General features: G+C 39.4%; 3 protein-coding genes across 4 annotated transcripts; 2 read left to right on the top strand and 1 right to left on the bottom strand.

Moving 5' to 3' along the window:
- The first annotated feature begins 62,188 nt into the window (after window positions 1-62,188).
- On the top strand, window positions 62,189-63,694 carry LOC138909654 (uncharacterized). The gene is made up of 3 exons (XM_070200865.1): window positions 62,189-62,458; window positions 62,686-63,372; window positions 63,467-63,694. Exons 1-3 carry the CDS (start codon window positions 62,189-62,191, stop codon window positions 63,692-63,694), a joined length of 1,185 nt encoding a protein of 394 aa, XP_070056966.1.
- A 21,502-nt stretch (window positions 63,695-85,196) lies between these two features.
- LOC104114724 (probable lipid phosphate phosphatase 4) lies at window positions 85,197-88,548 on the top strand. 2 transcript variants are annotated; one of them, XM_009625237.4, is made up of 9 exons: window positions 85,197-85,408; window positions 85,880-86,114; window positions 86,444-86,531; window positions 86,636-86,745; window positions 87,129-87,219; window positions 87,319-87,507; window positions 87,989-88,048; window positions 88,157-88,276; window positions 88,313-88,548. In XM_009625237.4, exons 1-8 carry the CDS (start codon window positions 85,401-85,403, stop codon window positions 88,234-88,236), a joined length of 861 nt encoding a protein of 286 aa, XP_009623532.1. In that variant the 5' UTR covers window positions 85,197-85,400; the 3' UTR covers window positions 88,237-88,276; window positions 88,313-88,548. The 2 variants fall into 2 exon arrangements, with proteins under 2 accessions (XP_009623532.1, XP_009623531.1); XM_009625236.4 differs by having other exon boundaries at window positions 88,157-88,548.
- Window positions 88,549-113,751: 25,203 nt separating this feature from the next.
- LOC104114726 (uncharacterized) lies at window positions 113,752-114,642 on the bottom strand. Its single transcript, XM_009625240.1, has one exon. It carries the CDS (start codon window positions 114,640-114,642, stop codon window positions 113,752-113,754), a length of 891 nt encoding a protein of 296 aa, XP_009623535.1.
- Between the last annotated feature and the right edge of the window lie 25,153 nt (window positions 114,643-139,795).

Raw genomic sequence — 139,795 nt, 5'->3', positions numbered from 1 at the left:
AAGTGCCAAAAGGCTTTGGAAGAACTCAAACAATACTTATCAAGCCCACCTTTGTTGCACACCCCGAACGCGAACGAGCAATTGTACCTTTACTTTGCAGTATCCGAAGTAGTGGTAAGTGGTGTCCTGGTTCGGGAAGAAGAAGGTACACAATTTCCTATCTACTATGTTAGTAGAACCTTAGGTGATGCCGAAACGAGGTATCCACACCTAGAAAAGTTAGCGTTTGCCTTGCTAAGCGCATCTAGGGAAATAAAACCATATTTTCAATGTCACCATATATGTGTCGTGACCTCGTACCCACTAAGGAATGTTATGCATAAACCCGAACTCTCGGACCGGCTAGCAAAATGGGCTGTAGAGATTAGCTGGTATAATATTAAATACAAGCCCTGAATAGCTATAAAGTCTTAGATATTGGTAGACTTCGTGGCCGATTTCACACCGGCTTTGATCCCCGAGGTCGATAAAGAACTATTACTCACCTAGGGGACTAGTTCGGGGGTCTGGACCCTATTCACGGATGGTGCTTCTAACGCGAAAGGGTCCAGGTTGGGGATCATGCTAACCCCCTCCCCCTCCCCCCAGGTAACATAATAAGGAAATCAATTAGAACTGTGAAGTTGACTAACAATGAAGCCGAGTATGAAGCATAGGGACTGAGGTGATCGAAGCCAAGTGTGATTCCCTCCTCGTTGTTAACCAAGTTAATGGGACATTCGTAGTCAAAGAAAACTGGATGCAAAGATACTTGGATAAATTACAAGTGGTGTTACATCGGTTAAAAAAATGGACGTTACAACATGTGCCTCGAGATCAGAACATCGAGGCCGATGCGTTGGCTAATTTAGGATCATCAGCGGACCCCGATGAATTCAACTCCGGGACGGTAATACAATTGACGAACTCAACGATAGAGGTCGGTCATGCCGAGGTAAACTCAACGAGTTTGACTTGGGATTGGAGAAACAAATACGTGGACTACCTTCAGAAGAGAAAACTACCATCGGATCCTAAAGAATTGAGGGCCCTTCGAACTAAAGATGCCAGGTTTAGCTTAGTTGAAGGCCAACTATACCGAAGGTCATTTTTCGGACCATTAGTAAGATGCTTGGGGCCCGGGGAGACTAATTACGTGATGAGGGAGGTCCACGAGGGGACTTGCAGAAATCATTTGGGAGTAGAATCGTTGGTTCGAAAATTGATTAGGGTCGGGTACTATTGGAACGAAATGGAGAAACAAAGGACTTTGTTCAAAAATGCGACAAATGCCAAAGGCATGCCCCATTGTTCTACCAACTGGGGGAACTGCTTCATCCGGTCCTTTGCCCTTGGCCGTTCATGAAGTGGGGAATGAATATCGTAGGCCCTTTACCGTGGACACCCGAAAAAGCTCAGTACATCTTGCTCATGACCGATTACTTCTCCAAGTGGGTTGAAGCACAGGCGTCTGAGAAAGTTAGAGAAAAGGAGGTTATTGACTTCATCTGGGATCATATAATATGCCGGTTCGGGATACCGACCGAAATCACGTGTGATAACGGGAGACAATTCATCGGCAAAAAGGTCAATAAGTTCTTCGAAACTCACAAAATCAAAAAGATTTTTCGACCCCTTATCACCCGAGCGAGAACGGTCAAGCGTAGTCGACAAACAAAACCATACCGCAGAACCTGAAGAGAAGGTTGACCAACTCAATACAAAAGTGGAAAGAAATTTTGCCCAAGGTCCTTCTAGTGCTTTTTCTGACCTTGAGCACAATCCTTTTCCTCTTCTTGGCCTCAACAGGAGAGTTCGAGGAGTCAGGGGATCTATTATTCTTCTTCTTCTTCTTCTTCTTCTTCTTCTTCTTCTTCTTCTTCTTCTTCTTCTTTGTTTTCTCCTCCTTCTTCGCAGCAGCTTTGGCAACGGGCCGAAGCGGAGTGTTTTGTAGACGGGGTCGAGGCCAAGGCCTCGGTGATTTCCAGAAGTTTAGTGGTTTTAGGTAGGGGTGACAATTTGAGCCCAAACCCATTTGACTCGCTCAACCCGTCCAACCCGCCCAAGATTTAATGGGTTGTGCAAGAAATATTTCACTTATTGGCTAAGATTGGCAATGCCCAAGTTAACCTACCATTAAGTCACTGGCCCAAGTTGACCCGTGACACAGCCCAAACATGACCCGTGACTAGAACATCCCATTTAATGAACAAAAATGCACAATTTCTATAACTTTTTCATTGAAAATTGTACCACCTTTAATTTAAAAGTAATAGTGGTTGACTGGTTGGATCTTGTCATACTTTATTTTCTACTACGTGTCTGACAATAATTTATTTATAAAATTTTAGTTTTGGTTAGGTTTATTTTGCAATTAATCTTTCTTTTTCTTTTTCTCGATTTGCATTTCATCTTTTTCCTTTTGTCTTTTTCTATTTTCTTTTTTGGAAAAAAATATAATTGTACAATTTAAGAAATTTCACCTAATTGTAGAAATAGCTTTTAATTAACATTAGAGGCACCTATTTATTGAATGAATTCGATTTCACGTGAATCACGTCTAGATTATATTTATATATGTTTTATTTCTCGGAAAAGATATTATACCAAGTATATATAATGTTATACCATAATATCATGCTTTAGTATCCGATTTTGTGGTGCAATAGTGTTTAAATGCTAGTTCTATTAAATGTAAGTTTTCTTTTTAACTGTTATATATATGTTTTTGTGCTTAATTTATGCTTTAGTATTCATTTTGAAAATCACGTTTAAAATTTGAAATTGATCTAAAAGTAAATAAATTTGTTACTTTTGAAACAAGCCAACTATATAAATACATTTTAGAACTTGACCTACCATGTAAAATTTATATATTCAAAAAGCTGAAGCAAAATTTTGGACATAAAATGGCATAAAGAAATTAGGTTTATTAAAAAACTTAATATTTGATGACACTCCACTAATTAAAAAAATGCACAGCACATGTAAAATATTACACAATATACATACATATTACACTTGAAGAATTATTTGGAAAATTTTGGTTGATATTGTTTATGAGAGATATCTTAAAAAATAAGAAGCAAAAGTTGGGTCAAATTGGGCTGGTTGAGCTATGACCCATTATTTAACCCATCTTGACCCAGCCCGTCTTAGCCCAAGTAAATTATGGGTTGGGTTGGGCAATGACCCATTTATTGAGTTAACCCATTTTGACCCGACCACATTCAGCCCAAACCGCCCATTTGCCACCCCTAATCTTAGGCAAGCCTATGGAAAGAAAGGACTTAGCCATAACAATGACATAATAAAAAATGGCCAGGAAACAATTCAACAAAAAAGGGCGGGGGGTGCTCACTGTGAGAATGAGCCTCCCACTTGCCTTTGGAGAGCTTATGCCATTCACGCTCGGGATAGGTGAGTTGATTGCAAATGCCCTCGACCCACTCCCTAAAATGCAGGACCGCGTTGGGGACTCGGGCGACAACTGTATGTAAAATGAAACAAATAATGAGAAAGAAGAGTAGATACAAAAAAGTACTCTGACGAATTAAGAGGAAGTAAACTTACGTTTTGGGTTCCACTTCTCGGGGAACGGCATGAACTCGGAAGAAACGAGGTCCTCAGTATTTATCCGAACAAACCTACCATGCCAACCCCGGTTTCTGTCCTCGTCAATGCAGGAGAAGAGAGCTTTCTTCGCCCGACGGGCAAGTTTGATTAACCCCCCTCGGAAGATTCGGGGGCTGTAAACTCGGAGCAGGTGATCAACTGTGAACCGAGGCTCCTCCGTGTTGTTTGCAAAGTGACGTATAAGGGTTACAACCCTCCAAAAGGACAGATGAACCTCCTCGAGGCAGATTTCGTACTTCTTACAAAACTCGACGATTACCGTATCTACCGGACCGAACATGAAAGGATACGTGTAAATACTTAGATATCCTTCCACATGTGTCGTGATGTACTCATCGGGATTGGGAACGACTATGTCCTTCCCTTCCCATTTGCAGTCCTCTCGAACTACTTAAGCGGCTCCTCGGTGATGGAGCAAACGTACCTCCACACTTCCTCACCTCGGTCTCCTTGTGCGGAGACTTTCTCGACCTTGAAGTCGTTATCTATGGAGCAGCCTTCGGAGATGAAATCTGTCAGGGCAGGTCCCGAGGCTACTACCGGAAGTGCTGCCTCGGTGCTGATGGCCGAGGAAGAAGTCATCAGTGCAGTATTTTAGGGCACTGATTTCGAAGTCTTAGCCATCTCTATCAGGGAATAAGAAGGTTTGAAGATTTGAAGGTAAGATATGAAGATAAAATATGAAGATATGAAGATTTGAAGAACAGGTTATGAAGATTTGGAGGGTTGATTAACAGATGAGAAACTCGAGGGTAACTAAAGAAAGTGCCAAATCAGAAAGTAAAAAAGTGAAAAAAGGAAATCGAAACTTTTATAGGGAAAGAGTAATGGGTGCAAGACGTTTCGAATTCAGTATCTATAGGGGATGATCAATCGGCGGCTGATGCGTGCCCAAAATCAGAGCGACGTGACTGATGGGACGTTTTTGTTCGTCAACTTGCTCATGGTGTGCGGAAAAAGGAACCGAGGTCAACTAGTCACTTCTCATCGCTAATATAATCTACTCTACGAGATGTGAGGGGACTATCCGTATATAGGTAAAATCGGGGACAAATTTACCCCCGATTTTCCGTTGAGAAGCGAGGAACAACATTACTCATTGCTAGCTCGAGTAAGGTCGAGGGTGCCCCGCAGATCGAAACCAGGAGCGGATAGATGATACATCGGGAATCGAGCATGGCTGAACCCAAAGAGATTCCAACTCGAGTAGTATGAAGAACCGAGGGTAAAGGAAGAAACAGTTAAAGAAGACAAACGGAGAGCCGAAATATCCGCCATAAGCCGGATATTACGGCGCGGATCATGCTCGATATTGGCTGTAGATCGTGTTTTCATGAGAGAAAAGGAAGAAAATAATTTTTACCTTATTTAGACTTATACTAGGGTTTAAACTCCCCTACTATATAAACGGGAGGGCCTTTTTATTTTTTGGGTCACTCTTGGAACGCATGTCAAAGCAATAAAGTTTACTTTTGTCTTTTAGCAATTGTTCAAATGTTCTTCAGCTGTTCATCCATTTAGTGGCAACCGAACTCCATTCCGAGGGCTCAACTGAAATCGATTTTTAATATTCGAGTCTAACGCCAGGCTTAATTACTTCACCACACTTGGTTTGATCATTTTATTTCTTTTTAATTCAGTTATTTAATGTTCTTTGATCATTCGTATTAAATTAAACACGTATTCTTTAAACCACGTAGAAATTAAATTGTTATCTATTTTAAGGGTAAACACATATATTTAAAAATAAATTTATAATATAGTCACTCTCCAAAACTTAGGAAGAGCTCTGGTGGTTCAAGAGTGATTAAACGCTTTATCATAATCACTGCATAAAGATAGGGGAAAAAAGATAGAATTACCAAAAGATTCATAGAGAAATAGGTCTTACATAAGGTAATTCCAGGTGCGATAAAGCACATTTCATATTTTGTATGTCAACAGATTTTTGTATATATTTTATGTAGGGACATATTCATTTTTCATTGGAACAAAAGGTAAGAGGGATTTATGAAGTGAAATCAAGGACAAAGCTACATAACGAAAAATAAGAGAGACATAGGAGTTTTGCGAGGAGCTTATTGGTGCAAAACTAAAAAGTGATGGGTTGGCTCAAATTTGAGCCCCACAAACTTCACATAAGTTATTTCTTAAACATAGTCAATTTTTTCCTGGAGCTGGGTTCTTCCATGTGTACAGCTGACATCATCACCTTTTATGAATAAATAAAGATCCTCAAAGTTGACTATATTTTCAGCACATATTAGGATAATTGAGTGGAATAAACGGAAGAACCACGACATTTGCTTCTTTTCCATATCCTCCTGACCCGATTTGTATTCAGACGTTGCTCTCTTTAATCGGAGGCAGCTCAAACTCCCCCTTATATACAGTAGTAATTTACATAATAAATCACTTAAAAATAATTATATATTTTTATTTATCATAAACATTGATGGATAACATTTAAATTATAAGCTTTTTTTTTAACGGGGAATATTATTAATATAAGTTAACGCAATTCATTGATAGTAGTACTAGATAGGGGACCAGTGATAATATGATCACTAGGGCTAATAACGGTAGTAGAGTGACCCTCATTAATGGTGTCACTTAGCACACTTAGATTTTCTAGACTTGCTAAACTATTACGAAAAATGTTAGATATTTTCTTAGTAGTACAAGAGCCTACTTTATCTGCATGGATCAGAGGTATGACACCATTTGGAGGATGCCTAATATGGACTGATGATTGGGAGAGACTCCTTGGATTTCTAGTTGTGCCAAAATCTATGCTGCCTTATTGCATTCACAGAAGCAATGCCAGATTACTCGGATTCCCCAACCTCTTCAATAGGCACCTGCATTCAACAGATAAAGAGATGTAAGTAGGATAATCTTTTTCGAGTAAGTATATAACTTTTGTAGAGTCAATTTCGACTTATAATGGGAGTAGCTGGTGGTCCATTGCTATTTGTAGCCCATACTTGAGTGCCATAAGTTCCATGTATGTATTTCTGTAGTCATAGGTCTTTGTGAAATACCTATGATCCATTCACTCTGTGAGTTTTTGATCAGTCCACCAGTACCACCATCGTTGCTGTAAAGCTTGCAAGCACCGTCAATATTTACTTTGAATTGACCCAACATTATTGGAGACCAGAAAACATTAATAACTATATAGGTAAGAGATCGTGTAGAGATTGAGTTTGAGTACTGGAACTCTAAGGATCGCATAATGACCGGTCCAAGTTGGAGAATTTTTGACTAAGTTATTAAAGATGTTATTCTTATTGACCCATAGATTCAATAGTGCAAAGGGGAAGAAAATATCTCAATGTAAAAGGGGATTAGGCAGTTGTTTACCCGTAAAATGGTACAGTTGAATTTATACGTGATTTTTAGACAAGTGAATTAATTCGATCCTGAAATAATAAATTACTTGAAGAAATACGCAATACTTAGCCTTGAAATGAAGACAAAATAACAGAGACAGTAATTCCGGGAGCAGGGCTTCTGGGCACAACAGTAATAAAATTGAGGAATAAGAGGATAAAATTGTATACAGCTTTGAATTGATTATAGCGTAAGTTTGCCAGAAAATTCGTATGTTTTACAATGATAACATAGATCACTATTTATAGTTGCGCCTAGGGAACAAAGTCCTAGGATTATGCCATTCTTTAATGTTAATTATGAGGGCCATAGAAGAATGTGTAACGGTGAGCATAAATGACAAATTCTTTGTAATATGCAATGTATTAAATATTGTGAAATATTCTCCATTAAATGCTACCGGGTGGCAGACATTTATTGCATCTTTATGAGTATCATTCTCTCCGGTGATAAATAGAACAGTCGTCTTCGGTTTTAACTATTCTCTGCCTTCGGCTCCACGTGTCACTCTCTTATGCAGCCACATAACATAACATATTTTTTCCTATACAAATAGTCCTCCTGCTTTCCGGTGACATAACTTTGTGTCATCGGAAAGTTGGTAGAAATATTCTTTTTGGCGGAAATTTCTCTGATTTCCTCTGAAAAGCTTCTGACGGTTGATTAGACGCACGTCTCTCCATATTTAATGTCCCGAACATGCATCATCTCACGGTTCAACATAACTTTTGATAGTTATCGAGGTAATCATGGCCACGAATTTAGCCGCCTAAAATTTTACTTATACGCATCAACCTCCTTCATTCATACTTCATAATTCTCCAAACTCTCTTCATTCAACTTGTATTATGTTCTTCAACCTTTTTTTAACTCTCTTCAAACGAGAAAAGTTTTTCCTTCTTCGATAACATACAATATTTTCTTCTTAAAAAAATAATAGTTCCTCAAAGAACAAGAACAAAGCCGAGGACGCCGCTACTCCGACAGTGAGCACCATCATCCCTAGAAGTCTTGTCACAACAAAAGAATTCGAAGACAAATTTCCTTCTGTTAGCCCTCGTACATGGGCCGTTAGCAGATATCCTTCTTCCATCCATTCTTCTAGCATTCCTGCTTTGAAGGAAGATTGTCATTGCCAGGACTTAGACAGTATCGCTCCTGATCCGGCGGAGCGAGTAACCTTACCCAAGAGGGGTTTTACGTACTTTTATATGTATCCCTTCACTTTGGGGACATTTTCTCTGAGTGAAGAGCCTTACTCTGTTATTGAGGAGTTTTGCCTCCGCTACCAAGTGTGTTTGGCACAGGTTAGTCCCTCCGTGTGGAGGATGATTGCTTGCCTTCGGTGTCTTTGCCAGGAAATGAGGGAGGAGCTATCCCTAGCTCACGTGATGAACCTTTATTCCCCCAAGATATTCCGTGGGGGGATGATCAACTTCAGCAAGCGAGGCCACTATGCATTTCTATCTAGCATGTATGATGATAACGATTGTGGATGGATGGAACGGTTTGTTTCAGTTGCCACCAACGACATCATCTCGGCCTCGGTTCCTTCCTTCCCGGAACTATGGAACCGTACTCGTAAGTATACAATTTGTTTATACTCTTGTTAAAGATCCTTTCCTCGTCATTATTAACTTTTCTTCCTTTATCTGCCTAAGCGACTCGGTGGGTTCCCCCTAGGGTTGAGGGCCTGGACCAATGGGTTCAGAAAATTTTGGACGTTACTACGCCCGAAACCCGTTCGTGGAAATAGCTGTCCCTGAAATACGGGTAGAAGGCCAAAAATCATGGTAAGTTTAACTCATCATGTCCTTACATTTTCTTATGAGAAATTTAACTATTTTTTCTCCCGTTGAATATAGGTCTACCCCAGGGCTCAGTTGTCATCCCCGAGAAGGACGTTTTGGCTGATTTTGCTGATGCGACGAGGTTGCTACAGAAGGTCTTTTCACAGACAGGCGTCTCTGGGCCTACTTTTGGTGCAAGTGCTTCTCCTCAGAGTCCCCCGCTGTAGAACAAGCAACTAAAAAGAAGGTGTTCCTCCGCGGCCGGGGAGAATTATAAGAGGGAAAAGAATGCTACCCCTGAGTCATCTCCGGAAGTCATAGATACCGTGATGATTGACGATAATGGAGAAGCTAGCGAGGAGGGAGCTTCTCTACATAGAAGACGACGACCTTCCTCAACTTAACAGACCGCTCAATCGGTTGAGTTAGTTACACCAACTGAGGACGATGTCTCAGCGCTCTGGGGGCAATATGAAATGGTGGAAAATGCCAACTCCCGCTTTCGGATCCCAATCCCTGCACCCGGTATTGTGGGGCTGAGTACCAAGTCCCTGCCGTCTTCGGTTGATGAGCAACCAGCACTGCGTTTGTCGCAGCTTCTTCTCACCCTTCTATACCATCACCTTCATCTCCATCTTCACCAACTCTTCCACAAGCAACTGCTACATCATCTCCACCGGCCGCATTTGTCCGAGAAGAGGGTGTTCCTCTCCCCCAGTCCCTAGTTCATGGGAATTAGGGGCAAAACTATGCTCCCCTCTCAGAAGATTCGCAAAGGAGGAGGAGCGTTACTCTCTCGTTCTCCACCAGATGCAATTTGCTATCCCAGCCGGTGGAACTTGCTAACTATCTGAAGCCTTTGGCTTCATAAAAAGATTAGGAAAAGATACAGGCTCTCTCGGGAGAGTCCTTGTTGAATAATGCCATGCACAATGCCGCAGCGGCACATTCTTCACTTCTTTTGTCATTTCTTCTGTATTTGACTGAAAAATATTCTGAGTTTGCCTTTCTTGTTTCTTAGGCCAATTTCCTTGCTTCCGAGAGCCTCTAGAGGTTGATTCGGGAAAAAGAAGAGCTTACTTCTGCACGAGATCAATCTTTGGCCGAGCAGGAGTAAACTGCTGCTCACCTCTCGAAATTGGAAGCCAAAGCTACTGAGTCCGTTGTGTTGGAGACTCATTTGCAGTAAAGCGAACAAGAAGTGGAAACCCTTAGCCATGAGATTGGCCCACTGACGATTCAATTTGATGAGGCCAAGGCCAAATGGGTTGAAGTCCATAGTGTCGTTCTTGCTGCAACCGATCACGAGGCTGCCTCCGCTAAAAGATTGACCAACTTAGAGGCAACCTTGAACTCCAAAACTGAAGAGCTTGCTGCTGTGGGGGTGAAACATGACCAGTTGGAGGAGAAGTATAAGAAGACTATTGAGCATAATAGGATTTTTAGCTCAACTGTCTGTGACCTCAATGTTAGCCTCAAATCCATTAGATCTGCCCGGGAAAACCTTTCTGCTGAGGTTACCCAACTCAAAGAAGAACTTAAGCGCCGAGCGACTTCCCTCGTTGTTGAGAAAACTTATGTTGTGTACAGCATGAGAAGAAAACCCTTGGAAGAGTCTAAAGAGGGTATCATTGACTTTGATGCCGAAATCGCTAAGGCCCGTGAGCTTGAGTCAGCTGCTAAAAGGGGTTTCCCGGCAGGGCCTGATACTTCCAGTTTATCTGGTTCCGGTTCCAAAACTTCGGGAACTGAAGAGGAATTGGAAGGCGAAGTTGTTGAACGCCAAGCTGATGAGGGTGAAGATGTTGAGCCATCAGCGGATCTACCCACTTCCCCTTGGGGTGCGGACACTTCTCCTCCTCCGGGTTCCGGAGATGCAACAATTTAGCTTTTCCTTTCTTTTTCCAACTTTTGTATCTGTGCCGCTTCGGCACATTTATTGTGAATAAAGACATATTTTGCTCAAGTATTGCACGAGTTTTTATTTTGTTTGAACATTTATGCAAGTTTTAATCTTTGCATTCTTTTTTGCTTAAGTGCTCTGCGTAAGTTTTACTATTTGCGTCTTATTATGTAAGGCCTTGGGTGTATTTTTCCCCCGAAAGCATTTGGATTTCGGGCACAAGTTCTTCCGAAATCAACCCTTTATCGTGAGGGTTTTTATTAGAGAGGGCCCTTTTATGTTTACGGTGCTCTTGAAGAGGACGTCTCCTGTTAATTACGATACTAGCATTTGAAATACTTGTTTAACTTTCAATGATAAAATCAATTCATCGACCAAACAAGAAACACGATGGAAAATAAAAGGACTTTACTTTATTCCTTCCTTTTTCTAAAAGTACATAAGCATTCATTATGTTAAAAAGAAATTTCCATTTCTTGTGGCTAACTTGTACAACTTGTTTCTACGGGGCTGGCCGCGCAATCCCTGGTCCCGATGATACAACTATGTTCCCGATTTTTGGCAGTCATTGTTGTCGTATCCTCATATCATTCCCCCCCCCAGTGTTCGAATGCGAAGAATGCAAATTGGAATACTAGAAGTTTTGCACCTTCGAGGACCCCACTAATGAACTGCTAGACAATCTTCACCTCGGTAACAAACTTCGCTTCCCCTTAGGAATGTATGCTATCGAGCAAAAGACTATCTAACAATCCTTCAGTGGTTTGCACTTGCGAACGGTCGGGTAACCTTTGCTGGATAGCAAACTCACTTTACCGGTGGGAATTTTTCTATCAAGCCAAAGATTATCTAACCGCTCCGGAGTAGTTCTTCGCTTGTGTGCCTTGCTATTAAAGGTCTTATTGCTGCCGTTGAAACTTTCTTCATAGTATGTTTTACATTGATGCCTTGTTAAAAACCTTTCCATAAAAAACCAATTGAGAAAAAAACTGGACGAAGGGAAAGAGAGTGCAGCACATACTTTCAGTATAGGTGATGTTTGTCAGCAATAATATCTCTTGAGGTGTGCCACATTCCAGTTACTAGGCAACTTTTCTCCATCATGATTCTCCAACTCATATGAACCTTTCTCGGTGATAGCTGAAACTTGGTAGGGGCCTTCCCAAGTTGGACCTAGCTTCCCTACGTTGAGTTCCCGGGTGTTTTGAGTTACTTTCCTTAGAACGAAGTCTCCCACTTTGAAAAATCGGAGGTTGGCTCTTCGATTATAAGATATTTCCATTCTCTGCTTCTGGTCTTCCATTCTTATATATGCCAAGTCCCTACGCTCATCGAGTAGCTCCAAGTTGACTAACATCGCTTCGTTGTTCGTCTCTTCACTTGCCTGGAAATATCTCAAGGTATGCTCTCCTACTTCTACCGTAATTAAGGCTTCTCCTCCATACACAAGGGAAAAAGGAGTTTCTCCTGTGCTCGACTTGCCCGTTGTTCGGTACGCCCATAGCACTCCAGGAAATTCCTCAGGCCATTTACCTTTAGCCGCTTCCAACCTCTTCTTGAGATTTTGTATAATCACTTTGTTCGTTGATTCCGCTCGGATGATAGGGTGAATATATGATTATCATTATTTTTAAATCTTCAAGGAACTTTGTGATCTTTGCACCTATAAACCGTGGCCCGTTATCGTAGGCTATCTCTTTTGGTATTCCAAATCTGCAAATTATGTTCTTGCATAAGAAATGCACCACTTCACGTTCGCGGATCTTATGATAAGGATCTACTTCAACCCACTTAGAAAAATAGTCAGTTAAAATTAAAAGAAACCGTACCTTACCAGGGGCCATCGGAAATGGTCCGACGATATCCATTCCCCACTTCATGAACGATCACAAAGATAGAACTGAATGTAATGGTTCTGCTGGCTGATGTACCAGAGGTGTGTATCATTGGCACTTATCGTATTTTTGCATGAAAGCTTTGGCGTCTTGTTCCATTCGGGGCCAATAATATCCTGCCCTTACAAGTTTAAGCTCTAAGAAATCTGCGCCCGAATGATTTCCACATATCCCTTTGTGGACTTCTCGCATAACATAATTAGCTTCGGACGCTCCAAAGTATCGGTCATCGGGCCTTGGAAAGATTTCCTATACAGTTGACCTCCTTTGAAGCTATATGCCATGGGGCGCAGTGCCCGGGACACTTTGGAGTCCTCGGGTAACTTCCCGTGCTCAAGATAATTGATGATCTCATTCCTCCAGTCCCAGACCAGATTAGTCATATTTACCTCATAGTAGCTATTTGCGTGCAGAACCGAGTGCATGAGCTGTACTACCGTCCGATAATTCGATCCCTTAATTTCCGTTGACGAATCGAGGTTAGCTAACACATGTGATTTTGTATTTTCTTCCCTCGGGATGTGAGTAATCGACCACTCCCAAAATCGAGCTAGCAGAGCCTGGACCTTCACTACATATTGTTGCATGCACTCCTCTTTATTTTCGAAGATCCTGTAAACCTGATTTACCACCAGCTAGGAGTCGCATTTGATTTCTATGACCTTAGAATCTAGTCCCCGGGCCAGTTCGAGTCCTGCAATCAAAGCTTCATACTCCGCTTCATTGTTAGTTAGAGGGACCGTTCTTATGGCCTACCTTAAAGTTTCTCCCAAAGGCGTGGCTAATATTATGCCAAGCCCGGACCCCTTTACGTTGGAATATCCATCCGTAAAATAGGGTCCAAAGTCCCGATGTCAATTCTGACACCATCACTACTTCTTTGGTTGCCAGAGGTAGCAACCCCGGACTGAAATTGGCAACAAAGTCAGCCAAAACTTGTGACTGAATCGTAGTCCTCGATTTATACTCTATGTTGAATTCACTCATTTTGATGGCCCATTTGGCCAATCTACCCGAGAGTTCGGGTTTGTGAAGGATATTCCGCAGGGGAAAAGTGGTCACCACAACTATCGGGTGACATTGGAAGTAAGGCCTCAGCTTCCGAGCGGCGAATACGACAGCTAAGGCCAGCTTCTCCATATGCGGGTAGCGAGTTTCTGCTACCGTTAAAATTCTACTTACGTAATAAATGGGATATTGCGTCCCTTTGTCCTCACGGACTAAAATGATGCTTACCGCTGCCTCCGAGACTGCAAGGTAAACTAACAGTGTTTCACCTTCCTTCTATTTTGATAGCAACAGAGGACTTGACAAGTACCTTTTCAATCTCTCAAAGCATGCTGGCATTCCAGGGTCCATTCGAAGTTGTTTTTCTTTTTGAGCAGCGTGAAGAAATGGTGGCATTTCTCTGATAACCGGGAAATAAACCTGATCAAAGCACCCAGTCTCCCAATGAGCCTTTGAACTTATTTCACGCTTGATAGTTGGTCCGGGATGTCTTCGATGGCTTTGATATTATTGAGATTTACCTCAATCCCCCTTTGTGATACCAGAAATCCTAGGAACTTGCCGGAGCTGACCCCGAACGCGCATGTCTCAGGGTTAAGCTTCATGTTATGCTTCCTTAGGATGTCGAAAGTTTGTTGCAAATGCTTGAGATGATCACCCGTGTTCAAAGACTTAACAAGCATATCATCTATATAAACTTCCATAGTTTTCCCTATTTGGTTTTCAAACATCTTGTTACAAGTCGTTGATAAGTGGCCCCGACGTTCTTTAGCCTGTAGGGCATCACATTATAGCAATATGTGACAAAATTCATTATGAATCAAGTCTTTTCTCGATCCTCCAGGTTCATCTTAATATAGTTGTACCCAGAATAAACATCGAGGAAACTCATTAACTCGTGCTCAGCCATCGCATCAATCATTTGATCGATGTTTGGCAGTGGGAATGACACGCCTTATTCAAATCCTTATAATCTACACTCATGAGAAATTTATTGTTCTTCTTACGAACTACTACTACATTAGCTAGCCAGTATGGATACTTTACCTCTCGGATCGAACCGATATCAAGTAGGCGATTAACCTCTTCTTTGACGAATTTATTCCCGGCCTCCGCAATAGGACGTTTCTTTCGTCTTACCGGAGGGATGTTGGGATCCAATCTTAGATTGTGTACGGCCACTTCCATTGGGATACCTATCATATCCGCATGTGACAATGCAAAATAATCGATATTATATTTAGGAAATTCAATAAAGGCAGACCTGGTCTCGGGGTGTAGTCCGGTCCCTAAGTGGAATTTCCTTTCTAAGAACTTTTCAAACAATGCAACTTGCTTGAGCTGCTCCGCTGTGGATTTTGTTGCATTCGTCTCTTCTGGTACCTGGAAATATCTCGGCACCTGATAAGATTTCGACGCTTCTTCCCTGTGGCTAACTTCATTTGATTTGGGAGCAGGCACTGGTTCCTGTAATTGCTATGCCGCATGCTCCTCCCCTTTACTATTAGAGACCGAAATCATATTCATCTCCTTTGACGCTAGTTGGTCGCCTCTTATCTGTTTGATTCCTTCAGGTGTCAGGAGTTTCAACAACTGATGATACCTTAATGGTACGACTCTCATCTCATGCAACCACGGTCTTCCCAGAATAATATTATAACCCATATCACCATCCACCACTTCAAAAAGAGTCATTTTTATCACCCCTTCGACGTTCGTGGGTAGAAGGATCTCTCCTTGGTTGTCACACTTGCGAGGTTGAATCCGGCGAGGAGTTTTGTGGCCGGAATGATGCTTCCGGTGAGTTTGTCTTGCTCCAATACCCTCCATTGTATGATATTGGCCGAACTTCCTAGATCCACCAGAACACGTTTGATTTTAAAATCTAATACATTTAAATAAATTACCAAAGGATCGTTGTGTGGTAGCAACGGTCCGTCTGCGTCCTCCTCCGTGAAAGTGATGTCGTTTTCAGTGACTTCCCGAAGTCTCTTGCGATGGATTATTGATACCTTCATCTTTTTTGCTGCTGAGAAGGTGACCCCGTTGATCCTGTTCGCTCTGAAGATCATGTTGATCGTCTGATGCGGGGGATCTTCTCCCGCTTTGGAGGGCTCCGCGTTATCCTACTTGTGACTGTAGTTGTTCTTGGGTCGGTCACTTAAAAATTCTCTGAATTGACCATTTTTAGTAGTATTGCCACCTCTTCACGCATATGTCGGCAGTCCCCAGTTCGGTGGCCATTCGTCCCATGGTATTCACACCACAAATTGGGATCCCTCTGGCTAGGATCAGACCTCATCGGCTTTAGGAACCGTGCTTTTATAATGTTCCTCATAGTCAATACGAACTCTACTACACTGACGTCGAAGTTGTATTCTGATAGCTTGGGGTAGGAAGGATCCCGTGTACCTGATGCTTCTTTGTCCTACAATGATCTGTTGTACTAACTGCGACCAGTTCTTCCATCGGTAACGAACCAATCTGCCAAACAGAAACCTCTACCGCATCTTTCGGCCCGTTCGTAGGGCAAAAACCGGCCCCTCGAAGACCGTCTATCTGTGTCGAAATCATCTTTTGATTTTTCTTTTGTTCTTCTCCTGTCCTTTTGTCGAAGACAGGAAGCCAATATGATAATCTTCAATACTTATCGTAGACTCATACTGGTTGTGGACATCCGCCAAAGTCGTCGCTTGGAACTCAAGCAAGATTTCCTTTAATTTCCGGGAAGCGTCTGAACTTCTCGGAATCAGACCTTTGGTGAATGCTTCAGCCTCCCATTCATCCAGAACAACCGATAGCAACATCCTCTCTTTCTGGAACCGGGTGACGAATTCCTGAAACAACTCGGTCTCTCCTTGTGCAATTCTGAATATGTCAGCCTTCTGGGCCTGCACCTTTTTGGCCCTGACATGGGCCTTAATAAAAGAGTCCGCGAGCATCTCGAAGGAATCTATGGAATGCTGGGGTAACAACGAATACCATGTCAATGCTCCCCTCGTGAGAGTCTCTCTAAATTTCTTCAACAAAACAAATTCAATCTCGTCGGGACTAAATTATTCCTCTTCACTGCCGTTGTATAGGTGGTAATATGCTCCTGAGGGTTTGAAGTTCCATCATACTTCGGCACGTCGGGCACTTTAAACTACTTCGGGATTAATTATGGTGCCATGCTTGGTTTGTACGGCAACTGCATATATTTCTTTGAGTCCGACCCTTTCAGCACCAGTGGTGCACCCGGGATTTGATTCATGCGGGCGTTTACTTCCATCATAAACTGCAAGAGTTTTCTCTTGAATGGATCGTTCTCGTTGTTGGGGCCGGGTCCGCTCTCCCAGCCCCATCGGAGCCAACCTCACCCCTCGGGGTATTGTTGTCGACCCTCTGGACCTCGTCCGTTTGCGTTATTGGAACCCCCGACAACGCATTCTTCCACTCCGTCATAACCTTATCCTACCGTGTGAGATGGCCTAGAATGATCGCTTGTTGCTCTTGCAGGACCCTTACCATATCAACAACATGCTCCTCTTCAGCATCATCGGGAGTCGCCTCCCGAACATGTTGCGGGTACCGCCTGTCGTGGACCGGCGTATCATCGTTCTCTTCATTGTGGGTGTCACTGACTGAATCCTCGTGATGAGGCTGGTCTCCTTGAGCCTCAATATTGTTGTGTTGTTAACACCAATGCCTACCATTGTTTTGTGATTTTTTGCTAAGACAAATAATCAAAACACGTTAGTAAAAGAGGCAAGGATCAACTTAATTACATGACTGTCTAGGCCCCACGGTGGGCGCCAAACTGTTTATGCATAAAATGGTACAGTTGAATTTATACGTGATTTCTAGACAAGTGAAATTATTCGATCCTGAAATAATAAAATACTTGAAGAAATACGCAATACTTAGCTTTGAAATAAAGACAAAATAGCAGAGATAGTAATTCCGGGAGCAGGGCTTCCGGGCACAACAGTAATGAAATCGAGGAATAAGAGGATAAAATTGTATAAAGTTTTGAATTTATTATAGTGTAAGTTTGATAGAAAATTCGTGTGCTTTACAATGATAACAAAGCTCACTATTTATAGCTGCGCCTAGGGAAAAATGTCCTAGGATCATGCCCTTCTTTAATGTTAATAATAAGGGACATTGAAGAATGTGTAACGGTGAGCATAAATGACAAATTCTTTGTAACGAGCAGTGTACTAAATGCTGTAGAATATTTTCCATTAAATGCTATCGGACGGCAAACATTTATTGCATCTTTATGAGCGTCATTCTCTCTGGTGATAAATAGAACAGTTATCTTCAGTTTTAACTATCCTCTGCCCTCGGCTCCACGTGTCACTCTCTTATTCAACCACTTAACATAGCCTATTTTAGCCTATACAATAGTGGACTTTGAAGTTCCTTTGGTATGAATAGCAGTGACTATGATATAGTTGCAGTGAAATAGTGACTCTAACTATGCGTTATAGAAAGATGTGTTAAAGGGATTCATCCCTAGATTTACAAATGAGGCATGTGGTGGGATTATTAATACCAAAATAGTGGAGATACTGCTTTGTAGGACGACGCCCATAGAATCATTGCCAAAGGAAAAATTTAAGTTTGTTTAGCGTATGAAGGTTCCAAATCCATAGATAATTGGTGTCATCAGAAACATCAAGGGCAATGAGATTGTAGGAAGAATTAGTTGAGAAGAGGCCATTTGAAGTTTGAATCCAGATAGGAATATCTTTATTAAGGAAACTAGCACTGTATAACGATTCTATCACGCCCCAAAACCGATGAGCGCGACCGGCGCTCAACCGAGAGAACCCGACCGAGCAAGCCTGTTAGATTTTCTTCTACCCAAACATATCCATGAATAAAAAGGAGATGCACTCCATTAATCAATCACTGAAAAGATTTTATTAATAACTTCCTTTTTCATTCCCATTAGTAGCTTCAATCATAATTCCCAAAACATTACGAGTTTATAGAATTAATGAAAAATATGATTTCTAAATACCAACATTTCTATTTCAATCCCCAACTTCAAATACAACCCATAACCTATCTACGGAGCCTCTAAGTTCAATAGAAGAGTAATATGGAATTGCCGGCAACAAGGCCCCGGCTATACCTCAAAACACAGTACATGAGAAATAAAAGATACATGACCCCGGAATGAAGTGGGGCTCACCAAATCAGCTGAAAGGAGTGTACTGCTATCACTGATCAATGCCATCTGCTGTAGAACCAGCTCCATCTATTAAAGATGCAGCGCCTCCGGCAAACGGGATGTTAGTACTGTCGAATAACACTAGTATGTATAGCTAGAAATCCTCTTTCAAAATAGAATACCAATATGATCTATACGTGGAATACATAATATAATGTAATTGAAAAAACCTGTACAAACAAGGACACGAAAGTGGAACCTATTGTCTGCATTAATAATATGTCTCATTAGACCATCCTTAGTGTTCACATATCATATTATACACTTATGCGTTTCATAGACCGTCCATAGTGTTTATTCATATATGTCTCATTAGACCGTCCTTAGTGTTCACATATCATATTATACATTTATGCGTTTCATAGACCATCCATAGTGTTTATTTATACCGCACACCTATACTTCTCACACACCATGCACCTATGCATTTCATAAACCGTCTACAAGATTTCATAACATAATATTCATAGACCATCCACAAGATTTCATAACACAATATACCTATGCGTTTCATAGACCGTCCATAGGATTTCATAACACAATATACCTATGCGTTTCATAGACCGTCCACAGGATTTCATAACACAATATACCTATGCGTTTCATAGACCGTTCATAGGATTTCATAACACATATACCTATGAGTTTCATAGACCGTTCATAGGTTTTCATAACGCAATATACCTATGCGTTTCATAGACCGTCCATAGGATTTTATAACACAATATACCTATGCGTTTCATAGACCGTCCATAGGACTTCATAACACAATATACCTATACGTTTCATAGACCGTTCACAGGATTGCGTTTCATAGACCGTTCACAGGTTTTCATAACATAATATACCTATGCGTTTCATAGACCATCCACAGGATTTCATAATACAATATACCTATGCGTTTCATAGACCTTTCATAGGTTTTTATAATACAATATACCTATGCGTTTCATAGACCATCATCATAATTATCAACAAGTAGAATATTCCAGAGGTTACAACTTTAAGTTCATTAGTAATGGAGGCTTTAAACACAATAGATTCCTTTCCAATAAATGGAGTAAAATAATTGGCAATCGAAGCACAAGTTAAAATCATAGACAATTTCAACTCACGAATATGTAAGAACGCAAAACACATTGAATAATACTTACAAGCATATCATTAGCTAAAATATCCATATATGGGTATCACTTGAGTTCATAAGCTTTTAGCCAATTATATTATCAAAGTCAATTTTTGGAATAGTTGAGTCAAAGCTCATTTCATAATCTTTCTCCCATTTAATTCATTTCATTGGCACCATTGTCCTCAAGTATAACTTTCACTATTGGCACGTTGGCCACACTTTATATCCCCAATTCACTTATTTCATTTCCAACCACCTTTATAGGTTATCAACAATAATACGTTTCCAATCAAGACTTTAGGTACACATATGAGAAATTTCGAATCTTAAGAATATTGAGATTTTCTCATACAATTTGGCATACTAGCTTTCATTTGAAATACAATTCCAAGCCACAACATTTTAATACGCAATATATACTTTGAAACTCACGGGAACATTAGGGAGTTCGATTCCAAGAGAGAAGGTTTAGCCAACATACCTCACTTGAGCTTCCTTAAACTCTAAAATGTTCCAGAATTCTTAAGAACTTCAATCTATTGTAGAAATATAACAAATTGAATCAAAATTAGGAAGATGATCATGGTTCTAGCTCATTTGAGCATTTTATCAAACACTAAGTGTGCATTAAGGTTCCAAGGTCCTTTTATGGAGAATTTCATCATCCCACAACCCAATCTTTACCAATTTTAGGTCAACAATCCTCCTACACCCTTTTGTAACACATGCATTTAAATAAACAACCCTCCTGCCCAGAATTTTCTTGCTAATTGTCCATTTCTGCATAAAATTCGAAAGTGAGGATTAGGGTGTAGAATCTTACCTCTAGGATGAAGACCTAGTGAGTTTTCCTTTTTAATCTTCCAAAACTTGGGCAAGAATTGAAGAACAATTATTGAAGAACACTTTCTCACTCTAGGTCACTCTCTCTCACTCTAAAATATAAGATTATAGCTCAAAAATGGCCCAAAGAGTGTATTTAACGAAACAGGGTCGGGTTTTAAAAACCCCAAAAATGGAGCTCCGGAACGGTTCTGCGATCGCATATGCGACCGCATAATGGATATGCGGACCGCATATCGGTCACATAATTGATGACAAAAATGATCAAATATCTGTCTGTGTATACGGTCACTATGCGGTCCGCATAACTGTTATGCGATCACATAATGCACCGCATAACAGTTATGCGGTCGCATAGTCGACCGCATAATTGCCCCCAGACTGGCCCTTCTCCTGCTCACTTCTGCGGCCATTATGCGGCCCGCAGAGTGATTCTGCGGTTGCATAATGGACCGCAGAAACACACTTTTTTGCTTAAAAGTTTCCTTTATTTTCTGATGCATTGTTCAACCCAAAAAGTCCGAGCCGCGGCGAGCAAGATCGCCGCAAAGAATTTCTATAATCCTCAATACGTAAAACCAATTCGTAGCCACAAAACATTATTTTCTTTTGTAAAATTTTACGGGGCCTTACATTCTTCCCCACTTAGGATCATTCGTCCTCGAATGAGGGTAACATCCGTTATTAACATCTCATGTAACTCAGTTTTCATACCACACACCGGCAGTCCTAAATTTGACTAACTCCTTAAATTTCCAAACATTTCGCCAGAGTTTCCTTTGTAATTAGGCCCATCCACATGTTAGAGAGCCCCAGAAACACATCCTAACAGCATATACATAATCCAACAACGTAACATAATACAAAACAACACCAACTGTGGCCTCACAAGAAATTATATTACCAGAACGGAACACCCTTAACACCAAATGTACAAGTCATACATATTTCAAAGGAATATCCCTTAGCATTTTCATAAGGCACAACTAATAATTACATGTTTATTCAAATAAATAAGGATACCTTTTCTTCATTTCTTCTTCGGCCTCCCAAGTAGCCTCTTCAACCTGTTGGTTTTCGCCATAGCACTTGACGGAGGCAATCTTAACTTCCGGACTTGTCTAACAAGAATAGCAAATAGTTGCTCCTCATATTCCAATTAACTCCACCTTCTTACACACAGACACATGAAACACCATGTACACGGAGGACAATAATAGGGAAATATCATACTCATAGTTTGGCCTATTTCTTTCAAGATTTCATAAGGCCTGATGTGACTACATAAAACCAATTTCTATGATCCTCAACACGTAAAACCAATTCGGCGCCACAAAACATTATTTTCTTTTGGAAAATTTTACTGGGCCTTACAGATTCGATAGGTCGTTTTGAGTTCTAGCTTTCCACTTCGTAATTTGAGACCTTATATAGCTTTATTTGATGTTTTATGACTTGTGTGCATGGTCTGTTTTGATTTCCGGAAAGTTTAAAAATGATTTTTTAAAGAGATCGTAATTTTTGAATTTGAAAATGGTTAAAGTTGACTACGGTCAACATTGTTGGTAAACGATCTAATATTGGTATTTTGACAATTTTGGTAGGTTCCTATGGTAATTTTGAACTTGTATGCATGTTTGGTTAGGGTTCCAGGTGACCCAAGGCCATTTCAGCACTTATTGTGAAAAGTTGAAAATTTGAATATATAAACCTTAATTTTGATGCTCAATTTTTGATTTTAGATGTTATTTTGATGTTTCGAGAGTAAGAGCGAGTTCGTATGATATTATTATACTTGTGTAGATTGTTGCAGTGTGCCCCAGTTGGCTTAGGTGAGTTTCAGATTGGCTTCGAATTGATTTTTATGAGTTGTTCTTTCCTGGTGCTGCAGACATCGCATTTGCGAACAGACATGCGAGCATTGATTTGCAGCGCTGGGCGAGAATTAGGCAGCTTTGCATTGCGAGCTTAGCTCACTTTTGTGATGGTCCTTTCTTTGCATTTGCGAGGTGATTATCAAATTTGCTACGTCCGTAATTGCAATACATATGTTGCAATTGCGAGATCCGTGACTAAGAGGCTGGTTTGTCTTTGCGACTAGCTGTTCGATTTTGTGAACGTCACAATTGTAAATAAGAGTTCACAAATTACGGCATCTACAGCTGGGGTAAAGCTTGGGATTTTGGAATTTGGATCATTTTATTTTATCTTTGAGGGCTAGACTACACCTAGAGGCGATTTAGGAGAGCAATTCCTTTCCAACCTCATAAGTTGGTAATTTTAACTTATTTTTTTTATCCATTTTCATTGTTTTTCACAGATTTTCATCCCTAAATCTAAGATTTCATAGAGTAAAAAAATATTTTGGTAGAAATTTAGGTTTTCTTATAATAGAGATTTAGACCTCGATTTGAGGTCGGGTCTCAAAACAAATCACATATTTTGGATTCGGGGATGAGTGGATAATCGAAATTTGGTCATGATTTCAATTTTTGACCAAGTAGGCCAGGGTTGACTTTTTGTTGAATTTTCCAATTATGTCAAAGATCGAACCCTTTTAATACTAGGGTAGTTTTAAAGCCTGTTTTGACTTATTTGAGTATTAATTGCCTAGATTCGAGTGATTTGGAGACTTATACTAAAGGAAAGGCGGTATTGGACGATTGATTTGTATCGGAAAGAGGTAAGTGTCTTAGTTAACTTTGATTTGAGGGAATTATGATGTAATTACGTCTATTTGCTACATGTTATATATTTCGGGAGCGGTGTATATGCAAGGTCATGAATGTATATGCGTTGATATGGGTCAAGCATGTGCGTAGAGCTAACTTATTTACATCTTATTGCTTCATATATTATGTCTTTCTTGCTTTAATTAGATTGTATAACTCCTTGACTATTCCTATTCATGTTAAAAGTTGTGTTGAGCATGTCGTGATATTTGATAGTAAGACAATTAAATATTGTTTTGGCTATTGGTGCAATGTGATGATTAATTTTTATATGGTGAGTTATGTTTGTTCAGTCTTCTCGATGTTGTTTGTGCTTGGTACTGCTTTACATGTTTATTCTTGGTGCTAAAAAGTGAATTTGCACAAAGGGTGTTTTCGCGCTTGTGAGGAAGACTGATTATGCATGAAGAGTGCTTTCGTGATTTTTTTATATGTTAATATCATTACACGAAGGGTGTTTCCGTACTTGTGAGCGATGGTGAATTACACGAAGGGTATTTTCATGTTTGTTATTATATTTGTGCTTGGTGAGGAAGAGTGAATTACCCGAAGGGTGTTGCCGTGCTTATGCGGATGAGAGTAAAAGAACTAAGGGTGATGCCGTGCCATTTGATTGATATCTCTTATTCCTTGATTTTTACGATACAGATTGAGAATTTGACTATGTTTCTTCTTGGTGGTATTACTAATTTCTTGGACTTGAGTGGTTGTGAATGGCTGGGTTAGTGTTATTTGAAGTTCAGTCATTTTATTCCTTAGTTGATTTTTTATTTATATTGTTATTTCTTCTTGCTAGGGGTGGCAAACAGGTGGGTTGGATCGGATATGAGACGAGTCAAAATCGGATAATGAAAAAATGGATAAATTATCCGACCCGACCCATATTTAATACGGATAAAAAATGGATTAACCGGAGAATAATATGGTAACCATATTATCCATGGCTTCTTGAATATGATACTTTTGGAAGAATTCCTAGTCTCCCAAACTTGAGGAACCCCTTTACAAATGTAAAAGCTAAACCCATTAGTTATCCATTGGTTATCCATTTTCTAAATGGATAATACGGTTCTTATCCATATTTGACCCGTTTTTAAAGTTTTCATTATCCAACCCATTTTTAGTGGATAATTTGAGTGGCTAACTGTTTTATTTTTACCATTTGTCCACCTCTACTTCTTGCTATTATACTTGTTATCTCACTTGTTACTGATTATGCTATTTACTTGCTACATTTATTGTTCTCGTAAATGTTATCTCTCTCGTTATTTCCTCTTTACTTAACTGCACAGGTTTATATGTGGGTATCTTTTCTTAGCCTCGTCACTACCTCATGAGGGTTAGGCTTGAGAGTTACGAAGTACATTGGGTCAGTTGTACACATACTATACTATGCATTTCTTGTGCAGATTTCGGTTTTGGACCTAGTGGTACCCAGAGGACAGATTAGCTTGCTGGTTGTGGAGACTTGAGGTAGCATTTTTGTTCCGTTCACAGGCCTTGGAGTCATCTATCTTATATTCATGTTATTTTTTATTTGCTTCAAATATGTATTATTTATTTCAGACTTTATATTTAGTAATGTTTTAGACGCTCATGTATTCAGTGTCTCCAATTCCTGGGTTGTGTTAGATGGTTGGTTGATCTAGACTTGCCATACTTTACTGAGTTTTTATCTTTTATTAAAGATATCATGTTATTTTATGTTTAGTGTTGCCCTTTAATCTTTGTTATTGTTGGCTTACCTAACAAGTGGTGTTAGGTGTCATCACGACCCCTTGGTTAGGGGTTTGGATCATGACAAGTTGGTATCAAAGCACTAGATTGCATAGGTCTCATGAGTCATGAGCAAGCTTGGTAGAGTCTTGATGATTGGTATGGAGACATATGTACTTATCTCTGAGTAGTTATAAGGCTTTAGGAAACTTCACTTTCTTTCTTTCTCTATCGTGCAAACTTTGTTCTATACTAAAGTTCAATCTTTATTCCCTTATTCTCTCATAGATGGTGAGGACACGTGCTTCAGCCGCAGCGAATCAAGAGCCAAAGTCCCAGATTACAACCACTACTAGGGCTAGGGGCTAGGGCAGAGGCAGGGGAAGAGAAAAATCTAGAGCACACACGGTGGCACCTATAGTCAAGCCTCGATTAGCTCCAGGTGGTGAGATTCCAATTCAGGTCGTGCCGGTAGGGCCAACTTAGGTCCTAGATGGGTTCATTGCTACCCCAGTGATTCAGGATGCCTTAGTCAATGTGGTGGGGTTTATGGAGAGTATGACTCATGCATGTGTATTTCCTATGCGCCCGCCGCTTCTCAGGCCGGGGGAAGAGTTCATACCCGAGTTACTCACACCGTAGAGCAGGTGACCCATGATTATCAGACCCCATGGGTGTTACCAGTTGGGGTTGGTTCAGCCTATTGTTTCCACGCAGCCTGAGGTTAGGCCCGCCATGTCATCTGATGAGCTGAAGGGGTTGGATAGGTTCACGAAGTTGTCTCCTCCTCACTTCAGTGGTGCAAATTTAGAGGATGCCCATGAGTCCTTGAACCTATGCCGTGAGATATTGTGCAATTTGGGACTAGTTGAGTCCAATAGAGTTGACTTCACAGTCTTTTAGATGCATGGTTTAGCCAAGAGATGGTGACAAGTTTATGAGTTGGGTAGACCAGCAGGATCAACTCCTCTTACTTGGGATCAATTTCATAGTTGTTCTTAGAGAAGTTCATCCCACTTACTCAGAGAGATGGGTTACATAGCCAGTTTGGGCATCTTCAGCAGGGTAGCATGACAGTTACCTAGTATGAAATGAGGTTTATTGATTTGTCTCGTCATGCAGCTATCCCGATTCTTACTAAGAGGGAGAATGTGTAGAGGTTCATAGAGGGCCTCACTTATGGTATTAGACATCAGATGGCTAGAGAGGCCGAGACTAAAACTTCTTTTACTAAGGTGGTGGAGGTTGCTATAAGTATTGAGCGCATTAGCGGCCAGGTGAGAGAGACGACTTCTAATAAGAGGCCTCGACATTTTGGAGGTTTTATGAAGCCTCGTTTGAAGGCAAGGTTCATTTTGGTATAGATCATGCTATTCGACCAATACAGTCAACACTCCAGGTCTCACATGGTACATCAGGTGGCCATGGTGCTTATGGACCTCATTTCGAGCAGCGAACATCCAGTGCACCTCTAGCTCAAGGTCATATCTAGTGCGCCCCTGATATAGAGTTATCATGGTGGTTATTCAAGTTTCTAGGGACAACTTCAGCTATAGCTGCCATGTCAGCGTAGGGGTTGATATGTGTGTGGGGATTAAAGGCACATTGCGAGGTTTGTCCTAGGATGAAGAGCAATATTCAGGCACTGATTGCTACATGCAGCTAGAGGTGAGGGTCAGGCAGCCAAGGATGAAGACCAGTTAGCTAGAGGTAGGGGTCAGCCAGTCGAGGGTGGAGGCCAGTTAGATAAAGGTGGAGGTCATCCAGGTAGAGGTTGTCCTAGAGGTGTAACATCCCGAAAAAAAAATTCGAAGTACTTAAGCGCTATTAAGAAAGTTGATGTGCGCTAATTATATTATTTTGTGTGTAGAAAAGGACTATTATATGAATTATATCAATTTATCATGATAATATATGTATGATGTGAATTAAGAATGGTTTATGGTCTAAGAAGAGCCCCAAGGATAAGTGAAGTTGAGAATTTAATGATGGGATAAAGTTTCAAGTGAGTTCAAACAATACCTAACTTCAAACGAGAATATCTCTCTTGATATGAAGAGTTATATGGTGTATGACCTATCAACAAAAAGGTATATGTGTCTAGTTTCCAATTCTTCAAACCGTTATACATTTGGATACACCTACAGGAAGTTATGACCAAATTACCAAAGGCTGGAAAAATGCAATTCTGCGACCAATACTGTGATCGCAGAATAATTATGCGATCGCGAAAGTGCTTCTGCGACCGCAAACTGGTCGCAGATTGGACAAGAACAGCTCAGTTCTGGGCACCGATTTTGCGACCCGCATAGCCATTCTACGGTCCATTATGCGATCGCAGACCTGCTTTCGGAGGGTTAATTTTTCTATTTTCATAACCCGACCCCATTTTGATAAATAGGCTTTGGGATTTATTTTGGGGCAATTATCTAAGGTTTTTTAGAGAGAAGTGGGAGTATTCTAGAGAGAGAAAGTAGATGAAGTATTTGTTCATCAAGATCTTGCCCAAGCTTTGAAATCCAACAAGGAAATAACACAAGATCTTCATCTAAGTGGTATGATTCAAACCCCTAGTCTTCAATTTCGTGTTTGGGGTAAAAGATTGGTGATTGGGAGTATGATTCTTGAGAGTAAGAGTATTATTTATACATGCTTGTACTAATAAGGTTTGTGGGAAGATTGCTGAGCTCAAATAAGTAAATATTGGGTTGTGGAGTAAAGAAAATCTTGTAGAAGAACCTTGTAGTTAAATTTGCACACCTAGTGTTTGATAAAATGCTCAAATGAGCGGAGATAATGAATATCTTCCTAATAATGGTTCAATTTTTTTATGTCTCAAAATAGATTGGGATTGCTAGAATTTCTGGAACGTTGTAGTAATTTAAGGAAAGCTCAAAGCAAGGTATGTTGTCTAAACTACTCTCTTAGAATTGAATTCAATGATGTTCTCATAAGTTTCAAGTATGGTTGTCTCAAGTTCCGTATTCTATGTTCCGAGTTGTTCCCAATAAATTTGATTGTCCCGAATAAGCAAAGTGTCGAGAATTAAGTATTCAAAACGTGTTCTGAATGTTCCTAACACATTATGTTAACCTTTTGGAATGTGTTCGAGAATGATATATGTATTAAAATGCTATGTCTTTGAGTTGTGTTTCAAATGAAGGTTATGATTCCAAATTGTGTGAGAAAACTCAATATGCTTAAGACTCTTAATTGCTCATATGTGTACCTAAAGCCTTGATTGGAAATGTCTTACTGTTGATAACCTATAAAGATGTGAAAGACGTATGAAATGCGATGATTGATATAAGTGAAAGTTATACTTGTGGCCAATGTTGGCAATGGAATTAAAAGATGAGAAAGAAGTATGAAATGTGATGATTGATATAAGTGAAAGTTATACTTGTGGCCAATGGAGCCAATGAAATGAAATGATGTGAGAAAGATTATGAAATGAGCCTTGATTCAACTATTCTGAATTGACTTCGAAAATAGAATTGCCTAAAAGCCCATAGACTCAAGTCATGCTCATATGTGGTTGTTTTAACAGACGTTATGATTTGTGAGTATTTTCAATATTTTTTGCATTCTTACATATTCGTGAGTGGAAATAGTGTATTGCCCTTTGTGGGAAAAAATGTGTCAAGAATAAATGGTGTGTTATTTGCTGATGATTTTAACTTGCGCATCAATTGGTAATCATTTTACTCCATTTATCGAAAAGAAATCTATGTTGCTTAAATTATTCATTTCTAATGAACTTAAAGTTGTGATTTCCGGAATATTATATATATGTTGATATTTATGATGATGATACATGAGAGGGAAGAAATAAAAGTATGGAATAACAAATATGGCCACCGTGCCTTGAATAAAGAATCTTGTGAATGGCCAAAAGAGCCAAGGAAATATTATTGTTGTTATTGGTTGAAAATAATAGTGGAGATTTATACAATGTGGAAAATGATGAGGTAAATACATTTGCACCTATGTTATTTTTGTGAATTATTCCCCTTATTTGGGATGAGATTGATGTGATAAAATTATTCCTCTTAATTGGGATAAGATTGACTAATATAAAAGGGTTGATGTCTCGAATAAGACAGCCTAGCTGATCGGGTCGTGATCGGACACCATGTCGCACTCATGGTGGTGATTGTGCTGGAAATTATAATTGAAATTGAGATTTTGGTTGATGTCTTCAAATAAGACAGCATAGCCGATCGGGTTGTGATCGGACTCCGTGCTAAAATTACGGTGGTATTGGTATTGATAGAAATTGTGGTTGATTCTCTAATGAGATAGCCTAGCCGATCGGGTCGTGATCAGACTCCGTGCTTAAATTACAGTATTATTGGTATTGATAGTAATTGTGGTTGATTTCTCTAATGAGATAGCCTAGTCGATCGGGTCGTGATCGGACACCGTGCTAAAAGTACAGAGGCATTGGCATTGTGAACATCAGTATTGGGAACATTGGTATTGTGAATATCGGTATTGTGAACACTGGTATTGTAAACATTGGTATTATGAACATTGGTATTGTGAACATTGGAATTGTGAATAGTGGTATATCGGTGCTAAAGATCACCCAACCAAAAATAATATTATCATCATAATTTGATTATCACTTCCCAGTATTATCTTCATATTTTTGGAAATTATTATGTTTTAACTTGGCATTTGAATATCATTGATTGTGACTTGTTGTTTATATGGATTTCCCCTTCTTACATTGGTGTTCTATTTTGAAAGAGGACAGTTAGCTTTACATACTAGTACTATTCCATATGTACTAACGTCCCTTTTTCGGGGGCGCTACATCTTTAATGGATGCAGGTGATTCATCAGCGGTGCAACTTTGGTCCTCATTTGCAGTTACTCCCTATTTAGCAGGTTTTGGTGAGCCCTATTCTATTTCGGGCCTAATGTTACTTGATGTTACACTTTGTGTCTTAAGGTATAGCGCCGGTCACGCTTCCCGAGTTTGGGGCGTGACAAACTTGGTATCAGAGCATAAGGTGTTAAAGTGTCCTAGGATGTCTCGGAGCCATGTCTAGTAGAGTCTTTCTTATCTAGTAGAGTCTTTCTTATCGGTGTGTTGTCGACCACATCTATAATGAGAAGGCTACTTGGACATTTAGGAATTTCTCACTTCTTTGATACTCCTGATCGTGCAATAAAGATTAAGGTAGGAAGCTAATTTCCTCATCATGCCTCATTTTCCATATGAGTAACCTACGGGTTCGAGTCAGCGAGGAGGGAATGAGAGAACCAGTTGCTAAGGGAAGTGTACTTGTCCCTATTAATGTTATCGTGCCACCGGATCATGTGGTAAAAGAACCTAAGAAACGAAAGAGGGTTGTTTATACCAATAAGCCAGAATGTTTGATTTGCAAGAAACACCACTTGGGGACGTATTGAATGACTCTTGAAATAAGTTATAGTTGTGGAGTTGAGGGGCATCCAGTAAGGTACTACCCTGTCAATCTAAAGTTACCAAGTAAGTCACTCCTTGCTATATCATTATGGACACCACATAATTTTTACTTTATGTATATGTGCACACATATTGAAGAGCTTACATAAACATGATCTTAACAAGATGCCGAATCACAAAATACTGCATGTACCTACTCTTTGAATGAGACACGTTATTCATGAATCCACTCTATCATAAATTCTCTTATTTATAACCTCTTGTGGAATTGAGCTATATAATTATATCCTTGAATTGAGTTATAACTCTAGGAGTAATACGTCCCACTTGATTTCCTAAATTATTAACAACAGACCATACCTAATGAATTTCTTACAGAATATTTTGATTCAAATGGATAACATCTGCTCACTTGTGCCTATGCACGCACTACCATAATATTTACCTATGTGGTATAAAATCTAATGTAAAATAGCCTAGTGTTAAGGTCCTTCTTGAGCCACTCTATTTCTCTCCGGTGTATGTTGCTCCTATGGTTTGAACAATCACGTTGTTCCTTTGTGTATATTATCATGAATCCTTTTCACCGTCTAGTAACATGGGATCATATTGATTTGAAAGAAAAGTTCGTTGTATCTTTAGTCCTCTCATATAGAATCAACTATCAGGAAGGGTTAAGTTGTTAGAATGATAATAATCTCACAAATATTCAACTTCTTTTTCATCCTCATGGGTTTGTGGCATAGATTTCTTGTGTCAAATACAGTTAAGAGCGTAATGCAACTTTGTGTATCTTGAAACCCATATCACATTCAGGGTACTAGAATATTCTCATTTTGAGTTAAACTAATTTTTCCTACATTTCAAGAGGCGACTGGTGTCACATAAGTGTTATCTCTCTTTGAGGCCTACTATTGCCAAATAAGGCACGAATGGAATGAAACAATTGTTGATGTCCTTTTCATGACTCACTTCTGTTACATCTCAGAATCATGAACATGGTCCCTACATTATCAATGCCTACTAGAGAACTTTGTGCCTCATGTGTTGGATCAATGAAGTTATCACAATGATTAACCATGTCAGTACTATTGGTAGTAACCTTCATGTCTCTTAGGATATAACCTCCTGAAATATCGTGCTCAACACATTGATGGATTCTTGAATAGTTATATCCAATCTTGAACCTCGTTGTTCATATTTATAGTAACCTATGGGGGTTGAAGGTTCAAACGTGTCAAAGAATAAGCATCATCCCATGATCAAATATATTGGATAGGAAGTTTTAGGGTCATATTCAAGCTAGCACATCTTAGAGTAATTGTTGGAGGTCGCCAAAGGTTTAGTTTGGGTGTTCGATGTAGGGATTTAGAGTTGAGGAATGTGAACGGGTTGTTCTCAAGATTTTCTCTATGAATATATTGGGTGAATTGTTAAGGAAGGTAAAGTATGTGTAGTCACATTCGGCCTTATGAAATCTTAATGGAAATAGGCCAAACTATGAGTATGATATTTCCCTATTATTGTCCTCTGTGTACCCGATGTTTTATGTGCCTATGTCTAAGAAGGTAACTGGAAGTCCAGTCCTTTGTATATAGTTCCGGTGAAGGTTATTGAAGGTGAAGTTAATAGATAATTGGATTATGAGGAGCAGCTATTTTCTATCCTTGTTAGATAAGTCCGGAAGTTAAGATTGCCTCCGTGAAGTACTATGGCTAAGTCTGTGAGTCAAGAAGATCACCTCGTAGGCCGAAAGTGTTGAAGAAAGAAAATATTCTCACTTGTTTGTAGAGCCAAATGGTTGTGGTTCAAAAACGTACCTTCTATGTATTATGGTTTAAATGTGTACATTTCATGTCAAGATACCACTTTTGTTAATGTAATGCCCTAATGTTGAGATCGGTGTTGTTGATATATACTGTGATGCGTCTTTGAGTAATGGATATATTGTTTGGATTGATTTTTGGGATTCTCTGACAGGTGGATAGGCCCAGTTACAGGGGAAACTCTGTCGAAATTTTTAAGAATTTGTAAACATAGCCAAATCTTAAGGTCCATAAGTAAGTTGAAATTTTGGAAAGGATGTATAAGACCGATGTAATCATAAGTGCTTATGTATAATAGTTGGAGAAAAAATAATGGTAACTATATTCTTAGAAGGGACTTTTAAAACATTCGAGGACGAATGTTCTTAAGTGGGGGAGAATGTAACACCCCGGGAAAAATATTCGAAGTACTTAAGCGCTATTAAGAAAGTTGATGTGCGCTAATTATATTATTTTATATGTAGAAAAGGACTATTATATGAATGATATTAATTGATCATGATAATATATGTATTATGTGCATTAATAATGGTTTATGGTCTAAGAATAGCCCCAAGGCTAAATGAAGTTGAAAAGTTTATGATGGGATAAAGTTTCAAGTAAGTTCGCACACGATCTAATTTTAAATGAGCATAACTCTCCTGATATGAAGAGTTATATGGTGTATTACCTATCGACGGAAAGGTCTTTGTGTTTAATTTACAATGCGTCAAACCGTTCATCATTTGGACACACCTACAAGAAGTTATAACCAAATTACCAAAGGCTGGAAAAATGCGATTCTGCGACCAATTCTGCGATCGCAGAATAATTATGCGATCGCGAAAGTGCTTCTGCGACCGCAAACTGGTCGCAGAATGGACCAGAACAGCTCAGTTCTAGGCACCGATTTTTGCGACCCGCATAGCCATTCTGCGGTCCATTATGCGACCGCAGACATGCTTTCGGAGGGTTAATTTTTTTATTTTCATAACCCGACCTCATTTTGATAAATAGGCTTTGGGGTTTATTTTGGGGCAATTATCTGAGGTTTATTTGAGAGAAATGAGAGTGTTCTAGAGAGAGAAATTATATGAAGTGTTTGTTCATCAAGATCTTGCCCAAGCTTTGAAATCCAACAAGGAAATCTCACAAGATCTTCATCTAAGAGGTAAGATTCAAACCCCTAGTCTTCAATTTTGAGTTTGGGGTAAAAGATGGGTGATTGGGAGTATGATTCTTGAGAGTAAGAGTATTATTTATACATGCTTGTACTAATAAGGTTTGTAGGAAGATTGTTGAGCTCAAATAAGTAAATATTGGGTTGTGGAGTGAAGGAAATCTTGTAGAAGAACCTTGTAGTTAAATTTGCACACCTAGTGTTTGATAAAATGCTCAAATGAGCGGAGATCATGAATATCATCCTAATAATGGTTCAATTTTGTAATGTCTCAAAATAGATTGGGATTGCTAGAATTTCCAGAACGTTGTAGTAATTGAAAGAAAGCTCAAAGCAAGGTATGTTGGCTAAACTACTCTCTTAGAATTGAATTCAATGATGTTCTCATAAGTTTCAAGTATGGTCGTTTCAAGTTCCGTATTCTATGTTCCGAGTTGTTCCCAATAAATTGAATTGTCCCGAATAAGCAAAGTGTCAAGAATTAAGTATTCAAAACGTGTTCCGAATGTTCCTAACACATTATGTTTTCCTTTGGGAATGTGTTCAAGAATGATATGTGTATTAAAATGCCATGTCTTTGAGTTGTGTTTCAAATGAAGTTATGATTCCAAATTGTGTGAGAAAACTCAATATGCTTAAGACTCTTAATTGCTTATATATGTACCTAAAGCCTTGATTGGAAATGTCTTACTGTTGATAACCTATAAAGATGTGAAAGAAGTATGAAATGCGATGATTGATATAAGTGAAAGTTATACTTGTGGCCAATGGTGGCAATGGAATTAAAAGATGTGAAAGAAGTATGAAATGTGATGATTGATATAAGTGAAAGTTATACTTGTGGCCAATGGAGCCAATGAAATGAAATGATGTGAGAAAGATTATGAAATGAACCGTGATTCAACTATTCCGAATTGACTTCGAAAATAGAATTGCCTAAAAGCCCATAGACTCAAGTCATGCTCATATGTGGTTGTTTTAACAGACGTTATGATTTGTGAGTATTTTTAATATTTTTTGCGTTCTTACATATTCGTGAGTGGAAATAGTGTATTGCCCTTTGTGGGAAAAAATGTGTCAAGAATAAATGGTATGTTATTTGCTGATGATTTTAACTTGCACATCAATTGGTAATCATTTTACTCCATTTATCGGAAAGAAATCTATGTTGCTTAAATTATTCATTTCTAATGAACTTAAAGTTGTGATTTCCGGAATATTATATATATGTTGATATTTATGATGATGATACATGAGAGGGAAGAAATAAAAGTATGGAATAACAAATATGGCCACCGTGCCTTGAATAAAGAATCTTGTGAATGGCCAAAAGAGCCAAGGAAATATTATTGTTGTTATTGGTTGAAAATAATAGTGGAGATTTATACAATGTGGAAAATGATGAGGTAAATACATTTGCACCTATGTTATTTTTGTGAATTATTCCCCTTATTTGGGATGAGATTGATGTGATAAAATTATTCCTCTTAATTGGGATAAGATTGACTAATATAAAAGGGTTGATGTCTCGAATAAGACAGCCTAGCTGATCGGGTCGTGATCGGACACCATGTCGCACTCATGGTGGTGATTGTGCTGGAAATTATAATTGAAATTGAGATTTTGGTTGATGTCTTCAAATAAGACAGCATAGCCGATCGGGTTGTGATCGGACTCCGTGCTAAAATTACGGTGGTATTGGTATTGATAGAAATTGTGGTTGATTCTCTAATGAGATAGCCTAGCCGATCGGGTCGTGATCAGACTCCGTGCTTAAATTACAGTATTATTGGTATTGATAGTAATTGTGGTTGATTTCTCTAATGAGATAGCCTAGTCGATCGGGTCGTGATCGGACACCGTGCTAAAAGTACAGAGGCATTGGCATTGTGAACATCAGTATTGGGAACATTGGTATTGTGAATATCGGTATTGTGAATACTGGTATTGTAAACATTGGTATTATGAACATTGGTATTGTGAACATTGGAATTGTGAATAGTGGTATATCGGTGCTAAAGATCACCCAACCAAAAATAATATTATCATCATAATTTGATTATCACTTCCCAGTATTATCTTCATATTTTTGGAAATTATTATGTTTTAACTTGGCATTTGAATATCATTGATTGTGACTTGTTGTTTATATGGATTTCCCCTTCTTACATTGGTGTTCTATTTTGAAAGAGGACAGTTAGCTTTACATACTAGTACTATTCCATATGTACTAACGTCCCTTTTTCGGGGGCGCTACATCTTTAATGGATGCAGGTGATTCATCAGCGGTGCAACTTTGGTCCTCATTTGCAGTTACTCCCTATTTAGCAGGTTTTGGTGAGCCCTATTCTATTTCGGGCCTAATGTTACTTGATGTTACACTTTGTGTCTTAAGGTATAGCCGGGGCCTTATTGTTGGCACTTCCATACTATTCTTCTGTCATATTTAGAGGCTCCGTAGACAGGTTGTTGGTGGTGTATGATGTTGGGAATTGAACTAGAAATGTTGCTTTTTGGAAAACATGTTTTGCATTATATCTATACACTTGTAATACTTTGGAAATTATGAATGAAGTAGCTAATGGAATAAAATGGGAGTTGTTAATAAAATATTTTCAGTGTTTGATTGATGGAGTGCATCTCCTCTTTATTCATGGATGAGTTTGGGTAGAAGGAAATCTAATAGGCTTGCTCGGCCGGGTTCACTCGGTTGAGCGCCGGTCACGCTTCCCGAGTTTGGGGCGTGACAAACTTGGTATCAGAGCATAAGGTGTTAAAGTGTCCTAGGATGTCTCGGAGCCATGTCTAGTAGAGTCTTTCTTATCTAGTAGAGTCTTTCTTATCGGTGTGTTGTCGACCACATCTATAATGAGAAGGCTACTTGGACATTTAGGAATTTCTCACTTCTTTGATACTCCTGATCGTGCAATAAAGATTAAGGTAGGAAGCTAATTTCCTCATCATGCCTCATTTTCCATATGAGTAACCTACGGGTTCGAGTCAGCGAGGAGGGAATGAGAGAACCAGTTGCTAAGGGAAGTGTACTTGTCCCTATTAATGTTATCGTGCCACCGGATCATGTGGTAAAAGAACCTAAGAAACGAAAGAGGGTTGTTTATACCAATAAGCCAGAATGTTTGATTTGCAAGAAACACCACTTGGGGACGTATTGAATGACTCTTGAAATAAGTTATAGTTGTGGAGTTGAGGGGCATCCAGTAAGGTACTACCCTGTCAATCTAAAGTTACCAAGTAAGTCACTCCTTGCTATATCATTATGGACACCACATAATTTTTACTTTATGTATATGTGCACACATATTGAAGAGCTTACATAAACATGATCTTAACAAGATGCCGAATCACAAAATACTGCATGTACCTACTCTTTGAATGAGACACGTTATTCATGAATCCACTCTATCATAAATTCTCTTATTTATAACCTCTTGTGGAATTGAGCTATATAATTATATCCTTGAATTGAGTTATAACTCTAGGAGTAATACGTCCCACTTGATTTCCTAAATTATTAACAACAGACCATACCTAATGAATTTCTTACAGAATATTTTGATTCAAATGGATAACATCTGCTCACTTGTGCCTATGCACGCACTACCATAATATTTACCTATGTGGTATAAAATCTAATGTAAAATAGCCTAGTGTTAAGGTCCTTCTTGAGCCACTCTATTTCTCTCCGGTGTATGTTGCTCCTATAGTATGAACAATCACTTTGTTCCTTTGTGTATATTATCATGAATCCTTTTCACCGTCTAGTAACATGGGATCATATTGATTTGAAAGAAAAGTTCGTTGTATCTTTAGTCCTCTCATATAGAATCAACTATCAGGAAGGGTTAAGTTGTTAGAATGATAATAATCTCACAAATATTCAACTTCTTTTTCATCCTCATGGGTTTGTGGCATAGATTTCTTGTGTCAAATACAGTTAAGAGCGTAATGCAACTTTGTGTATCTTGAAACCCATATCACATTCAGGGTGCTAGAATATTCTCATTTTGAGTTAAACTGATTTTTCCTACATTCCAAGAGGCGACTGGTGTCACATAAGTGTTATCTCTCTTTGAGGCCTACTATTGCCAAATAAGGCACGAATGGAATGAAACAATTGTTGATGTCCTTTTCATGACTCACTTCTGTTACATCTCAGAATCATGAACATGGTCCCTACATTATCAATGCCTACTAGAGAACTTTGTGCCTCATGTGTTGGATCAATGAAGTTATCACAATGATTAACCATGTCAGTACTATTGGTAGTAACCTTCATGTCTCTTAGGATATAACCTCCTGAAATATCGTGCTCAACACATTGATGGATTCTTGAATAGTTATATCCAATCTTGAACCTCGTTGTTCATATTTATAGTAACCTATGGGGGTTGAAGGTTCAAACGTGTCAAAGAATAAGCATCATCCCATGATCAAATATATTGGATAGGAAGTTTTAGGGTCATATTCAAGCTAGCACATCTTAGAGTAATTGTTGGAGGTCGCCAAAGGTTTAGTTTGGGTGTTCGATGTAGGGATTTAGAGTTGAGGAATGTGAACGGGTTGTTCTCAAGATTTTCTCTATGAATATATTGGGTGAATTGTTAAGGAAGGTAAAGTATGTGTAGTCACATTCGGCCTTATGAAATCTTAATGGAAATAGGCCAAACTATGAGTATGATATTTCCCTATTATTGTCCTCTGTGTACCCGATGTTTTATGTGCCTATGTCTAAGAAGGTAACTGGAAGTCCAGTCCTTTGTATATAGTTCCGGTGAAGGTTATTGAAGGTGAAGTTAATAGATAATTGGATTATGAGGAGCAGCTATTTTCTATCCTTGTTAGATAAGTCCGGAAGTTAAGATTGCCTCCGTGAAGTACTATGGCTAAGTCTGTGAGTCAAGAAGATCACCTCGTAGGCCGAAAGTGTTGAAGAAAGAAAATATTCTCACTTGTTTGTAGAGCCAAATGGTTGTGGTTCAAAAACGTACCTTCTATGTATTATGGTTTAAATGTGTACATTTCATGTCAAGATACCACTTTTGTTAATGTAATGCCCTAATGTTGAGATCGGTGTTGTTGATATATACTGTGATGCGTCTTTGAGTAATGGATATATTGTTTGGATTGATTTTTGGGATTCTCTGACAGGTGGATAGGCCCAGTTACAGGGGAAACTCTGTCGAAATTTTTAAGAATTTGTAAACATAGCCAAATCTTAAGGTCCATAAGTAAGTTGAAATTTTGGAAAGGATGTATAAGACCGATGTAATCATAAGTGCTTATGTATAATAGTTGGAGAAAAAATAATGGTAACTATATTCTTAGAAGGGACTTTTAAAACATTCGAGGACGAATGTTCTTAAGTGGGGGAGAATGTAACACCCCGGGAAAAATATTCGAAGTACTTAAGCGCTATTAAGAAAGTTGATGTGCGCTAATTATATTATTTTATATGTAGAAAAGGACTATTATATGAATGATATTAATTGATCATGATAATATATGTATTATGTGCATTAATAATGGTTTATGGTCTAAGAATAGCCCCAAGGCTAAATGAAGTTGAAAAGTTTATGATGGGATAAAGTTTCAAGTAAGTTCGCACACGATCTAATTTTAAATGAGCATAACTCTCCTGATATGAAGAGTTATATGGTGTATTACCTATCGACGGAAAGGTCTTTGTGTTTAATTTACAATGCGTCAAACCGTTCATCATTTGGACACACCTACAAGAAGTTATAACCAAATTACCAAAGGCTGGAAAAATGCGATTCTGCGACCAATTCTGCGATCGCAGAATAATTATGCGATCGCGAAAGTGCTTCTGCGACCGCAAACTGGTCGCAGAATGGACCAGAACAGCTCAGTTCTAGGCACCGATTTTTGCGACCCGCATAGCCATTCTGCGGTCCATTATGCGACCGCAGACATGCTTTCGGAGGGTTAATTTTTTTATTTTCATAACCCGACCTCATTTTGATAAATAGGCTTTGGGGTTTATTTTGGGGCAATTATCTGAGGTTTATTTGAGAGAAATGAGAGTGTTCTAGAGAGAGAAATTATATGAAGTATTTGTTCATCAAGATCTTGCCCAAGCTTTGAAATCCAACAAGGAAATCTCACAAGATCTTCATCTAAGAGGTAAGATTCAAACCCCTAGTCTTCAATTTTGAGTTTGGGGTAAAAGATGGGTGATTGGGAGTATGATTCTTGAGAGTAAGAGTATTATTTATACATGCTTGTACTAATAAGGTTTGTAGGAAGATTGTTGAGCTCAAATAAGTAAATATTGGGTTGTGGAGTGAAGGAAATCTTGTAGAAGAACCTTGTAGTTAAATTTGCACACCTAGTGTTTGATAAAATGCTCAAATGAGCGGAGATCATGAATATCATCCTAATAATGGTTCAATTTTGTAATGTCTCAAAATAGATTGGGATTGCTAGAATTTCCAGAACGTTGTAGTAATTGAAAGAAAGCTCAAAGCAAGGTATGTTGGCTAAACTACTCTCTTAGAATTGAATTCAATGATGTTCTCATAAGTTTCAAGTATGGTCGTTTCAAGTTCCGTATTCTATGTTCCGAGTTGTTCCCAATAAATTGAATTGTCCCGAATAAGCAAAGTGTCAAGAATTAAGTATTCAAAACGTGTTCCGAATGTTCCTAACACATTATGTTTTCCTTTGGGAATGTGTTCAAGAATGATATGTGTATTAAAATGCCATGTCTTTGAGTTGTGTTTCAAATGAAGTTATGATTCCAAATTGTGTGAGAAAACTCAATATGCTTAAGACTCTTAATTGCTTATATATGTACCTAAAGCCTTGATTGGAAATGTCTTACTGTTGATAACCTATAAAGATATGAAAGAAGTATGAAATGCGATGATTGATATAAGGGAAAGTTATACTTGTGGCCAATGGTGGCAATGGAATTAAAAGATGTGAGAAAGATTATGAAATGAACCTTGATTCAACTATTCCGAATTGACTTCGAAAATAGAATTGCCTAAAAGCCTATAAACTCAAGTCATGCTCATATGTGGTTGTTTTAACAGACGTTATGATTTGTGAGTATTTTCAATGTGTTTTGCGTTCTTACATATTCGTGAGTGGAAATTGTGTATTGCCCTTTGTGGGGAAAAATGTGTCAAGAATAAATGGTGTGTTGTTTGTTGATGATTTTAACTTGTGCATCAATTGCTAATCATTTTACTCTATTTATTGGAAAGAAATCTATGTTGCTTAAATTGTTCATTTCTAATGAACTTAAAGTTGTAATTTCCGGAATATTATATGTATGTTGATATTTATGACGATGATACATGAGAGGGAAGAAATAAAAGTGTGGAATATCAAATATGGCCACCGTGCCTTGAATAAAGAATCTTGTGAATGGCCAAAAGAGCCAAGGAAATATTGTTGTTGTTATTGCTTGAAAATAATAATGGAGATTTTTACAATGTGAAGATGATGAGGTAAATACATTTGCACCTATGTTATTTTTGTGAATTATTCCCCTTATTTAGGATGAGATTGATGTGATAAAATTATTCCTCTTAATTGGGATAAGATTGACTAATATAAAAGGGTTGATATCTCGAATAAGACAACCTAGCCGATCGGGTCGTGATCGGACACCATGTCGCACACATGGTGATGATTGTGCTGGAAATTGTAATTGAAATTGAGATTTTGGTTGATATCTTCAAATAAGAAAGCCTAGCCGATTGGGTCGTGATCGGACTCCGTGCTAAAATTACGGTGGTATTGGTATTGATAGTAATTGTGGTTGATTCTCTAATGAGATAGCCTAGCCTATCGGGTCGTGATCAGACTCCGTGCTAAAATTACGGTGGTATTGGTATTGATAGTAATTGTGGTTGATTCTCTAATGAGATAGCCTAGCCTATCAGGTCGTGATCGGACTCCGTGCTAAAATTACGGTGGTATTGGTATTGATAGTAATTGTGGTTGATTTCTCTAATGAGATAGCCTAGCCGATCGGGTCGTGATCGGACTCCGTGCTAAAATTGGTGGCATTGGTATTGTGAACATCGGTATTATGAACAGTGGTATTGTGAGCATCAGTATTATGAACACTGGTATTGTGAACATTGATATTGTGAACAGTGGTATATCGGTGCTAAAGATCTCCCAACCAAAAATAATATTATCATCACAATTTGATTATTACTTCCCAATGTTATCTTCATATTTTTGGAAATTATTATGTTTTAACTTGGCATTTGAATAACATTGATTGTGACTTATTGTTTCTATGGATTTCTTCTTCTTACATTGGTGTTCTATTTTGAAAGAGGACAGTTAGCTTTACATATTAGTACTATTCCATATGTACTAACGTCCCTTTTGCCGTGGGCGTTGCATCTTCGATGGATGCAGATGATTCATTAGCGGTGTTACTTTGGTCCTCATTTGCAGTTACTCCCTATTCAGCAGGTTTTGGTGAGCCCTATTCTATTCCGGGCCCTATGGCACTTGATGTTACACTTTGTGTCTTGAGGTATAGTCAGGGCCTTGTTGCCGGCACTTTTATACTATTCTTCTGTCATATTTAGAGGCTCCGTAGACAGGTTGTGGGTGGTGTATGATATTGGGAATTGAACTAAAAATGTTGCTATTTGGCAAACATGTTTTGCATTATATCTATAAACTTGTAATACTTTGGAAATTATAAATGATGTAGCTAATGGACTGAAATGGGAGTTGTTAAACCTCCTACCCTCTGAACTTATATTTTCAGTGTTTGATTTATGGAGTGCATATTCTCTTTTTCATGGATGAGTTTGGGTAGAAGGAAATCTAATAGGCTTGCTCGACCAGGTTCACTCGGTTGAGCGCCGGTCGCGCTCCCCGAGTTTGGGGCATGACAAGAGGTAGAGGACAGACTGGTGGGGTTCAGCCCCGTTGCTACGCATTTCTAGGTAGACCTGAGGCGGAGTCGTCTGATGTAGTTCTTTGAGGTATTATCTTCATATATAATATAGATTCTATGGTGTTGTTTGATCCGTGTTCTACATATTCTTATGTGTCTTCATATTTTGTATCGCACTTGAGTATGCCTCGTGATTCTCTTGCTATTCTTATTTATTTGTCCACACCGATTGTGGATTTTATAGTAGTTAATTAGGTGTATCGGTCTTGTATTGTTACTATTAATGGTTTTGATACTATAGTTGATCTCTTGTTGTTGGATATGATGGATTTCGAGGTTATTCTCGGTATACATTGGTTGTCCCCGTATTATGTTATCTTCGATTGTCACGCCAAGACTGTGACTTTAGCTATGCTAGGATTGCCGAGATTAGAGTGGATATGACCCTTGGCCATTCTACTAGCAGGGTGGTTCCATTCTTGAGTCTCGGCATATGATTGAGAAGAGATGCTTAGCATATTTGGCTTATATTCGAGATTCTAGTAGGAAGGTTTTTTCTATGGATTCAGTATTAGAGGTGAGGGAGTTCCCAGAGGTGTTTCCTGCCGACTTAACAAGCATGCCACCTGATAGGGGTATCGACTTTTGCATTGACTTGGTTCCGGGTGCGCAACCTATTTCTATTATACCATACCGTATGGCTCCAGCTGAGTTGAAGGAATTGAAGGAGCAGTTGTATGATTTGCTTGATAAAGGATTTATTAGACCAAGTTTTTCTCCTTGGAGTGCTCCAGTGTTGTTTGTGAAGAAGAAGTATAGATATATAAGGATGTGTATTGACTATCGGTAGTTGAACAAGGTTACTATCAAGAATAAGTATCCATTGCCTCAGATCAGTGATTTATTCGATCAGCTTCAAGGTGCCAAGGTGTTTTCCAAGATTGATCGGGATCGGGCTATCATTAGGTGATGATTAAGGCTTCAAATGTCCCTAAGATAGATTTTAGGACTCGCCATTGTCATTATGAATTCTTGGTGATGTCATTTGGGCTGACTAATGCCTCAACAAATTTCATAAATTGATGGACCGAGTGTTCAAGCCTTATTTGGATTGCTTCGTGATTGTGTTCAATGATGATATTCTAGTTTACTCTAGTAGTTGAGAATAGTACTCTAGACATTGAAGGATCGTTAACTTTATGCCAAGTTTTTGAAGTGTAAGTTCTAGTTGGACTCAGTTGCATTCTTGGGTCATGTCGTTTCTTGTAATGGTATCAAGATTGATCCTAATAAGATTGAGGCAGTTTAGAATTGGCCTAAAATAACATTAGCTACAAAGATCTGGAGTTTCTTGGGTTTGGAGGGCTACTATTGGTGCATCATGGAGGGGTTTTCATCTATTGCAGCCCCATTGACCAAGTTGACTCAGAAGGGTGCTCTTTTCAAATGGTTTGATGAGTGTGAGGAGAGCTTTTAGAATCTCAAGACTGCTTTGACTACAACTCTAGTGTTGTGTTGCCCACAGGTTCGAGGCATTATAATGTATATTGTAATGCTTCGCGTATTGGACTTTAAGCAATATTGATTCAGAATAGTAAGGTGATTGCCTACATGCCTCGTCAACTGAAGATCCATGAGACGAACTATCATGTTCATGATTTAGAGTTGGCAACCATTATGCACGCGCTCAAGATTTGGAGGCACTATTTGTACGGCGTGTCATCTGAGGTCTACAATGATCATCGGAGTCTCCAGCATTTGATCAAGAAAAATATTTGAATTTGAGGCAGTGGAGGTGGTTGGAGTTGTTGAAAGACTATGATATTACTATTTTGTATTATTCGGGCAAGGCAAATATGGTTGTTGATGCCTTGAGTAGCAAGCCAAAGAGCATGGGTAGTTTGGCATTTATACTAATAGTGGAGAGGCAATTGGTTATGGATATTCAGGCCTTGGCTAACAGATTTATAAGATCGGATATTTTCGAGCCTAGTAGAGTTCTTATTTGTGTGGTGGCACAGTCATCTTTGCTGGAGCGTATCAAGTCTTGCGAGTTTGATGATCCTCATTTGCTGGTATTGAAGGACACAATGCAGAGAGAGGGAGCAAAGAAGGTTATGACTGGTAATGATGGTGTTATGTGACTTCAGGGCCCGATTTGTGTTCCAAATGTTGATGGCTTGAGGGAATTGATACTTGAGAAGGCTCACAGCTCATGGTATTCAATACATTCAGGTGTCAGAAAAATGGATCGTGGCTTGAAGCAGTATTAGTGGTGACAGAAGATGAAGACGGACATTGTTGGGTATGTTTCACGGTGCTTGATTTGCCAACAGGTGAAGTATGATCATCGGAAACCAGGTGGTTTGACTTAGATATTGGTAATACCGAAGTGGAAGTGGGAGCGCATTACTATGGACTTTGTGGTAGGATTGTCACGAACTTTGAAGAAATAGATGTTATTTGGGTCATTGTGGTCTGATTGACTAAAGTCTTTGCATTTAATTCTGGTGATGACTTCTTATACATCAGATAGGTTGGCTCAGATCTACATTAGAGAGATTGTTTGTTTTCATGGTGTGCCCATTTTCATCATTTCGGATCGTGGAACTCAGTTCACTTCGCACTTTTGAAGAGCTGTTCAGCGAGAGTTGGGTGTGCATGTAGAGCTCAGTACAACATTTCACCTGCAGATGGACAGCTAGCCCGAGCGAACTATTTAGATCCTAGAGAATATGTTAAGGGCATGTGTCATTGATTTTGGAGGCTAGTAGGACCAGTTTCTACCATTGACACAGTTTTCCTACAATAATAGCTACCCGTCCAGTATTCAAATGGCTCTGTATGAGGCTTTATATGGTAGGTAGTGCCATTTCCCCATTGGTTGTTTGGGCCCTCTAAGGGTAGGATGTTGGGTACTTACTTGGTTCGTGATGCATTGGAGAAGGTGAAGTTGATTCAGGATTGGCTTCGAACAACGTAGAGTAGGTAGAGGAGTTATGCAGACAAGAAGGCCCGTGATGTCACTTTTATGGAAAACGAGAAGGTACTTTTGAAATTTTCATGTAAGAAGGGCATAATGAGATTTGGGAAGAAGGACAAGTTGAGCCCGAGGTGTATTGGCCCATTTGAGATCTTAGAGAGAGTTGGGGATGTTGCTTACGGGCTTGCATTACCTCCCAGCCTAGCAAAGGTACATTTGATATTTCATGTTTCTATGCTTTGGAAGTATCATGAAGACAAGTCGCATGTATTGGACTATATCAAAGTGCAACATGATGAGGATTTGTCTTATGAAGAAGAGACAGTAGCTATTCTAGATCGCCAGGTTAGAAAGTTAAGATCTAAGGATATTTCTTCTACGAAAGTGCTTTGGAAAGGTCAGCCAACTGAGGAGCCTACTTGGGAGTCCGAGTCCGATATGAATAGTAGATATCAACATCTTCTTACCAGTTCAGGTATATTTTTATGTCTGTTCAAGGATGAACGTTCTTTTAGAGGTGGAGAATATTATGACTTGATAGATTATTTTGAGTTTTAGCTTCCAATTTCGTGACTTGGGACCTTATATAGCTTTATTTGATTTTCGAAAAGTTTAAATGAGATTTTGTAAAGAAAACTTGATATTTGAACTTAAAAATGGTTGGAGTTGACCATGGTCAACATTGTTGATAAATGACCCTGGATCTATATTTTGATGATTTCGGTAGGTTTGTATGATAATTTTTGGACTTGTACGCATGTATGATTGGGGTCCCGGGTGACCCGATGCCATTTTGGAGCTTTTTGTAAAAAGTTGAAAAGTTGAAGTTATAAACTTTGAAATCGTTGAGTTTTGATGTTTGATTTGTGATTTAGATGTTATTTTGATCTTTTGAGTTTATGAGCGAGTTTGTATGATGTTATTATACTTGTGTGGATGGTTGGAATGGGTACCGAGGGAATTGGGTGAGTTTCGAATTGGTTTCAGATTGATTTTTATGAGTTATGCATTGCTGGTGCTGCAAATATCGCATTTGCCTTCGTCTGTTTGCAAATGTGAGTGAGTGCTATCTTGCATTTGCTATGCTAGGGAAGAATTGGGTAGCATCGAATTTGCGAAGCTTAGCTGGCTTTTGCGATGGTCCTTTCTTCGCATTTGCGAGGCGTTTGTCGCATTTGTGACATCAGCATTTGCGATACATAGGTTGCAATTGTGAGGTCAGTGGCTCAGAGGCTGTTTTGCATTTGCGACCAACTGTTCACAATTGTGACATCTGCAGCTGGGATAAAGTTTGGGATTTTGGGATTTGCTCATTTTATTGCATCTTTGAGACCTAGACTACACTTTCAGTTAATTATGGAGAGCAATTTCTTCTCAGCTTTATATGTTAGTAACTTTAACTTGTTTTTGATTAATTTCTATCAATTTTCATATATTTTCATCCCTAAATCTATGATTTTATAGATAGAAATAGGGTTTTGGGGTAGAAATTTAGGATTTAGTATTCTATAGATTTAGACCTCGATTTGAGGTCGTATCTCGAAACAAATAACATATTTAGACTCAGGATGAATGGGTAATCGAGAGTTGGTCGTGATTTTGGATTTCAACCAAGTTGGCCCGATTTAACTTTTTGTTGACCTTTTCAAATATGTGAAAGATCGAGCCTTTTTGATACCAGGGTAGTTTCTAAAGCCCGTTTTGACTTATTTGATTATTAATTGTCTAGATTTGAGTTGCATGGAGGCTTGTGCTAAAGGAAAGGCGGTTGTAACGACCCGACTAGAAGTTTTATGAATTTGAGCCCTGTTTCCTCTTTTGATACTTCACATATGTGTAATTGTGGTTTTATGACTTGCGAGGTTGGTTAGTTTCGTTCCGGGAAGATTTTGGATTGATTTGGATTTGGTTCTTTGTTTAGAAACCTAAGTTGGGAATGTTGATCAAAGTTTGACTTTAGGGAAAACGACCCCAAAATGGTGTTTTTATGAATCCAATAGGTTCGTATCGTGATTTTAGAATTGGGCGTATAACCAGAATCGAATTCGAAGGTCCTTAGGTTGATTTGACTTGTTTTGACGAAAGTTGAAAATTTGAGGTGTAGAAGTTTTTTCCAAGTTTGACCGTAGGTTGAGTTTTTTTCTATCGGGTTTGGAATTTGGTTTTGGGACTTGGAATAGGTCTTTTTTGCTATTTGTAACTTGTCTGCAAAATTTTGATTCATTTGGAGTTGGTTTGATAGGATTCAGATGCTTGGTTGAAGTTCTAGAGGTTCTTGAGTTTTCTTTTGTAATTCATGCATTTTGATGTTCGATTCATAGTTCTATATGTTATTTTTCTGTTTTGATCGCACGAACGAGAACATATGATATTTTTAGACTTATGTGAAAGTTTGGTTTGGAGCCCCGAGGGCTCGGGTGAGTTTCAGACGTGTTTCGGAAAGGTTTGAACCCAATTACAGGTTGTTGGTGTATTGGTGTCTCAGGTGTCGCAATTTCGAACACCAGCATCACAATTGAGATCATAGAAGAGGGTCTCAGGTGTCTCTTTTGTGATACCAGTATTGCAATTTCATAGAAGGACTGGATTAGGGCAGGCTGACATTTGCGACAACTTTCTCGCATTTGCGATGGGAACGGGGTCGCATTTGCGACTTCCCCTTTGGTTGTCAGGAGCCACAATTGTGAGGTTTTCTTTGCAATTGCAAACCCTGTATCGCAAATGCAACATCTGTAACTGAACAAAGGGCAGGAAAAATAGGATTTCATCTCATTTCTCTCATTTTAGAACCATAGACTCGGTAGGAGGCGATTTGGGATTTTTCACCTACAATCATGGGGTAAGTAGTTTTAATCAATTTCCAACTATATTTCATGATTATATTTGAGATTTAACATCAAATTTATGAGAATGAAAGAGAAATTATGGGGATTTTTGTCTAGGGTTTGAAAAATGAAAGTTTTGGATTTGAGGGTCAAATTGGACTCGGATTAGAAAAACAAAAGTCATATATATAGACTCGTGGGGTTATGGGTTGTCAAGATATACCCTTGGACTCGAGTTTTGACCAGACGAGCCCGGGGTTGACTTTTGTTGACTTTTGGGGAATTGTGTAAAGGTCATAGTTTTATCTAACATAATTAGTTTCTCTTGCATTGTTTGATGTTATTAAGTCATTTTTGGTTAGATTTGAGTTGTGCGAAGGCGAGTTTTAAGGGAAAAGCTATTTTTGAGTGTTAATTTGGCCTAGTTGAGGCAAGTATCTTGCCTAACTTTGTGTGGGAGAACTACCCCTTAAGATTTGGGTTGATTGCATTATTCGAATTATGTGGAAGACGTGTACACGAGGTGAGGAGTGTGTACATAGGCTTATATGTGGTATTTTGACCGGTCTAGACTCTTAGGATTCTTTCATGCATTTTAATCGAAATGTGTCATAACATGTTATATCTTCCATTATTAAGTTTACTCTTACAAGCTTTATTTGATGTTATTAGCATATGTTCTATCTTTTATTGACAAATTTGCTCTTATTTGCCTTAATTGAAGTTGTTATTACATGATGTCTCTTCGTTGGAGTTACTCTCATGCATTCAGACGTAGTTGCTATTTCATACTATCTCTTTCATTTTTATGCTTATGTTATAAAAAGCTTCATTTTGAATTATTGAGGTTGATGTTGTTGATTGTTGAGATATCTTTCCTTGTTGAGTATGTCTCATTCATTTTCTTCTTATTGCGATTCTTGTACACATTGTGGTTGAGCCGTGGGCTATATGTTGTGGTACATTGGTATTGTTGATTTTGAAATGTTATGGGATATGGGCACGTGTGGTGCGACTTGATTATTGTATTTTGACATTGATGCACATGCGGCGGTATAAAGATAGGGGTTGACGTGCATGCGATGTGATAAGGTGGGATTTATACGCGTGTTGCTAGTAAGGGAATTACTTAAAGCGCGTGTAGCTATTTCGGGAAACATATTTTCAAAAATATCTAAATGTAAGGCTCACGCGGCGATATAAGGAAAGATTGTGATTGTAAATTGTGAAATGTGAATATGAGGCGTTGTACCTCAGTATGATTCTTGTTGTACATTTTATGTTGGAAAGGCTTGATGAATTGATCGGTTGTTGTTCTGGTTTTCCTTGTTTCTTTCCACTCGTATTTTGATTGTACTTGGTTTCTTATTGTTTTATCACATATACTCTCTTACTGTCATTTGTTGCTTTATTTTCATTGTTTGCCTTGTATTGATAAATTACTTTACTATCCTTTAATTGCCTTTATGTTTTTCTATTGTAAGATCATATCAATATTCTACACAGGTTTCTATGTCTAGTTGGTATTTTGACCTGGCCTCATCACTCTTCTACCGAGGTTAGGCTTGATACTTATTAGGTAACATTGTGGTGTACTCATGTTATGCTACTCTACTATTTTGTGCAAATCCAGGTATATCTGCTCGTGTCGGACGCCAGTAATTTGATCAGTTACTTCGGAGATGCCAAGGTATACCTGCTTGACGCTCGCTGGCCTCAGAGTCACCTTCTGCTTTTTGTTGTACTACTATTTATTTTCTGTTCAAAACAATATTGTCTTTTGAGACTTCTAGTGTTCGTTTTAGAGCTTATTACTTAGTTTCATTGGGTTTTGAGAATATTTTAATTGTTATTTAGTATTGAAGTTATTATGAGACTTATTAGCTTTATTTAATGTTCTTATTCATTATTTCTGTCAGATTCTCTTGTATGTTAGGCTTACCTAGTCTTAGAGATTAGGTGCCATCACGACTACCTAGTCTTAGAGCCTTAGGTTCATAGGTGCTACGAGTCATAAGCAAGTTTAGTAGAGTCTTGCAGATCGGTGCGAAGACGTCTGTACTTATCTTCAAGAGGCTACAGAATTGTAAGGAGAATTCCATTTCTTTGACTCCTTATCATGCGAATTTGTTGATTTCAAAATTTGAGTCTTTGTCTTTCTATTCCCTCACAAATGGTGAGGACACGCACCGCTGAATTAGTGGATCATACTCCCACGCCCCTGCTAGATCCATGAGAGGTCGGGGCTGGGGTAGAGGTCGAGGAGGAGCATGTGCTGCAGCTAGAGCACCTGCCCGAGCAGCGACTAAGGAGCCACCAGTAGGTCTTGTTGGGGGACAGGCACCCGAGGCGCTTGTTGCCACCCTTGGACTTCAGGAGACCCTAGCACACTCTTTGAGCATGTTCGGCACTTTAGCCTAGGCGGGGATTATTCCGGTTGCACCAGCTATATCACAGGCTGGGGAAGAAGCTCAGAGCACGGCTCGGCCCACACTCCAGAGCGGTGGGTCCATGTTGATCAGGTCCTGGGAGTTTTGCCAGCACATCCTGTTATTCCAGTTCACCCTGAGGTGAAACCGGAGGAATTTAAGGAGGAGCAACTGAGACTTGAGAGGTTCAAGAAGTATTACCCTCCTACTTACAGTGGCGCATTTACTGAGGATGAGCAGGCTTGTCTGGCCAAGTGCCACCGTATTCTCCACACCATGGGCATTGTGGAGGTGAGAAGAATTGCCTTTATTACATTTCAACTATTAGGAGTGGCAGGCTTACGAGGAGAGTAGGCCAGTTAATGTAGCCCAACTTACTTGGGCTCAGTTTTCAGAGATGTTTTTGAGAGAGTTTGTTCCCTAGACCCTTCAGGATACATGGCGTATAGAGTTTGAGCAGCTGCGTCAGGGGACTATGCCAATGTCAAAGTATGCCCTTAGATTCAGTGAGTTGTCCCGACATGCACCTTATTTGGTTTCTACAGTCAGAGAGTGAGTCTGTAGATTCATCGAGGGGCTCAATTATGTTATTAGATTCATCATGACTCGGGGGTTGGAGATGGATACTCTATTTCAGCAAGTTGTGGAGATCGCCCGCATGTTGGAATGTATGAGGGGCCAAGATAAGGAGGCCAAGAGGCCTCGAGGTCCTGTAGGATTTAATGGTGACCACGCTGCAGTTTTAGTTCATCATGGAAAAGGGTATGTGAGCCGCCGACTCATTCAGCACTTCCAGCTACTACCATTGCTTCATCTATTCCGGGGTCTCAAGTTTCTCACTAAGCACAACCACTTTCCATTGCACCTCCTACATGGGGTAACTTCAGTAGCCGCGCCTATCGGGAGCTTGTTTTTAGTGTGGTGATACTAGACATATGGTGAGAAACTTTCCCAGACTTAGGAGGTGTGCACCTCTATAGACTACACAGGCTCCACGCATTTCACAGGGTCCACAGGCCATGGCACTACCAGCTAGGGGTGGAGGTCAGGCAGGTAGAGGTCACCGTAGAGGGGGAGGCCAGGCCCGATTCTATGCTTTTCCGAATAGGATGGAAGAGGTTGCATCAGACACAGTCATCACAGGTATTGTTCCGGTATATCATAGGGATGCCTCAGTTTTATTTGATCTAGGCTCCTCTTACTCATATGTGTCATCTTACTTTACTTAGTATTTGTATATATCACGTGATTCTTTGAGTACTCCAGTATATGTGTCCACACTTGTGGGAGATTCTATTATTACAGACCGTGTTTATCGGTCGTGTTTAGTCACTATTGGTGGTTATGAGACCATAGTTGATCTATTGATACCCAGTATGGTAGACTTTGACATGATCTTGGGTATGGACTGGTTTTCGCACTATCATGCTATTTTGGACTGTCACGCCAAGATCGTGACATCGACTATGCCATGTTTATCGCGGTTGGAGTGGAGGGGTACATTAGATTATATTCCTAGTAGGGTTGTGTCCTTTCTTAAGGCACGAAGAATGGTTGAGAAGGAGTGTGAGGCATATATAGCCTTTGTGAGGGATGTTAGTGCTGATACTCCTATTGTTTAGTCAGTTTCGGTAGTGACTGATTTACCAGATATGTTCCCAACTGACCTACCGGGCATGTCGCCCAATAGGGATATCAATTTTGGTATTGACCTGGTGCTGGGCACTAAGCCCATTTCTATTCCCCCAATATCAAATGGCACCAATGGAGTTGAAGGAATTGAAGGAGCGACTTTAGGAGTTGCATGATATAGGTTTCATCTGGTCGAGTGTCTTGCCTTGGGGTGCTCTAGTTTTGTTTGTGAAGAATAAAGATGGCTCTACGAGGATGTGTATTGATCATAGGCAGCTAAACAAAGTCACAGTCAAGAACAAGTAACCATTACCATGGATTGATGACTTATTTGACCAGCTTCAAGGTGCTGGAGCTTTCTCGAAGATTGATTTGAGGTCAGGGTATCATCAGCTGAAGATTCAGGACTCATATATCTCGAAGATCGCTTTCAGGACTCTATATGGTCACTATGGGTTTCTGGTGATGTCATTTGGGCTGACCAATGCCCAGCAACATTTATGCATTTGATGAACAATGTATTCCAGACATATCTTGATTCTTTCATCATCATATTCATTGACGACATATTGGTATATTCTCCTAGTCAGGAGGATCATGAGCAGCACTTGAGGATCGTGCTACAGACCATGAGGGAAAATAAGGTATACGCAAAATTCTCCAAGTGTGAGTTTTTGGGTTGATTCGGTGGTGTTATTAGGTCATGTGGTGTCGAGTGAGGGGATTAAGGTAGATCCAAAGAAGGTGGAGGCATTTTAGAGTTGATCCGGACCGTCTTCTGTTATAGAGAACCGGAGTTTTCTAGGCTTGGTTGGTTATTATCGCCATTTTGTAGATGGGTTTTCATCCATCGCAACTCCTTTGACCAGATTGACTCAGAAGGGTGCCCCATTCAGGTGGTTCGACGAGTATGAGGATAGCTTTCAGAAGCTCAAGACTGCCTTGACCACAGCTCCAGTTCTGGTATTTCCATCAACATCAGGTTCTTATACAGTATGTTGTGGTGCTTTACAAATTGGAATTGGATGTGTAATGATGAAGGATGGTAGAGTAATTCCTTAAGCTTCAGGTCAGCTGATGCCCTATGAGAAAAACTACCCCGTTCATGATCTAGAGTTGGTAGCCTTTGTTCACGCATTGAAGATTTGGAGGCACTAACTCTATGACGTGTCTTGTGAGGTATTTAGAGATCATCGGAGTCTACAACACTTGTTTAAGAAACAATATCTAAACTTGAGGCAGCGGAGGTGGTTAGAGCTGTTAAAAGACTATGATATCACCATTCTGTATTATCTCGGGAAGGCCAATGTGGTGGCCGATGCCTTAAGTAGGAAGGCTGAGAGTATGGTTAGCCTTACATATATTCTAGTTGGGTAGACACAGTTAACATTGGATGTTTAGGCTTTGGCCAATTGGTTCATGAGGTTGGATGTTTCGGAGCCTAGCCAGGTTCTTGCTTGCATGGTTTCTCTGTCTTCTTTGTATGGGCGCATCAGGGCGCGTCGGTATGACGACCCCCATTTTCTTATTCGTAAGGACATGGTGCAGTCTGGAAATGCCAAGGAGGTTTCTATCGGAGGTGATGTGGTGTTGAAGATGCAGGGTCGGATTTGTGTACCCAATGTGGATAGGCTACGCGAGTTTATTCTTGAGGAGCCCAACAGTTTGTGGTACTCTATTCGTCCGGGTGCTGCCAAGATGTATCAAGATTTGACGCATCACTATTGGTGGAGAAGAATGAAGAAAGACATAGTAGAATATGTGGCTCGGTGTTTGAACTGTCAGCAGGTGAAGTACGGGCATCAGAGGCTGGGCGGTTTGCTTCAGAAACTTGAGATTCTCGAGTGGAAATAGGAGCATATTACCATGAATTTCGTTGTTGGGATCCCACAGACTTTGAAGAAATTTGACGCAGTATGGGTTATTGTGGATAGACTGATAAAGTCTTCACACTTCATTCTGGTTGTGACTACCTACTCTTCAGAGCAGTTGGCTCAGATCTATATCCGCGAGATTATTCGTCTTCTTGGCGTACTGGTGTCCATTATCTCCGATTGAGGCATGCAGTTCACATCATAATTCTGGAGAGTTGTGCAATGTGAGTTAGGCACACAGGTCTAGCTGAGTACAACATTCCATCCTCATACAGACGGGCAGTCTGAGAGTACTATTCAGATTTTGGAGGATATGTTACGTGCATGTGTTATGGATTTTGGAGGTTCATGGGATCAGTTCCTACCGCTTGCAGAGTTTCCTACAACAATAGCTACCAATCGAGCATTCAGATGGCTCCTTTTGAGGACTTATATAGGAAGTCATGTCGTTCTCCAATTGGTTGGTTTGAGCCAAGGGAGGCTAGGTTGTTGGGCACTGATTTGGTTCGGGATGCATTTGAGAAAGTCAAGTTGATTCAGGAATGGCTTCGTACCACGCACAATAGTTATGTTGATCGAAGGACTCGTGATGTAGCATATACTGTGGGAGAGAGGGTTTTGCTCAGAGTTTCACCCATGAAGGAAGGGATGAGGTTCGGGAAGAAGGGAAAACTGAGCCCTAAGTATATTAGACCTTTTGAGATCCTTGAGATAATGGGTGAGGTGGCCTACAAGCTTGTATTGCCACCCAGCTTATCGACAGTTCACCCGGTGTTTCATGTTTCCATGCTCCAGATGTATTATGGTGATCTGTCACATGTATTAGATTTCAGCTCAGTCCAATTGGACAAGGATTTGACTTAGGATGAGGAGTCGGTGGCTATCTTGGATAGGTAGGTACAGAAGTTGAGGTAAAATAATATTGCTTCTGTGAAGGTTCAATGGTAGGGTCAACCAGTCGAGAAGGCGACCTGGGAAACCAAGCACAACATGCAAAGTCATTATCCATACCTATTTGCCACTTCAAGTATGTCTCTATGCACGTTCGAGGAGGAATGTTTGTTTTAAGAGGGGGAGAATGTAACGACCTGATAGGTTGTTTTTTGTATTTGAGCCTCGTTTCCCCTTTTGATGCTTTACACGTGTGTAGTTTGGGGTTTTAAGACTTGCGGGGTACGTTAGTTTTGTTCTGGGAAAGTTTTGGGTTGATTTGGATCCTTTGGTTCTTGGTTTAGAAGCCTACGTTGGAAATGTTGGCCAAAGTTTGACTTTTGTCAAGACAATCCTAGAACGGTGTTTTGATGACTTCGATAGGCTCATATCGTGATTTTGAACATGAGAGTATGCCCAAAATCAAATTCGGAGGTCCCTAGGTTGATTTGACTTGTTTTGCCAAAAGTTGGCAATTTGAGGTTCAGAAGTATTTTACAAGTCTGAATGTAGGTAGCATTTTTGGCTATCGGGTTCGGAATTTTGTTTTGTAACTTAGAATAGGTCCGTTTTGCTATTTTTAACTTGTGTGCAAAATTTGGTGTCATTTGGAGTTGGTTTGATAGAATTCAGACACTTGCTTGCTATTTAAGAGGTTCTTGCATTTCTTTTTAAATTCACGTGTTTTGATGTATGATTCGTAGTTCTAGATATTATTTTGTGTTTTGATCGCATGATTGAGTTCATGTGATGTTTTAGACTTGTGTGGATGTTTGGTTTGGAGCCCAGAGGGCTCGAGTGAATTTCGGACGTGTTTTAGAAAGGTTTGGACCCAATTACAGGTTACTGGTCTGCTGGTGTCTCAGGTGTCGCAATTGCAAACACCAACAACGCAATTGCGATCATAGCAGGGGGGATCTCAGGTGTCGCGTTTGCGACACCAGAATCGCAATTGCAAAGATGGACTGGATAAGGGTAGGCTCGCATTTGCGATAACTTTGTCGCATTTGCGATGGGATTGGGGACCCAGTGTCGCATTTGCGACTTCCTCTTAGGCTTTTAGGAGCCGCAATTGCAAGGTTTTCTTCGCAATTGCGACATCTGCAACTGAACAAAGGGCTGGAAAATGAGATTTCTTCTGATTTCTCTCATTTTAGAACCCTAGACTCGGTAGGAGGCGATTTTGAGAGGGGATCTTTCACTTACAATCATTGGGTAAGTAGTTTTAATCAATTTCCGACGATATTTCATGATTATATATGAGATTTAATATCAAATGTATTAGAATCAAAGAGAAATTTTGAGGATTTCTGTCTAAGTTTTCAAAAATGAAAATTTGGGATTTGAAAGTCGAATTGGACTCGGAATTTGAAAACAAAACACATATACAGACTCATGGGGTTATGGATAGTCAAGATCTACCATTGGACTTGGGTTTTGACCGGGCAAGCCCGGGGTGGACTTTTTTGACTTTTGGGGAATTGTGTAAAGGTCATAGCTTTATCTATCGTAATTGATTTCTCTTACATTGTTTGATGTTGTTAAGTCATTTTTGGTTAGATTTGAGCCGTACAAAGGCGAGTTTTAAGGGAAAAGTTATTTTTGAGTGTTGATTTGGCCTAATTGAAGTAAGTATCTTGCCTTTGTGTGGGGGAACTACCCCTTAGGATTTATGGTGATTTCGTTATTTGAATTGTGTGGAAGATATGTACATGAGGTGAGGAGTGTGTACATGGGCTTATATGTGGTATTTTGACCTGTCTAGACTCTTAGGTTTCTTTCATGCATTTTAATTGAAATCTGTCATAACATGTTATATCTTCCATTGTTAAGTTTACTCTTACATGCTTTATTTGATGTTGTTAGCACATTTTCTATCTTTTATTGACAAATTTGCTCTTATATGCCTTAATTGAAGTTGTTATTACATGATGTCTCTTCGTGTTGAGTTACTCTCATAGTTGTTATTTTACACTACCGCTTTCATTGTTAAGCTTATGTTATACACTTAAATTGGAAGTTGCCATTTCGTGGGAATATCTTCATTTTGAGTTATTGAGGTTGAAGTCATGAAAGCTATTAAAATATTTAGGTTGAAGTTGTTGATTATTTCTATATCTTTCCTTGTTGAGTATTTATCATTCATTTTGTTCTTATTGAGATTCTTGTAGACATTATGGTTGAGCAGTAGGCTATATTTTGTGGTACATTGGTATTCTTGATTTTGGAAATGTTGTGGCATATGGGCATATGTGGTGCGAGTTGATTATTATGTTGTGATATTGATGTACATGTGGAAGTATAAGGATAGGGGTTGATGTGCATGCAACATGATATGGTGAGATTTATACGCGTGTTGCTAGCAAGGAAATAACTCGAAGCCACGCGGTGAGATAACGGGACTAAAATGCATGTAGCTATTTCGGAATGTTTTCAAAAATATCTAAATGTAAGGCTCACACGATGAGTAGGTGTCTTTTATTGTAAATGTAAGGCAATTATTGTCCTTTAATTGCCTAAATGTAAGGCAATTATTGTCATTTAATTGCCTTTTTTTCTATTGTTAGATTATATCAATATCCTGCATAGGTTCCTATGTCTAGTAAGTGTCTTGACCTGACCTCGTTACTACTCTATCGAGTTTACGCTTGATACTTACTAGGTACCGTTGTGGTGTACTCATGCTACGCTTCTCCGCATTTTTGTGCAGATCCAGCTACATCTGCTCGTGCCAAACGCCAGTGATTTGATCAGTTACTTCAGAGACTTCAAGGTATACCTGGTTGACGCTCGCAGGCCTCGGAGTCACCTTCTGCTTTTGGTTGTACTGTTGTTTATTTTCTGTTCAAAACTGTATTGTATTTTGAGACTTCTAGTGTTCATTTTAGAGCTTATGACTCAGTTTCATCGGGTTTTGGGAATATTGTAATTGTTATTCAGTATTGAATTTATTATGACTCTTATCTGCTTTATTTAATGTTCTTATTCATTATTTTTGTCAGATTCTCTTGTATGTTCAGCTTACCTAGTCTTAGAGACTAGGTGCCATCACGACTACCTTGGGTGAGAATTAAGGGTCGTGACAGCGGTATTGGAGGGTTGATTTGTGCCGAAAAGAGGTAAGTGTCTTGGTTAACCTTGATTTGAGGAAATTAAGATGTAATTGTGTTTATATACTACGTGTTATATATGTTGGGGGTGGCATATATGCAATGTGAGAAGTGTTTATGCGTTGCTATGGGTCAAGCATGCAGGTAGGCCACAATTTGAAGAAGTCCAAAATCCTTCTACTCAGGATGACATTGATGAAGTTTGCCAGGGTCTCAAGGAGATGTTCTATGAGATCAATATGGTCCAAGTTGGTGAGTGCCCTAGCAGTGCAAGTGTTCAGTTGATTGGTCCAGATACCTCGCTCAACAACTGGGAAGCAACTCTGCTTCCCATCAGGAATGAGTCTTGGTAGTCTGTTTTGTTGCTTTTTCTGTATTTGGATTATTTTCAGGGTTATAATCCAGATATTTTAGTTTAATTGCTTTGCTTTGATGTTAATTCTTCTATCCTTTCAAATTCAATGATATGAAGTTCCAGTTTCATAGTAAAATTATGTTTTTTCCTTTCCATAATTTTTGTTAATTTCTTATAATTTTCAGTTTCGTTAATGCTGGCGTTAAAAACATGACATGCAAGCAAAATTCACACCCAGATCTTAAGAAGTTGTCTAATCTTGAAATAATGAATCAAGAAGTTGAGTATGATAAAGATAAGGCTTTTAAGGAAATAAAAAGGGAATTGGATCAATTTGAGAATAAGCCTAAGCCTAATTTAATGGAAACTGAGGCAATTAATCGAGGAAGTCCTGAAGATACTAGAGAAACAAAGATAAGCATTCATACGGAACAAAATACTAGAGATGCCATAATTCAAGTTTTGTTCAAGTACATAGATGTATTTTCTTGGTCGTATGATGACATGCCGGGTCTGAGTGCCGATTTAGTGGTTCATAAGCCTCCCATAAATCCTAATTTTCCACCAATCCAGCAAAAACAAAGGAAGTTTAAGATAGACGTGAGTGATAACATTAAAGAAGAAATCACGAAGCAACTAAGTGCAAATGTGATTAGGGTCGTCCGATATACTACATGGTTAGAAAATATTGTGCCAGTGCCAAAGAAGGATGGGAAAATCAGAGTTTGTGCTGACTATAGGGATTTAAACAAAGCAAGTCCAAAGGACAACTTTCCCTTACCAATATTCATATCCTTGTTGAAAATTATGCTAAAAATGAGATCCAATCTTTTGTGGATTGTTACGTCGGGTATCACCAAATTCTGATGGACGAAGAAGATGCAGAAAAGACTGCCTTCACCACTCTATGGGGAACGTATTGTTATAGGGTCATGCCATTTGGGTTGAAGAATGCAGGGGCAACTGACATGAGGGCCATGACTACCATATTCCATGACATGATGCACAAAGAGATTGAAGTGTATGTTGACGATGTGATCATTAAGTCCAGAACACAAGCTGCTCATGTGCAAGACTTGAAAAAGTTCTTCGAAAGGCTACGAAGGTACAATCTCAAACTCAATCCAGCCAAATGTGCATTTGGAGATCCTTTTGGGAAGCTCTTGGGTTGTATAGTTAGTAGAAGAGGCATTGAGTTAGATCCCTCCAAGATAAAGACCATTCGAGAGCTGCCTCCCCCGAAGAACAAAATAGAAGTCATGAGTTTACTCGGGAGGTTGAATGTCACGCCCCAAACTCGGGGAGCGCGGCCGATGCTCAACCGTGTGAACCCGGCCGAGCAAGCTTGTTGGATTTTCTTCTACCCAAACTCATCTATGAATAAAGAAAATACATATTTTCATTAATCAAACAATAAAGTGATCATGTCTGCAATACCAATCCTTTCCATTTGCTACTTCATTTTTAAAGTCTCAAAATAAACATATTCTTATAGTTTTAGTGGAACAAGTGATCAAAACACAACATAACTTGTTTGACTTTTCTAGCACCCATGTACAACCCACATAATATCTATGGAGCCTATAAAAGATACAAAAGAGTGTTATGATAGTGCCGGCAACAAGGCCCCGGCTATACCTCGAGACGTGATAATAATATGAACAAAAGATATAATGCTTGACCCCGGGATGAAGTGGGGCTCACCAAGTCTGCTGGGAAGAGGATGTACCACTATCGTTGATCAACACTGCCTACTATGGAACTACCTACATCCATTTAAAGATGCAGCGCCCCTGGCAAAAGGGATATTGTACTGTCGAATAGTACTAGTATGTAAAACTAAACACCATCTCAAAAGAATGAATAATAATAAAAGGGGGAACAATCAAGAATTCAATAAGAGCTTCAAATAATACTAAAACATCAAGTTAAGGATCACATAAGTTTTCAAGTCAATTTCCATGTTATTAGGTTGGGTGATCGTTAGTGCCGATATACCAGAAGGGGGTTTATCCAACATACTTCAATTGAGCTTCCTTTAAACTCTATAACGTTCCGGAATTCTTAGCAACTTCGATCGATTTTAGAAATATAACAAGTTGGACCAAAATTAGGAAGATGGTCATGATTCTAGCTCATTTGAGCACATTATCAAACACTAGGTGTGCATTAATGTTTTTAAGTCCCTTTTGTGAAATATTCTATCATTTCCCAACCCATTCTCTACCATTTGTATCTCACAACCTTCCCACATTCTTTGATAACACATGCATGCAAGATAACAACTCCCATACCCAAGTATTGTCTTGCTAATTACCCATTCTTAGATAAATTTTGAAATTAAGGGCTAGGGTGTAGAATCTTACCTTTAGGTTGAAGACTTTCTTTGTTAATCCTCAATGATTGAGAAAGAATTGATGGATAATAGGTTGAAGCTTACTCCCCCACACTAAGCTCTCTTTCTCACTCTAAAAGTATCAGAAATTTGCTCAAATTGGACTATGGCATATGTTTTATCGAAGTAGGGTCGGGTTATAAAAACCCAAAAATGAAGCTTCGAAACAGGGTATGCGGTCGCATATAGGACCGCATAATGCTTATGTGGTCCGCAGAATAGGCCGCATAATTGCCCTCCAGAACTGGGCAAATCTAACTTGGTTTGTGGTCATTATGCGGCCTACAGACCTGTTTTGCGGTCGCATAATGCGTCGCAGAACCTCCCTCCAAAAAATCTCAAAGCTGGATATGCGATTAGAGTGCAGCCCGCGAAATGGTTTTGTGGTCACATAATGGGCCGCCAAAATGACGTAAAAAATGGCCCAAAAGACTGTCTCACTCTGCAACCATTATGCGATCTGCAGAGTGATTCTATGGCCGCATAGTGGGCCGTAGAAGTGCATTTCTTCTGCCCATATTTGTCCTTTACTTTCCACTGCATTGCTCAACCCAAAAAGTTTGAAACATTCCAGTTCGGCACCACGAAACATTATTTTTCCTTTGCAAAAACTTATGGAGCCTTAGATTGAACTACATCAGCAGGTTCATCGCACAGCTTACAACCACATGTGAGCCTATTTTCAAGTTGTTGAAAAAGAATGCTGATATCAAATGGACAACTGAGTGCCAAAAAGCTTTTGACAAGATTAAGGAATATTTGTTAAATCCCCATATTTTGGTCCCACCGGAACCTGGTAGGCCTTTGTTTTTATATCTTTTAGTAATGGATAGTTCCTTTAGTTGTGCTCTGGGTCAACATGATGCCACAGGCAAAAAGGAATAAGCAATCTATTATTTGAGCAAAACGTTCACCACTTATAAGAACAAATACACTCTTTTGGAAAGGACAAGTTGTGCCTTAATCTGGATCGCCCAGAAACATCGGCATTATCTTTTGGCCTATACAACTTACCTCATATCCCGAATGGATCCCCTAATGTACATCTTTCAAAAACCGATGCCAACCTGCATATTGGCAAAGTGGCAAATCTTGCTCACAGAGTTTGATATTGTTTATGTCACCCGTACTGCCATGAAGGCACAAACTTTGGCTAATCATCTGGCAGAAAACCCGGTTGATGATGAGTATGGATATTTGAACACATACTTCCCAGATGAAGAGGTTAATTTAGTTGAAGAAGTAGTCCAAGATGACAATCAAATTTGGAAACTCTACTTTGATGGGGCAATTCTTGTATCACCTACTGGGCAACATTACCCTGTCACGGTGCAACTTCATTTCTTCTGTACCAATAACACGGTAGAATATGAAGCTTGCATCATGGGTCTGAACATGGAAATAAATTTAAATTTGCATGAACTGTTGGTGATGGGAGATTCATATTTGCTTATTGGGTAGGCTCAAGGTGATTGGGAGACTCGAGAAATTAAGCTCATTCCATATAGACAATGTGTGGAGGATGTTAGTAAAATGTTCAAATTCATCGATTTCAGGTACATTCCCAGTTTCATAATAAATTAGTTGATGTCTTGGCTACCCTGGCCTCAATGCTTCCATATTCGGGTAATACTCACATTGAACCATTAGAAATTCAACTTCGGGATCAACATGGTTATTGCAACACAATTGAAGTAGAACCGGATGGTGAACCATGGTACCGTGATATTAAACAGTTTCTGAAAACAAGAGAATATCCGAAACATGCCAATATGGATCAAAATATAACTATTAGGCGACTCTCTAATGGTTTCCTTTTGAGTGGGGAAATCCTATACAAAAGGACTCCAAATTTGAATTTGTTGAGATGTGTGGATGCCAAAGAAGCTGAAATGATTATGAAGGAAGTGCATTCGAGAGTATGTGGTCTGCACATGAATGGATATGTCCTAGCAAAGAAAATCCTTCTGGCAGGATATTATTGGCTTACTATGGAGCGAGATTGCTTTCGTTTTGTTCGCAAGTGCCACCAGTGTCAAATTCATAGTGATTTGATTCACTCGCCTCCTTTAGAGTTGTATCCTATGTCTGCTCCTTCGCCTTTTGTTGCTTGGGGAATGGACATCATTGGACCAATCGAGACAAAAGCTTCAAATGGGCACAAATTCATCTTGGTTACAATTGATTACTTCACCAAATGGGTGGAAGCTATTACGTTGAAAGCAGTCACCACGAAAGCAATAGTAGACTTTGTTCACTCCAACATCATTTGTCGTTTCGGCTCCAAAATCCATTATCACAGATAATACTGCTAATTTGAATAGTCATCTCATGAAGGAGGTATATGAACAATTTAAAATTGAGCATCGCAATTCTACTCCTAACCGGCCCAAAGCTAATGGAGCTACGAATAAGAACATCAAGAAGATTCTTAGGAAGATGGTCCAAGGGTATGGAAAAATGGTACGAGAAACTGCCTTTTGCTTAGTTGGCGCAACACCCTACTTGTTGGTTTATGGCACTGAAGCAGTCATACCTGTTGAAGTTGAGATTCCCTCTCTCTAAATCATTATTGAAGAAGGGATCGAAGACACTGATTAGGTCAAGTCCCGATTGGAACAATTGAGTTTGATTGATGATAAGCGTTTGGCGGCAGATTGTTTTTGTCAGTTATACCAACAAATAATGGCACGCGCATACAATAAGAAAGTGTGCCCAAGACAATTCGAGGTAGGATCCTGAATTGGCAAGGTCCTTACCTCATCGAAAAAGTATTATCAAAAGAAGCTCTACACTTGGCAGATATAGAAGGAAAGGTGATAGATATATCCATCAACGCAGATGCTATCAAGAGATACTATGTCTGACATTCCTCTGTTGGGGCATTTTTATACTTAGCATTCTCAGCTTGGGATGAAGAAAGGTGTCACACTCCGACCTCGGGGAGCGCGACCGATGCTCAACAGAGTTACCTCGGTCGAGCAAGCCTGCACAGTGCCGTCTACCCAACTCACCCACAAATAATGAGAAGAATGCATTTCATTAAATAGTCAGTAAGAAGTCATGTGAACAACACCGGTTCATTTCCATTAGTTACGTCATTAACATGTCTTCAAAACATTACGTTGTACAGTTATAGTTAAAGTGGAACATATGACACAATTACAATATTTTAAGTTTAACCTTCCCAAAAATAGATACAACTCACACTATGTCTGCGGAGCCTCTAACAGGAACACAGGAGTGCTATGACAGCGCCGACAACAAGGCCCCGGCTATACCTCAAAATGCTATGTACAAAACAAAGGATAAAAGATACAGGACCCCGAAATGAAGCGGGGCTCACCAAATCAGCTGAGGAGAGGGTGTGCTGCTATCACTGATCAATACCACATGCTATGGAACCACATGCATCCATTAAAGATGCAGTGCCCCCGGCAAAAGGAACATTAGTACATATGGAATAGTACTAGTTTGTAAAACTAAATACCCTCTCAATAGAACGAGCAACAGTAAACGGAGAATAAAACATAAAATCAGTAAAAGACTCAAACAGTATCAAATTGTCAAGTTAAGGTTCAAATAGGTCTTGGTAATTTAAGTTAGGAGATCTTTAGCACTGACACACCACCGTGTTTCAACACGGAGTCCGATCTCAGACCGACCGGCTAAGCCATCTCACCTCGAGACGTACACTCACAATACCACCATGTGCGTGGCATGGTGTCCGATCTCAGCTGGATCGGCTAAGCCTTCTCAACACAATGCCGTGTAGATCGACATCACATCACATCTCGCTAGCAATAATCGCATCCCATTTAAGGGGAAAACATCTCAATACACCAATCTCATCCTATATAAGGGGAAACAATCTCATCGCCTTAACATGGGGATTTACCCCTCAGTCACTCCTACACCGGCACGTGTAATTTTGGGGTTAGGTTGTTTTGACCTACTCTTCCTCGGTGGTTAAACGATACTCCAAAGGCATTTATTATTAAGAGCATTTACCACTTAGTTCATATTTATTTACAAGTTATTCATTTTATTAGCATCATCGGCCATAACACAATAACATGCTTGGCATATTGGCCGTACTTCATAATTCATGCTCACAATTCCACTTTCAATCATTATCTAGCCACTTCTTTCTATTTAAAGATATAGCAAAATTGAACACAAATTAGGAAGGACTTCATAGTTTCAGCTCACTTAAGCATTTTATCAAACACTAGGTGTGCATTAGGGTTTTAAGGATCTCCTATGGTGGATTCTTTCACCTCACTACCCAAAGTTCACCCAAAAGAGCCCAATAATCCTCCCACTACCCTACATGGTACGTGCATGTAAAATAAACAACTCTCACACCCAAGAATTGCTTTACTAATTGCCCATTTTTAGTTAAATTTCGAAATTAAGGGTTAGGGTGTAGAATCTTACCTTTTGATTGAAGACCTTATCAGTTACTCTAGAGAAATCTTCAAGGTTTGAACAAAGATTGATGAACAAATGGCATAGAACTCCTCTTCTCACTCTAGACCACCTTTCTCTCTCTCTAAAATGCAAGTTTGAACCTTCTAAAATGACCCTTAACAGTGTTTTATAAGAATGGGGTTGGATTTATAAAACCAGAAAAATGAAGCTCTGAAACACAAATCTGCAATAGCAGAGTGACCGCAGAATGGATATGTGGTTCGCAAATCGGCCGCACAATTGGCCCTCCGAAACTGGGCAAGGCTGCCCCACTCTGCGACTAGTATGCGGTCTGCAGACCTATTCTGTGGTCACATAATGCACCACTGAACTTTTCTCTGGAAATTTTCATGCTGGTTCCGCGGTCGATGTGCGGACCGCGAAATGGTTTTGGGATCGCATAGTGGACCGCACAATATAATCCAAACTTGTCCTGTTTTCTGCTTCACTCTGCTGCCATTTTGCGGCCCACAAAGTGATTCTGCAGCCGCATAGTGGGCCGCATAAATGTCTTTTTCTAGCAAAAATTTTCCTTTACTCCCCTGCGCACTGTTCAACCCAAAAAGTCCGAACCCCAGGTTTTTAGGCAAAAATCTTTATGGGGCCTTACAAAAGGCTATCATTCTCGCTACCCAAATACTGGTCAACCATAGTTAGTCCTTTGAAACCTTGTTTATATTTCTTTGTTTTCCCCTCTTTTGGAACCAATGTACTTCATAAAAAAAATGAAAAATGACAAAAAAAAAAAAGTGAAACAATAGAAGAAAAGCCAAAACAAAAACAACAAAGTTTGTATCATTCGTCACCACGAAACCCCATATTTTTAGGCAAATTTATTTACGGGGCCTTACATCCTCCCCCTCTTAATATCATTCGTCCTCGAATGAGGGCTAAAATCCGCCATTAGAAACCAATGCGACTCAGCTGCTATGACACACACCAACAGTTCCCAAATTTTTGACTAACTCCCCAAATTTCAAAACTTTTCGCCAGATTTTCCCCTGTAACTGGGCCTATCTACCTGTCAGAAAATCCCAGAAACTAATCCTAACATCACAACCACAACACAACGATGCAAAATAATATGGAAACAACACCGGTAACAATGCCATAACCATTGCATTACCAAGAAAGAGTATTCTTAATATAGGTTGAACCAGGGAAAATATGATTTGCAAACAATTAGCTCTTAACATCATAGATACAATTACATAGCTATTTAAATAAATTAGGGTACTTCCTCTTCATTTCTTCCTCGGCCTCCTAGGTGGCCTCTTCGACTTGTTGGTTTCGCCATAATACTTTCACGGAGGCAATTTCTTTGTTCCTCAACTTTCGAACTTGCCTATCAAGAATGGCAACTGGAATTTCTTCATAAGTCAATTCTTCATTAACCTCAATAGTCTCAACTGGAACAATAAGCGATGGATCTCCAACCACCTTCTTCAATATGGATACATGAAATACCGGGTGCACCAAGGATATCTCTAGAGGTAGTTCTAGCCTGTAAGCTACCTGGCCAATCCTTTGAATGATTTTGTACGGTCCGACATACCTCGAACTCAATTTCCATTTCTTACCGAACCGCATTATGTCCTTCATAGGGGAAACCTTCAAGAATACCCAATCATCTTCTTTAACTCCAAATCCCTACGACGAACATCTGAATAGGACTTCTGATGACTCTGAGCAGTTTTTAATCGCTCCTTAATGATCTTAAATTTTTTCATATCTTGATGCACGAGGTCTGGCCCTATCAACTCCGCTTCCCCAATCTCGAACCACCCAATGGGAGATCTATATCTCCTACCATATAAAGCCTCGAACGGCGCCATCTGAATGCTGGCATGATAACTGTTGTTGTAGGCAAACTCTATGAGCGGCAAATGATCATCCCAGCTACCTTTGAAGTCAAGAACACAAGTGTGCAACATATCCTCAAGCGTTTGAATAGTCCGCTCTGCCTGCCTGTCAGTCTGCGAGTGAAAGGTTGTACTAAGATTCACCTAAGTACCCAAACCTTACTGAAATGTCTTCCAAAAATTGGCCGTGAACTGTGCCCCTCGATTAGAAATTATGAAAACCAAAGTGCCATGCAACCTGACTATTTATTTGATATACAACTAAGCATACTGTTCCGCTGTGTCGTAGCCTTAATTGGCAAGAAGTGTGCTGATTTCGTGAGTCGATCCACAATCACCGAAATCGAGTCAAACTTATGAGGAGTGCGAGGTAGTCCTACCACAAAGTCCATGTTAATCATTTCCCACTTCCACATTGGAATTTCTATGTTCTGTGCCAACACACCAGGCCTTTGGTGCTCGGCCTTCACTTGCTGATAATTTGGACATCTCACCACAAGGTCCACTACATTCCTCTTCATATCATTCCACCAATAGACTTCCCTAAGATCATGATACATCTTTGTAGAACCCAGGTGCACGAAATACCTAGAAGTGTGAGCCTCAGTCATGATTCTTTCACCGGAGAACATCCATATTTGGAACACATAGATGCCCTTGGTACCTTAGGGTACCATCATCCACGCCAAGAGAAAAGGCCATGGTCTTATATTTATGAATCCCCTCCTCCAGTTTTACCAAGAATGGATCATTGAATTGCATCTCCTTGACTTCCACCACAAGCGACGATTCAGCTCTATTTTGCACAATTACCCCTCCTTTACTAGATTCCGCAAGACGAACTCCCAAACTATCCAACCGATGAACCTCCTTGGCCAACGGCCTTTGATATGCCTCCAAGTGAGCCAAACTACCCATAGATATCTGGCTTAGAGCATCCGCCACAACAGTAGCCTTCCCTGGATGATACAGAACATCGATGTCGTAATCTTTGAGTAACTCCAACCATCTCCTCTGCCTCAGATTCAATTCCTTATGTTTGAAACTATATTGAAGGCTCTTATGGTCCGTGAATATATCCACATGGACCCCATACAAATAATGACGCCAAATCTTCAATGCAAAGACCACCGCTGCAAGCTCTAAGTTATGTGTTGGATAATTCTTTTCATGATTCTTGAGTTGCCTAGATGCATAAGCTATAAACTTGCCATGTTGCATTAATACACACCCAAGTTCGAATTCTTGAAGCATCACAATATACCACAAGCCCACCTGTACCGTCTGGAAGAGTCAAAACTGGTGTCGTAGTCAATCTTGATTTCAATTCCTGCAAGCTTCCTTCACAAACATCTAGCCATTGGAACTTAACTTCCTTCTGCGTCAATTTAGTCAAGGAAGAGGCAAGAGTGGAGAAACCCTCCATAAACTTCCTGTAAATATCCAAGTAAGACCAAGAAACTGTGAATCTCAGTTGGGGTAGTAGGTCTAGGCCAATTCTTCACAACTGCAATCTTCTGTGGATCAACCTCAATTCCTTCTCTAGAGACAACATGACCCAAGAACGTGACAAATTAAAATGAAAATTCACATTTCAAAAACGTCGCATATAACTGGTGATGATACAGGGTCTACAAAACTGTCTAGAGATGATCGACATAGTCCTCTCGACTTCGCGAATATACAAGGATATCGTCAATAAACACTATTACGAAGGAGTCAAGGAAAGGTTTGAAGACTCGGTTCATAAGAACCCTGAAAGATGCTGGGGCATTTGTTAGCCCAAAAAACATCACCAAAAATTCAAAGTGCCCATACCGGGTCCTGAAAGCTGTTCTCGGAATATCCTGCTCCCTGATCTTCAATTAGTGATACTCGGATCTTAAATCAATCTTGGAGAAGTACTTAGCACCCTGCAATTGATTAAACAATTCATCTATCCTTGGCAGTGGGTACCTATTTTTTATTGTAACCTTGTTGAGATGTCGATATTCAATATACATCCTTAATGACCCATCTATCTTTCTTACAAAGAGGACCAGTTCACCCCAAGGCGACATACTCGGCCGGATGAAACTCTTTTCTAACAAATCTTTTAATTGTTCTTTTAACTCTTTCAATTCTGTCGGTGCCATTCTGTAGGGTGGAATAGATATAGGCTGCGTGCCTGGCATCACATCAATCCCAAAATGAATCTCCCTATCTGGCAGGATCCCAGGGAGCTCATCCGAAAAGACCTTCAGAAATTCATTCACAACAGGCACGGACTCAAATGTAGGTGCCTCAACATCGGTGTCCATAACCCAGACCAAATGGTAAATACACCCTTTGTTAATCATCTTTGTGGCCTTAAGGTAAGAAATAAACCCACACTTCGGCACCACATCATCCCCCTTCCATTCAATTACTGACTCATTTGGGAATTCAAACCTAACGATTCTGGTTCGACAGTCAAGCTTCGCAAAACATGAATAAAGCAAATCCATTCCCATTATTACATCAAAATCAACCATCCCCACTTCAATGAGATCGTCCATGGTGTCGCGACCACGTACCATGACAACACAATCCCTATAAACCCGTGCGGCCATGATAGACTCACCAACCGGAGTAGATACAGAGAACGGCTCATGGAGCTGTTCCGGTTCTGTCCCAAATCCCTTAGCAACATAGGGAGTAATATAGGACAAAGTGGAACCGAGATCAATAAGAGCATACACATCATGAGAGTGGACAGTCAATATACCTGTGACAACGTCTGGAGAAGACTCTGAACTCTGGCGACCCCTTATAGCATAGAAACGACTAGGTCCTCCCGAACTCTGTGTGCCACCCCTAACTGCACCACGCCCAGCGATTTTTGGGGTACCTTGAGCTGGAGGATGTGCTGCAGATGTAGTAGCTGTAGAACTGGCTGGCTGTGCTAAACCTCTGCCCATGCTCTGGTGAGACGAACCACAATCGCTCTAAATGTTACCCCTCATACCACAACCGTATCATATGGGCTGGTCCATGTAACAGGCCCTAGAGTGCATTTTCCCACACCTAGGGCATGGGGGCCTCCGTTGCTGCTGAAATCTCCCACCAAACCGACCCTGCTGGTGGGATCCCCTGTTATCCTGGCTGGGCCTAAATCGGTTCCTCTGCTGCTGACTGGGCCCCGATGGCGGTGCACTGACTGAAGACTGAGCAAAAGAGTAGGACGGCCCTGATGAACCTCCCCTGAAAGCTGTCCTACCACCACCACAACCACCAGAAGTACCACTGAAGTTCCCCGCTGACCGGGTCCTGTTGCTACTCTCTCACTCCATTCTATTCTTCAATATTCGGGTCTCTGTAGCTTGAGTAAATGCCACCATCTTACCATAGTTCATATCAGAACTCAAGACAGTTGTAGCATCCTCATTAATAACTAAGGGGCTATGGCCCTCTATCCTCCATAGTGGGCAACATGTAGATGGCATATTTGGACAGGGGCGTGAATCTCATATGATACTCCCACACACTCATGCTCCCCTATTTCAGATTCTCAAACTCCACGGCACGGGCTGCCTTAGTCTTGGCAGGCAAGAAATGATCAATAAAAGCATCGACAAACTCACTCCATCTCGCCGGAGGGCTTCCCTCCTCACGGGAGTCCTCCCATATTTCAAACCAAGAATAGGCCACCCCTTTCAGGTGGTAGGAGGTCGAATCTGCTCCCTCTGTCTCAGTAGCACGCATAACTCAGAGAGTCTTGTGCATCTCATCAATGAAGTCTTGGGGGTCCTCTTCAAGATCAGTACCTGTGAACACTAGCTAAAGGAGGAACAATCTTACAATTGGCTTTATCGCACGATCTAGAATATCAAAGAAGAGTATTATTCTTAAGTGCCAAAGTAGCCTCCTACTTATAGATGTGGTCGACAAGACATCGATAAGAAAGACTCTACTAGACACGACTCTGAGACATACCACGACACTTTAAAACCTTAGGCTATGATACCAAGTTTGTCACGCCCCGACCTCGGGGAGCGCGACTGATGCTCAACAGAGTTACCCCGGTCGAGCAAGCATGAACAGTGCCGTCTACCCAACTCACCCACAAATAAAGAGAAGAATGCATTTCATTAATTAGTCAGTAAGAAGTCATGTGAACAACACCAGTTCATTTCCATTAGTTACATCATTAACAAGTCTTCAAAACATTATGTTGTATAGTCATAGTTAAAGTGGAACAAATGATACAATTATAAGATTTTTAGTTTAACCTTCCCAAAAATAGAAGATCAGACGCCATGCTGCGGACATGGTGGTATTGTGAGTGTACGTCTCGGAGTGAGACGGCTTAGCCGGTCGGGCTGAAATCGGACTCCGTGCTAAAACACGGTGACGTATCGGTGCTAAAGATCTCCCAACTTAAATTACCAAGACCTATTTGAACTTTAACTTGACACCTTGATACTTTTTGAGTCTTTTATTGATTTCATGTTTTATTTTCCGTTTACTGTTGCTCGTTCTATTGTGAGGGTGTTTAGTTTTACATACTAGTACTATTCCATATGTACTAATATCCATTTTGCCGGAGGTGCTGCATCTTTAATGGATACAGGTGGTTCTATAGCAGGTGGTATTGATTAGTGATAGCAGCACACCCTCTCCTCAGCTGATTTGGTGAGCCCCACTTCATTTCGAGGTCCTATATCTTTTATCCTTTATTTTGTACATAGCATTTTGAGGTATAGCCGGGGCCTTGCTACCGGTGATGTCATAACACTCTTGTGTTCCTGTTAGAGGCTTTGTATTGCTTCGTGTATTATGTCTTTAATGCTTTTATTAAATTGTATAACTCCTTGACTATTCCTATTCTTGTTAATAGCCGTGTTGAGCATATTGTGACATGGGTAGCAAGACTATTAAAATATTATTTTATTTATTGGTGCAAAGTGATGACTAATTTTAATATGGCGAATTATGTTCGATCACTCTTCTTGATATTGCTTGCGCCTCCCACCTTGCTTGGTATTTCTTTACATGTTTATGCTTAGTGAGGTAGAGAAGGGTATTTCTGTGCTTGTGAGGAATAATGATTATGCACGAAGGACATTTTTGTAATTTGTTTATATACTAATATCATTGCACGAAGGGTGTTTTCGTGCTTGTTATGAAGACTGAATTGCACGAACGATATTTTTGTGCTTGTTATTATATTTATGCTTGGTGAGGAAGAGTAAATTGCACTAAAGGTGTTGCCGTACATGAGAGGATGACAGTGAAGGCACAAAGGGTGATGTCGTGCTATTTGATTTATATCTGTTATTCCTTGCTTTCTACTATACATATTGAGAGTTTGACTATGTCGCTTCTTAGTGATATTGTCAATTTCTTGGACTTAAGTGGCTGTGAATGGCCGGTTTGGTGTTATTTGAAGTTATGTCATTATATTTCTTAGTCGCTTTTCATTTATTAATTATTCCTCGTACTAGTATTTTGTTTCTCTCTATTACACTTGTTAACTCACTTGTTACGAATTTTTGCTATTTACTTACTAAATTATCTATTCTCGTAACTGTTATATCTCTCGTTATTTCCTCATTACTTAACTGCACAGGTTTATATGTAGGTATCTGTCTTAGTCTCGTCACTATCTCGTCGGAATTAGGCTTAAAACTTATGCAGTATATTGGGTCGGTTGTAATTATACTGCACTTATGCACTTCTTGTACAGATTTTGGTGTTGGACATAGTGGCACCCCGATGACAGATTAGCTTGCTGGTTGTGGAGACTCGAGGTAGCACTGTTGTTCCTTTCGTAGGCCTTGGAGTCACCTATATTATAGTCTTGTTACTGTTTATTTGCTTCAAACAATATATAATTTATTTCAGACTTTGTAATAGATAATTCTGTAGACGCTCATGTACTCAGTGATTTCAATTTTTGGGAGGTGTTAGACAGTCGTTGGATCTAGACTCACGATACTTTACTGAATTTGTATATTTTATTTAAGATATCATGTTATTTTACGTTCAGTCAAAATTGGGAAGGGATAACGGGGGCTGGAGGTATAGTTAGAGATTCTGATGGTAATTTGATCACGGCATTTGCAAATTATTTAGGAAGGGGCAATAGCAATTTCACAGAGGCTAAGTGATGTTTTATACTTCAATTCCACACAAGGGGAGGAGGGTTATTTGTGTGGTGTCCAATTTTCGCATGCACTGATTATAGAAGGACCTGGTTCTTCTAAGTGTTCCTTATACTATTGTTGCAGAAATAGTAAATACGGAAAGTAAAGAACATGTGTATTTTACGTGGAAAATACCCAGCTCAAAAGTTAAAAAAACCACGACCTACTACTCAGTAGGATTTTCCCCATCACTTCACTAAATCACTGAGCCAAAACATCATTTACAAAATTCTTTGTAAACCTAAGGATTACCTCTAATCCCGTTGTGGTAACCAGTCTCTAACTGTTACGACAACTTCAAGTTAACACTAACTTGAATACTCAGAGTACCTAATACAATTGCCTCTAGATAAAACTGAAAGGTACAATTTGAAAATACCTACTACAATGAATCTAAAATAAAAGACAGACACTTGGAACTGGTTCTTCTATCTGGTTCATGTAGCTTCAGGTTCGCATACTTGAATCACACAAGAATTGTTTGCAAAATGCATTGCTATTTTGCTCTCAACTCACGTTTAACTTCAGCGTTTCTGCGTACTTGTAGAATGAGAACATCCTGTAATATATAGAATTAGTAGAATAAGAAACAACTTGAGTTCTAATACTATACTCTTCCTTAGTGAAAGAGTTCTAGTTATCTTCAACTTCTAACTCCTCCCTTATCTTGGATAAAGTTCTCTTCGAGTAAGGAGTCCTTCTCCTTATTATTTATGCAACCTTTTCGATCAGAAGATATTAGATATAACAACTTGAGCTTATCTCCTTCATGTGCATTCCTTATGCTCGAATTCTACCTCTGACTGTGTATACTGTGTATGGACCTAGTTCATGTTAAGTTCTTTTGTCAATCATAAAAACAAACTTCACTTGGGCCAACACATTCCCCCTTTTTGATGATGACAAACTCTGTTCTTCTCATAAGCATAAGCCCGGTTTCAACTCAGCTTAACATCAGCACAAGATTAGAACACTTTTCATTTTAAAGTCACTAATCATCAAGGACAAGATTCATTAGGTTATAAACATCATAGTCCAAAGTAAAAAAGCACAACCTCTTCCCCCTTTTGGAAACATCGAAAAGTTGCATAATTATGTTAGATAACCAGATTTTGATAGAAATTACTCATGGCCACTGGGACTACTTCAAATGCAATCATGGAGTCAGGCATCATTTATCAATCTAATGATATTAGCCATCTATGAAGCATCAACAAACAGTTAGAGCACAAAAATAGTTGATTAACATTAATACTAGTCATCCACAAAGCATAAAGAGAAATAAAGACATTGGATCATGAGCAAAAATAACAAAAGGAATCCCATCCGGGTCACTGGTTTGTCTAACTAGGCTTGGAAGGTCTTAAGGCTGGGAAGGACCATGTTCTTGGTTCTTGGCTTGAAGCAGTTTCAGCATATCATGAAGAATGCCATCATTTTTCCCCTTCTCCTTTGCAAACTCAGTTCTGAGAGCATCTCTCTCAGTTTCTACTTCTCCCAACCTCTTCTTCATCCTTTCAATTTCAGAATCCTTAGCCCCACTCTCTTGTACAAAGGCTCGCACTTTGCTATTCATAGGTACCTTCTTGGATGAACTAGGTTCTTTGGGAATGCTGTGGACTTCATAGTCACAAGCAGTCAAAGTGTTTGCCCCGAAGTGATCCTTTCTTGTACCAACTTCCTATTTCTTGATGGGTACCTTGAAGTGTGCAAGTACAACCATGACAATGAACCCATAGGGTATGGCATGAGTTTTGGTGCCAGTCAGAACCCTATCGAGAAGCTGGATGATAAATCTAGGCCAATTGATTTGCCTTCCACAATCCAGATATTCTATAAGGGCTAGGTCCATGAATGTGGAAATGTGCCTCCTTTTCTGCCTAGGCAACACAACTTTGTTAACAAGTTCGAGCAACACTTTGTGGGGTGGCTTCATCTCACTTTTGTATATGGCCTTGGGCTCAAGCACTTCTTTATTGTCACCAAACTTCCTTGTAGTGGCAAAGGCAGTAGGGAGATTCTCTAGACTTGGCCATTTGAGTTTCTTGTACTCATTGTACCCTGCAGCAGGTACACCCAAGATTTCTCCCAATTCCTTTTCATCAAAACTCATTGTTACCCCCTTCACCACACTTGTGACTCTCCCATTTTTGATCTCATAGTTTGCCATGAACTCCACAATTTTAGTTTTGGCAAACTTTCCGTCCATCTGGAGGACCATGTCATTCAAACGCTGCAGTTGTAACTTTTCCAGTAGCATCACCATGCCTTCCTCCTCCAAGTTCCTGAGGAGTCTACCTTTCAAGATGGTTCTTTTTCCAAACTTAACCATCTTGTCCTTCTCTGCATCAGATTCTTCTTCTTCTTCTCCACTCCATTCTTCTTCTTCCACTACTTTCACTTTTTTGGACTTCAAGGCAGACCTGGTTCTTTTAGCCAAGGTAGAGGGCCCTGTAGACTTTGTCTTTGAAACAGACTTCTTTGTGGAAGTGTTGAATTTTAACTGCCTCAACAGGTTCAACCACCTTCTTCTTTCCCTTAGAAGCAACTTTTCTCTTACTTTCTTCGAGGGCCTTTTTTCCAGTTCAGCCTCACTTTGCTTCTTCTCGCTCATTGTAGCCCTTCCTTTTGTAGGAGAAGCCTCTGCAGGGATAGAAGAGTCCGCCTTTCTCTTCTTGTTTTCCCTAGCAGTACCAGGGACTTTAACTCCTAAGCCTCTTTTCTTTTTAGGATTGTAACTGTCAGACACCTTTCTCAGTAGGTTCTCGAGAGTTTCCTGCATAGATGGAATAGGTTCTTGGAACCTCTTCCTCAACCAAACCAGCCCCTCAGCTGCTTCTCCAGACCCACTGTCCTCTTTTTCTTTCACACGTTCTTGTTCTCCTCCAGCAGATTCCCCACTCCATACTACCATAGTTTCTGTTTCTTCAGTCAAACCAACAGGAGTGGGTGGAGATTCATCCACTTATTTTTCCATTCCCCTCACATCACTTCGATCACCCTCACTCACTTTTTCAAAGGTCTAATCTAACTGAGAGTCATTTTGAAGAGATGTTTATGACTATCCCTAGAATCTAGGCACTTATTGAGTTTTTGGGATGCTTTTGAATGAAACTGGTTCATTTCGTCACAGATAAGCTCAAGGAGGTTAGGATTAATTGGGACTCTCCATTTGATCATAATCCAAATATAATTATTTCAAAATATGTTGAGTAGAGAATGCGTACCATGTAATCTTGATGAACCAGGTTCTTCACTGAGAAATCTCTTGTGTAAGTCTGAAATTTCCAAGAAAATAAAGATAATATCATTAGAGATTAATGGAAAATTTTATCACATGGCACAAGAGTATACAGATGAAAGTATGAGACTGAGCAAAATCTAATCTAATTAAGTACAAGAATTCACAGATTTTCTAACCAATTTTTTTTTTTTTAGTTAGGACTGGTTCCTTTTAGGTGATCTTAATCATCCCTAATTCAAACCCGTTCCTTTCAAACTGATCTCTACTTAGAGCTTTTGTGAAGATGTCAGCTATTTGCTTGTCAGTAGCACAAAATTCTACAGTGATTAAACCCTTTTCATAGTTGTCCCTCAAAAAATAATGCCTAACATCTATGTGATTAGTTCTTTTGTGATGAACCGGGTTCTTGGTCATACTAATTCCAATGGTATTATCACAAAAGATGGGAATACAACCTACATTAATTCCAAAGTCCATTAATTGTTGTTTGATCCACAATAATTGAGCATAACATGAGGAAGCAACAACATACTCAGCTTCAGCAGTAGATAAGGCAACAAAAGTTTTCTTTTTGGTGGCCCAAGAAACAAGACATGAGCCAAGAATGTGTACCATACATGAGATGCTCTTTCTATCCACAAGAAAACCTACATAATCAGCATCAACATATATCTGAACTACCAAGAGATCTTTACCTTTTTATTTCAAGAATAAATTATTGTCAATTTTACCTCTCTTGTAGCCATGCTCAAGCAAGAATTTTGATAATCTTTAATACCATGCTCTTGGAGCCTGATTGAGCCAATAAAGTGCCTTGTCAAGCTTGTACATATGATCATGACATTCCTTGCTTTCAAAGCCTGGAGGTTGCTTGACAAACACTCCTTCCTCTTGATAGCCATTGAGGAAAGCACTTTTGACATCAATCTGATGGAGAGTGAATTCCATATAAGCAGCAAAGGCTATAAGGAGTCTAATTGCCTCCAATCTTGCAACTGGAGCAAAAGTCTCATCATAGTCTATTCCCTCCTCTTGACTATATCCTTGAACCACCAGTCTTGCCTTGTTCCTTGTAATTGTTCCATCTTTGTTAAGTTTGTTACTGAAGACCCATTTTATGCCAATTACTGTTCTGTCCTTGGGTCTTGGTATCGGATGCCAAATTTGACTTCTTTCAAATTGGTTGAGTTCATCTTGGATTGCATTCACCCAGTCTGCATCCTGCAAAGCCTCAACAATATTTTTAGGTTCAATAAAAGATAAAAAGGCATCAAAAGCACAAAGATTCTTCAAAGAAGATCTGGTTTTGATTCCAGAGGTTGGATCAGTAATTATGTTCTCAATGGGATGAGAACTTTAATACTTGTAAGGTTTCACAACTAGACGATTTCCCTTATACGTTCCTTCAATGTTTTGTTGCCGAGGAACATGTTCATGGACAGGTTCCCTCGAGGTTTAAGGATCAGTTCCTCTTTGTTCAGTTCCCCCTGTCAAGTTGCCCTAGGTGGAAGGACTTGTTCCATCCCCTGTTCCTTCCTCTGATGCAGCTTCAGTCTGGGCTGTGATTTCATTTGAGTTTCTTACCAGCCCAATTGCTTCATCATCAAGTTCATGTCTCTCAGAAAGAATGTTAGTTTCATCAAAAATCGCATGTACACTTTCTTCTACAAATATAGTTATTTTGTTATAAATCTTATGAGCTTTACTATGTGAAGAATATCCCAAAAATACTCCCTCATCACTTCTGGGATGAAACTTACCTAGGGAGTTCTTACCATTATTGTGCACAAAGCACTTGCATCCAAATGTCATAAGATAGGATATATTTGGCTTTCTCCCTTTAAGTAACTCATAGGGAGTCTTCTCAACAAAAGGTCTAGTCATGCACCTATTTATGATGTAACATGCAGTGTTCATAGCTTCTGCCCAGAAACTATGGGACAGTTTACTAGAAAGAAGCATAGTCCTTGCCATTTCTTCCAATGTTCTATTCTTTTTTTCAACTACTCCATTTTATTGTGGAGTCTAAGGGGCCAAAAAATTATGATTTATGCCATGCTCATCACAAAATTCAGCAAATTTAGCATTTTCAAATTCAGTACCATGATCAGACCTAATTGATGCAAGTTGATTACCTAGTTGTTTCTGAGTTTTTCCAACAAAAGAAGTAAACATGTCAAATGCTTCATCTTTAGATGTTAAAATTAATGTCCAAGTAAACCTAGAGTAATCATCAACAAGAACCATCACATATCTCTTACCACCTCTACTCAATATTCTCATTGGTCCACAAAGATCCATATGGATCAATTCCATTGTCCTGGTGGTGATTACCACTTTCTTGCTTTTGAAAGAGGATCTTACCTGCTTCCCCCTTGCACAAGCCTCACAAACTTTATCTTACTTGAACTTAATATTAGGAAGCCCTATCACCAAGTCCTTGGAGACTAGTTTGTTGAGTTGACTTAGACTGGCATGTCCAAGTCTCTTGTGCCAAAGAAGGGGATAATTATCCAACACACTTAGGCAAGTGAGTTCATTTTCTGAAAGTGTGAACAGATCTACAACATATATGTTGTTCACTCTTTTTCCCTACAAAACTATCTTGTTAGTGGTAAGATTAATCACAAAGTATTTTGTAGAGATAAAGGCTACCATGTTACCTCTATCACACAATTTTGATATACTTATTAGATTATATTTCAGTCCATCTATCAAATAGACGCTCTCAATAGAGTGAGAATCAGTCTAACCTACTTTTTCAACCCCAATGATCTCACCTTTTTTTCCATTTCCAAAGGAGACATTACCTCCTTTAAGGTCCTCAAGTGAAAGGAACTGGTTCTTGTTTCATGTCATGTGCTTTGAGCAACCACTATCCATGTATCATATTTGGTTGTTCTCCTTCACTTGGACCTACAAAAGTAAATCAGGGGTTAGTCTTAGGAACCCAAACTATTTTGGGTCCCTTTCTATAGGCAAACGGATGAATCAAATTCTTTTTAGCCCAACTCGGTAGCCTATTCTTCCCTTGAACAAATTCTTTGTTCTTTTGACTTGCCTTTCCTTTGCAGTGCATTCACTTTTATAGTGACCTATTTTACCACAGTGTGTGCAAATCTTGTTCTCAGGAAGTGTGAGGTACTTGCTTTTGGGATCCCACTTAGGTGCCAGGTTCCCAAAGCCAAGTCCTCTTCTGTTGCTACTATGGTGTCCGTGTAGCCATGAAAGTTCATCGTAGGACATGTTCCATTTAAAAGTTATGTCTAGCTCATGCTTGACCTTGCTTAGATCCTCCTTTATGATTCTTATCTACTCATCCCTTTTATACAACTCATCTTTCATTTTTCATACATTTTCTTCTAGAGTGAGTTGTATGTGATCAACTATCTTTTTTCCTAGTTCCTAATTTTAGTTTTAGATTTTCAGATCTAAGCTCTAGGATAGTTGAGTCAAGTGCATGAACCTGGTTCTTCAACACAATAATTTCACTTACAGTTTCACTAACCCTAAGTTCCAGGTTTTTGCACTTAGCCTTCAAAATCACACATTCTTTAGACTATTGTTCCTTTTCATTGTTTACATCCTCATATTCATCAATTAGTTCTAGAAGTAACTTAGATAACCTTTCTTTAGACACCAATTTAATCTTGTCTTTGAGATGAATTACACTTACCTCAGTTTCTTCATCAGATTATCCAATGGCCATAAGTGCTTGTTCATCCTCATCGTCATCATCTGAGCTTTTATCTGAGCTTTCTCCCTAAGAAGCGACCATAGCCTTGGTTGATCCTTTGTTGTTGCTTTTCTTGGGTTGAACCTGTTTCTTCTTCCTGTTCCTTCGTTTAGCTCTTCAATTTCCCACAGAGGACAATTTTTGATGTGGTGATCAGTCTTTCCACACTTATGGCATCCATCATTGGTTTCCTTCTCAGGAGCTTTTGACTTGCTATAGTATCCACTTCTTGAAGAGCCTTTTTCTCTCCTCAGGTACTTCTTGAAGTCCTTGGTGATCATAGCCATTTCATCATCTTCTAGATTAGAACCTTTAGTGATTCTGAGTGCCAAGCTCATTTCCTTCTTAGGTACATCTGATTTCATGGTTTGTCTCCTAATTTCGTAGGCAATGAGATTTCCAATTAATTCATCTAGTGGGAGAGTGAAAATATTCTTTGATTCCTGAATGACAGTGATTTTGCTCTCCCAAGTGATAGGCAAAACGCTAGTTAGTATCTTCTCGAATCTATCTTCTTCAGGAATAATCTTTCCAAGAGACTATAGTTCATTTGTCAATGTAGTGAACCTTGTGTACATCTCTTGAATGGTTTCTCCTTCCTTTATAGAAAAGTTCTCATATTGAGAATACAGTAAAGTTCCTCTGGATCTCTTCACCCGAGGCGTTCCTTCACGAGTCACTTGCAATGTGTCCCAAATTTTCTTAGCATTGGTACAGCTTTGGATTCTACTGTACTCATCTGGACCAAGTCCACAAATAAGCCATTTCTTGGCTTTAGCATTCTTCTCCCATTTCTTCAAGTCCTCAGCAGTGAAATCCGCTCTTGTCTTTGGCACCTCTACTCCTTCAGCATTTATCTTATAGTCCTCTCCTATAATGTGATCTCTCATCCTGTTTTTTCACCAAGAGTAGTATTGGCCGTTAAAGAGTAGTGGCCTAGCAGTGGATTGCCATTCCCAGTTTCCAGGTGGTGCACTCATGTTGATCTTCTCCTAAGGTGTAATCCTCTTCAAGGAGAACCTATTCTGATACTAATTGATATTTTATACTTCAATGCCACACAAGAGGGGGGAGGGAGTAATTTGTATGGTGTTCAATTTTCCCGTGCACTGATTATAGAAGGACCTGGTTCTTCTAAGTGTTTCTTATACTACTGTTACGGAAATAGTAAATGCGAAAAGTAAAGGACACGCGTATTATACGTGGAAAATACCCGGCTCAAAAAGTGAAAAAACCACGACCTACTACTTAATAGGATTTTTCCCAACACTTCACTAAATCACTAAGCCAAAACAGCATTTACAAAGTTTTTTATAAACCTAAGGATTACCTCTAATCCCATTGTGGCAACCAACCTCTAACTGATACGACAACTTCAAATTAACACTAACTTGAATAATGAGAGTACCTAATACAATTGCCTCTAGATAAAGTTGAAAGGTACAATTTGAAAATACCTTCTACAATGAATCTAGAATAAAAGACAGACACTTGGAACTGGTTCTTCTATCTGGTTCATATAGCTTTAGGTTCGCACACTTGAATCATACAAGAATTGTTTGTAAAATGCCTTGCTATTTTGCTCTCAACTCACGTTTAACTTCAACATTTATGCGTACCTGCAGAATGAGAACATCCTGCAATATATAGAGTTAGTAGAATAAAAAAACAACTAGAGTTCTAATGCTATACTCTTCCTTGGTGGAAGAGTTCTAGTTATCTTCAACTTCTAACTCCTCCCTTATCTTGGATAACGTTCTCTTCGAGTAAGGAGTCATTCTCCTTATCATTTATGCGACCTTTTTGATCAGGAGATATCAGATATAACAACTTGATCTTATCTCCTTCACGTACATCTCTTATGCTTGAATTCTGTTCGTTACTGTGTACACTGTGTATGGACCTGGTTCATGCTTGAGTTCTTTTATCAATCATCAAAACAAACTTCACTTGGGCGAACACTAAGGCAGCTTGGCTAGGAGTGAAGTGGTGCATCTCACAAAGCTATCAAAATATCTATCTTGAGTGTGACTCCACAGTGGTGATCAATATGATTAAAGGGAATACGAAAGTAGCTTGGCATATGCAGGACATCATTTTGAACATTAGGCAACTTCTCCAACATGTTAATAGTAAAATCCAACATTGCTATCGGGAGGCCAACCAAGTTGCAGATGCTCTTGCTAAACGGTGTATTCAGGAAGATAACTCTTTTTTCTTTTCACTAAGGGAGTTTCCTAGACATGCAGTTGGTTCTTATCTTCTGGACAAGGCCGAAATGGCATCAATAAGGCATAAGAAAAGGAGAAACATGCTCGTATAAATTGGTTTGATAGGTGCTAATTACTGGTAACGTTTTGCTGGATAACTGGGGCAAATATACAAGGAACCAACCTTATATTTGACCATATGAATATGTACATAGTCTAGAGAGTGCCAATATGCAACTTAGAATAGCCTGAAATTTTATATGGTTTTTTGAGGCTACCACAAACCTTCTTAATAAAGGATTGGTTGATATACTCCTCTGTTTCTGATGTAACTTTTTGGTGATCAATAGAAGAATGGCGCCTCCTAACGACGTAAATTTTATTTTTTTTTAAAAAGTATTGCCTTTTTATTTCTGTTATTAGGCAAGTGGTGTTAGGTGTCATTATGATCCTTGATTGGGAATAACTTGGGGGAGAGTGAAAAAATATTTTTGTCAGTTCCAATGGCCATCTTCCCAAAGATTTGCCACTATGAGTTGTTGTTCAGGGATAGTGAGGAACCATGTATGGTGGCACGGGAGTTGGGGATCCAAGAGGAATCCCAAAGCCAACGAGCCAGCCTAGTCCCTTGGAAGTTGGAACAAATGTTCCAACCCCGGAGTATGTTTCCCAAATGAAGGAATAGTTTGCGAAGTTTGGTTTCTTGGCGTACTTGGTAATCAGCGTGGAGGCCCAAGAAGAGCCTCCATGTGAGACCTGCTATGAGTGCGTGATTTTTATGGGCAACTTTACGTGTAATAATAAGTTACCTCCAAAAACCGATTAAAGTATACTTTCTCTGTACTAATTTATGTGGATCACTCTTTTCTTTTTAGTTAATGCAATAAAGAATGTTACATTTTCATATTTAGAAATAATTCTATCTTTAGAATTTTTTGCTTTACCCTTAATTAAGTAATTTACAGGCACACAAATATATTTGTTTTAAATCATAAGTTTCAAAAGTTCATACCCAGACAAACATTATCACATAATTGGAACGGAAGAATACTAATTAATTAATTTTTTACTCTAATAGTGTTTATAATTTGAATCCATTCGGCAGTGATTGAAAATTGTTGACTTCAACAACCTTTTGAAATTGAGAAGTTGGTCTAATTTCGTTACCAAAAGTTGACAGTCAACATAAGTAGTTCTCCGGAATTCAAATAGATCACTTCCCGTCCAACAATTAGCGAATCATTTAAGTCTACATTCATATTTTCTTTTAATAGACGCTAACACATGCATGTTTGATGGATAATACCACACAGAAAGGGGGTCGACGGTTATGAAAACTAAAAAAAAGATTTCAGTATAAAAATCGATATTAATTTACACTCCTATAAAAATATTTATTCCATTAACTGTAATTCGTTCTGCTGGGAGTTGAATTCCAACTTAAAAAAAAGGGTCCAAAAAGTATGGTTGATTTGTTCTTTTACCATATTAGCCACTCTCTCATATAGTCAATCTTAATAGTACGAAACTTCAAATACGAAAAGTGCCTAGAGGATATCAATTGTCAAAATAAAAAAGGAGGGTACTTCGAAAAAAATCGAAGAAGGATTTCCTCACTCTTAGCTAGGATGAGTTCTTTATTAACTAGCCATAGTTGACCTGGCAAATATTTTTTGCTAATTTTATATATCTACTTTAAATTATGAATACTAGTTTTAGAATTATACTAATAGGGAATTTTGCTTTAACAACTAACGAAATTAATTACACTTAATATTCTCCTTAAGGTGTGTTTGGTACGAAGGAAAATATTTTTCTTGAAAAATAAGTAGTTTTGATACTTATATTCTCGTGTTTGGTTAGGTAGCAATTTTTTTTTTTTGAATAATATATAATTTAGGCAAACACTATGAAAGATGAAATGGGTAAGGGTCGGAGAGGGTGGTAGGCCGGGGTTTAAGGGCCGGATTGGTGGTGGCAAGGGTAGGGGTGCCGGGGTTGGCAGAGGGTGGTTGGGAGGGAAGAAAGGAGGTGGGATTGTGGGTGGGGTTTGGGTGGTGGAGGTAAAGGGGTGAGGTGGGGATGTTGAAAAAAAGTTATGAAAAATGTTTTCCCTCATTTTGATAGGGAAGTCATTTTTTTCCGATTAGAGAAAAATGAGTTCATTAAAAAAAAAAAATTTAAATATTTAAACCAATCAAACATGAAAAAATTAGAAAATATTTTCTTTTATACCAAACACACCCTAAATGTATCGTTAAGACTTAAGATTTGGTTTGTTTGTCAAGTTATTGACGCTCAATACTTTTGTGTACAACAATTCCAGTTGCCTGTGACCCGTTGTTTTTATTAGAGGTCAAAATGAAATAAACGAGCGTCTTAATACACCAAAGAACGTTTGTCCCTTCCAATTGCATGTGTTCCTGGAAAGGAAAAGCTCCCCAACCCAGGAATACATCGCCCTCTCCTTCTATTCAATTTGCATTTTTTTTTGTGTACATATAAAAAGGCAACTTCTAGCCTCTGAACTATCTCTTTCCGTCTTTCTCTTCAGTTCTTCCGGCAATTCTGTACCTTGAATGAAAAGGTTCTCTTCCTACTCCTTTTTTACATACACACATTTTAATGATTTTCTAAGAAATTATCCTAGGTCTCGTCTTTCTAAGAAATTTACATCATTGTTATATGTTCTTTGCTACATTGACGATCATGTCGAATAACTTTTGATGAATGTCTTTCATTCTTAATTTGTTGCCAGCTAGGCGACATTCATATTTTAATTAGTCTTAAAAGCCTTAAGTGAATCTACCCAATCTCTCTTTTGCCATTGATTATACATACTGTTCATGCATAAACAGCATCCTTAAAACGATTTAAAGATTCCAATTTAAACATTTTTGGTGATTTTCCTTGATGATACAAAATGATAATTCAAGAAATTGTTGAATTTGAAGAATGTTATGTCGCCCTTGGAATTTTCATAATGCCTCATTTTTTTTAGCAACATTTATGTTATCCACTCATAACTTCCTTGTTCATGTTGATGATTTTGGAACAGAATAATACGGGTGAAGATGCCGGAAATAGAGTTTGGAGGGCACACGGTGAGATCCCATGGGGCTAAGGTGGCCAAAAAGCACAGATGTGACTGGTTGATTTTAATTGTGCTTGTTGCAATGGATGGCTTCTTAAACTACATTCAGCCTTTCAATCGCTACACTAATGCAAAAATGTTAGAAGATCTGAAATTTCCCTTCAAAGAGCACGACACAATACCAATGTGGGCCGTTCCTGTACGTGTTTGCTTTGTATTTAACTTATATATAATAATTGTGTGAATAATTTTCATATTGTCAGTTATTAATCTCACTTATTATGGATTATTACTTGTAGCTACCTTTAATGTGACCTGATAGCATAGAAAAGTTCTACACTGCCAATAGTGTATTGAAGTTAAACTGTACTACTTTTATGGCTTTAAAAGCTCAATAATTCCTTTACCTCCAATCGATTATAGTCCCTCTTTTACAATCTTCTGCCTTGTGGTAGAAACGAGTATTTCATTTTTTTTTTAATTTTTTCTCCCTTACTGTTTTGATCATTTTAATTCCCACTATAACAGATCTTTGCAGTAGTTCTGCCATGCACAGTATTTCTCATTTACTATCACTACAGGAGGGATGTTTATGATCTGCATCATGCGATATTGGGTGAGCTTTCTTGATGTTTATAAGGAAAAAAGCAGTCTCTTATTGTTTGGATTTTAGTTCTAGCTAATACTAAGAAATTGACCAGTTTGCTCTTGCAAGTGTAGGTGTCTTTTATTCTGTTCTAGTGGCTGCAGTAATCACCGATAGTATCAAAGATGCTGTTGGTCGTCCACGTCCAAATTTCTACTATAGGTGCTTCCCTGATGGAGTTGAGGTATGTTCTCCTTTTTCATACTTTAGCATAATATTAATGTGGCTTGAAATGTAGATAATTGTTTTCACGGGGTCCAAATTATGAAACTGAAAATTGTCTGTGGTACCACCTAAGTGAATATTATGTGAGGTCTGTGCTAGGAACAGAAGTCAAGATTTCGTGAGATTGTATTGCCTTGCTTTCATCATAGTAGAATTTTCTCTTTGTTTTGCCCAAGAACATGTACATATCAGCCAAACCTTGTATAATGTTTCTTCTTTTACACTGTAGGATTGGTTGTGCGTCTTTTATTGCGAGCTTGTCATAACATAACACTTAAAAAGTTTGTTTTCAACTCTTAAAACGAATTTTGCTTAAAGATACATTTCCCAATTCATGCGCAGGCTTTTCAAACTAATGGGGATGTTAAGTGTCATGGAGACCCAAATATTGTGAAAGAAGGATATAAAAGCTTTCCCAGTGGACATACCTCATGTCAGTAGTTTTCTGTTTTTTCCTCAGTCTTCGTTTTTGTTGTTCTTTTTCTAATTTCAGTTAATAATGGTTAGTAAGTTTTTGGTTGACAAAATATAGGGTCCTTTGCTGGTCTTGCGTTCCTCTCGTGGTACCTGTGCGGAAAAGTGAAGGCTTTTGACAGAAGAGGCCATGCTGCAAAACTCTGCATTGTTCTGCTTCCTTTACTGTTTGCTGCATTAGTCGGAATTTCTCGGGTTGATGACTATTGGCATCACTGGACAGATGTATTCACTGGATCCATTATAGGTTGGTTCAACTATCCTGTGCTTGTACGGATTCACTACTTTGATATATTGTTTTGAAACCAAATTTAGCTCGTATACCTGATAATTTTGAACATTTACTATTAGTATCATGTAACCAGTTGTAGCAGGTTGCCAACTTATGGACATTGCCTTTCGTTGGCTAAATCACCTGATAGTGTGAAAAACCTTTAGACTGTCAGTGCATGAACTTAATCTTGTATACTGTGCCTTTCAATTGTCAAATTCTGGCTATGCCTATTATGAGAAATAGAGCTGTGAAGCATCTGATAAAGCTACTGTCATGTGACCAGGAGGTCATGGGTTCGAGCGGTAGAAATAACCTCTTGCAGAAATCCAGGCTAAGGCTGCGTACAATAGACCCTTATGGTCCGGCCCTTCCTCGAACCCCGCATATAGCGGGAACTTAATGCACCGGGCTACCCTTTAGTGCTGTGAAGCATCTCATTAAATTTTTGTTTCAGGAACCGTGGTTGCCTCGTTATGCTACCTGCTTTTCTTCCCATTCCCTCATGATATCAATGGTACGTGCTAAAGTCTCCAACAATGGAATTCATCATTGTGATTCTCTTAGTTCAGTGTTAACAATGCTAGTTATTTTCTAATTCCTCCTCTTTTCCCTGCAAAACCAGGGTGGGCACCTCATGCATCTATTAAAATGAGAGAAAAAAATGGATTCCATTCTTCATCAGTAGAAATGGACACTGTGTAATGCAACAAGAGTACAAGAGGGAACCCTCAGTCATCCAGGCGTGGACATGTAATGCAAGATCTGAAAATTGTTGGAGATGGAAGGAGATTATTAAAATTTCCAAAGCCTCGTCGAAATAGCAAAGATTTCATTTAAACTTTTTGTCTTTTTCTTTTTGTTAAATCTAGCTTATGGTGGCTCACTCTGCACTCATACCTGTATATTTGGAAGAAAAGAGCTGTACAACGAGGGGAAATAGTTCCTTACCTCCTCATTTTCCATGGGGGTATGAACGTACAGGCTCATGCCCTTACGAAAAATGGGTTTTTTGTACATGTGCATCTATCTTCTCCTAGATTAGATGAAAGAGGATTCCTCCTGTATACGAATGTAAGATCACCTAAGATATCTGGTAGGACCCAAATCCCACTAAGTCGTGATTGCATTTAACGCAACCGTTTAGGCGAACCAACCAACACAATTATAAGTCAAGCAAAAGATCATCATATAATAATAAAATTAAAATGCAGAATTTAATACAAACTATCCTAAGAATTAGTGTCACAAGGCGTGAGCTACTAAGAATAGGAATACAACGGTGAAAAATACAACTACAAAACAGAGTTACTGTCACGGCCCCAAATTCCAGTCAAGAGGTCAATCGTGATAGCGCCTAACTTTACTTGCTAGGCAATCCAATACTTACCAGCAAAATAAAGAAGCAAAACTAGATATTCAACACCATAAATATCATAAATAAAGAGAATAAGCTTTGGAAAATACATAATAAGTCTAATACCATCACAACTATCTACACAACTTTCCAAGACTGGTATCACTGAGTGCATGAGCTCTATGGAATACTAAATACAAAGTTTGAAATGAATACAATATTGTCTGATACAAATAAACAACAGCGAAGATAATGAACTGACTCCAGTGCCTGCGAACGGATATGCAGCACTACCTCGAGTCTCCAAAATGTCCAAGCTAAGCACCTCTCGGGACTCTGCAGAACCAATGCTTGAATCTGCACAAGAAGTGCAAATACAACCGACCCCATGTACTCAGTAAGTGTTGAGCCTAACCTCGACGAAGAAGTGACGAGGCTAAGACAAGACACCTACTTATAAACCTGTACATTAAAAAAGAGAAATAACAAGAATAAATACGAGAAATAATAAAACGATCAACTAAAAGAAATAACGATCATATTTTCTCAAATATCACGACCAAATCTTTCTTAAAAAATTCAATCCAAGAGGGTGAAACGACATCTATGAAAATAACGCAGTCAATCCAGCATCATGAGAGAAATGAATAAAAGATATTTTATCAACAGCACGGCAACACCCTTCGTGCATTTACCTCTCATCCTCACCAGCACGAAAATACCCTGCGAGAGATAATCTCTCTCTCTCTCTCTCTCTCTCTCTCTCTCTCACACACACACACACACACACACACATACACACACACGCACACACACACACATATATATATATATATATATATATATATATATATATATATATATATCATGCCGTAATAATAAGAATGTCAAGAAGTACGGAAATACCATTTGTGCATAAATCACCCTTCGTGCAATCCACTCTTCCTCACCATGAAGATATAAAATAGTACCAAGCAAGGTAGAAGCATAACAACATCAAAAAGAGTGATCAAACATAACACACAATGTGAGAGATAATCATAAGCTTTGCACCAATAGACGAGCCAATGTGTTCATGAACTATAATGCCCAAGTATCTCAACCAAATCTTAAACATAATTATTAACAAGCATGTGAATAATCAAGTAGTGTCACAAATTATTAAAGCATAAAAGAATAATATGTATGATGTAAACAAGATATGAATAAAGCTAATTCTACTAACATACTTTATCCATGGGAAACACATATATACTCGTCACCATGCATTTACGCCGCCCTCAAACATATAGCACGTAGCAAATAGACCCAAGTACCACCTAATTCTCTCAAATAAAAGTTAACCAAGATACTTACCTCTTTTCAAAATAAATCAACTCTTCAATACCGTTTTTCCTTTAGCACAAGCCTTCAAACAATTCGAATCTAGTCAATTAATACTGAAATAGGTCAAAACAAGCTTAAGGAACTCTACAAGTACAACAAATTGTCCATATTTACCTAATTTAGAAAAGTCAACAACAAGTCAACCCGGGCCTACATTGTCGAAATACAAAATCAAGATCAAATCCCGACTATCCATTCTTTCCCGAGTCCAAATATGTGATTAACTTCAAGATCTGACCTCAAATTAAAGTCTAAATCTCCAAAATTTAATCTCTTAAGTTTCTACCCAAAATTCCATTTTTTACTCTTAAAAATCCTAAATTTAAGGTTGAAAATCTATGAAAAATCATAGAAATAAATCAAAACCAAGTTAAAATTATAACCTTAGAATTTGGGGGTGAAAATCCTCTAAAAATTGCCTCCTTGCGTAGTTTAGGACTAAAAATTGAGTAAAACAAGCAAAAGCTCGAAAATTTTCCTTTTTCCAGCTACAGATGTTGCAAATGCTAAATATTCATCGCAAATACAACAGCTTGGTCCAGAAATGCAAATCAACATCGATGCAGAAATCACTAATGCGAAATGGCCATTACAAATAAGACCATCGCATTTGCTGCCAATTCCTCGCAAATGCGACCACCCTCCTGTGCTGAACTCTTTGCAAATGCATGCCGATATTCGCAAATGCGAGCCTGACATCTACACACATGGTATCATAAATGCGACGCTACCCGAGCTCCCCCTTTCTCGCAAATGCAAGTTGTCATTTGCATATGTGAGCTTTGCATTTGAGCAACTGTCATCGCAAATGCGACATTAACAACACCAGCAATGGCAATATACATGTAAAGTGTCTGAAATCAATCCAAAAATCATCCGAGCCCCGATACCTCAGTCCAAGTATCCTAATAAGTATATAAACCATACACAAACTCGTTCGAAAGCTCAAAACATCAAAATAACATCTAAATGAAGAATCAAACATCAAACCTCAATTTCAAAATTTCATAAACTCAAACTTCCAACTTCCAACTATAAGCGCTGAAACAACCTTTGATCACCCGAAATTCAGACCAAACATGCATACAAGTCCAAAATCATCATACGAACCTCCGAAATTATCAAAATACTGATTCGTGGTCATTTATTAAGAATGTTGACCGTGGTTAATTCCAACAATGTTAACACTCTAGAATCAAAATTTCATTACCGAAAATACATATAAACTTTTTGGGAAATCAAAATGAACCGTGCACACAAGTAATAAATTATCAAATGAAGCTCTTCAAGGTCTCAAATCACAAAAAAAAAAGCTAGAACTCAAAACAATTTATCGGGTCGTAATATTCTCCACCTCTAAAAGAAACGTTTTTCCTCTAACAGACATAAAAATATACCTGGACTGACAAAGAGATGTGTATATTCACTCTTTATATCAGACTCGGACTCCCAAGTAGCCTCCTCAATCGGTTTCCCCTTACAATAGCAACCGGCTCTTCTTCATAAGTCAAATTCTCATCAAGTTGCACAGTGGCAAAGTCCAATACATACAACTTGTCCTTATGATACTTCCGAAGCATTAAAACGTGAAATACCAAATGTAACCCTACTAGGCTGGAAGGCAATACAAGCCTATAAGCAACTTCCCCAACTCTCTATAATACCTTAAACAGACCAATGAACCTCGGGCTCAACTTGCCATTCTTCCCAAAATACATCACACCCTTCATAGGCAAAAATTTTAAAAGTACCTTCTTGCCCTCCATAAAAGCCACATCAAGGACATTCTTGCCCGTGTTGACAATCATTTTTTACCCTACCTTTTAAAATTAAATTATTTATACTTAATAATTTGTAATAAATGTGATAAAAATATTTTCTAATCAATTATATCTATTTATATAATGGGAAATTAGTAATGAATAGTGCTAAATTAATAATTAAGTATTAAATATTTATAAAATATGTTACTCTTACTATTTTGATATTATTAAAATAACTTCTATATTTTGATACACAAGTTATTAATTCAACAAATTAATCCTTGATTTTTAATTAATTCACTTATTAATTAAATTCGAAATTAACTTCATCATTTGAGTAAATAAAGTTTTTTAATAAGTAATCAATTAATTGTAGTAATTTTACAATGTATTTGATGATTGTATTTTTAGCACATTTAATTAAATTAATTAGATTAAACTAAATTAATCTTAAGAGGGTTAAAGTTTAAAGGGCTGTAATTATAAAAGACTCAATTAAACATAATGTGGCTAGTTATTAAACCAATTCCATCCAAAACATTAGCCCAATCCACACCTGTGACCCGGTCAAGATCCACCCCTGTCTTTTCACTTTGGCAATCCGCCCCAACCCACGCGAACCAATAAAAACTCGCCACGTAAGCTCTCCAACCCCACTCACGTAAGAAACACACATGCATCTGGATCGTTGATCTAATTGATCAACGGTCTACATTTAATCATCGTTTTTTTTTTTTTTTAACGCCAAATTTCATCACAATCGAAGGATTAAAATAATCCAATGGTCACCGTTTTTCCCATATTAAACTTCTTACCAATATTTATTCACCAAAAAAAGCGGAATTGTTGATCAAACAATCCAACACCTCACGTTCCATCTACCATTTTTAACCCATAGACAACTCTTAAACCCTAAATTATTTCCCCTACCCAGCCGCCTCTCTTCCCTTTTCTCTCTTATTTCTCTCACACACCGTGAACTATCAGTCATCAGACCTTGCACAAATTCGTGCAAGGCCACAAGATTCGACTTCAAATCACCCAATCTGCCCCTAAGTCGTGAATCCCGCCGGTATATTTCCATTATCATTCCCCAAATTCGAAATCCTAAATCCAAAAACCCTAGACCTAAAGTGAAGTCTCAAATCGTCTGCATCCCCGTTATGATCTTTTAAATCCATGGCATGCATGGTCGCCTCTTCAGCGTCATCTTCATTATTCCCTTTCCAGAGGTCAAACGTTGTGACCTCTGGATATTGGGGTTTTGTCCGATAGTTTTTTATCTACAACGGCCATCCCTCATGCCCAAGTAAATTATTTTGTGCTTTTTCCTCTGTTCTTCACTGATTTTACTCCCTCCCTATCATCATCAACCCCATCATCATCTTCCACTCAAAAGTCAAATAGGCTGAAACCCTAGGCATTGAATGCCACTATAAATTAGAGCCTTAATTGCTCCCACCGAAATGACCCAACTTAACATACGATTGAATATTATCCAACACCTAAGAAAATTAAAAGCTTTGAATCCTTCTCACTGATTTCTTTTTCTTTCTCTCCGGTCCTAAGTTTCTTTGCTTGTTCGAGCTTGAGTTTTGGATTCTCAAAATGTAAAACAAAAGGCTTTGTTTGGTTTGTTGCTCCATAGAAGGTCAGTGTATACTGACCCTCCCTCTCACTTCGATTATTTGTGCTGTTTTGTGTTTTGAAATGTTCTATCTATTAATTACCTTCGTTTATGATACACACTCATAGCTTATGATTAATTATGTTGTCTTGCTTTCACATGCTGTTGTTACTGCTTGAGTTAATTGTCCCCTAATAATTTTTGATCAATCTAGTGTTGACTATTCTGTACTAATAGACTTCATGACTTAAATAGATAAATACTTCCTGTAATGAATGCTCTAAGTCCTGCTACACCTCTGTAACTAGCTAAAAACCTTTGATGTTTCTATGTATGTTTTTGTAGTTGTAGTTAACCTAATTGAACCATGTTTTAGACCCTCCTGATCTCTTGTTAAGAGCTCATGTTTGCTGCAATATAGTGACTCTTATTATAGTATTCATGTCACACTCCTAACTTGTCTGCTTTGGCTAAATAATCTGTGGTAGAAACTATGCCTGTTGTAAATACTTAAGAGTTCTTATGTCATTATAATCCAAATTTATGTAACAAACTCATGGTCATTATGTTATCTGGTCACCTTATACATCATGTAATCTTGTAACCTTTAGAAGCATCATTGTATGTATGTTGAGTATCTTTGTTAGCTCCTGCACTTATGCATTTTGTTCATGAACTTCCTGTTATGTCGTCTATTTAAGACAGACTCATGTTTGAGGTATTATAATTAAACCTGTCACGCCCCAAAATCGGGGAGCGCGACCGGCACTCAACCGAGTGAACTCAGCCGAGCAAGCCTGTTAGATTTTCTTCTACCCAAACTCATCCATAAATAAAGATAATACATATTTTCGTTAATTAGACAATAAGGTGATCATGTCTACAATACCAACTCATTACCATTAGTTACTTCATTTAATAAGTCTCAAAACACACACACACATTCATGGTTCAAAGTAGAACAAGTGATTTAATCACAACACAACTTGTATATCATTCCTAACACCCATATACAACCCACACTAAGTCTACAGAGCCTCTAAATATACCAAAGAGTACAATGATAGTGCCGACAACAAGGCTCCGGCTATACCTCAAAACACGATAACACATACGAAACAAAAAATGCACAACCCCAGAATGAGATGGGGCTCACCAAGTCAGCTGGGAAGAATGAGCACCGCTATCACTGGTCAATATCCTCCACTGTGGAACCACCTGCATCCATTAAAGATGCAGCTCCCCTGGCAAATGGGACGTTAGTACAGGTCGAATAGTACTAGTATGAAAACCGAACACCAATTTAAGAACTTGGAAATACGATATAAATATGATGAATCAGGGTAACAATAGGATAGAATAGATAGCCGTTTAAGACAAAGAAAGCTTATCAAGAGCTATCAATAACATTTATAAAATTTAAGATGAGATCCTCACTAACCATTTTCACAAAAAGCGGCCCCGCTGCCTCACCCCAATATATGCAGGTGGAGGTGTAAGCACAATACCAAAACTCTACTCAAGCGGCCCTGCCACCTCACCCCAATGTATGCGGGTGGAGGTATAACTACAATACCAAAAAAAAAAAAAACCTACACAAAGCGGCCATGCCGCCTCACTCCAATATATGCGGGTAGAAATGTATCAACGATATCAATACCTACACAAAGAGGCCATGCCGCCTCACCCAAATATATATATATATATATATATATATATATATATATATATATATATGCACAAAAGTTGTTTCCGCGCTGGTGAGGATAAGAGGTAAATGCACGAAGGGTGTTGGCCGTGCTATTGATATGATATCTTTTACTCATTTCTCTCATCATGGAGATTTGTGGATTGACTATGTTGTTTCATTGGATACACTTTCACCCTTTTTGATTGAGTTGTTGACAAAGGTTTGGTATTGATACTTGAGAAAACATGATTGTTATTTTTTAGTTGATCGTTTTATTATTTCTCATATTTGTTCTTGTTATTTCTGTTGCTTATTAACTGTACAAATCTAAAAGAAATTGTCTTGTATTATCCTCGTCACTACCTCATCGAGGTTAGTCTCAATACTTACTGAGTACGTAGGGTCGGTTGTACTCATACTATACTTTTGTGCTTCTTATGAAGATTCAGACATTGGTCCATCGGAGTACTGAGAGGTGCTTACCTTGGACATTTGGGAGACTCGAGGTAGTGCTGCATATCCATTTGCAGGCTATGGAGTCACCTTCATTATCTTTACTACTGTTTATTTGTATCATACAATATTGTATTAATTTTATACTTTGTATATAGTATTCGATAATGCTCATGCACTCAGTGACACCAGTCTTGTGAAGTTGTGTAGAAAGTTGTGATGGTATTATTCTTATTTTGTTAATTTAGGAGCTTATTCTCTTTATTTATGATATTATTATGTTGCATGTTTAAGTAATGGCTTTCCTAGCAAGTGGGGTTAGGCACCATCACGATCCCTTAGGTGGGATTTTGGATCGTGAAAAGTTGGTATTAGAGCCCTACATTTTATTGGTCTCACAATCAGAAGCATGTATAGTAGAGTCTTGCGGATCGGTGTGGAGACGTCTATACTTATCTTCAAGAGGCTAGGGGAAAATTAGGAAACTTCACTTTCTTTCTTTCTCTATCATGTGACTTTGTTTTATCCTAAAGTTCAAGTCTTTACTCTCTATTCCCTCACAGATGGTGAGGACGCTTGCCTCAGTTGCAGCTGAGCAGGAGCCAAAGCCCTAGGTTGTAGCTACTACTAGGGGTAGAGGCTGGGGCAGGGGCAGAGCGAGAGCCCATCCTAGAGCACGTGCATCGGCACCTACTGCGACTCACATCCTAGTTCGGGATGAGCCGGTGGTGTTGCACCCTATTTTGTACGAGCCAAAATAAGATTTAACTAGTGGTTTCCGTGTTGATGATAAAAGTGAGTCTCATACTAATATTTGAAGGTATACTAGGATACCTATTTCAGTTATTAAATTATTATCCTATTAGTCTGCTAACCAGTGAGATTTGGGTAAGGGTTCTTGTTCTTCTAAGGGAAAGGTGTTAGGCACCCTCTAGAATCTACCTGAGGTAGATCAATAGGACTTAGACTAAGTTTAGAAAATTAAATGTCTATATTCATCTTGGTGCTTAAAAGTGTATGGCTTATCTTAGGTCATGTTTGAAACTTATCATTTTGAAAGAAAGATAATATATCTACTTTGAAAAGAGAGTATAGGATTTACTTATAAAAGTCCTTTGAAAAATGTCTACATAATTGAAAGAGTTTTGGAAGTGTATTTATAATGTCTATGTTTGTAAATTTGTAAATATGGCTAGGTTTTGAAATACATTATCTTTGAAGTAAAATGACTATCTGTGTAACTTTAGTAAGTAAGGCTATTTGAAGAAGTAGGCTTTAGATATACTTTAAGGTCGATTTCAAATCTTGTACCCAAGTTTATAAGAAAATCATTTAAGGTATTCTTGACTGCAACTGTGTTCGTTTTGGTTTGTAGAAAACTTGATCTTGAAATAGTTTGCCCGATTTTGGCTTTTAACGAAAAAGGATCATCAAACATTTGAATCTCTTTTTGAACTTCAAAGAATTCCATGAAAAAGGTATGTTTAAGTGAAAGTGAAATATATAGTAGAAGTAATTAAGTATGTTGAAGTTAGTTAATTAATACAAGAGAGCAATTCTTTTCAATTTTACCTATGGTTTTTATAGGTTTCTAAAGTAATTCAAAGATAATAAAAGAAAGTACTCACTCAATGTTGTGAGTGTTATATACACATATAGGAAACAACAATTTATGTAAAGCAATTAAGGACAGGGAAGTGAACTCATGGTATGGGCCTGAAGAATGTTAGGCCCAGCGGACAACGAACATCATCAACAGCTTCAGGTGACTCCAAGTTCCGGTTAAGAATTTGGGCCTGAGTTCTTTGAGAACTCGGCTGGCCCAACTCAGACTCATACAAAAAAAAAAGGGTCATTAGATACATCGCCCTATTCAACATTTAAACACAAGTAATATCAATACAGGCCCAAGATAAAACTGTAACAATTTTCAATAGTTAGGAATGAAAATTAATGTGAAGTCACACAGAGTAAAGCAATTTATAGTGAAAACCTTTGTTTCCATTGAACACTAAATCTAAAGAGATTAGAAAATGCCAATAGATTAAGGCTTACGGTAAAATTCCGTTCTTGGCCAAGATACCCTTTGGGTCCCTGGCACTTCAAAGTTCACAAGGGTCTCAAGGACCCCGAGCAGTGCTTGTGTCAGGGAGAGTATCTTAACCAAGAACTAAATTCTACTCCCAAATACCCCTAACTACTCACACTTACTCTTCCCTACAGGTTTAAGTGCTAATGAGGCACTCAATGTAAACCCCAATACCACAGTAATGACCACACACAAGGAGAGGTATATTTCTTGTAAATAAATGTCTAGAGCACTATAGATACATCAAACAAATCTTGGTTTGCACACAAACATGTAGTACATTGTCATATGCTTCAGGATGCTTAAAAGTACTAAACAAAGTCAGCTGCAGGCACATGAAAGGGAAAAGAGCATTGGCAGCACACCTTGAAAACCCAAATAGCTAGATCTTATAACTTAAAAATAGGGAGGTACATAGTTCAGGAATCTCAAGCCATGATCTCATTATCCTAACAACCTATGTTTAAGAATGTATCCTAAACTAAGTCTCAAACTTCTGTTAATTGTTCAAGTTAACATCTTCAATTGGAATCCTTAGAGGGTGTTAATAGGGATGCAAATAAACAGATCCCTCATGGCATGATTCTCTCTCTAAAGCTCTTAACTCCACACTCATGCTAATCTTTCTAAGGGTTAAAGCATATCACATAAACAAATAGTAGTGGAGAGTTCATTTCAAAGTTTACAGGTCAAACCTTATCCATTTCATAGATAATGAAAGAGCATACATAATTCTTGAGATGCAAGCAGTGTTATTTAAGGACAAGATAAATACAGAATACTCAAGAGAGAGAGAGAGAGAGAGAGAGCATACATAGGATATTCCAGCAAGATTACAACATCATAAGTTTGGTTGAGTCAAACCAACAATATTACTATGTACAAGTTTCAGGAAAGGACATTGAAAATCATGTCATTAAAAGTCGGTTTTACAAGTTAAGTGTAAGACTTAGTCATGATAGAACTTAGTCTAATATTTCATCATAGCAGATGAACTTAAACACTACAGATTTATCTTAATCAAGCTCTATAATTAAGCCAAATGTGGAGCAGCTTCAGAATACACAAAGGGCAAGTACATGAGTCCAATTAATTCAGGGTAGGTTTACATAGTAAGATCAAGACATGATTAGATAGCCATGAGGTTTAACAGGATCATAGAAGCATGTTACAAAGGAAATCATTCAAATAATTGAGTGTGATATAAAAAACTAGGAATGAAAACCCTATCTCTGTTCTAAAAGATTCATATTCATTTAAGCTAGTCTATCATAATGAAGTTTAGCAATACCTAATTCAACACGTGGTATTCTACCATAACAGATGCAACTTCAATGTCACGACCCAAAATTCACTATAGGTCGTGATAGCGTCTAATGTCGTTGTTAGGCAACCCAACGGTGATTTACCAACTTAATTATTCATGTTATTATTTTTTAAATCATAAGTTTTATTAGGTAAAGAGTTCAATGCATTAAAAATTAGGAATACTTAAAATATTAGTAAAGATATAAAATAATAGATGACAATATCAAATCGAACCATAAACAACCACTAGGATATCCCAAAACCCTATGTAACAAGTGCATGAACATCTACTAAGGAGTACAATATTAATACCACATATGTCTGGAATATGAAATAAACCGGATCAAGTAGATACATAAGATGAAGGCTTTGAGGGCTGCGGTGCATAGCATATAATATAGCTCATCATAAAATCTCCTCAGCAGCTACGCCTACGCGCCAAGATGACCATCAAAGGAACCTGTCAGGTCCTGCAAATATAGTGCAGAAACATAGCATGAGTACGTAAATCAACGTGTACCCAGTAAGTATCTAACCTAATCTCGGAGAAGTATTGACGAGGGTTAGATATCGATACTTACTACTGGTCCAATAAATAAAATGCAGGGATAATAAATAGGCATGAAATACAACATGATCAATAGAATAAGGAATAGTAGATTACGAAATCCTTTAACAAATATTATCAGTTAAAATGACCCAGAGGACACATGCTATCTCAAAAAATAGGAACCCTCAATTAGATATCCGATCTCAGTTCATAAAGAGAATATTACGTAATTCCCAAGTTTAATTAAGAGGTTAATCTCGTGGGTATTCAGAAACTTAGCGATTTTATGCACAAATTATGTCGTGGTCGTTCGGCCCGATCCATATAGTCGTGTACATACACAACCGAGGTCATATGGCCCAATCCATGGATGCATCCCATAATTATATATAGATATTGTCTGTAAGGCCCCGTAAAAGTTTTCCTAAAAATCGGGGTTCTATGATATCGGTGCATGCGTAAAAGATAATAATGCCTGATTTCAGACTTTTTGGATTGAACAATGCGCTGGGGAGTTGAAGGAACGTATTTGGCAGAAATAGGTATTTCTGCGGCCCATTCTACGGTCGCATAATCACTCTGCGGGCTGCAGAATAGTCGCAGAGAGACAGTTTTCTGGGTCATTTTGATGTCATTTTCGCGGCCCATTATGCGACCGTATAACCATTTCGCGGGCCGCACTTTGATCGCATAATCAGCCTTGGACTTTTGCGGAGGGAGGTTCTGCGGTGCATTATGTGACCGCAGAACATGTCTGCGGTGCATTATGCAATCGCAGAACATGTCCGCAGGCCGCATAGTGACCGCAGAACCAGGCAGTGTTTTTCCAACTTTTTGGTCCCAAATTGTGCGGCCAATTATGCGGACCGTATATCCTTCTGTGGTCGCAAATACGAACACATACCCTGTTCCATAGCATCATTTTTTGGGTTTTGAAACCCGACCCTTCTTCGTTAAAACATATGCCATAGCCCATTTTGAGCATATTTATGATATATTTAGAGTGAGAGAGAGTTCTTAGAGTAGGGGAGTAACCTTCAACCTATTATCTATCAATTCTTGCTCAATCATTGAAGATTAACAAGGAAAACTCACTAGGTCTTCATCCTAAAAGTAAGATTCTACACCCTAACCCTCAATTTCAAATTTTGTCTAGAATTAGGTAATTAGTAAGATAATATTTGGGCATGGGAGTTGTTCATCTTGCATGCATGTGTTACCAAAGGGTGTAAGAAGGTTGTGAGCTAAAGATGGTAGATAATGGGTTGGGGAATGATGGAATCTTTCACAAAAGTACCTTAAAAATATTGATGCATACCTAGTGTTTGATAATATGCTCAAATGAGCTAGAATCATGACCATCTTCCTAATTTTGGTCTAACTTGTTATATTTCTAAAATAGATCGAAGTGCTAAGAATTTTGAAGCGTTTTAGAGTTTAAAGGAAGCTCAATTGAGGTATGTTGTCTAAACCCCCTTATTCTTAGAATCGAATCCCATGGTGTTCATGTAATTGGTGTAAGTCCCAAATTGAGCATTATAGAATTGGCTATTCCTAATGTGTTTGTGTTGAAGGATGTATGTTCAATATTTATTCTAAATACTTCATCATGTCATCTTGCCATTTGAGGATGTGATCAAAATGTGGAATATGCATTAGAAATGTTAAGACTTCATGTCAAGATCGAATAAATGTTGTTATGCCAAATTGTATGAAAAGCCTCTACGTGCCTAAGATTCCCAAATTGCTCATATGTGAATTTAATGTCTTGAATGGGAAACCTTATTGTTGTAGATAATGATAATGATGTTTGAATGTGGAAAAGGGGAAAGTGGAATTATGAAATACGTCCAAGGGCCAAGAATGACTTCCTAATTAAGGCCACTCGTGCCAATGAATTGAAAAGATGTGAAAGAAGTATGAAGTGAGATGATTGACTGAAAAGGTGATGTCCCGGGTTAGATGGACTAGCCGATCGGGCCGTGATCGGACGCCATGCCTCACACATGGTGGTAACTATGAGATGATTGATTTAAAAGGTAATGTCTTAGGTGAGATGGCCGAGCCGATCGGGCCGTGATCGGACTCCATGCCGCACACATGGTGGTAACTATGCTGGAAATTATAATGAAATTATGGTTATGGTTGATGTCTCAAATGAGACGACCTAACCGATCGGGTCGAGATCGGACTCCGTGTAAGAATACGGAGGTATTGTGAATTATGGTATATCGACTCTAAAGATCACCCAACCTAATAACATGGGAATTGACTTGAGAACTTATGTGATCCTTACTTGTTGTTTTAGTATTGTTTGAAGCTCTTATTGAACTCATGATTGTCCCCCCCCCTACTTGTATTATTATTCATTCTATTGAGATGGTGTTTAGTTTTACATACTAGTACTATTCGACAGTACTAACGTCTCTTTTCCCGGGGGCGCTGCATTTTTAAATGGATGCATGTTGTTCCGTAGCAGGCAATGCTGATCAGCAAAAGCAGTACACCTTCCTCCTAGAAGACTTGGTGAGCCCCACCTTATTCCGAAGTCATGTATCTTTTGTACATTTTGTTATCACGTTTTGAGGTATAACCGATGCCTTGTTGTCGGCACTATCATTATACTCCTTGTATCTTTTAGAGGCTCTGTAGACACTATGTGGGTTGTACATGGGTGCTAGATAAGTCAAACAGATTATGTTATGTTTTGATCTCTTGTTTTACTCGAATCATAAGAACATGTGTATCTAGAAACATACAAATGATGTAACCAATGAGATGACTTAGTGTTGTATATATGATCTTTCTACTGTCTTATTAATGAAATCATGTGTTCTCTTGATCATGGGTGAGTGGGGTAGAAAGTATCTAACATGCTTGCTGGACCGGGTTCACTCGGTTGAGCGCCGGTCGTGCTCCCCGAGGTTGGGGCGTGACATTGTTGAGGTATTCGGCCTGATCCACAGGAATAGGAGAACTCTTTGGATTTGCGAATTATGTATTTACAACTTCAAGGTAAGCTCACAAAATAATATAAATTCCCATCAATGATTACCAATCATCCAAATCTCTAGATAACGAAGCTCGATTTAACATAATCTTTAACCAAATTTTTACTTATTAATTCAAGCAATTTAAACTAGAAAATAGAGTTCAAATAGTGCAAGTAATAGCATAGATAAGGCATACGTTTACCCGGACATAAGATGAATTTTAGCTACGCACGGACTCTCGTCACCTCGTGCGTACGTAGAACCCACGATTAGTAGCACATAATAATTTAAACACCTACGGGGTAGTTTCCCCCTCATAAAATTAGACAGGAGACTTACCTCGCACCAAAGTCTCATAACCTGCTCCAACACCTCTCTAACACCTCAAACCGTTGCCCATCAATCCAAAAGTAGTCAAACAACATGCAAACCAATTAAAATATATACTCCAACACTTATAATTAATCAATTTATAACTGTCACGCTCCAACCTCGGGCAGCACAACCGGTGCTCAACCGAGAAACCCTGGTTAAGCAAGCCTGTTAGATGCCTTCTACCCAACCTTGTCCATTAACAATATAAGAACCAGTACAGGTGATATACATGAGCAGAGTCAAGTGTTCCACAATATTTTTCACTACTAAAGGATATTCATTTATGATTTCCAAAATATAACAAGTTTACTGATATGATAAAAACATGTTCGCCCAAATATCAACACTTACTAGTTTAATTCCTAATATCATATACAACTCACAACCTGTCTACGGAGCCTCTAAGTACAACAGAAGAGTAGTATGGATGTGCCAACGACAAGGCCCTGGCTATACCTCAAAATGTAACGTACAACGTCAAATGACATGAAGCCCAAAACATAGTAGGGCTCACCAAAATCTGCTAAATAGAGAGTAACTGCTAACAAGGGTCAAAACCACCTGCTGACAAATCATCTGCATCTATTGAAGATGCAGCGCCCCCGGCAAAAGAGACGTTAGTACATATGGAATAGTACTAGTATGTAAAGCTAAATGTCCACTTTCAAAATAGAATACCATTATAAGAAAGGGAAAATCATAGAAATAGAAAGTCACAATCAACAATATCCAAATGCCCAGTAAACACATACCCGTTTTCAAAATACAAAAATTAATATATATTATTGGTTGGAAGATCATTAGCACTGATATACCACCGTGTTTTTAGCACAGAGTCCGATAACGCCCGATCAGCTAGGCCATCTCTCCACGGACAATGTGGTTTGATATGTGATGCAAAATAAATGTGTTACCAAGAGTAGTACCACCATGTGCGCAACATGGCGTCCGATCTCCACCCCATCGTCTAGGCTGCCTTCCCACATATGTCGCGTGGGTTAACTTTCCAATTCAAAGCTAACATCAATCTCATCCCAAATAAGGGGAATAATCACAATCCATCACCATCCACCCGACGTCGTGAAAACTCTTTTTTACGTATGGAAGATAGAGTGCTAAAAAAAGAGTTGTTACCTAACGATTTTTAAGCTACGTTAGGGCACCTATTGTGCAGATAACTCTGTTTGACTAGTCAACATCACCAAAGATCGGGTAAGGGCTCAAATTTCCTCAAAGAGAAGGTGTTAGGCACTCTTCGAGGTCCATAACTGTGGGTCCCGGCCGAACTTAAAATTATATGGATTAGGCTAAGTGATCAAATAAGCAAAGAGAATATAAAGGTCAAAGAATTTTATTACAAAAATCTTAATACGAATATAGAGATACAAATATTCCAATTCTAATAGCAAACATAGAAAGGAAGGGGAGGTCCTAAGTTTTTTAGCCTAAAGGATCACCCTGTGCAACATAAATAATATTTCGCAACTTCCCTGGGGTAGGGAGTTACTCATATTATTCAACGGGCACAAACTATCATCTCCTGCTACCCGATTATTATATTAAAGTTGTTTACGTAAAAGCGCTCTAATTCAATTCTAAGTCGTGCCCTATGCGTACATTACCCGTCCCATACCTATGGTCCAGGAGGTTTTAGACCTCTAGTTAGGTAGTTCTAGACTTTACCTAGGCTGCTCAAAATGTTAAAACTAGGCGACATACAAAACACATTGGACTTCAAATACGGGCAATTTAGGGCTCAAGTTAGCCTCCACACTTAAGCAACAAATGCACGCGAAACAAATGTTCAGGTTAGGAAGTTTAGAATTAAGAACCTTAGGCCCTATAGATATGATTTCTAGGTGACTTTGAATTAAAACATACATGTAGTTTCAGATGCAAGGTGCTGCTCATAGACATGATTATACAGTTGTTACAAGTTGTCTCTTGAGATCGCAGGTTTCAAGTTATTAAACCTATAGGTGCTATGCCTTGGTGATTTACGCAGTAAAGGATAGTAAAATCTATTGGAGAAAAAGCCCCAGAATTAATTATGCTTTCTAACTACAGCCTGAATAAGCAATAAACAGTGTTTGAACAGTTCAATATTAACAAATTAGGGTGAGTAATTATACCCTATAGGCAGGATTTCTAACGATTAATACTTAGAGCCGATTTTATTGTCATACCTTAACCCTATAGGCATATTTTCTAGGTGAATAGTGGCAAACGGGATAATCAAAATCCTATAGGCATGATTTCTAGTGAACGTGCTGAAGCGAATTGAAATCAGTGACATTTATTCCTATAGGCAGATTTTCTAGTAGCACGTAGCAGTGAGCATAATTGCAGCATTTTGAATTCACATTTTCTAGCAGACAATAGGTGTGTGTGTGCTTCCCCTAATGGCGTGATTTCTATAGTGCACATAGTGATTGAATGGCATATATAGCAAGTAAATCACTGAATCCTATAGACATATTGTCTACCCTTTTGTACGCAAATATTGAGAATCTACCCATTCCCCATTTTTACTAACACCCCAACCATTTATACAAAGTTATTACAGGCCCAATAATGAATATGATTACAAATATAAACAAATAATGATAGTAGGCCCACAGCAGGCTCCAAAGGAATACCCAGCACTATCTGAGCCTTCAACAATTCTCTCGTGGTATACCCAGATTTTCAACAAGGAACCTTGTTCCTCAACACAATTCAGAACCCATAGAAGCGCTCAAAGCCAAATCACACAACCATAGAGCAACCACATTACCCAACCAGCTTACATGTTTATTAGGTACTAGGAAGAAGGAATCGATATAATTCAGGTTTTAGTAGTAGAGAAAGTGACTAAAGACCCAAATCCAGTGTATCAGAATTCACAAGGGTCTCAAATGGACCCCGAGCAGTGCTCACACTAGGGAGGTAGGTAGTAAGAGCATTGGTAGCATTGGCTTTCAGCCGGCTAAGAATGAGAGGTTCAAAATAGCATAGGTGACAAGTGAGGGAGAGTGGACAATGTTTAAGGCAGAATTGTACTTAGTCTTAGGAAGCAGACATAGCAAATTTTAAAACACAGAACAGTTAATCAAAAGGCCAACAAGGCTTAGAAACAGGTTCATCACTTAGCAAAACAACACATTGGCAGAATCATATTGAAAGAGTTAAGGGAGAAACAAGTTTGCAGGATTACAAAAGATTATAATACACAGGTGCATGATACCAAACAAGTTGAAACATGGATGGAAATTATGCTAAGCATACATCCTAATGTTACAAGATGGCCATGCTAACTCACATTAAGAAACAACATCAGACATGGCAGGGAAGCACAATTACTACTAAAGGGATAATTAATCAAATGAGCCAAGAACATGTTGATGGACATATTAACAAGGGAACCAGTCATGTTTGATAGAAAAGGGTCTTAACACAGATTAAAACACACTGCATATGCAAGATTACCATTACAGAGATTCATGTCAGATAGTAAATGTAGGCGTTCAGGTATTGACACAATAGACTAATTAACTAAAGAAGGTCCAGGTTATGTCAGGGATTCATCCTAAGATCATGAGATAGTTCAAAACATGGTAGGGAAAACAAGTTGAGGTGACTGTTCTAAAACCTCAAACAATCACTAAAGGGGTATGGGATCAAGTGAGCATGCTGAGCAAAGAAAAACAAGTCACAAGTTATTACAAATGTGAGACATTCACTATAGAGATTCAGGACAAAGCAGGTAAGCATATTCATGAACACTCAAACATCAATACACTAGCTGAATGAGCTTAGGAAGGTTCAGGTAATCCAAGTTAGACATAGCCAATCTCAGAACTAGCAGCATTACGAGAAGTTAAATGCTAAAGAAACTTAAAATGAGTGTAACGTTTACAGAGTTGTGCATAAAAGTAACCCAGAGACACATTAAGCCATAGATTTTAGCAGTTAGAACACATGCAAATCAAAGACACATAAAAATAAAATTGCAAATGGTCAAGCGACTTACCACTTAAACGGGCAACAATAAAGAACAAGAGATCCAGAGAAACCCAGAATCTCAATGCGTCAAAGTTCTCAAAAGCTTCAAAAGTACCCCGGGCAATGCTCACACCAAGAGAAGGTTGAATAACAGAATCTTAGTAGCCTTGGCTTTCAGTCGGCCAAAAATAGAATACAGAAAAAGAGAATGAGGGAATAGCAGAACAAAGCTCCAACTTTTAGTCAAAAAATAGTGATTCGGGTCCCCCTCAAAAGGGAACGGGGAAGGGTTTATATAGCGACAGAAATTGAACAAGTAAACAAGGAAAACTATAAAATCAAACACAAATAAGGAAGTAATAACATACAGAATCAATAAAAAAAATCGGATTGGGGAAAAAATAGGTAAACCCTAGTTGACAGAAATCGAAGATTGTTCGGAAATCTTTGCTAATCGGACCCATATAGCATGGCCATGATGCACATGGACGAGATATCATCTAGATTCAAGCAATTAAAGTTGAACGACCAGATTCTGAGAGATAGTACTTGCCATGTTTAGGCAAGTACTAAGTGATACCATGGTCTTGCAGGTAATACTGAAATAATACATAAAAGGCAAGAAAATCATGGAAGGAATCCATGATTGAGAGGGATTCGGAGAAGAACGAGAGGGCGACTAGGGTTTTTCTGGGGGGGGGGGGGGGAGGAGTGTTTGAGGGCGGTTGCTGAAGAGAGAATGGGGATTAGGGTTTGGGTGAGGGGATATAAGGAAAGTGGGGGGAAATGTTGTGAGCCGTTGATCAATTTTGATCAACGGTTGGTATTAAAACAGGCTGGGGTTGGTCTTTTGGACTGGGTTGGGGAATTAAGTCATTTGGGCTGATGAGGTTGTTGGGCCAGGGGTTTATTTGGACCATATATTAATCCTAATTTTGGGCCAGATTTAAAATAGGAAATTAAGGGGAAATAATTTAATAAAGAATAGTTAAATAAAAATATAAAATACCATTTATGCAAATTAATATTTTAAAATAATAGTAGAAGATTATAAAAATGCAAGATACTACTTCGACCTTGAATAAAATGATGAATGCAATAAAAATTATAAAATATATGATATTATTGCAAGATTGTGCAAATAGCTTAAAAATACTAATGTAATTATATAAAACGAAGTAAACAAAAATATTTGAAATATGTATTATGGATGAAAATAATAATAATAAGTAATTAAGTCATCAAAATATAATTTGAAGGAGTAATTAATAGATATTCAAGTAATTTAAATGTAAGAAAGAATCAATTTTGAAGCTCTAAAATTATGAAAAATTATTTTTTAAAAAAAATGCTTGTAAACTAAATAATGATGCAAAAATGATGTTTTGAAAGTATATATACTATTCGGAAAAAATATGAGGGCAAAATTGGGTATCAACAGCAGCTGACCGTTGCCAACGGTCAACTATACCCTAAAAATAATTTGAGATAGTCGTTGAACCGGTCTGGGCCTGTCCGGTTAACCGGTTCAAACATGACTTGACAGTACTGGTTCTGACCGGTCTGGTTAACCGGTACCTCTATCCTACCCGGCACAATCCATTCCCCATCCCAACCCAACCTAGCCCTGCCCAGCCCCCTACCTACCGGTCCGGTCTAAAATTAATCTGGGCCGATCCGGAACCGGGTCAACCCAACCCGTTTGACACCTTTAGTATAATATCACTCAACTTTTCTCCTAACATACTTGGAGTTCGGGTTCATACACCCACCAAATTGAAGGTCTATAAGTCTTAATTTCTAATGCATTAAACTGTTCATCAATAAGATGTCAGAGTAGAGAGATATTCGTATTTTTGCGAGACTGCACATGTAGCCCCCTTTGGGACCCACTTGAGGCTTTGGAAGTTTCTTGATTCTATTTAAAGTGATGGACCATCTATTTTGGGTTATTTTTGATCAGACCAGATCCTGGACAACCCCTAAATTCTTTCTAAATATTCCCCCATGATTCAAGAGTGAATCTAAGGCCAAACTACCCAAGTCTGTCATCAAAAGTATTGTGAGACTAGAGGAAAGTGCTTCTATTGTGATATTGTCATGTAGAGGGATGTTCTAAGTTGAAGAAAGTACTTATTGAAGATTGTTCTTGTTATATAAGGTAAGTTTTCCCCTTTTCTTCTTGTACTTGAGCATATCCAAGCTTTAGCTGAGTTGGGCGGATCAGTAAGCTACAAGATAACATTTGGAAGTTGTTTGTAATGTAGTTGAGTTGTGTTTGATTGTTTACTGTTGTTCGTATGATAGGTATAAGGATGGAAATGATTTGAATATACTTGTTTAGATGCTGGGAGTATAAACATATAGTATATGAGTTAGGTTGACGATTTGATTATGCTTAGAAGATGTAAGTTACAAGTTAAAGAGGTAACTAAAGTGATGTTTGTATTGTATAATGTGTTGGGGGATTTTTGGTGATCATTTTGTTATAAGAAATATTTTTACAATTGATGAAGTTTCAAGGATTAGAAGGGAGCTAGGTGAAGATATATGTCGTAAAAGCTTGTATTGGATGATTTTTCCGTTTGTCGGCTTGTTGTTATGTTTCTCATGGTTATTAGTAGTATTGTCTTCTTGATTGTAGCTTGAGTTGCAAGGGAAGCTGATTTCGTCATTCCGTTGAAGGTCGGCTTAGAGGTATGTAAGGCTAATCGTACCCTTTTCTTTGGCATGAATCCATAGCAAGTTCCCTTTTCAATAAACGAGTTTCATATGAAATAATAAAAAAAAGTTCTCTTTAGGGGTTCAATTGCCTGTATGCTCCTATTTCATTGTTTCCCCGATACTATAAGATTCCTATATCTATTTATGGTTCGTGCTCCTCGTAGGAAATGCAACTAAGTTATAACGGCTTTCTTGTAGAGGCATCTGTCGTATAATGACGCTTAGTATGAGTTGCTCCGTATATGTGCTAGATTGCTCTAGACGTTTCCTTATGTAATGTTGTAGTAGTGATATGAGTTCCATATGTTCATTCGTATTCACTTGTATTTGTCCAAAAATGCATACGAACCACAACGACTCCTTCGTAAGAAGTCATGTGGTAAAGGCCCACTCGTATGGATTGTTCTACCCATGCTCATTGGTAGCTCCATATATGTCTTAATTAGTAGTATCCTGATAGGTTCAGTTCCATGTACTTGTTAGTAACTTCTCGTTCTATTTAGAAAGTGTTAATACAAGCTGTAGTGATTCCCTTATGGGAATTATAGCACAAGGACGATAGAGAGTAACCCTATGGGAGCTGTTTGTTGTTGATATATGTAGCGAGGATGAGATGAGATTCCTATTTGATGGATAGATACTTCTTGTAATGTGCTTTAACGACCTAGGTAGTAGTGATATGAAAACTCCCTTTTGTGGAGGTATGTTGATGTTATGATAGACGCGTATAACGGACAGGTCTGAAGACCTGGCAAGTACGAGAGTGCTAGCCTGCCGATACAGGCATGATAGCCTGGTAGATGATGGATACGCTAGTTCGAAAGTACATGCTTATTAGTTGGGTATGAGATGATAGTACCGGTACGCGAGCCGGAAATGTAACTTAAGAGTCTAGCACATACGTACGAGACAATACGAGTAGTTAGCATTTCAGTTTTATGTATTCGTGCGACTGACGTATGATAGACTAGACATGATATGAGTTGTGAGATGTTGTTACATAAAGTGCATAAAGACAACGCTATAAAGCAATGGTACGGGTCCCGTTTGGTAAGACTATTGTATATGACCTTCTAGACTTATTGTAAGATGTGAGCTATGATCTTTAGGTGATCTTGACCCTTATTTTATCCGGTTATCTTCCTTCAACATTCTTTTATTTGATTATAATATTTATTTATGATTATTCAGTTGCCTTACATACTTGGTACATTATTTCGTACTGACGTCCCTTTGGCCGAAGATACTGCATGTCATGCTGCAGTTTTAAGTAGGCAGTTTGACGGACCCCAAGAATAAATACTCACACTTCTAGCAGTTGATTGGCGAGACTCCATTTCATCTGGAATCCAGTCGAGTCTAAATGTTATTTGATTTTATGATGTACAAGGTTTTACGGGTAGGTCGTCGTCCTGTCCCTACTAGGTTATGTCTGTCAGATGTTCTTAGAGGTTTTTGTAGACATATATGTACCTGTGGTCAGTTGGTGTATGCTAGACAAGTGCCTATGTTGGTTGAGGCCTTGCGGGCTATATATGTACGTTTGGAACTTTCTGATTGCAGGTGTTGTAAGTGTGGTTAGTTTACTAGTTTTACGGAATGGGTCGCTCACATATGTGTTAAGACATTAAGTGTCTGTCCACCTCACCTGGGTTGGGGTGTGACAGTATAGAACCTGAATTGTTGTACGAGATGATTAAGGAATTCATTTGATGCTTCTGATTTCCTCGGACAAATAATCTTCTGGCTCCTGCATTACAAGCTCTCTAGTTTAGTGTACAGTTTTACCTGCCGGAACCCACCCTAGTAAATGTCTTGTTGGGGGCGTTGTGGTTCGCTTTCTGTCTATGGTTGGCTCAAGCATACTTGCCCAATTAATATTTACATATGCCATGCCTAAGTTCATTAAATGTATTGTCCTATTAGAGCAACCACTTTAGTTTCCAGGGATGATTTTTTTTTTTTTTTTTTTTTTTGTAATTTAAGAATTCTTGGTTATATTCCTTTGTTTTCTTATGCTAAGAGATGAAGTATATAATTTGAAGAAAAGTGCAGCCCATGTCCTTCTACATGTTCAACATTTTCTGATTAAGATCCGGAGGATGCTTCAGCGAATGACCGTTAGTTTGACGACATGTTTTGCAAAGAATAGTCTCGTAACGGCTAACCGAAATTGATCGATTCAATACATCAAGGCAATGATCAACTAGGTCATTTTAGTACTAGTTGAAATGGATTTGTTATCTTCTTGTTTTGGCACTCAAATACGATAACTCATTGAATGAAATAATCTAGGAAAAGATAAATTAAACATGCACGCCTTGTTTGTTCAAACCAATAAAAGCATTATATGTCTCATTCCTTGTAAAGTTAAATCGATATTTAATTTGCAACTCAAAGCAATTTTATTAATTGTTTAAGTATGATAAAATTTGTTCGGTACCCACATTGAAGCCCGACTAAATTCGGATTCGCACTGAAAAATTTCACATAGGGGGTAAAGCATTCCCAAGGGCATTTTAACGTTATTGGTAGCCTAAAGCTAAATCTTGATGCGAGGTAATGTTTTTCTTTAAAAAAATAATAATAATTTCCTATATGGTTTATTTGAAGTATACTTTTTTAACTGTTTGAGATGCAAAGTTATAATATTACGTAACAGTTTAATGTAATCTAGTTCTTCTAATAATTCATTTTCAAATGTTAGTATAAATAATCTATTTTATTTTTTTTGCGAGGCATTATTGATCATATGTAAGAATTTTATCAATATTAATTTAACTGCAAATGCAAGTATGTAGTTGTTATGGGCACATTATACTACAAGAAATATAGAGATTTCAAAAAAAATCAAGTCTTTTTATTTGATTCGAAAAATAAGTTTAAACCATCAATATCATAGTTACTATTATATTTTAAAGAACTCTCAAAGTTAAGACAATGTATTTGCAGATTCTTATCATTTAGTGGTCTTATTTTTTTCTACTAATAAAAATTCAAAAATATTTTCATACATATCGACTTATTTAAATCTCAACGATCTGCATCAATAACAAACCAAAGTTTTCTTTTCTTTTTTATTAAATTTTTTATATTTTTTACTTTAATATACTCACTTTTTAAAAAATTAAAATTAATTTATACACTTGCTGCTAGCAAAAAACAGGCCGCCAAATCTTTGAGGGCCTAAAGCCCTTGCTTCGGCTACCTTACTCTCCTGTCATTCTTGAGCACTCCCTAACAAAGGCAACTCTACAAAAGGCTCAAACTCCAGACCTTTAGAATGAAGGAATACTTACTATTGCAACACATGCCATTATTGATTCCAAATATCGTGTAACTGTTGTGCATGTACATATAAGTTCTGCAATTAAATTTCTTTTTTTCACATGAAGGCAATAATGTTCATTAAAATGTACAAGTAGAAACATAAAATTAGCTTAAAAGAAAAAGAAGGTTTAATACTTTATATGAACTTACATTGTAAAAATTCTTTTACAATATAAGACAATCTAAGAAATAATCACATATACTGTCCATAATAAACGAAATCAATAACCTGAAAAAAATAAGATAAGTAACATGGTAAAACAACTTCAAATACATATAGTATAGAAAATGTATAACTAGCAACTCATAGTCGTCTCAACCTGGTTACAAAATACAAGGTTGAAGGGGAAATTCCAACTTCCAAGCAGTCGTAAGAAGTCTGGTCTTATCATAGAATTAAAACTAGAATGTCGAATGATTATTTACAAAAACCAACTTTCAACTCGTAGCCATTACTTAGCCGCAAGCTTTGTGTCACGATCTAACCAAGTCAACGCAACATCATTAAAATAAAAAAATTAAAATATTTCCACCAGTCAAAACGAAAAAACAAAACTAACTTTGACTCATTCACCACCTTTCTTTGTGCCTTTAGAATGGGTGTACATTCCTGGTCAATCCACCATTCACATTAGTGAAAAACCCGACGAGCTCCGGCCGGTAAGGAAGATACGATCGTCGCCGTTCTTCATCTCTTGCTTTACTCTTCATATAAGCTTCATGTGCTAACACTGCTTCACTCTTCTTTACAACTTTCTTCTTCTTCTTCTGCGTAATTACTTTATTGACTTTAACCTCATCACTAACACTTGTCTCTTTCTTCTCCAAAACCTTATCTTCTTCTTTCTTAACGACCTTCGACGTTGTTGTAGGGTTCAAGAACACGAACGCGTCTCTTCCGTCACTGTTACTCCGACGAATGAAATCTCGGAATCTCCAAAGTTTTGAAAACCCAGTGGAATTGCTCTTTTTGCAACCCTCAGCTGGATTTGTATTTGGTTCGACCGCTTTTTTTGACCATTCACAGTACGGTCCTGAGATTTCTACATTCTCGTTGGGTGATGAGGAAGTTGTCGGAGGATTATTATTTTCTGTTTCGACGAAAACTGTGTTGACAGGTGGATGTACAGGTTGCCGATTTTTTAAATTGTTAAAGTCAATATCAGACAAGAGAAGATCTTTGTTGAACAACGGAAAAAATGGTCTGATTTGACCATTATCAAATGCTTCTTCTGCTGCTATCGGTGATGTGACTGTGAGTACTCCACATATAAAAGAAAAATCTTCATCATTAGCATCAACAAGTTCAATCTCATGATGATCATCAATATCCTTTTCTTCGTCATCATCATCATCATCTAATTCTTCATATTTAGGTTCATCTTCTTGAATCAAATCATCCTCAGATGATTCTTCTTTTACTTTCAGCTCTTCGGTTAGTTTCTCTGTGCCCTCTAGAAAAGTTGAGATATCGGGTAGCATTTTTCTAGGAAGACCCAAATGGCCAGAAAACTGAATTTCACTTTGATTTTCCAGGGATGTACAGTAGTAGGGGGAGAGAATTGAAATAACTACTCTTAGTCGTATAGAGGGAGGAGGAGAGAGTTTGAATTATGCTAGGATGGTTTTGAATTAAATGAGGGGTATATATTGGGTAGTTGAGGAGTGAGATGACGATATTGGTGGCATTGAAAAAGAGAGAGAAAATAATTCTTTGGAAAGTGATTAGAAAATTTGGGGAGCAAGGAAAAAAGAAATGGAAAGGGGAGAGAAAGTAAGAGGAAAGTGAAGATTATTTGGAGAAAGTAAAAACGTTAGCGCGTTAGAGATGCGAAATTGTGTCAGGGTGGGGCTGGGAACTTTTGACCTTTTCGCTAGTTTTGGATGCTTACATTTTACACGTGTTTGGTATACAAATATTCTTCACTCGTGCTAATTGGGATGGAATGGCTGTAACTTTCAAAGTAGGCCGCACGTAACATTTCAGGATAATTCAGTGACTAAAATGTCAAGATTCAAGTAATACTAGATGTTGTGTCTAATAAGTTGGTATTAGCAATTGGAATTGAAGGAAGAAAAATGTCTTTATCCCCTCTACGTATACTAATCAAGGTTGTTATTCAATGAAGATACGCGTGGTCATTACTTAAAAATAAACTTATCCATGTCCAATTTAATAGAAGAATGCTTTGAACAATTAACAATAATCCACTTGACAATGTGCTTTTTTGACACATCCAATTGCTGTTTCTTATTTAACTTCTAGTAGAATTAGAAGGCGAATCCAAACTCATTAGTTGGCAATGCAATTGGTTGCCAGCAGAAACATATGTACAACGTTTTCCTTCTCATTTGTTTAATTCATGTTTAAGTTGTGTTTGTCCGAAAAATCAGATAACGTTAAATTTATGTATGGTTCTAACGATACGTGATACCTTTTGATATAAATTGTATAGAGAGATAGTAATATGAATATTCTTAACTATGAGAATGAGAATAATGAACAGAAAGAATAAGTAAAATGAACAATCACAAAGAGATATCTTTTTTGCCAGTGTATTCCGTGTATGCATAGCTTACAAGGATCCCCTTTTATAGTAGAGGGTCATTACTTTATTTATAACAAAAAATAATAAAATAGAGCATATAGTGGATGACCCATGATGATTTATCTCTTCCTCGATTCCCGCCAAGATTCTCTCTCTTGGTGCGGTTGAAACGACTCTTGTCTGTGAGCTCGATACTGGCTCGAACTCGTTACTGGGTCGAGCTCTTCGGTCTTGACTTGAGTTCGACCTTCGGGATGGGCGTCGCGCATTTCCGACCTCGAAGCAATGCCTGCGGATTGATTTGGTCACGGGCTCAATAATCTGACTCCTCGAGCAGCCTTCAGACTCAAGGCTCGTTTGTACTTTCTTCGGAGCTCACTCCCAAAATTCCACTCCGATTTCTTACCACTTAAACTCGATCGAACGTAGGAAGGCCGAAATCTATTTCGACCATATATAGATAGTCCCCTAATTTCTCACGAAGGATGCGGTGAGAATCGATTATGACGTATGTGATAGTTGTCCTATCGATTTAGTCTTTCAAGGTATTTAATGCTTGTCAGATGGCAGTCGGCCACCTCTGATATTGAACCGTCATGATGTGAGCCTATAAATAACCCTTCCATTTAACATTTACCACTTTTACGCATTCACTCTTCCAAATTTTCTTATCCTTTATCTCTATTTCGTCGCTTGCAGAGCCATCTATACCAGAGTTTTGGTGTCGTCAATTTTTCACTTTCCTTTGCCTTTCTTCCTCTCATATCAATGGCCAAAACTTCAAAAATTATACCTTAGAAGGAGAAAGCTTCTTCTTCACGGCTATCCGGCGACAAGGCGTCGGTGGAGCCGTCCACCTATGACTATGTTCCCGGCCCGTGTACTCTGAAGATCGATTTTAAGGTTGAGAATCCTTCATTTGTTCCGGGTCGATACGAGCACGCGTCGATGTACATGTGCTCTATAACGGAGGGTCATCTCGAGGCCGTTAGGAAAGACTGCAACTGGGGTTCCGAGGTTGTGTTGCAAATTCCATCCCCCGAAGAGAGCGTCATCACCCATGTGGAGGGAGTTTTAAGTGTTTACACTTATTCCTTCACATTGGGTCCCGTCGACCCGGTGATCATTGATTTTTGCAAAAGATATCAGGTCACCCTTGGTCAAATTTATCCCTCTCTATGGCGTATAGTAATCTTACTTCGCTTCTTCTCCATCAAAGCCGGGGGCTGGATTTTTTCCTGAATCACCTCATACGATTGTATCGGCCTCAAATCTTTCGAGGACTAATCAAACTTTATCGTCGGGCATCGAAGGCTTTGATGTCGAGTATCGACAAAGACAAGAATCGGTGTTGGATGGGCCGTTATATTCGGGTGAGGACCCGTTACCATATTCCGGAAGAGAAGATGTCGTTCCCCGAGGAATGGAATTTCGACCGTAAGTGGTTCTCATAAGACGTTGCTTTTCGTATCTTTTCCCGATTTTTTCTGATGTCTTTCTCCGATATACAACTTCCCCTTGGATGCCACAAGCGGTGCCCGACCTCGAGGATTGGGTTCGGAAGTTAGCCTCGACTTCCTCTTATGCCGAACGCGCTTGGCGTGATTTGGCAAAAGGTAGATGGGAGGCCAAGAATCATGGTAAGGTTTTACTTCTCATTTCCTTCGAAGTGTTCTTTGTGATCCATTCGTTACCGATTTTCTTTCATGCAGGTGTAACCAAGGATGCCGCTTTGAGGCCTTCAAGCGGTGAAGAAGGAACCAAGTCCCCGGTCCCGAAATCGGAGAAAGATAAGAAGCGAAAAGCTGCCTCTCGGTTAGAGGACCCCAAGCCCAAAACTCGAAGGGTGAGGAGGAAGGAAATTTCCCTTTTGATTGACTCGGTCCAACGACTGAGAGAAGAAGAAGAAGACGAATAAGAAGAAGAAGAAGAAGACGGTGCCTCGGCTTTGGTGATCCGATCTGCGAAAGCTATCGAGGTCACCAGAGCTCTTGAGCTGATGGCGGCTTTACCGGTCGGGGTCGGTCCTGGAATCCCGAGTCTCGATCGGAGCGCCCCGAGTGATTCGCTTGGGGCTATGACAGTGGGTCATTCGCCTTCCCTTCCAACCTTTTCTGAGGAGGCGTTAAACGAAGCTCGAGAATTGAAGACTCCCGATATGGGCGGAGGCTCTAGTGTAGGGGACCCTTTTCGGGATTACTTTACTGGAGTCGATGATGCTTTCGATATTGGTGATGCTTCTCTTATACTAGAAGAGGCCCAATGTTTCATTACTCAGGTAATGATTTTACTATACTTGGTTTCTTTGTTCTTTTCCAAACTTGACTTGTATTCTTTCCCTACTGTGCAGGCCATTAGTAGGTTTCGAGTCGACCTTAGCCAGTGTGCGGTCGAGCTTCAGAAGGTCTAGGGGTAGAAAGACGCCCTGCGGCTTCTTTGCAGCCAAAAGGAAGAGCCTATGAAGGACCTCCAAGCGGATTTGGCTAAGGTTTGTGAAAAAGAGGTCGAACCCGATAAGCAGGTGAGCCTCGTTTTGTTAAAGTATGGGTTTGACTCAACTGTGGAAGTTAACCCTTCGGTGTCTCAGCTAAAGCAAAAGGTTGAAAAGATCGGGTTACTTCGGGAAGAAGTTGATCAAATCAAAGCTGAATGTAATCAGTGGAAGGAGACTATCGACCGCCTGACTGCAAAAAAAGAAACCATTTTGACCAAATTATTATCGGCCGATGTTCAGCTTCGAAACATCAAGCAAAAGGGTTCGGCTCAAGCTAAGAGGATCGAGGAGCTTGAAGCACGGCTTGCTGAGGCCAAGGCAGAGGTTGAGTCGTCGAAAGTCATGGCGGATAAGTCCATTACCGTGTATCGGGCTGATGCCGAGGCTGCTCAGATGGAGGCACGAGAGGCGGCGGATACTGCCGACACTCAAGCACATTGGGTTGCCGAACTTGCTAAATGTAGGTCTCGGAGGGAGACCCTCGAAGAGATACACGCTCGAGGTTTTGACCTTACTGAAGAGATAAAAAAGGCTAAAGAGCTCGAAGCTGAAGCTGAAGCCTTTGCTTCTGTTGGCGATGATGATGATGATGATGACGGTAGCAAGAGCGGATCCAAGGACGGGGAAGAGCCCGACGGAGAAGAAAACGCCCCTGAGGATGATCAGGAAGCTTAGTTCTTAATTTTTTATGTTTGTAATCAATCATGTAGAAGTTTTTGTATATAGACAACTTGGCCGACTTGTGAAGACTTTATACGTACCTTACAAATGTTTTCACAAGGATCTTAACAATTTAATCAAATTTGAACTTCGTAGTCTCTATGATTGATTATTTTTTTAGGCTCGAAGTGATCTAGCCCTTAGGCTTACTAGTTGAGTCTATGACTCGAACTCGAAGAAATATAACCCGTAGGTGTAATGGTCGAGTGAGTGCTTACTCAAATTCATAATAAAAGTAGCCCATAGGCTTAGTCATCGAGTGGATGATTCGAACTCGAAGTAATGGAGCCCGTAGGCGTAATGGTCGAGTGAGTGCTTGCTCGAACTCGTAATAAAAGTAGCCCGCAGGCTTAGTCGTCGAGTGAATGATTCGAACTCGAAGTAATGTAGCCCGTAGGCATAATGGTCGAGTGAGTGTTTGCTCGAACTCGAAATAAAAGTAGCCCGTAGGCTTAGTCGTCGAGTGAACGATTCGAACTCGAAGTAATATAGCCCGTAGGCGTGATGATTGAGTGGGTGCTTGCTCGAACTCGAAATAAAAGTAGCCTGTAGAGGTAGTCGTCGAGTGAATGATTCAAACTCGAAGTAATATAGCCCGTAGGCATAATGGTCAAGTGAGTTCTTGCTCGAACTCGTAATAAAAGCAGCCCGTAGGCTAAGTCGTCGAGTGAATGATTCGAACTCGAAGTAATATAGCCCATAGGCGTAATGGTCGAGTGAGTGCTTGCTTGAACTCATAATAAAAGTAGCCCGTAGGCTAAGTCGTAGAGTGAATGATTCGAACTCGAAGTAATATAGCCCATAGGCATAACGGTCGAGTGAGTGCTTGCTCGAACTCGAAATAAAAGTAGCCCGTAGGCTTAGTCGTCAAGTGAATGATTCGAACTCGAAGTAATGTAGCCCGTAGGCGTAATGGTCGAGTGAATGCTTGCTCGAACTCGTAATAAAAGTAGCCCGTAGGCTTAGTCGTCGAGTGAATGATTCAAACTCGAAGTAATGTAGCCCGTAGGCGTAATAGTCGAGTGAGTGCTTGCTCGAACTCCTAATAAAAGTAGCCCGTAGGCTTAGTCTTCGAGTGAATGATTCGAACTCGAAGTAATATAGCCCGTAGGCGTAATGGTCGAGTGAGTGCTTGCTCGAACTCAAAAAAATAGCCCGTAGGCTTAGTCATCGAGTGAATGATTCGAGCTCGAAGTAATATAGCCCGTAGGCGTAATAGTCGAGTGAGTGCTTGATCGAACTAGTAATAAAAGTAGCCCGTAGGCTTAGTCGTCAAGTGAATGATTCGAACTCGAAGTAATGTAGCCCGTAGGCATAATGGTCGAGTGAGGGCTTGCTCGAACTCGTAATAAAAGTAGCCCGTAGGCTTAGTCGTCGAGTGAATGATTCGAACTCGAAGTAATATAGCCCGTAGGCAAGTTTATCTTAATTCTGATTGCATAATAAATCTCCAAATATAGGAATTTTTCTTGGATATAAGATATCAGTAAAGGGGACTTTCTTTGCAAGTCATTATACATGTGTTCATGTTTCGCGTCTGGGTTCGGGCCAACTACATGAGCATGGTTCGTTTTAACCATTTTGGCTCTTACAACTTTTCCTACTGGAACCCCGTTGTTGCGAAATAACTTTCTTGCATCGGAACTTGATATATTTGAGGGCTAATGCCCCCCCCCCCCCCCCCGCAGTATTCGAGGTCGATTGTACAAAGGCCTCGGATACTTGTTGTAAGTGCAGCACGATCATTGGTTGCCTCATTAAAAACCTTGCCGAAAAACCCATTTGGGATAAAGCCGGTCTAAGGGAAAAAGATTGCAACGCGTGCTTTCAAGCGAAGGGTCCATCTTAGCTCTTGTTCGGACTTCTGCAGGGGTTAGTTTTGAAATGTAAATGAATATGGAAGGGTCGTACCTTAGCAGTAGTATGGATCAAACCGTGATGAATGTGGTAGGACCCGCTTGCCTTTTCAACGAGGCTCAACATGCTCTGAATCAGGTAACTTCGATGGTATCTCTATCGTTTCTTTTACACTTAGAGTTGTAGATAATTCTAACATATTTTTCCATATTTGTAGGCTTCGGTGTTGCATCATGAGGCTTTCCTCCGAATCCGGGAGGAGCATGAGGCTAAAGTTCGGAGCTTCACTGAGAAGAGTGACTCCTACAAACTTCTTAGTGAGAAGCTTCGGACAGATTTGGCAACGACTCGAGATGAGCACAAGGAAATGGCTGAGCAGGTATTCCAAATTCTTCACTATAGTGAAGATGAATTGGAGATAACCACTAACGATCTGATTCTGTAGGTTCGGTAGAGGCTCGAACAGATTGGACGGCTCAATTCGCAGGTAGATGAGCTACTGGCCGAGGCAGAAAAATTCAAAGAGAATATGGACGTCCTTGCCCCGAAAAAGGAGGTCGTCCAAGCATAATTGGAGTTGACTGAGACCCAGCTTCAGGCTGGAGAAGAAAATACCTCGGTGCAGATCGAGAAGATTAAGGAGCTTTAGCATCGATTGGATTTGGCCACTTCTGATAAGGCAGGCTTAGCCGATGAACTCGAATTGTCCAGATCTGAGGTGGCCATAGCGAGATCTGAAGTGGCCGTAGCCAGATTTGAGGTGGCCGAGGCTAATAAAAGAGCTGATGCTAAAGTGGCCCAGTTCAGAATCGATGTTGGGGTCAACCAGGCCAAGACTAAGAGCATGGTCGAACATGTTAAATGGCAAGCTCGGAGGGAAGCTCTCGAGGAAGTCAGTGCTCAGGGCTTCGATGTTGCGGCCAAAATTGAAAATACCAAGGCGGAGGAAACTAGAGCCCGAAGGCTGGCCTTCCTTGAGGAAGACTCCGAGAGCTCGAGCGAATCTGAGGACGAAGAAAATCCCGAGGACGCAGCCTCCGATGAAGACCAAGACACTTAGGATATTAGGTTTCTTGTTTTTCTTTTGTATCTTTTCTGGGGCCGGTTCGGCCTTTTGTAAAAAACGTTTGAATATATATATATATATATATATATATATATATATATATATATATATAAGGCTTTTCTTGCTCTTTTGATTATTGTGTTTTTCCTTTGCTTTTCTATATTTTATGAAGGTCGAAAATGCCTTAGCATAAAATTGTGTCCGAGGTTTAGACAATTTGATTAGAACCGAACTAGTATAGCCCTTAGGTTTTTCGATCGAGTGAGTTCATGCTCGAACTCAAAGTAATGTAGCCCTTAGGCTTTTGTAAGAAAGGTTATTTATGGCTTTCTCCCCTTTTTGGCTTGAATTTTTTTTTTATCATTTGTATTTGCAAAACACTCGTAATACCTTAGCTCGAAATAGGGAATCATTCAAGAGTTCGAACAATTTTTTACTCATTAGAGTTTTCGAGGCTTGATATTATAGAAGCCTTTTATGATTTTTTTGGGGGTAGCCTTTTTAACCAGTTTATGAAAGAATTCGAAGGCCTGTTTTGTTACGGAATTCGGACGTCTCCAACCTGTGTTAATTCGTCCGTAGCCTCTTTAGTTCGGTATATTTACCCCTTGGGCTTATTTTCCCATTTTATTTTGAGCTTGCTCGAAGTGTCAGTCCCCGAGTGGGTTGGCCGTGGCCTATAAAAATCGATGGTTGCCTAAAAGGTCTTATGATCTCAGAATTTTAATAATTCGATCTCGTTTATTTTTCGAACGGAAGTCCCCGAGCATGGGGGTAATCATCCGAACTCTGGTCATGGTCGGCCCCTTAAGCCTGTTTACGTAATAAATCGAGAGTATGAAATTGTAAAGTAGAAAAAAACTTTCTAAGGCACGAGATATTGGTAAAGAAAAATACTTCTCTTTATAAATGATTATACATGCGTACATGTTCTGTGCCAGGTCTCGAGCAAACTATGCGGGCATGGTTCGTTCGACTGTTACAATTTTTTTCTAATGAGACCCTACTGCCATGAAGTAACTTCCTTGCATCAAAGTTGATATTCGAGATCCCCCCCCCCCTAATTATTTGAGGTTGATTGTAAAGAAGCCTCAGATACTGTTGAATTGTTCTACGTTAGCACGATCAATGGTTGCCTCATTAAAAACCTCGCCGGAAAACACATTTGTGACAAAACCGGTCTAAGGAAAAAAGAGTGCAACGCGTGCTTTCAGACCTAAAGGCTTTGTGTCGAAGAATCCATAATTGTTTCTGGTCGAACACCTGTAAGGGTTAGTTTAAAATATAAATGAAAATGGTAAGGGCCGTACCTTAGCAGTAGTATCCTTTTAGGTGCGATACGTTTCAATTGCTCGGCAGTTGTTTGCCATTTATCATGCCGAGCTTGTAGGATCCTTTTTCGATAATTTCAAGAACCTGATATGGTCCTTCCCAGTTCGGACCTAGTTTCCCTTCATTCAGATTTCGGGTGTCGAGGGTGGCTTTTCTTAGCACCAAGTCCCCGATGTTAAAATGTCGAAAAATGGTTCTTCGATTGTAGTACCTTTCGATCCGCTATTTTTGGGCGGCCAATCAGACGAAAGCGGCTTCGCGTCTTTCATCCAACAATTCTAGGCCCGTATTCATGGTCTAGTTATTCGACTCCTCTGTTGCATATCGAAACATGATGCTAGGTTCTCCGACCTCGACCGAGATCAGAGCTTCGGTGCCATAAACCAATGAGAACGGTGTTGCTCTGGTACCGAATTTTGATGTTGTGCAGTATGCCCATAGAACCCCGGGTAGAATTTCTCTCAATTTTCCTTTGGCGTCTCTCAATCTCTTCTTAAAATTTTGGATTATGGTTTTGTTGTTTGATTTGGCTTGTCCGTTCCCGCTAGGATGATAAGGTGTTGATAAGATCCTTTTGATCTTGTGATCCTCGAGAAATTTAGTTACTTTGCTGTCGATGAATTATTTTCCATTATCTCATACGATCTCGGAGGGCATTCTGAATCGATATATGATGTGGTCCCAAATGAAGTCTATGACTCCCTTTTCTCTTACTTTCTCGAAAGCCTATGCTTCAACCCATTTAGAGAAATAATCAGTCATAAAAAAAATAAACTGAACCTTATCTGGGGCCGACGGGAGAGGGCCAACGATGTCCATTCCCCATTTCATGAAGGGCCATGGGGACAGGACCAAGTGGATTAGTTCCCCGGGTTGATGAATCATGGGTGCATGCCTTTGGCATTTGTCGTATTTTCGAACGAACTCCCTTGCATCCTTCCCCATATCGGTCCAATAATACCCTCCTCTGATTACTTTGTGGACTAGCGAATCGGCACCGGGATGATTTCCATAAGTGCCCTTGTGAATTTCCCGTAGGATGTAGTCGGTATCTCCCGGTCCCAAACATATTGCCAACGTTCCATCGAACGTCCTTCTAAACAGCGTTCCGTCTTCGGACAAAGTGAACCATGCTGCCTTTATGTGCAGAGTTCTTGGCTCATTTGGATCCGATGGAAGCTTTTCGTTCATTAAGTACTCTATGTACTTGTTTCTCCAATCCCATATTAAACTTGTGGAGTTTATCTCGGCGTGACCTTCTTCGATTACCGATCTCATGAGTTGTACGACAGTCCCCGAGTTGCGTTTGTCGTCCTCGATTGACAAACCTAAGTCTGCAAGAGCGTCGGCCTCGTTGTTCTGTTCTCGAGGTACATGTTGCAAGGTCCATTCCTTAAATCGATGTAGAGACACCTGTAGTTTATCCAAGTATCTCTGCATTCGGTCTTCTCGGACTTCAAAAGTCCCGTTAACTTGGTTTACCATGTGGAGGGGGTCACACTTAGCCTCTATGACCTCCGCTCCCAAGCTTCTAGCTAGTTCGAGACCTGCAATCATGGCCTCATACTCGGCCTCCTTGTTAGTCAATTTTGTAGTTCTGATAGACTGTCTAACTATATTACCTGTGGGTGATTTTAGTATGATGCCTAGTCAGGACCCCTTCGTGTTCGAAGCACCGTCCGTAAAGAGGGTCCTGACTCCCAAAGATGTACCCGATTTTATCAGTAGTTCTTTTTCAACCTCGGGTACGAGGGCCGGCGTAAAGTCAGCCACAAAGTCCGCCAAGATTTGATACTTGATGGCGGTTCGGGGTCAATACTCAATATCGTACCCACTGATTACTACGACCCATTTGGCCAATTGACTCGAAAGCTCGGGTTTGTGCAAAATATTTCGAAGAGGATAAGTTATTACAACACATATTGGATGACATTCGAAATACGGTTTTAGTTTCCTAGAGGCGCTTATTAAAGCAAGCGCTAATTTTTCTAAGTTTGGATATCTAGTTTCGGCCTCACCTAAGGTCCGACTAACATAATAGACAAGGAATTGCGTACCTTGTTCTTCTCGGACCAGGACTCTACTTACAGCTATCTCCGAGACTGCCAAGTACAGGTAAAGTTGTTCGTCCACTTTCGGGGTGTGAAGTAGCAATGGGCTCGATAAATACTGCTTTATCCTCCAAGGCCTGCTGGCATTCCGGAGTCCATGCAAAATTGCTCTTCTTCTTAAGCAGCGAGAAGAATCGGTGGCTCCTATCTAAGAATCTCGAAATGAATCGTCCTAGGGCGGCTAACCCACGAGCCAACCCTGAATGTACACTTTTCGGGGTTGAGCTTTATATTATACCTCCTCAGTATACCGAAAGTCTTCTGCAAATGCAATAAATGGTCCTCTGCTCGTAGGGACTTAATTAACATGTCATCAATATAAGCTTCCATTGATTTTCCTATTTGTTCTTCGAACATTTGGTTTACTAGGCGTTATAAGTTGCACCAGCATTTTTTAGACTGAATGGCATTACATTATAATAGTAGGTGTCGTACTTAGTGATAAATGAGGTCTTTTCCTGATCCTCCGGGTTCATCTGTATCTAGTTGTACCCAGAGTAGGCATCGAGAAAACTGAGAGTCTCGTGGCCGACCATGGCATCGATCATACAATTGATATTAGGGAAAAGAAAAGAATCCTTGGGGCATGATTTATTCAGGTCTTTATAATCCATACACATTCTAAGTTTGTTTACCTTCTTAGGGACTACCACTACGTTTGCTAACCGTTTGGGGTACTTTACTTCCTGAATGGATCCTATTTTGAGAAGTTTGGTTACCTCGTCCTTGATGAAGGCATGTTTGACCTCGGACTAGGGCCTTCTTTTTTGCTTCACCGGGCGGAATTTAGGGTCCAGGCTTAGTTTGTGAGTGGTAATTTCTGGTGGGATCCCTGTCATATCGAGGTAGGACCAAGCAAAGCAATCCTTGTTAGCTTTAAGGAAATGAATAAGTTTTTTCCTGAGCTCGAGGATTAGCCCCGTGCCCAGGTATACCTTTTGTTCGGGCTGATGCTTGGCCAGTGTGACTTGTTCCAGCTCTTCGACCGTTGACTTGGTGGCGTCGGAGTCATCGGGAATTATAAAGGATTGAGGGATCCAGTAGTCGTCATCCTTGTCGATCTCTTGCTCCTGCAATTGGGTCGAGGCAAGTATCCGTGGTTGCTATTTGGCCTCCTGCTTTCGATTCGATCCCTTCGTTGATGAGAATGTCAATACCGATATCACTTCATCGACTGAAAACATTTCCTTGGCGGCGGGTTGCTCCCCGTACACTGTTTTGACTCCCTCCGATGTCGGGAACTTCAGAACTTGGTGAAGGGTCGAGGGTACTGCCCTCATGTTATGGATCCAAGGCCTTCCGAGCAGGGCGTTGTACCTTATGTCACCATCGCTCACATGGAACTTTGTTTCTTGGATGGTCCCGGCCACGTTCACTGGCAATGTAATTTCACCTTTGGTAGTTTTGCTTTCCACGTTGAAGCCGTTAAATACTCGAGCTGCGGGCACAATTTGATCTTGTAGGCCGAGATTTTCTACGACCCTCGATCGAATAATGTTGGACGAGCTACCTGGATCAATCAAAACACGTTTAACTTGAATATTATTCATAAGGACAGATATTACCAGTGCGTCGTTGTGGGGTTGTAAGATCCCATCTGCATCCTCGTCATTGAAAGACAAGGTCCCTTCCGGTATGTAGTCTCGAGTCCGCTTTTCTCTCGTGATGGACACCTTGGTGCGTTTGAATACGGGCCCCTGAGGAATATCGACCCCTCCAACAATCATGTAGATCACGTGCTGCGCTCTTCTTGCTCATTCTGTCTGTTTGAATCTCTGTTCTTGAAATGGTTTTTAGCCCGATCGCTTAAGAATTCTCGAAGATGCCCTTCGTTGAACAAACGGGCTACCTCCTGCCTCAGCTGTCTGCAATCTTCTGTTCTATGACCATGGGTGCCATGATATTTGCACATTTGATTAGGATTTCTCTAGGCCGGCTCCGTCTATAGAGGTCGGGGCCACCTGGTGTCTTTGATGCGCCCAATAGCCAATACAATAGCTGATGCATCAATGTTGAAGTTGTATTACGATAGTCATGGTACTTCTTTGGGTTCGACATTTATGTCGAAACCACTCTTACTCATGAGCCCGAGAGAGCTCTGTCCTTGATCATTTCTTTTATCAATTCGAACGGGGTTGCATCGAGTCTCGTTGTTTCTCCGATCTCCACCGTATGGCTGATATCGATCTTTGTTTGATCGTGGTTCCCGATCAATATCCAATTTAACTCTGTCGATGGTCCTGTTTGGATAAACGGACCCGTAAGGAGTCCCCAACTGGTCATTCTCGACTCTAATCTTTGGCTAGAACCGATTATGCACATCGGCCCAGGTTATAGTTGGATATTCGATCAAGTTCTGCTTCAACTATTGTGAGGCTACCGAACTTCGTATGTTTAGGCTTGAGTGAAAGCCTGAACGGACCAATTATTGGTGACCGGGGTCAGATCCATACGCTCCATTTAGAACCGAGATACGAACTCTCTGAGCATCTCGTTGTCTTTCTGTTTTACTTTGAAGAGGTCCGACTTTCTAGTCTCGACCTTTATCGCTCCAGCGTACGCTTTGACGAAGGAATCTGCGAGCATGGAAAAAGAATTAATGGAGTTAGGTGGTAAATTATAATACCATATCACCGCCCCCTTTGATAAAGTTTCTCCGAATTTCTTCAGCAGTAAAGACTCAATCTCATCGTCCTCTAGATCGTTCCACTTTATTGCGCATGTGTAATAAGTGACATGCTCGTTGGGGTCAGTAGTTCCATTATACTTGGAAATTTCTGGCATGCGAAATTTCTTCGGAATGGGCTTAGGAGCCGCGCTCGTGGGGAAGGGCTTTTGTATGAACATCTTTGAATCCAAGCCCTTCAAAATCGGTGGTGCTCCCGGAATTTGATCAACTCGGGAGTTATATGTTTCCATTGTTTTGTCATTCGCTTCAATATTCTTCTCCCCCAATTCAATTTGCTTTGTCAGCTCCTCGAACATTTTTAAGATAGCGGGGTTGGTCCCGTACTCATTCACATTTGACCTCCCAGGCACTGGTTCCGCCCTGTGAACAATTTCCTATAATAGCTCGGGTTCGACCCTACTCGGTGCGTGGTTCTAATTTTAAAGTTATGCTATTGCAGCTTGTTGAGCATGCAGCATTTTGAATATTATTCGAATGCTGATTTTGCCTTTTCCTCCACCCTGTGTGTTTGGACCGGCTGATCGAACGTCTATGTGGACGCTATTTTCGGGGTCGACGCCCAGATTTGCATTTAGGGCGACATGGGAACTGACGTCGATGGGATCTACAACTGGTACTCCCTCGAGGTTAATTGGAAGCACTTTGTTTCCTATGGCAGCTACATTGTCGTTTTCGCCATGAAAACCAAGGCCGCTGTCGATGTGTGTGGGTACTGCTTGAGAGTTCGACATGCTGATCCCGGAATCAAAAACTCTTACAAGAACAAGTGTAAAACAGTGTGCGTTATGAAAATTAGCACCAGGCAATCACTATTATACTTAGCCCCACGGTGGGCGCCAAACTGTTTACCCTAAAAACGGATAACAATTGAATTTATATGTGGTTTTAAGGACAAGTGATTTTACTTGGCACAAACTGAGAAAATATGCAAATTGATATTAAAATTGACTATAAAGAAAAATAAAAGCAAACCAAATGGGATGTGCATCTTTGGCCCTCGAGCTAAGTTACCCTCGAACCAAATGAAATACCAAGTGAGATTTGAGCAGAGTAACAGAGTATTGAGAGCCAAAAGAAAAGAATAGTATATTGCTTTCTATTGCGTGAATATCCCGCCTTTACAAATTATTAGACCCCATTTATATAGTAGGAGAGTCCTACTTATAGTACAATTCTAAATACAGTAAGAAATTTCATGATTGGCTAATTAATCTCTCTTTGATTTGTGTTGTGCTTTCCGCCGAGATTCTCCCCCTAATTGCAGTTATAACGGCTTATTCGTTTCTTGGCTCGATCTTGATCCTGGCCGATCTCGATCTTGGCCGATCTCGATCTTGATCAATCTCTGGGTCTTCGAGCTCGATCTTGGCCGACCTCGATCTTGATCGGTCTCTAGGTCTCGAGCTCGACAACATAAACTTTGCACCATGGCTCGATATTACAATGATGAACCTCAGACCATCATGTTCTAATTTCGATTAATCCTATGAAGGGCAAAACTCGGTTTTGTCCGTATACAAAGAATATTGAGAAAGTGTGATTATGTGGACCAAGTTTCTATTGAATCGAAACCTAGGTATAACGTAACTCTATAGCATGACGTGAGATTGAGTGTTCCAATGTTATATCTACGTGTTAGCATTATTATAATATTTAATCTACTAAAGGCTTATGTTTATTCTTTAGTTTGATGAAAGGTTACCCGAAATAAGCAGGGATATACATAAGGACGATGATAATGATATACTATCATGAACCTAGTGATAGCAGACATAAAATTTGGACAGTTGTAGTCTACACTATCATAAAAACAGAAAGGTCAACTGAAATGCTAACCTCGTAATTTTGCCATCTATAATAGTTTATAATATTTGGTATTAATTATAAATTTGTTTACCCGTAAAACGATACGGTTGAATTTATAGCGTAATTCATAGACAAGCGAATCGATTTGATCCAAAAACGATAAATAAATAAGATAGAAAATTAGATTGACGAATGAAGTTAATGGAGATAACAAGCCTGACTAAGGACTTACCCTTTTCGATGACAAGAGCAATAATGTTTCAAGTGTTTGAATTCAGTGTAATAAGGGAATAGATTACAGCTTTTGTGTGCAAAATATTTCATCTATCATATAGTGGTCGTTAATCCTGTTATTTATAGCCCTATTTAGGGTGACAAGACCCTAAAATCAAATTGCTTTTGAATGAGAATAAAAATATCATTGATGGGTGCATAACGACTGGCTTTGAATGCAGATATTCTCTGTAACGACTGCTCATTAAATGCTATCCGATGTAAAATCTTTGAATCTTTATTATCTGCTATGCTTCCTTCGGGATCCATCCTGTACCGGTTACACACTATGCACCCGGTGCTAGTTGTGTGTTGGCTCATCTTTTGCCTGTCTTAGGTTCCACATGTCATCTCGTCATTCGACCACTTGTTTTCAACAAATTTCACCCCATACAGATAGTCCCCCTACTTTCTGGTGACGCAACTCAATGTTACCGGGAAGTAGATGAGAATTCTTTTCTTGGCGGAAAAGTTCCTGAACGGTCTCTGACACGTAAAGGGATGCACGTCTCATCTCATTTAATACCCCAAATGTGTGTTGCCCCGTGATTTAATAAGTACTTTTTCCGATTTTCGAGGTAATCATGACCATGATTTTTGCCGTCTATAACTTCTTTGCTACTCATCATTTTTACTTCTTCACTTTCACTACTTTCACAACTCTTTATCCTCTGAATTTCTTTAAAAATTTTCTACAATATTCAACTTTCTCAGTAAAAACATTTTCATTGATCTTTACCACCATGTCTTCTTACACTGCTATCTTCAGAAATACTAGTTTTCTCTTCGGTGGAGGCCTAATGAAAAACAAAACCAAATAGGTAAGTCTGAACCTCCAACCGTAAATACCATCATTCCACTTCACCTTAGTACTGCGTCTGATCTCCAGGAGAAAAAAGCACCTGCAGATCCCACAAGTGAGAGGTTTTGGCCTATTCGTAGGTACCCCTCCTCCATTTGTCCTTCTAGCATCCCTATTTTGAGGGAGGAGTGTAACTATAATACTATTAAAATCTTCGTTCCAGATGGGGTAGAACGAGTTACCTACTCCAGAGTGGGGTTCATGTATGTCTATACATACCCCTTTACTTTTTATCCCTTCACCTTGAGGTCGGGTAAAGGACTTAACCCAATAATCTTGGAGTGCTGCCACCTGTACCAGGTCTGCTTGGCACAAGTAGGCCCATCTATATGGCGTACAGTGGCTTGCCTTCGTCAATTATGCTCTGAGATCGGGGAAACCCTAACTCTTGCGCACATGATGAATCTTTACTCCCCCAAGATTTTCCGCGGTGGTGTGATGAAACTCAGTAAGCATGATCATCATGCCCTTCTCATCAGTGTTGACGATGACAACGATCATGAGTGGATGTAACGGTTAGTCGTCATAGCTACCAGGGGAATCATTCCGGCCACAGTGCCAGTTGTTCCCAAATTATGGAACCTTTTTCATAAGTCTTCGTATATTCGTTTTCTTTTCTGCGTGCATAAACTTTCTCCTTAACTGACATTTTACTTTTTTGTTCCAACAACCCACTGGGAACTGCCATGGGTTTAAGGACTAGCCCAATGGGTCCAAAAACTATTGGATATCACTACTCCAAAAACCTGGCGATGGAAAGAAATGGCTCCTAAATACGGATGGAGAGCCAAGAACCATGGAAAGAAAAATTCTTCTTTCTTTCAATCTTATCTGTGTAAACATCTTAAGAATAATTCACTAACTGTCTTCTTATTTGCATAAGGCTTTCGAGGGATTCGGTCGTGTGCCCCCATGTCGATGCCACTGATGACCCCGAAAAAGCCGAGCGGGTATTGTAGAATGCCCTTAACCAGAGCAGGGATCGCGGATCTGATCAAGCCTACGGTGAGGATGCCTCCTCTCGGAGTCCCCAACCTAAAAGCAAGAAACCAAAGATGAAGCGAACCTCCTCGACTGGGGCTCAGGAGAAAAGAGTGAGAAGATTATCAATTGAACCGTTCACAATAGTTATTGATGATGAAGAAGGGGTTAATGATGATGGTGCCCCTCTTCAAAGAAGAAAAAGGTCTTCATCAGCTCAACTGAGTGCTCAGCCGGTAGAGCTCCTAAATCCATTGTCCGAGGAAGTTCAGGCACTCTAGGGGGAGTTGAGTTTAGTTGAAAATTTTGATTCCCGTTTTTCGATCCCTGCCGATGCTCCCGATCTTAGGGGTTCGACCCCTAACCTTTCTCTATCACCGACTGCTGATCCGACCACAACTGCCGCCCCCTCCGTATCAGTTACCTCTTCTCCATCTACACCAACAACTTCCTATCCATCGACACCAGCTGTCCCTTCTCCACCATCACCGATTCCTTCTCCTCCGCTGACATTAGTCAAACAAGCAGGGAATTCCACCCCACCACGGTCTCCCGACCATGGGAACTTGGGAAATAATTGCTCGACACTATCCCAAGATCCTCGTGGAAGGCAAAGCGCCACTCTTTCGGTTTCAAAGGAGTGCCATATTCTCTCCAAGCCGACGGAGCTTGGCAATCACCTGAAGATGCTGACTTCAGCGAAAGACTGGAAGAAGATGGACTTCCTTTCGGGGGAGTGCCTCATAAATAATAGCATGCGTTTCTCTGCGCATGTAACAATCTCACTCTTTTCCACCTTCTTTCAATTTATGTTTCGAAGTAATAATCTTGGTTGTATCCCTTCTCCGGGCCAACTTTCTTGCCTCCAAGGTCATGCAGAGGTTGATTCTGGACAAGCAAGAGCTCTTCAGAAGGAGACCAAATATTGGCTGAGAGCAACCAACTTGTTGAGCGCCTACCGGTGCCGAAGGCCAAAGTTACTCAAGTGGATGAGCTCAAAGCTCAACTACAGCAGTCCGAGAAAGACAGGATGACTCATACTCAAGAAGCCTCCCAGCTACACGAGAACCTCAAGGAAGCGAAGGCTAAATGGGCCAGGCTTCACGATGTTGTGACTGCTGCTGTCGAGCGTAAGTCTGCCTTCATGGAACAAGTTAACAACATGGAAGCTAGCTTGCGTGCCAAAACCGAGGAGAGGAGGGCCACAACTCCAGAACCGAGAAGACTCCCTTGTCTTCGAAAATGCCTATGCCATGTATCATATGAAGAGGAAGCCTTTGAAGGAGGCCAAAGAAGGCATTGCCAATATCGATGACTGTATTGCCTAGGCCCATGGACTTGAGTTAACTGCTCTTAAGAATCTTCTTGATCGGCCCGCTGCAACTGACTCCTCGAATACTAGTTCTGAGTATTTTGGAACCGAAGGGGAGACCGTAGAGGATGAAGGCTCTGAACCGACAGTGGAACAACCTTCTTCTACCAGGGAGAATGAAGATCCATCTCTCCCTTCGGGTTCTAGCAGCAAAGAATAATGTATAAATGTTTCTTTGATCTTTTATATTAATGCCAAAACTTTTTACTAAATTTGGCACTTTAATAAATAAAGAACTTTTTGCTTAAATATTGTACAAAAATATTCTTTTTATGTTTAAATGATAAAGCTTCGGGAACTCTTTTGCATCCGATAGCTTTTGATTCCGGGCATAAACACTTGTGGAATCTAACCTTTACTATGAGGGTTTCATAAGAGAGGGCCTTTATGTTTACGGTGCTCTTGAAGTGGATATTTCCTATTCATTACGGCACAAGCATTTGAAGTTTTTGTTAATTCTCAAATGATAAAATAAATTAACTTATCGTTTGGACAAGAAATAAGATAAGAATAAAAAGGACTTTGATTTATCCTTGGAAATAAGATAAGAATACGGGGCTGATCATGCAGTCCCCTGTCCTGATAAGACATTGATCTCGGTTCTAATAGTTCCCGGTCTGCGTGGCACTCTTGGTTCCGTAACATAAATTACTCCCCCAGTGTTCGAATGCTAAATACGAGAATTCGAACACTGGAAGTATTGCATTCATCGAAGGCCTTTTCCTTCATTTTATACTTTATCTGCTTGATCGATGGAGACAACTTGTGAACGGATAAATAATCTGTTTGAGTTTTGGGAGGCGAGATTCACCATCAAACCAAAGATTATTTAACTATCCATAAGTTGTTTGCCACACGAGCTCATGGTCGTCAATCCCATCAGTGGAAGAACTTTAGTTCTTTGATATTTAAAGTCTTGCCTTTGCTGATGATCCTTCCTTCGTGGTATGCTATGCTTTATTTTGCTGCCTCATTAAAAACCTTTCTAGAAAAGACCGATTGGGACAAAAACTGGTTGAAAGGAAAAAGAGTGCAGCATATACTTTCAGTACCAACAAGGATCTTCAGCAATAGTACCTTTTGAGGTGAGTCACGTTCTAATTGCTCGGCAATTTGACTCCGTCTTGATTGTCTAATTCATATGAGCCTTTACCGGTTATAGCTGAAACCCAATAAGGTCCTTCCCAGGTTGGTCCCAGCTTCCCAGTATTGACTTCTCGAGTGCTTTGAGTAACTTTCCTTAGAACCAGATCTCCAACTTTGAAATATTGGAGGCTTGCCTTGCGATTATAATACCTTTCCATCCTTTACTTTTATGCTACCATCTTCACATATGCCAGATCCCGGTGTTCTTCAAGAAAGTCTAGCTTCACCAGCAGCGCTTCATTGTTTGCTTGTTCGTTCGCTCTGGAAAACCTCAAGGTCAGCTCCCCCACTTCTACCGGTATCAGATCCTCCGAGTCGTATATGAGCAAAAAGGGTGTTTCACCCGTGCTTGATTTCGTCGTGGTCTTGTATGCCCATGAAATATTTGTTAGCTCAGCCGTCCACTTGCCCTTAGCATCTTCTAACTTCGATTTAAGGTTTTTAATAATTACCTTATTGGTTGAATCCACATGTTCATTAGCACTCGGGTGGTATGGTGAAGACGTAATTCGTTTGATCTTTAGCTCTTCCAAAAGCTTTGTGATTCTTGAACCTATGAACTTTGGCCTATTGTCACAAGCAATCTCCTTTGGTATGACGAATCGGCAAATTATGTGGTCCCATATAAAGTCAATCACTTCACGTTCCCCGATCCTTTGGTAAGGATATGTTTCAACCCATTTAGTAAAATAGTCAGTTAAAACCAAAAGAAATCTTACTTCCCAAGCCCTTGTGGTAAGGGACCGACTATGTCCATCCCCCACTTCATAAACGGCCATGGTGACACTATCGAATGTAGAAGCTCCACTGGTTGGTGCACTAATTGTGCATGGCACTAAAACCTGTTGCATTTTTTCATGAATACCTCTGCGTCCTATTCCATCAGAGGCCAATAGTAGCCGGCTCTGACTAACTTGAGAACCAATGAGTCTGCACCGAAATGATTTCCGCAGACCCCTTTATAGACCTCCTTCATTATGTAGTCAGTCTCCAAGGCTCCTAGACATTGAACCAGTGGTCCTTGGAATGACCTTCTGCATAGTTGTGCATCAATAAGAAAGTCACTAGTTGCTTTGGTCCGCAGTGCCCGAGACACTATTGGGTCTTCGGATAATTTACCCTGTCTGAGATATTCAATGAAATCGTTCTTCCAGTCCCAAATTAAGTTGGTCGAATTTACTTCGCAGTAGCTGTCCACATCCAACACCGAATGCAACAATTGAACGACTGTACCAGAATCAGATCCTTTCATCTCTGTGAATGACCCCAAATTAGCCAATGCGTCTGCCTCCACATTTTCCTCCCTCGGAATGTGGATGATTGACCATTCTATGAATCGTGCGAGTAATGTCTGAACCTTGTTCAAGTACTGTTGCATGCACTCCTTCTTTGTGTCGATAATCCCATACACTTGGTTTACCACTAGCTGAGAGTCGCACTTTATCTCGGTGACCTAGAAACCTAGTCCTCGAGCTAGTTCATGTCCTGCAACCAAAGCCTTATACTTGGCTTCATTGTATGTTAACAGTACAGTTCTAATGGCCTATCTTAGGGTTTCCCCCGAGGGCATGATTAGAACTACCCTGAGGCTGGACCCTTTTATGTTGGAGGCTCCATCCTTAAACAAGGTCCAGACTCCCAATGTCATTCCCGATGCCAACACTACTTCCTTAGAATCCAAATGCATTAATCCAGGACTGAAATCGGTCACAAAGTCGGCCAAAACTTGTGACTTGATTACAGTCCTGGGTTTGTACTAAATGTCGAGCTCCCTCACTTCGACTTCTCATTTAGCCAAACGGCACGACAACTCAGGCTTATGAAGGACATTTCTTAAGGGAAAGGTTGTTACTGTAGCTATAGGGTGACATTGAAAATAAGGTCTAAGCTTTCGAGAGGCAACTACGAGAGCTAAGATCAGCTTTTCAAGGTGCGGATAACGTGTCTCCACTCTTGATAATAATTTACTAACATAATAAACAGGAAATTACGTACCTTCTTCTTCTCGAACAAAAACGGCACTTACCTCTACTTCCGAGACCGCTAGATAAATTAGCAGCTACTCGCCTTATCCCAATGGATAAGTACCTTTCTAGGTCCTTCAGTGCCTGTTGACATTCCGGAGTCCATGCGAAGTTATTCTTCTTTTTCAGAAATGAAAAGAAGTGGTGGCATTTTTTCGAGGACCTTGAGATGAACCTGCTTAGAGCTGATAACCTACCGGTCAGCCTATGCACTTCCTTCACACTTGTTAAATAGTCCGGGATGTCCTCGATGGCTTTAATTTTTTCAGGATTTACCTCGATCCCTCTTTGTGAGACAAGAAACCCCAAGAATGTATCAGAGCCAACCTCGAAGGCACACTTCTCTAGGTTGAGTTTCCATGTTGTACTTCCTCAGAATGTTGAAAGTCTCTTGGAGATGTTTCAGATGATCTCCTACATTTAAAGGCTTAACTAGCATGTCATCAATATATACTTCCATCATTTTACCTATCTGATTTTCAAACATCTTATTTACGAGCATCTGATAAGTGGCACCAGCGTTTTTAAACCCAAAAGGCATCACATTATAGCAATATGTGCCGAAGTTTATGATAAAAAATATTTTTTCTTGATCTTCCGGGTTCATCCTAATTAAATTATACCCAGAATAAGAATCAAGGAAGCTTATTAACTCGTACCTGGTCGTAGCGTCAATCATTTGATCAATGTTTGAAAACTGGAACAAGTCTTTGGGGCATGCCTTATTTAAACCCTTATAGTCCGCACACATCCTAAATTTGTTATTCTTTTTAGGTACTATAACTACGTTAGCTAACCATTCCAGGAACTTTACCTCTCGAATCGAACTGATGTTAAGTAGTTGAGTTACCTCTTCCTTAATAAACCTGTTCTTGACCTCAGCTATCAGGTATTTCTTTTGCCTAACCGGTGGGAAGTTTGGATCCAGACTTAGTTTGTGGACCACTACCTCCAATGGAATACCTTTCATATCCGAGTGCGATCACGTAAAGCAGTCAACATTAGCTTTAAAATTTTTTATAAATTCTAACCTGAGTTCGGGATTTAACCCTGTTCCCAAATGAAGTTTTCTTTCCAAAAATTTCTCGAACAGGGCCACTTGATGGAGCTTTTCCGCGGTTGATTTGGTCATATTTGTCTCATCCGGTACCTGAAAAGATCTTGGTACCTAATATAATTCCGACAACTCCTTAATTTAGTCATCTTTGATTGGGATGGGAGAAGGCAACAGTTCCTGTAATTGCTATTTGTTGGATTCTCTATCCTTGCTTATGGAAATGATTACATCGTTCATCTCTCTTGCCGCCGGTTGATCTCCTCTTATCTCTTTGATCCCTCCCAATGTTCTAAAATTTCAACAATTGGTGATAGGTCAAGGGCACATCCTTCATCTCGTGTATCCACGACCTTCTGAGGATGACATTATAGCCCATGCCACCATCTACCACTTCGAACAAAGTGGTCTTCGTTACCCCTTCAGCGTGCGTGGGCAGCAAAATTTCTCCTCGGGTTGTGACACTCGTTATGTTGAAGCCGGCTAGAAGTTTTTTCATCGAAATGATGTAACCAGTCAACTTCTCTTGTTCCAGGACCCTTCATTGTATGATTTTGGTTGAACTCCCTAGATCGACCAAAACAAGCTTTATTATGAAATCTAAGACGTTAAGTGAAATTACCAGTGTGTCATTGTGCGGTAGGAGTCCATCAGCATCTTCTTCCCTGAAGGTGATGTCATCTACCAAGACTTTTCGAATCCTCTTGCCATGAGTCACTGATATTTTTGTCTTTTTTGCTGCCAAAAATGTCACCCCATTGACCTTGCTCCCTCCGAAGATCATGTTGATTGTCATCCGAGGTAACCTCACTGCTGTCTTTGACTTCTCCGCATTGTCCTGGCTTCTACCATAATTGTTTTTGGTGCGTTCACTTAAGAACACTCTAAGATGGCTATTCTTCAATAACGTCGCCACATCCTCGCGAAGATGTCGGTAGTCCCCAGTTCTATGGCCGTGAGTCCTCCTTTTGGCTAGGATCCGATAGGATTGGTTTCAAAAACTGTTCTTTTTTTATATTCCTCATCACCGACACCAATTCTACCACGCTGGTATTAATGTTATAATCTGATAACTTGGGATATGTGGGATCTCGGGATCCTGGTGACATTCGGCCAAAAATGCCTATATTTACCCACTGTTGCATTATATTCTAGTACTTTTAATCATCTTTTGAGTGTGAATTATATCACTTTATGCTTAATATTATATTTTAATTGTGTAGGAATGAAGCGGTGTGAAGATGAAGAGATTTGGAGCAAAATTGAATAAAATACGGAAGAAAAGAAAGAAAATAAAAAGAAGGGGGGGGGGGGACACCCTTTGGTGTTTGCCCCCCCCAAGTTGAAGATAAGAAAAAGTGAGAAATACAATTCAAAGAGAGATACAAAGAGTAAAGAAGGCAAAAACGTACCTGGGAGGAAGAATTTAAAGAAAAGGCGGAAACTTACTGCTTCCAGCGCTAGGCCAACGCCTCGCGTTGGTCTGGACGCTGTGGGTGGATTTTTCTATTTCTCCCGGGACAAGGTTATTTCGGCCCTACAGGGTCCCAACTCGTATAAAAGGGGTCCTAAACCTAATTTGGAGAAAATCTAACATATTTTTGAGATGAGAACATGCCACTTTGGAGGGGAGAACGCACACCACAATTGGAGGAGGTTTTTAACTAGTTTTTCTTCTCTTCTCTTCCTTTAATCTCACAGTTTATTAGTTCTAGAATCGTGGGTGCTACATGAATATTATAGCTTGAAGTTTGAATTATTTTTATTATTTTATCATATTGATTTATTTATTCAATCTTGTGCTTAATTATTCGATTGCTTGATTACGAATTGAATACAATCTACGAATTTAGGATTGAACTCGGAAGAGGGAATTTTAGATTGAAAATAAGATTGAGTAGAGAAAAATCTTGAACCTGAATTACGGGGAACATATTTGTGGTTAGGATAAGGATATACCTAATCGCCTTGCTTGGTTATTATACGGGAGTTATTAATGCGTTCTTGTTAATTCTAATTCCATAGGAATATATGCGTTAGGTTAGCTTGAATAGGCGAGTAGTACTTCGGGAGAATACTACGAGTAATATTAACCCTGTCAAATAATAAACCAGATAAATTAATTAGATAATTTAAGTAGAAAACTCAACGGGATTGTTAGCTAACCCATATCCCTAGAATATTGTCTCTTATTGAATGCGTATTTAAGCTTGCCGAGTTGTTTTCTTTAATCTCTTAGTTTACTACTCTAGATTAGTTTTAGTTAAATAATCACACATTAGAAGATCGCTTGAATAGA

Source organism: Nicotiana tomentosiformis, chromosome 4 (genome assembly GCF_000390325.3).
Source record: "Nicotiana tomentosiformis chromosome 4, ASM39032v3, whole genome shotgun sequence".
Classification (NCBI taxonomy): domain Eukaryota; kingdom Viridiplantae; phylum Streptophyta; class Magnoliopsida; order Solanales; family Solanaceae; genus Nicotiana; species Nicotiana tomentosiformis.
This window is presented reverse-complemented; position numbering and strand designations above follow the sequence as displayed.

Bases quoted from the DNA above. Each gene is read 5' to 3' on its own strand.
- LOC104114724 (XM_009625237.4), top strand. The intron at 86,746-87,128 runs GTATGTTCTCCT...ATTCATGCGCAG, and splicing joins GCTTCCCTGATGGAGTTGAG to GCTTTTCAAACTAATGGGGA. The intron at 87,220-87,318 runs GTCAGTAGTTTT...GACAAAATATAG, and splicing joins TCCCAGTGGACATACCTCAT to GGTCCTTTGCTGGTCTTGCG.
- LOC104114726 (XM_009625240.1), bottom strand. From the start codon at position 114,642: ATGCTACCCGATATCTCAACTTTTCTAGAGGGCACAGAGAAACTAACC.
- LOC138909654 (XM_070200865.1), top strand. From the start codon at position 62,189: ATGCCAACCTGCATATTGGCAAAGTGGCAAATCTTGCTCACAGAGTTT. The intron at 62,459-62,685 runs GTGCAACTTCAT...CATCGATTTCAG, and splicing joins GGCAACATTACCCTGTCACG to GTACATTCCCAGTTTCATAA. The intron at 63,373-63,466 runs GTAGACTTTGTT...CATCTCATGAAG, and splicing joins CAGTCACCACGAAAGCAATA to GAGGTATATGAACAATTTAA.